The following is a 144179-nucleotide window of genomic DNA, read 5'->3' on the forward strand; positions in this document are numbered from 1 at the left end:
AGAGTTCAAATATTAACTAAAGAAAGAACCTGAAGACTGATCCATTGCACCCAGTGAGGGGAGAAGAATAATTGAATCCTTTCATTTATATCTGCCTGCAGAATGGTTTTGCAATTGTGAGGATGTTGATTTTTCTCCCTTCCTTCCTCTTTTAGGGATCATCATTAACTTCGCACCCATAAAATGGCTCTTTCTATGGTCTTTGTTTAGCTTCCTATGGCCCTGATAAAACCTCTGACAGCTTACCGGAGGAAGGGGTCATTTTAGCTCACAGTTCAAGGTACCATCCATCGTGGTGGGAAAGGCAGGGTGGCTTGATCACATGACATCCACAATTACGAAGTAGAGAAGGATGCACACATGCTGTTCCTCAGTTAACCTTCTCTAGTTTTATAGTTCTGGATCCCAGGCAAGAAATAGTGCCACCAACAGTTAAGATGGGTGTTCCCATATCAACCCAGCCATCACCCACAGGCATCCCAGAGGATAGGTTCTATAGAGTTGACAATGAACGATGTCACATTCTGCTGGTGTAGATAAGTGTGGATAACCATGTGCAGGTGATGTGCTGAGATTTCCTTGAAGAAAGTAAAAGATCTGCAAGTTCTTTGCTTCATCCTCAGCATCATCCAGGGCTATTGAGTTAAAATCTTTCCCAGAATCCAGGATTTTCAAATGCTCCCTCCTGAAGCACTTATTCAGCTGATGGGTCTTCTACCATGCTGCTCCAGATAACCCTATCATGATGCTTCTACCATGATACCCTTGTCATGATGCCCCTGAAATGATGTTCCTACTACAATGTCCCTAGCACGATGTCCCTCTCATATTGCCCCTACCATTGACACCCCTGAAATGATGATCCCATCATGCTACAACTTCAATCCTACAATTTAGAATGGAGAAGCCCCAGAAAGCTAAGCACTCTTGTTGCATCAATTTTTTTAGAGGCAATTAGAAATGTGCTTTCTTTACATGGTAACGTGTGATGTTTTTCTCCTTCATCTACAGACCTCTGTGCTCTTTACCGGAGCCAATAAAACTAAGATTTTTTTTAAATGCCTGCCAAAGAGTCCCTGTCCTAATCTCACCTGCGAGAATTTCTCAAAAAAGTCTAAATATTGACAGACATCCTGTGAGCTGTCAAAGGCAGCTGATGGAAAACACATTGTGTGGGCAGGATACTTAAACTCTTCCAGGATCCAGAAATTCTCTCTCAAGTTTAAAATACTCTTAGAATCATTAAATGCTTCAAATCCAGGAAGTGCTCTGAGGTGGATTTAATGGAAATTTTTTTGTAATTTCTATACATATGGAGATATAAAAATCCGTCATCTTAGATATACCAATGAAATGGCCTGGTATCACATTTCTTATTTCATGTGCTTTGCTATGGAGTCTTTCAATCATAACAGAGAAAAAAAATTAGAACAAGAGGCATTCATAGAAAGAAATGTCACTGAGATCTTCTCTGTGGGCTTTTGCTTAAGGATTAAATATAGCAACAACAAAAGGAGTCCAGAGTGTAGATTCCTAACTCAGAATTAGCTGACCGAGTTTTTCTGGATTATTTTTATATGAGAATGACTGACTACACATATATAGATTATATGTATGGAAAGAGAAAATATAGACTCTTTAGTCATTTTACTCTCTGTTATAAAAAAAAACAGAAAAAGATATACATGCAATGAAAATAAACGTTCCAAATATAAACATATAAAGTATAGCAATCCCATGTTTTCAAAACCCCTTTCAGCGAGCAAGAAGGCTGATAGGATATTCTCCCAGATCTCCAGGTATCACAGGATTCCTTGTGAAACAAGCCGAGAATTGTTGACAGAGCTCGTTCTCCTCATGTCTTTTATTTGACATGTATTGCAGCCTCCAAATTAGACATATCATTTCCCCTTGAGAACACCATGTCCTTATCCAGCCTTACAAGAGAGTTGGGAGTTTACACACTTCCCAGTATACCAGTGAGCTGAATGGGTGGGTGGAGAAGCCAATGAGATTTCTTCTGTGCTCTCTTTCTCCATTGACTATCTCATAACATGGGACACAAGCGGGCATGGTTCCCCTTTCTCGGGTGCTCTGCTTGGTCCCCAGGTTCTAAGTTTTGCAATACAGGAACCCATCATTACGGTCTTCTCTGTTTCCTTGCCATCTTTGTATATAATTCAGATAACTTTCACCAAAAGGAAACTTTTCAACGGCTTTTTTTTTTCTAATTTATCTATTTTTAAGTTTCCATAAAAGCGTGACGTTGATTGTGTTTGCCTTCGTCTTTGTCCTGGCTCCTCCTCTCATGAGTCCCCCTCATTTCCTAGACACTTTCCCCTCTATTTTCATGTCCCATGTGCATATGTGATTTTAGGTGTCTATATAAATTCTGGGAACCACGAATGAGAAAATGTGACGTGCATCATTCTGAAACTGACAATTTGCCCTACATTCTTATGTGGAAATGTTGAAAACTAATGGCAGTCACAAGTGAGAACCCTGTATTCTCTTTGAAGGCGAACTAATATCAAGTCAGGTCACCATGATTTATCAGAACAGTGCCTGGAGAATGTACTGACCCTCATTTGGCTACCTGATAGAGAGTAGAATGTTTACATAACTATTACCTAGAATTTCCCTTTCAGCTTAGTACGCCAGTCTTTAATCCATCCGTGTGTAACTTAAAAGTCCTCATGAGTTAAACATTCCTATCCCTCAGAAGTTGGTTTATTCCTTCGTGGAGGGGGGGAGATTCAAAAGGTTAGGTAAGAAAGTATCTTAATGTAGAAAGAAGACCAAGAGACAGCAATATCAGGTGATGAGGAGGGATGGAGAGTAAGCAAAAAGACATGTGGGACATGGTACAGGGACAGAGTCCAGCCTAGGAAAGGGCTACAGGGAGGAACAGGGGTAGAAGACCTGCAGGAGAGGGAGGAAAGAGAAACACAGAACACAGTTCAAGCACGTTATGATGGCGTCTAATATGTCATACGCTGATTTTGAAAAGATAGTCTACAAAATCTATCGTACCTTTCTGCCAGTTGAAAGAGTAAGACCCTAACCTAATCTAGGAATCCCTCCATGGGGGGAAGGCAGAGAGAGAGAGAGACAGAGAGACAGAGACACAGACAGACGGACAGACAGACAGACAGACAGACAGACAGAACAGCATTAACCTCTCATGACTCTGAAATACTGGCTGTTCCTTCCATCTTATTCCCAGGCTCTGGACTCAGACTATGGAATCTATTCATTGATTACAGTTCTCCCTCTCGTGTGATTATGTCTGTTGCTGAATGGAAAACCACAGCAATGAGTCAGTGCCACCCGTTAGCATGATGCCGCTTTGCTGTAAATAACGTGCTGGCATTCTGCCGTAGAGACGAATGTGCTGTTACCAGCGAGATCATTGCAGATGACACAGCTCTCAAACCCTGTCACACGGAGAAGGAAGTCTTGTTTCTGGAACATGAGCTATTTCTCATTCTTTTTGCTTGTAAAATATAATCTTCCCCATATATGCTATCATCACGCCTTCCATCCAAGGAAAAAAAAGAATATTTGTAGGCAATTACCACCAGTCCAACACTGTCCTTTGAGAAGCAGGTTAACCTAGCCAGTAACAAGGCAAGTTTAACTCCTCCAGACTTGTCAACTGGACAGTCTCTACTTAGAATCCACCATCAGCAACACAGGACAAACCCAGGAGAACTGAACTGGGAATGAATCCTTTGGCTAATAGATAGTAAATACTCCTCTTAGTGACTGCTTCTTAAAAAAAAAAAAAAAAAAAAAAAAACCTAATTCAATTCTCATGGCCAGAAAAATAGATGACCCTATTTTTTCTTTAGACACATAGCAAAACTTTGTGTATGAACACACAAATAAATGACCTGGTTACAAAGACATGATTCAGTTAGTGGAGTGTTTCTGTAGCATGTGTGAAGACTTGGCTTTGATTACCAGAGCCATGTAAACTGGACGTGTTAGCTCTTGCCTCTTGTCCCAACACTTAGGAAGTAGAGACAAGACTTTCAAGGTCTCAGCCGGGTCTACATGAGACTGAGACACTACATAATAAATAAATGAATAAACAAACAGAATCTACTGATTAGTCCTTATTTAATTAATTCAGCAGAGGTCCTAAGCCTGCCTAATGGGGACTGGTGACAGAGAAGAGAGGACACAATGTTGAAAGGCTCTGGGGGCTCCTCAAGTGAAGTATCGTGGGTTCTGCTCATGCATATCAGACATTAAGAATATCGTGTTTCATGTTATGTATAAAGAGAGTTCTGGAGATTGCATCTCCATTTCCAGGAACAATAGTCATCAAATGGCCTGCACTTGGCCACTTTTATTTGATTCAATAAGATCATCTTTAAGCTCACAGGTAAATTATTTTGCTTAAACTGGCCTAAAAGTCTAAGAAGATATCATCATCAGAGGTTGAAGTTTTTACCCCCTGCATCGTTTCCTCACATCAGTGTGTGGTACCCCTCCTCATGTTGAAGACATACATGCTAATGTATAGCTCAAGCCCATCCCCCATATGTCCCTGGGGCTCCTCTTACACAAGACACACAACACTAACTCTGCTTATAGTTTCTTATCCTTATTACGCTAGGCTTAAACTCTGAGCTTGTCAGGTCCTCCCAGGCTCCAGGTTTCTTCTCTGTGTACCCCCCACATCTCTGACAGCATCACCCAGGTCTATGATGCAATTTCTTTTGAGCACAAAGCCCAAATGATGAGGCATGGGGCTCCAGCTCAGTAGTAGACCACTTTCTGGGGATACATAAGGCCCTGGGATTTGGGTTCTGATGTTTTTAATGATTAAATCCCCAAACAACATTTTCAATATCCCTGCAGGAATGAAGCATTCATTCAAAACAAACGCAGAAAGAAGCCTCCATCCAGAAGCGAGGAGAGGGCATGGTTTTTCTCTCTTGGGTGCTATTCTGAATAGAGACAGGAAGCCAAGCTTAGTGACCTCATGGTGACCTGGAAGCTGTGAAATTTTGTAATCATCGATGCTCCTAGGCTCTCATCTTCATCCGACACTAACATCTAATCTGCTCTAAGCTATGAGCATGTTTAACAGATGAAAACATCTTCACAGAGGATTCCGCTTGTTTTCTCGGCAATGATTTCCTTAGCCATCATTTACATTTACAGTCAGGAAAGCCACTATCATATCGATAGGAAATTATAAAGGAAAAATCACCAGTCATACTGTGTAATGATCCATAATCTGTCTTCAGCTCTTGCCTTCTAGAAATATTTAGGCATGGTTAAAGGATTCATATGCTACATTTTGTTTCCTAAGAACCTACAATGATTCCTGCTTTCTACACTGATTGTTTCTATTTAAACACAGCCTTTGTTAATGTCACTAGCCCTTCTACTTCTGAATGAGACTACCTTCCATAGAGCAGACAGCATCTGTCAAGGTGATATGGGGAGATCAGCCAGCACCAGGCCTTCTCAATTAATCCACCAGCACTGAGTTTGCCCATGGCACCATTTGGAACACAACAGTTGGGTTATTCATTTTTGTGATGTTGAATCAGCTATTTCTTTACAGGTTTGTTTGTAGTGTGTGTGTGTGTGTGTGTGTGTGTGTGTGTGTGTGTGTGTGTGTGTCTCAATGTGACCATATATGCATGAGTGTAGTGCCCACAGAGGCCAGAAGAGGGTGTTGAATCCCCTGGAGCACAACTCGGCAGGTGGTTGTGAGCCTCCCATTGCAGGTGCAGTGAATCAAATTTGGGTCTTCTGCAAGATAGTCAGTGTTCTCAACTGCTGAGGCCTCTTCCCAGGCCCTGGGCTGTTTCAGAATCCATGGGAAAGTTCAGTGGTTGTTTCCATAACCCAGAGTGAATTACAGAATCCACATGCATCAGTCAGAGTTCCAATGCTACTGTTTATTAGATTATTACTATTAATGAGGCTGTGAGCAGACTGTCCCATAAAAACCACCCACCCTGTGGCTGGGGAGATGGCTCAGTTGGTAAAGCCCTCGTCATACAATCACAAAGGCCTGAGTTCAGTTCCCCACAAATCCACATACATGCTGGGTGTGTGGGTCCATGCCTGGCAACCCAGCACTAACAGAAGAGGTGGAAACAACAGGCATGTTCAGGCTCACTGCCCAGCCAGTTGAGCCAAATATGTCATGTCCAGATTCAGTGAAAAGGCTCTTGTCTCTAAAAAAAAAAAAAAAAAAAAAAAAAGTACACAGGTTGACCTCTGACCTCCACACGCACACATACACATGCTCCTACATACACTTTTTATACAAAGATGCATACACGTGAACAACTACATACACAATACTTTATCCTGACCCTTACATGTAAGATTCTTATTGAATCATTGTAACAATTATTTGAAGTGTTACCAAATGAAAATAGTGGACTATGTATTTATTCTGGGACATTGTTTTTTCTGATACTGACTTTGACTACTCATGAACAGTTCCACAAGCAGTTGTTTGGTATTCAGTGTGTTATTTTGTGGTTGTTGTCTGTTCCAACTGTAGTTTGGATGCTAGGGAACAAACACAGTAAGCCATAGCATCAATCTTAAGTTATAAAAGCCCCATTTGTATTGTGACACACATACAAATATAAAGGCAGAGGGAAAAATGCTTTGCAAGCTCCTTTCTGAGCTTAGTATTGTTGGAGAATAATAGGCTCTTACATTATTTGGTGACATCTTGGAAGGGCAGAAAGAATTCTACTCAGGTCAGAAATGATTCCAACATTACCTACTGGACTATTTTTAACCAAAAATTAGTTCCTTAGAGAAGTATGTATCCTTGAACTTAGCACAGTTGCTAAAAGTGATAAAATATTGAATTAATGTTTGGTACATATCCTAATGGAATTATCAACAAATACCTAACATTAAATAGAGAAAATACACAATAGAATTCATAGTTCCGTCTCTTAAATAAACACAGGACTACTAGACAGAATAATGAGTTTCAGTCCTGCAGGAGGAAGGATCTGTCCTTACTGAATATAAATAGCTACCCACCATTCACATCACCTAAACCTTGTGTCCTCAAAATGAGGAGTGGAGAGAGTTCAGTGGTTAAGGGCATATACTGACTGCTCTTGGGGAAGACCCCGGCTCAGTTCTCAGAACCCATGTTGGGTGCTTCACAGCAAACCACCTGTAACTCAAGTTCCAGAGGATCTGCAAAATCTGGCCTCCACAGGCACCTGCACTCATGTGTGCATGCACACACACACACACACACACACACACACACACACACACATACACACACACACTGTAAAAATGAAACAAATCCAAAAGAAGTACCAAAAGGCATTTCTAATGCAGTATAGCTGTCACCACCAATAACTCTCTGTGTGGACACAGACATGCACACAAAGCCCTCAAACCAATATTAAGTAATACAAGCATTGCTGCCCTTTACAGCATCATGCAAAGTAACAGTACCACAGGTTCACCATAGGCTGGCCCTTCAGACGTATAGAGCAGGAGATGAAATGGGAAACCAAGACTCCAGGTGGTGGTTGTGGTGGTGGTATTTTCAGTTGATCATATATCTATCAGTCAGGCAGTGGTCCAATTTGTTTGGTTTTCCCTTGCTGACATCAAAACTGAGATGACTTAGCCCAGCATGGTGGTCCATGCCTGTATTCACAGCACATGAGAAGTAGAGCAAAAAGGACAGAGAGTTGGAAGCCAGCCTGGAAGACGTGGTCAAAGGAAAACAATGATGTGGGTTGATCAGCTGGAAGCCCTATAGTCCCCTCCAGCAGTCACCTTGAGGTCAGGGCAATTATTCTAAGAACACCCTTACTCTTTTTCCCCAGCTCCTCAAAGTGCATCATAAAAGTTACCCTCAAACTAATCAGAAATAAAGGGTTGGTGAGCAGCTCTCAACCTGATGATCGGAGATTAGAAGAAACCCCAGAGGCCATGACTGTCCTACATCCTCTCCTGACCTCTGTCATGAGCTAGAAACCTCATGAACAGGAAGAGACAAGAGATGCTGGGCTATCCTAGTTAACAGAACGTCCAGCATTTCAGACATGATATGTCTCTGTAAACCCACTTACTGTTCTTAAACTTAAACCTTGGCACTAACGATCTGCTGACTTCCTCTGATAAGCTCCTGTCTGTTACCCTCTCTCCCTTCAGTTTTCCCATCAGCATCTCAATTACTTTCCTTAAAAAATTCTCTGAGTTGCTTTAATGTTGGGAAACACAGGGTATTGCCTAAAAAGCGCTCTCGTAAAACACCAGCAGCAATAACTTCTTTTTAGCTCGTTCTACCGCTGAAGTTGTGTTCATGGATGCTCCATCAGACCAGATGTTCCTCACATGTCTAGGGAGAGTCACACACGCCCCACCCAGTGGCTTCAGGGTTAGGATTGGTCTTTTGGAATTCCTTTCCATGAATGTTAGCTCATTTAATCTGATTAAGACTGATAGTTGTTGTTGTTGTTTTTTTTTTAAGACACTGTTTCCTTCCCCCTTTTAATAAATCAGACCCCAGTTGCTACACCTTCTTCCTCCTCCCCAATTCTTTCCCAAAGACGGAGGACAATGGGCCAGTAAGTCTCACTCCCACTGGAAACTTCAGTTCATTCATTGTCCCAACTGCCATGTTTGGAACATAAGGCATATCCTGCTTTTAGAATCAAAACACTCAAAATCTGGTAATTTGGGTATATTCCTATTTTAAGACCTAAGAATTATCTCTATCTGGAAACAAAATTCCTGTTTATACACTAGCCACTACCATTTTGAATTGAATCAGGCCGCATGTCCCACCCACGTGGCACCCCTCCACAGTAGCTTCCTGGGGCTGTAGTTGGCATCCCCCATGTTTCTAGAACCATCATTAGAATCTGTCTGGGGAAAGGCAGAGAATCTCAGGGAGCCTGTTTCCCTGCGGTCAATGGGTGGAGTTATATACGAACTAGTTATGAGAGAAGAAGGAGGACTGAGCCCAGATTAGAAGAAATTAGAAGAAAACTGGGTCAGGGTTTGAAGAAAGAGGCTGAGAGGGAAGATTCAACTCAGGCCCTTGAGGTTTTGTTCCTCTGGGTTCCAAAGAAGAAAAATCCTCTGCAGGGCCAAATTCTCTCAGGCCGTGAACTCTTTTCTATGAGCCCAGTATGACCCGTACTTCGTCCTTCCGGAAGCTTCTCTGGAAACGGAAGGCAAATAGGGGAATTTCACTGGGGTTACTTTTAAAGATTCAGAGAAAGTCCTGATGGCCACACCTCGCATTCAATAAAAGCCTGGTCATCAACGGAGGTCCTTCAAAATAACTGTTTGTTCCAGGGTTGAAATCATTTCTAAAGAATGGAGACTGTATACCCACCCCCAGGGACCAAATTCCCACCAGCCAGATCATGAAGGCGTGGAGCATGGGAGCTGTCCTCCACACTCTCCTCACTCATCTTAATCTTCCCTATCATTCTCAAGCCCAACATCTTTGTCCCTGACACAAACACAGGAACCTGACATCCCCGGTTCTTCCTGGTTAAGGCATCGCTATCACTGTGGTGTAGGTAACTCTCTTTCAGACCAAGTTGGGTTCTCGGACCTTAAGAAGCAAGAATGAATACAAACAAGCATGTATATATACCAAGAGATACTTTTATTTCTAATTGCCCCAATCATGCAGAGATTTATTTTAGTTTTTGCCTCGCCTGGACTATCATACTTCGGGATTTTCACAAAACCCATGCACACTATGGAAGCCTCTAGTTAAGACTCCTCCATCCCCTTGGGGCTCAACTGATCCCCATGTCTGAAACAACCACACTGCTTCACTCCTTTGCCCAGGACCCTGCTTGACTTTTTTTCCTAAAAAGCACCATTATTATCCACTTCATTATTACCACTCCAGCATCACTTAGAACCAGGGATTTGTTCCTATTTGTGCCTAGATGATGTAGACACCCAGAAGTTCCCCCATAAGCAGATGTTCCAGCCATTACGTGAAAATGGAGCATAAAGCAGAAAAGCACATTCGCAGGGAAGAGGGAGGATCCGGAGCCCTGGCAGGGACTGCTTCACCTCACTTTCAGCTGTCTTTCACTAGTGACTCCTGTGTGAAATCACAGGAGAACTTGGTTGACCGTCCCCTTCGTTTGGGTGTTTACACTACAATCAGAATTATCCTGATCAACTGAAAAAAAAATCAAATCAAATCACTTGATGGGAATGGCAGGATGGCTCAGCTGGCAAAGGGTCTTGCGGCCAAGCCTTAAGATCTGAGTGTGAGCCTCAGGACCCACGTGACGGAATAAATAAACCAGCTTCTGGAAGTTTCCCCCGGACCTCTGTGTGTGCTTAGTAGCATATGTGTGCCCCCCACAACACACAATCAATTGACTTATTGGTTAATAAATCAATCAATAAATAAATAATAGATGCAAATTTTAAATCACTTGACACACAAACACAGAAAGTTTAAGCAAAATTACTCATGATGCTACACCAGTAGAAGGTGGTACTAAAAGGTCGATGATTTTTTTTCTTTAAGGATATTTGGAATCTTTGCCAACTTCTCTATCTTTTCCAGGCATTTTCTCTCTCACATTCTGCACTGTAGAATCCTCTAGTCTGTTCTCTGAACTTTTAAAAATCTGTTCTCATAAATTTGTCATAGTTGCCTGATTTTTTTTTTTCCAGAGATAGCTCATCACTGTTTGAAAAGGAAAAGAAAAGTCTGTTTAGCATTCTTTAAAATTCCTGTTTCTTCTGGACGGCCAATTACTTCTTACCCAAGGAATGAGAATCTGATTTTCTTTTTAAAATATCCTCTTTTTATTTGCCCACGTTTGGGGAGGAGGAAACTGCCAATGGCAAGTCAGGGGGCCCTCAGAAATCCCGAGTTCAGCAGAAAATCAGTTCCAGAATCAATGGATTGAGGCTTTCTCATCAAAATGCTTGTCCCGTTATGCCGCCGCTAACCTCTAAAGGATGCACCATGCATACTGCCCTCGGTTCCATCCCCGACATCTTAGTAGAAAATCATTTTGTCGAGGCTGAGAGGTCCTCAGCAGTTAAAGGCATTTACTACCCTTGCAGAGAATCTGGGTTTGGTTCCCGGCACCATGTCAGGCTGCACACAGGGTAAAACATACACATATTTTTTTTTTTTAATTTTAAAAAGAAAACCTATTTTCTGCCAAACACTGCCTCAAGCAGGGGAGACACTGAAATGAAAGCAAAGAGTATACCACTCAAGAAGAGTTCGTCATTTTGCACATATTTGTAGACCACCTATTATGTTCCATGCATTATGCTAGGTACATAAACAGGAAGGAATATAATTTCAACAAGAGTCTGCACACTCTAGCTTATACAATGCTGAATCATCAAGGGGTAGAGCAATAATAGCTCAGTGATTAAGAGCACTGGCTGCTCTTCCAGAGGACCAGGGTTCAGTTCCCAGCAGCAGCATAGTGGCTCACAACCATCAACCATCTGTAACTCAGTTCTAATAGAGCAGATGCCTCTTCTGGTCTATCTCATCACCAAGTATGCATGAGATGCACAAAAATGCATGTAGGCAAAATAGTTACTTGCATAAAATAAATAAATCTTTTTTACAAAATGCTGGGTCATTGTATTGGCTAGGTTTTTTGTTTGTTTGTTTTTTGTTTTGTTTTGTTGAGACAGGGTTTCTCTTTGTAGTTTTGGTCCCTGACCTGGATCTTGCTCTGTAGAACAGGCTGGCCTTAAACTCATAGAGATCCACCTGGCTCTGTCTCCCAAGTGTTGGGTTTAAAGGCGTGCGCCACCACCACCCAGTGTATTGGCTAGTTTTATGTCAACTTGACATAAGCTAGAGTCATCTGAGAGGAGGGAGCCTCAATTGAGAAAATATCTCCATAAGACCAGGCTGTAGACAAGCCTGTAAGACATTTTCTTAATTAGTGATGAGGAAGGTCCAGCCCATTGTGGGTGGTGCCATCCCTAGGCTGGTGGTCCTGGATTCTATAAGAAACCGTGCTGAGAAAACCATGAGAAGCAAGCTAGTAAGCAGCATTCTTCCATGATCAGCTCCTGCCTCCAGGTCCCTACCATTTGAGTTTCTGTCCTGACTTCCTTTGATGATGAACTGTGATGTGGAAGTATAAGCTGAATAAACCCTTTCCTTGGCCAAGGTGTTTCATCATAACAATAAAAACCCTGACTGAGACCAGTTGGTACCAGGATAGTGAGGAATTGCTGTGACAGACCTGACCATGTTGTTTTGGGGAGGATTGCAGAAGGACTTTGGAACTCTGGGCTAGAAAAGCCATTGAGTGTTGAGAGCTCAGTGAACTGTTCTGTAGCAGCTTGGAAGATAAGAACATTGAGAGCAGTGCAGACAATGGAGGCCTGGCTTGTGAAGTTCCAGAGGAAAGCAAAGATTCTACTGGGCCTTTTGCGTGAAGAATCTGTGGTTCTGGTTAGCTGGAACTGACGAATCAGCTGTGATTAACAAGCGACCAGAACCACAAAAGTAAAAACTCTGCTTTGCTGTGATAACCATTGCTGGTCAGCTGGGGCTGAAGAATCAGCTGTGGTTAAGAAGAAACATGCGTCATTAAGGTGAAACCTTCTGGGAAGTGTTTCCTGAGAGTCAGCACATGCAAGCTGCTTTCCAAAGGTGGCCAAGGTTGTATCTATCATTGGCAGCTGAACTTGGTAGTGTAAGAATCTCTCTGGTGGCGCTGGTTTTGAGGGCATGAAGGGGTCTTGTAGAGCAGCTGAGGCTTGGCACTGTAAAACACCAGGAAAGGCCATTGGCGAAGGTGCAGCCTCGGGGGCAGTTGAAGGCCCAGGATTGAAGGGGTCATGCTGAAAAGTGGAGGCTTGGCACTATGAGGAGGGGCTGTTAGTGAAAGTGCAGCCCAGTTGCAGCAGAAGACTCCAGCATTTTGGAGATGCCAGTACCATGAGATGACCACCAAGAACAGCAGCAGCCTTGGAATAGAGCCAGCAGAAGCCTGGAAGACAAGCTGTGTGTGTCACAGAAAGTGAAGCCAGAGAAGTGACCACCAGGCCTCTTGGAGGAGCCCAGAAGACTGTGAGTGAATCCCAGATAGTTGGATGTTGAGTTATTCATACTGTTGGAATTTGGTTTTGCTATGTTCAGATTGTGACTGTGCCCTGGCTCTTCCCTCTTGAAGAGAGAAAATATTTAATTTTTACAGCTGAAAGACTTGAACTTTTATAAGAGATTTTGGATTTTTAGAGGAATCGGATATTTTAAACTAAAGTTTTAATGTGTTTGAATTTGTAAGGACTGTGGGACTTTTTAAAGTTATTAATATTTATTGTGATACCAATATTAACATGCTGTCTTGGAGATACATGAGAAAGGGAAGGTTCCAACTGAAAAATGATGTGTTTGTGTGTCAAGCTGACAAGGGGCCAGTTGTACTGGCGGGTTTTATTTCAACTTTACACAAGCTGGAGTCATCAGAGAAGAGGAAATCTCCATTGAGAAAATGCCTCCATATGACCTGGCCATAGGCTAGCCTGTTAAGGCATTTTCTTAATTAGTGAGTGATGGGAAAGGGTCCAGCCCACTGTGGGTGGGACCATCCCTGGGAGGATGGTCCTGAGTTCTATAAGAAAGCAGGCTGAACTTGGGGAGCAAGCCAGTAAGCAGCACCCCTCCATGGCCTCTGCTCAGCTCCTGCCTCCAGGTTCCTGCCCTGCTTGAGTTCCTGTCCTGACTTCCTCTGATGATGAACAGTGATAGAGAAGTGTAAGCCAAATAAACCCTTTCCTCCCCAGGTATTTTATCACAGCGATAGTAACCCCAACTAAGACGGCCATGCTGTTTATCTATAAACCTGAGATAATAGTTCCCATCTAAAGGACTATTAATAAGTAAAGAAAAATAAATCATTCTGGATCCTAGCAGTAAAAAAAAAAAAAAAAAAAAAAAAAAAAAAGCAATTATATTTCCTATTCTCGAGATACTTGAAGTCTATTAAGTCATATACATAAAACAAATTGTTTCAACCATACTTACTAATCCCATTAAATGTTATGCAAGAGTAAAATACGATGCCCTTGACTTAAGTTAAAAATACCATAGGTCAAAAGGCATTCAAAGCTGGGGAGATGGTTCAGTCAGTAAAAGGCTTGTTGCGCTAGCATGGGGACCTGAGTTCAATCCCTGACGCCTCCATAAAATCCAGGTGTGACTGCAGTGTTGGTAACCCTGGAAATGGGGAGCTAGGAACTGGTAGAACCCAGGGGCTTCATGGCCAGGCAGCCGAGCTCAATCAGTGAACTCCATGTTCAGTGAGAGACCCTATCTCAAAACAAGAGATGGATACCAATGGTGGAAGATACTGGATGTTGTACCCCATCTTGTGTGTGCGCGCGCGCGCACACACACACACACACACACACACACACATATGAATCTCACGGCTTCCCAACTCAGTACTGTACAGCATGGCGCTTGACCTCTGTGACCTCAGGCAATTGGGCTCCTTGTTTTCAATGTCTGCCTTTGCAAAAGAATGCCATGCTGAATGTCACTAGCCCAAAAGAACACCAAGATTTAAAAAAAAAGAAAGAGAGAAATAGAGAGAGAGAGAGGGAGAGAGAGAGAGAGAGAGAGAGAGAGAGAGAGAGAGAAGGGAAGGAAGAAAGGAAGAAAGGAAGAAAGGAAGAAAGGAAGAAAGGAAGAAAGGAAGAATGAAACTGTGGTTTCTGTTAAATATATTTGTCAATTTCACATCAACCTAAAGACCAGAGATCCAAACTTTGGAAATGGCGCCTTCTTCCTCCTGCATGCTCAGATTTCCCTGCACGCTTGGCACTGTTAACATAGTACCTATTGAGCAAGGACAAGCTCAAGAAATGCTAAATGAGCAATTAGATGTCCTGTTAGTGGCTTGCTTTTGCTGAAGTTGTGAAATTATCCCCCAAACACAGAAGTTTTGTTTGTAAGTCATTTAAACTCCCCACTAAGATTTACGGGGGAGGGACTAGAGAGCCATTAAGAGCATCTGTTGCTCTTCCGGGAGACCTGGATTCTGTTTCCAGCACCCACATGGTAGGTCAGAACAGCTGTGGCTCCAGTTCCAGGGGATCCATGCCCTCTTCTGTTTTCTGAGGGCACCTGGCCGGGAAGTGGTACAGACATACATATAGACAAAACACTCATACACATAAATATATAGAGAGATATGGATATAGATATGTACTATAGATAGATACAGATAATAAAAAGTTAGAGAAAGGAGCAGATAGTATCCCTAGTTTTCCAAGTGTTTTTTACAAAGAACATTGAAATTGTGTACACTGTGAAAAAAAAAAAATCACGAGTTGATGTTTTCCCTATGCGTGAAATTAGTAAAGCTTCTTGCCCAGAAATAAGTATCAATTTGGCAAGTGGGGAAATGTTTGCATATTTTCCTCTGAACGAACTGACTTCATGAAGAGGGAAGGAGCTGGAGTTTCTGGTTTCTGGGGCCCTGGCAGCTAAGAGCTGAAAGTATAAACAATGACTAACACATTACTCATCGTCCACAGCTGTTCCCTAGCAGGACAAGAAATAACAGCCTTGAAGGGCTGCAGGAGAATCAGGCTTGGCAAGACAAAGAACCTATCTGAAAGAGTGAGTCTCGGTTAGATGGCCCTGGAAAAGCATGTGGCCCGAGGGATTTTACTCTGTGTTGTTCGAATAGATACCCACGAACAAATTTTGATTAGTTTTTAATTGTCTTCCTCCATAAAAGCTGAACATACGCGACGATTTTCCAGAAACTTGACTCATTTCTCACATGTCCCCTAGAGGGCAGCAGTGGCCCAAAACTCGGGCCAGGACCGAAATCTTTGGCGCCAATCTGCTTCCTCCGATCAAGTTGTCCGTGATGTGTTTATTTCTATTAGTGTCTGTCTAGGGGGACCATTAAATACTAGAAAGCAATGTAGTGAGTATATTTTACAAAGTTTTGAAGGAGTTATATGTTTTCTTTTTCTTTTTTCTGTATAGGAACTGCACACACATAGCCTAGGTCAATGGTTCTTAACCCTTTCACAGGGATCACCTAAGACCATCAGAAAACGCAGGTATTTACTTTACAGTTCATAACAGTAGCAAAACTACAGTCATGAAGAGCCAACAAAAATAATTTTATCGTTGGGAGTCACTACAACACGTGGGACTGTATTAAAGGGTCTCAGCGTTGAGGATCTCAGGGTTGAGGATCCTGTTCCTGTGGGTTTCCTGTCGCTAGAGAGCAGAGGTGTGAGATGGTTGAGGAAGGTGACAGGGTGTGTCAAAGTCCCTGCCCTTTGTGGAGAAAAACAACCGCCAGATCTTACCAAGTCGCCGTTCATTCATATTCTCGCTCTGCAGTCACCAAGTGCGTGAGAGCTGGTTGGCTGGCGCATGCGGTATCGTGTATAGCAAAGCACTTTAGGTGGCGCACAATTTAAACACGGAAGCAGAATGGTCTGATACCGGAAGGATGACCATTCGATTCACAGACTGTAGCAGCAATGTTCATTTTAGAAACACTCCTTTCATACTCTTGGATTTCTTCGGGAGCAGCACAGCTCTGAAATACTCTTCCTGTCGTGGTAGGACACAGGGCTTTGGTGCTGAGGAGGTGGTAGCCAGCCAGCACTGGGTGCATCCCAGACAGATGAAGGAAGGAGAACCTGAGTGTGTGCTTTCTGAATGTTGAGGACTTTCTTAGTTACTGTTGCTCTTAAATATTTCATTGTGCTCAGAGACATTTTTTTGTGCAAAGAGTGCATCTTTGAAAAGACAGCAAGGTTACCTCCAAAGCTTCCCATAATCCCTGTGAATTTATCTCCTGCGGTCTTCAGGGTGTTTGCCAAGTAGACTCTTACCTTCTCTTTCATGTTGTGAAATTAAGGGCGAGATGGAGAAACCACAAGAACTCAAGGGAGGGATTGCAGTGCCAGAACTAGGACTTGGTCCCTATGGGGTGAGCCAGGTGGGTTTCTATACGGAATGCAGGGCAAGGAAAACCATCTCCCTACATGGCAGTGAGTAGCTCCGAGGACCTTCTTGCCACAGGTTTTCTTCAAATCCAGTGGTGTGTCCTGTCCCCACATGATAGCTTGTCTGTGTAGCTTGTCACTGGATAGTACATGTATGCCTAGATATTGCATGTGTGGGAAACTACTTCAGAGCAGCCACGGGTTTCCTAGCTGCCATCCAGAACTACAGCAGCCAGACTTTATATATGTGCTAGGAAATGACCACAATTGTAAGAGGCTGGTTGGGCAGTGTCTGTGATGGTCTAGTGCTAGGTTGGAAACGGCATTCCCTAGTCCCTTGGAACTGGTGGCTGTGTAAAGTAGCATTGACTCTGAAGAGTCAAACAGAATCACAAGGCTGACAGTATGATAGTTAGGACAAGTCCACCTTGGGAAGGGGCTGAAACTGACAAGTGGAACCAGGGCCTGTGGTTGGTTTATTTTGTTTGTGTTGTTGTTTTTGTTTTGTTTTGTTTTGCTTTGCTTTGTTTTGTTTTGTTCTGACACAAGGTCTTAGTCTATAGCCCAGAGTGGTCCAAAGCTCCCTATGGGGCCCAGACTGGAGCTCATGGCTGTCATCTTATCCCAGACACCCAAGAGCTGGAGTCATAGGTGTGAATCATCCCTCCCAGCAACCAGAGCATTTAAAAAAGCAATTATACTTACCCCAAATTGGCCAGCCCAGCAGTTACAATAAGGAGAGTGGTGCATTGTCTAAAGACTTTACCAGAGAAGCCTTTAAATACTTCTGAGATTAAAACTTCTCTAAATAAAACCAGAAAATTATATAAGAAACATACCCAGACCATTTAAGATCTATTTTACTATTTACTTGTGTGTGCATGTGTGTTTGTACAAGTGTGCATGTGCATATATCTGTGGGTGTCCTTGGAGGCCAGAAGAGGGAGTTGCATTCCCCTGTAACTGGAGATAAAGATGATAATGAGCTGACTAGTGTGGGTGCTGAGAACTGAGCTCAGGTCCTCTGCAAGTACAGTCAGTGCTCTTAACTGCTGAGCCATCTCTCCAGCTCATAACACGTTTATTTTTTATGGGAAAAAAATACTATATAATTTGATTCTTCCTGAAGTGTAGATATTCCATCTGAAATATGAAGGAAAGTATTTTTGTATAAAGACTATGCTAAGGCAACTCACATCCACCTATAACTCCAGCTCCAGGGAGTCTCATGCCCTCTTCTGGCCTTCACAGATAACCCCATGCATGTGGGACACACCACACACACACACATACATACACAGAGAGAGACAGAGACAGAGACAGAAAGACAGAGAAAACTCTTGCGGAGAGAAAATACTCTAGTTGATGCAGGCAAGCTGACGTGGCCTTTAGTCAGTATGTTGGCTGTGTTTTACACTTGTGACACCAAGTGGCTGCCAAGACACCATCACTCCTCTCTCCTCAGCAACGATATAATCACTGTGCCTATTCCAGTCCATGATCTGTTCTAGGACAGTGTCTCTTTTTCAGTTAGGAAGGGTCAGATTGGACGTCACCAGGTGAGCAGACCCCTTTAAATTTGGTCCCAACAAAGCGCTCTAGGACGCTGCCCTCACGGCAGCTTCATAATCTGACTGCAGATTAATTTTCTTCCCCATGTCTCGTTTTAATCATCTCCACAACAGGTCAATCAAAAAAAGAGTGAGGGCAGGTCTTTTCAAAGCATTGTTTGTGTTCATTGCATTTAATAATGTTGCAAGAAGATATTAATAGAATAGTGGCCCGTCCAGCTTAGAGCCCATAGTGTATGAAAGTATTCTCGCCTCATACAATGTACTTGAGCCAGGTGGGTGTTGTGATGTCTGTCTTTCAGAATTCAAGAGCTCGGGCAAGCTTCCAAGGATCACAGAACATGCAAGCTACTGAGTTGCTTCCCAGGCAAACTTTCTTACTCTAGACCCAGGTCTGGATGAGATCATGTTGATTTACACCACTGTGTTAACTTTATTACATGGAGCAGCCTGCTCCATAGTTTATATGGTAGTGTAAAATACTCACAATGGTGCCATTGTCGTGTGCTGGGCAATGTAGCCAATGCATAGTTAGTAGAGACTGACTTTTATAGAGGAGAGAGTGGAGCCTCAGAGAGGCTTCATAAGCATCCAAAGTTATACAGCTCCTAATGGTGGAGCCCTCTTCCATGCAGAGGAGCCCAGAGCCACAGAAAACTTTCTATAATGCCACTGTTCATCTCTGGCTTTCCTCCTCTGACTGGCCTCTCTTTAAGCCCCAGTGGGCATTTCTGTGATGGCTGCTTCTCAGTACACCATTCCATTGAATGCAAAGTTTCTCACCTGTTTCTGCTGAAAGTGAAACCTCTCTATTCTGAAACTCATTTGCATAAACTCTGCACCGTGTTCCGTGTTCCTACTGAACCAACTGAGGTCACCCCAAAAGTCCCAGGCCCCTTGGAAAATGACAGCTGCATAACTGTCTTTTTTAGTGGGTTGGAGTTCAGGAAACAAAGAATGGTTGGGTACAGTACAGGTGGTTCTGGAAACCCAACAGTGGGTGGTGGTGACCCTACCCACTTCCCAAGCCCAAGTCGTTGTCAAGTTAAGGAAGCATTATATAAAGAATGAGTTTGCCAGAGACTGCCATCCTTCCCGGCCAGAATGGTGGTAGAGAAACTTCTGGGTGGGACAATAGATATTAGAGGCAGAAACCCATGGAGCAGCAGCCAAGGGATGCCACTCACTGGCACCAACGGACAAATGGTTATGGAACACACCAGTCAACTGTAACACAAATTATGACTTGAAATGCAGTTTCATAGAAATAAGAAAATTTGGGGTATACCGTGAGAGGAATTATAATTCAAACCTGCTCTGGGCATTTTGTTTGTTTGTTTCTTTTTGTTGTTGCTGCTGCTGTTGTTGTTGTTGTTTTGAGACAACATCTCTCTGTAGTATGGCCCTGGCTGTCCTGGAACTCACTATGTAGAGCAGGCTGGCCTCGAATTCACAAAGATCTGTTGCCTCTGCCTGCCTGGGATTAAAGACCTGTGCCATTCCACCCTGCTTCTCTGGTCATTGCTGTTACAATACTCAGTCCAACTATATAGTCCAAACTCTCAAGTGGTGGCTGTGAACACAACCTTTGAGAAGAAACCCAATCATTCAATTTTGTCCCCGTGAGAAGCTGACTTACAACTGGCAAAAACCACATCTGATTACAGGCATCAGACTCTTATGGTGTGACTCATGTAAACACACCATTTGATTGAATTCCCAGCGCGATCAATAAGGGTTTCTGGTTGCTACATCAATTGCCTTCCATAGAAAGTCTACTGAAGCATCATTTAATTCGATTTCTTACTTGCTACTTCTGACACTTAAGAAAGGCCATCATATCCCTTTATGTGTGGTGATGAAATCATGGCTACATTACCAAGATTAGAACTCACAAGGATGTCTGCCCTTCTGATGTTCTTCCTGCTAAAATTAGCAGGCTTCTTCCAGGGCCACCTGTGAGGGTTCTGAGAGATGAGGAATTTCAAAACTTCCCACACCTACCAATCACCCTGTCAGAACAAACTGGTTTCTCTAGTCTCCGTTTATCATCGCAGCATTTTGGAGCCTAATAGCTCATTTTTGAGAATATTAACACATCTACCTATAATGAGTGTTCAATATGTGCAGGGAATATGTTAAATGTTTTATGTGTAGACACTCATTTAATCTTCCAAGAAACACTCTGAGGTTTCTTTCCATGACCCAACTGTGGAAACCAAGGCATGCATATTGATGGAAGAAGATAGAGCCAAGACTGGATTCTAGTACTGATTTAATCCTAATCTTACTGGAGGTAGGAGGGTCAGAGTTCAAGGCCATCCTCAGTTACATAAAGACCTTGAGGCCAGCACTGGATACAAAGTTGAAGCAAGAGGAAGATTTTAGCATGGTAAAGTTGTTACCAATTTATAGAACCAGTGGATGAGTAATGGATGGATGAATGGATGGGTAGATGAATGGGTGGGTGGATGGGTGGACAGATAGATAATAAGTGGACAGATGGATGGATGGATGGATAATGGATAGATGGATAGAATGGTAGATGGATAGATGGATAGAAGGATAGATGGGTGGATGGATGGATGGGTGGACAGATAGATAATAAGTGGACAGATGGATGGATGGATAATGGATAGATTGATAGACTGATAGATGGATAGAAGGATAGATGGATGATGGATGGAAGGATGGATCAATGGATAGTGAATGGACAGATAAAAGGATAGATGGATGGATGGATGGATGGATGGATGGTGGGTGATGGCTGATAGATGAGAGGGACTGTGGATACATATATTTAAAAATACAGCAATTGCTACTTTTATTCATTTATTTGACAGGTATCAAAATAAGCCCAGGCAGGTAGACTATCTCTACCTGCTTGACTGAAAAGTGGTAGGGACAACATCGGCACTGAGTGTGACACATTCCCCCTGCTAAGTGCTGTGAGGCCTGAGCTAGTCAGCCTTTTATTTGTTTCCATTTTGTTTCCGCATTTAGAACCCAGGCTGAGAGACATTATCAGCAGTATCATCCCTTTGTCCAGCTGCATGTAAAGTATTCAGCAGTCACATTTTCATCATCTCACTGTCAGAGTCCCTGCTCCCTGGCAGAGCTTTTGAAGTGACCTAGAGTGAACATTGCTTACTTGGCAACCACCATCTGGCATTGTTCCTCTGTGGACTTTGCCTTCTCCCACATCTCTCAAAAAAGATCCCCACCCCACCCCCAGCAAATACTATACTATACTGCACTCAGGGGCTGGATGCAGGAGAATCAGATGTTCAAAGCCATCTTTGGCTACACAGAGAGCTCAAGTTTAGTCTTGGGTATGTGAGATCCTGACTCACAAAAATGAGCATGTCATACTGTACGTGCCCATTCTGAAAGCAAGAGCCGTGCCTGGGTGGTAGGTGGCCTTCCACTCTGAAAAGCATGGGTCTGGTATGCCTTCCTCTGCTTTCAACCAGTATGTGAATCAAAGATGGGTGATGAGTTTCATCAGCTGCTAGTGGAGACTTACTGGGATGGTCATGTGGTTTTCTCTTCTGTTAAGGCAGTCCTAATTGGTTTTTGAGCAGGAGTCCTGCTGATCTCACAGCCTTCCAACCATACATATGTTCTCCTGAAGTAAGCACCCACACTATTGGGTTTTTAAGTTGTATTTATTATTACTAAGTGTGTGTGTGTGTGTGTGTGTGTGTGTGTGTGTGTGTGTGTAAGAGAGAGATAGAGGGAGGGAAGGAGAGAGAAAGAATTGTGATGTATGTGTCTGTGACACCTTCAGGGCTCCTCTTTTCCTCCCACTGAGTTCCAAGAATTGAACTTATGCCATCAGGTTGTATAGCAAGTGCTTTTACCCACTGTGGAGCCCACATTACTGTTATTTGGATGTTAACTCAGCATCACATTGTTCGGCAACCCCTGGCTCTGGATACACTCTTATATAGATTGTGAGTTCTGTTTGCTACCATTTTGTTTCAGATTTGGGAGTTTGTGTTTGTGATAACCTGGTCAGATTTTATCAAGAGTGAGTTGAGTCTTAATCTTGAGTTATTGACCCCAGGTATCATTATATATATATATATATATATATATATATATATATATATATATATATATATATATATAGTGTGTGTGTGTCTGTGTGTGTGTGTGTGTGTGTGTGTGTTGTATTTAGATATATAAGCAATCCTCCTGAATTTGAGTACAATTTTCAAAACTAACCTTGCAGAAGGGGGCTGGGGAGATGTCTCCATAGATAATGTTCTTGACATGCAAGCATGAAGACATGTAAAAGCATCATGTAAAAGCTGTGTGCTACAGCAGGCCAGTGCTGGGGGAGGGTGAAGACAGGAGGGCCTTTGGTGTTTGCTGGTCAGCCAGTGTAACCTTGTTAATGAGTTCCAGGCTCAGTGGGAGACCTGTCTCAGAAAAGAAGGTAGACAGAGAATAACAGAGGAAGATACCTAACATCACAATCCGGCCTCCACAGGCATGCAGCCACATGTAGAAGGATTTGTGCTATGTAAGGAGAGCTGGCAATTATCTGCGGTATGGAGTAACCTAGGACAGCTACTCCATGAATAATTGACCACAGTGACCAGTATGTCTTTCCAATCCGAAGGAGCCATCCTTGCTACATGAGTCACATGGTTGGTCCAGGCTTGGCAGAGTTCCTACGTTATTTACTCTGATGTTCACAGGATGCTCAGCTGAACATTATAAATCAATGGTCAACACGTTAACCACGAAGATCCCCTGCGGATATGGATGGGCAGCTCAACACATACTATTGCCCTAGGATAAATGCATAATTTGTACTTTCATATGTAAATGCCCCCCAAGATGTCCTGCTATGAGAAATAGAACTTTTTGTTTTGTTTTGTTTTTGTTTTTGTTTTTTGAGACAGGGTTTCTCTGTGTAGCTTTGTGTCTTTCCTGGATCTCGCTCTGTAGACCAGGCTGGCCTCGAACTCACCTGGCTCTGCCTCCCAAGTGCTGGGATTAAAGGCGTGTGCCACCACCGCCCAGCGAGAAATATAACTTTAAGAAAAAGATCAAATAAGAAATGTCTCCTGAGCTGGCTGGGTGCTCAGAAGCTAAAGGGTTAGTGCCCACTGTGTGCTGACTGTCTCTCGCTCAGCAGGTCTATTAAACTTTGGGAATTGCTCCTTGACTAGGCTCTCTTACCTACTGTTCACCGCTAAATTATTTGGATAATTTAAAAGGAGAAATTTATCTGCTTTCCTTCTATCCAGATGTTGTTCTCTCTCTACTCACCCTTTCCACTCAAAAATGGCCAGATTCACAAGTACAAAAGAACACCACCGCCATAAACAGCGAATAATCTTTACTACATGTGCGGAACACTACATAGAATATTTGAATATAATTGAGTGTCTTCTGTGTTATTTGGAGACCCTAAACTCAAACCAAATGAGCCATTTAGAAGTCATTAACGAAACTTTCATCTTCATTTAGTAATGAGTATCCTAAAGACTTCTGTCCTTGTTGAGCACATATTTTATGCTTTCCCGTGAGTACGAAGTGCTTTGGAAACCACTCTCTATTCCATCTTTCTAGAATTCTTTAGAAGGAAAGTGGCATGCCCTGGAATGCCTCTCAGGCATAAACTCTTCTCTGCAGTCTGAGCACTTTCGTTTGACTGGTGAGTCAACTGTGTCCTGGCAAGTGACACAGTGCACCCAAGCAAGTTCTCCTATGGGAACCCCAAATGGTCCAGCCAAGTGTCATCAGCCATGCACACGCCTGTGGTCAGGCCCCACCACACCCTGTCTTTGGATTCAAGAAATGAAATCAAAATCAAAAGTAAGTTGAACACTGATTTTGGTTTCCTGTGAGTGTTTCAATTATACAAATACCTTTAGCTACTCCAGAGCCAAGAAACCCAGAGGAAAAATAGAAGATGTGGTGTCTTTAGCAAGGACATTGTATTGGCGCAGAATAGGAAGAAATGTCACTTTTAAGCCAATGGTCTGCACACATTTGTATAGCTGGCTCTCCCACTAGGTAGATATGGATATTTAAACATCAAGAGATATTCTTCATTTGAATAATTAAAAATAACTGGCATAATCTCTGGGAGCCCAGCTCCCTACCTCACCCATGTTGCCTATTGTAGATAAATTGTACTTCATAGCCACTCCATCTGGCAAAGCAGGCTGTTTCGGCTGTATGGCTTTCCCTTTGAATCAATCTGTTATCACTAGCATTAGATGAAACACCGCCATCTCCTCTCGCCTCCTAGGAAGTGGAGCGATGACTTCATCTCTTCAGGAAATAGCAAGGAATGAACGCAAAGTAGCTCCTTTGTCTTGATGGCAGGGAGGTAATATCATTCAGGGACGCTTGACCAGTAGGTGTTAGCCACTTGTCAGAGATCATGAGGAACTCTGAGTTCTTACCTTGTAAATACCAGAGCCCTTTGAATCTCTCTGACTTCAGATGCAAACTATGATGCACTGTAGACTTCTAGTAAGTGGCTTTGCCTTTCTGAATCTAGGCTTGCTCATCTATAATATAGGAATTTTAATGCCACCTTTCCATAAAGTCACTATGAGAAGTTCATGACTGTCAAAGTCTTGGGCCCCTCACCTAATACATAGTAGGTGCTTACTAAATGTTAGCTGGTATTACAGATATAAAATCATGTGTGCTAATGACATGTCAATCTTTGTGAAATGTGTTTTTAGATCTCAAAGTGACCCTTCATGGGTAATATATGTTGGCAGTAATTACAGCAGGATAAATGGACACTCCTCCTTTACAGCCTCAGCTTTGTTAAATATGTGGCTTGTATATATGATTAGAAAGAATTATAACTAAGAAATCCCGCAAAAAAAAAAAAATGTTGTTTATCATGACATTCAAAATGCTTGGGATCAGAAACCTTTCAGATTTTGGATTTTGTTGGAGTGTGGAATTTATTATACTGACATAATGAGCTATCTTGGGTATAGAAACAAGTCTAAACAGGAAATGCATTTGTATTTCATAAACTTTATACATATAACTGTAAGTTATATATTTTCATTGATTTTTGTGCACAAAACAATCTTCTAATATGAAAATTTCCACAGTGATATCATGCCAGCACTCAAAAGTTGTTGGAATTTCAGTCTTTTGTATTTTCAGGTTAGGGATGCTCAACTTGGGTTTAAAGCTATGGCATCTCGGGAGACAGCTCAGTTGGTTAAGTGCTTGCAAGCTTGAGGACCCATAACCAACACACAAAGGCAGAGTGTGGTGTCCAGTGGTTCCCAACAGTCTGGCCTCATTCTAGTAGATGAGTCCTAGGTCTTACTGAGAGACCTTGACTCTACAAAACAAAGTAGATAGCTTCTGAAGAACACTCCTGGTTGTGAACTCTGGCCTCCACAGGCTTGTTCACCCCCCCACCCCCCATACACATGTGCATGCGTGTGTACACAAGGGCACAAAGACACTAAGATACAGGGAGAGAGACAGAGAGAGCAAAAGATGGATGGATGGGTGGGTGGGTGGGTGGGTGGATGGATGAATGGATGGATAGATGCGTAGATAGATAGAAAGAAAGAAAACTATTGGCTTTTCTGCCCATGGTACTGTTTGAATTTCTCTGGGCAAAGATGAAAACTGACAGGAAACTTCCATGCCTCTCCTCCAAACCCTAGGTTCCTTAAGACTGATCCTGTAACAGAAATATCCTGGCCCCTGGCCTCCTTGGCTTATATGTACAAGAGAAGAAACACAAAGTTGATCCTGACATGCTTAACTGATTATGTCACTCACAGAGATGCAGTTAACGGCTTGCCCATGAAGGGGAACTTACCAAGTGATAAATGACCTGTGAAATATTCAACATAAATCTTCTCAGAGCTAAGGAGATCCCCTGGTGTTGTCTGTTCAAACTGATCTTCACAAGTCCCCGGGAGGAAGTCGGGCATCTGCACACTCGTGTTAGGAGCACGTTTGAAAGGCGTTGTACCAATTGAAGACAACAAGCCTCATGGCTTATTCTGTCTCTGGACATGTTAGGTGTCCTTCAAAGACACTGGTATTTCTTTGTGTACTCATTTTTTTTCCCCAGGGAAATCTATTTAGAACTCAGTGAGCTTAAAAATCTTTGTACTTAAAAAATATTTGCTTGCACGTGGCCTAGGAGCAGGCATGGAATTTGGGGTTAGTCAGTGTGGTTCCCCTGTCACAGGAACAAGTCACTCGACCTCTGGAAAACCTCACTTCTCAGTCTCTTGTGTTGGAGATAGTGTGTTTCAATGTTGTTCTGAAGATCAAATGGCATATACATTAAGCACACTGAGTGAGCAAGCGAGTGTGATACGAATTCAGGCTGTGGGTGGAATTGTTGTCCTGAAGTGAGGGGGTTTGTGTGCGTGTATATGCAGTGTACTTATTTTTCTGGTTTCTTCATGGAGGACAGTTCACTACTATGAGTGGAGAAACACACAGCAGCTGGACGTCGGTAACACCAAGACTCCCACAGCTGGAGTTACAGGCAGTTGTGAGCCAACTGATGTATGTGCTGGGAACTGAACTCAGGTTCTCTGCATGAGTAGTTGTGTGCTTGGAACCCCACACACGGTACTTCTCAATGGCCTCCTGAGCCCATTTTCATATTTCTAGATCTGTACACACCTTTACCTTCTACTTCAACATTCTTCCCTTTACCATTAGCAACTGTTCAGTAAGGAATCACTCCTGCCTTCCTGTGGCTTTTGAGCCACTACGTGCGCGCACACACACTAAATAAAATCACATGACTACTTAATGGGTGGCCAAAATGCAGCTGTTTTCTTTTTCTTCTTTTCTTATTCATGTTCCCTTTACTGTATGATTAGGGTTTTATTGGTTGTTTTGGTGGTGAGGTTGGAGTTGATGCTTATTTAGTGAAAATAAACAATTATTATGTATAACAGTCAGGCAAGAGAGCTTTTAACATGCCATGGCACATGAATGTTATTTATTTTTAATCAGGTAAGACTGAAAAATAGCTTTAACATATTTTGTAGTATTGACAATGAATGTTCATGTCAGTTTGTCCCTGAAATAAATGTTCTTTAGAGACACAGAACATTTTTCCAAGACAGAACCATATTGTTAACTTTGAAAAGCTGACAACACACAATGGACTCAGATCTTTTCCGGTCTCTACTTCCATAATGGAGCAAAGGGCAGCTGGCTCCTGCCTCCTGAGCATGCCGAGCTAAGTCAGTGAGGGCTAGCTTGGCCAGAAAGACTTTTGACTAGAAGAAGAATGTCAAAAGGCTTGCAAAATCACATTTTTAACAAACTCATCCAACACCAACAGGAAACCCAAAAAACAATGCATAGAGAAAGAATATTATGCCACCCTCCAAGCATACAATAATATGTTGTGTGGACTCAATTTTGTCTATTTTCATTCACTGAGATCTAGAACAATAAAAATTGTGCTATGAATTTTGGCCTGAAAAAAATTAAAAAGTACAGAATCTTTAATACATTGATCTTTAAGTGGGTAACCATCCAAATCCCATGGTCAGCTTAACCTATTATCTTTTTCTACAATTATCCTTTAAAATATGAGTTTGTCCACCCAACCACCCTAGGATAGAACGAAATACACACAGCTCTACAAGACTTGGTGATGCCATCTACTTGCAGTTTTTAGGAAATCAGGGTAAGTGATGTTGTCTCCCACAAACCAGCGGAGCTCTGGTGTCCTCCAGAGCTCACGGCAGAAAGCAGAAAGAGTTAGGGACCTCTACGGTTGCAGGGTTGACTTGAAAAACACGTGCAGCAAATTAATTTTATGGTAGGGTACCCCCACACACACACACAGCTGGGTCTCTCAGAACCAAGGGCTTTTATGCTTAAGCGAATGTAGCTTCATACAAAACCTTTCTGGGGTGCTGGAGACAGAAAAGATAGTTTCATGTGGCAGGAACAGCAACCGCGCAAAAGTTGAGGACATGGCCCCAAAACAGAAAGGTGGGAAATCCCTGTGCTAGCTGGTCTGGTTAGCACAACTTACAGGCATGTTGTTCCAACATTTGGATACTGGATAAAAGGGTATCTGCAGAAATGGGGTCCTGAGAGGTCATTTCCTCTTCGGGCCATCAACACATCATTTTGGAAGTGCACAGACTCACATCTCTGCCCCCTGTCACTCACCAAACATAGGCCTGAGGATGGAGCAGTTCAGATCAACCCTATGGCTTCTGAAAGCCTGGCATCCAGGGTGATTTAGACAAAGCTGCTTGTAAAGGCTCATGAAATCCAGCACCCTGCCTTACCCTGCTCTAGAGCCCGGGACAATTCTTTAGAGGCATCTCTCGGTGGAGGCAGCCTGCCCATGTGCCACCAGCCACTTTGTCTCTTAGGTGCCACAACGTTCTTGGCCATTGCAACAACAGTTCTGTCAACCCAGCGATCTCCCCCAACAGCTGTTTTTCAAAAAAAAAAAAAAAAAAAAAAAAAAAAAAAAAAAAAAAAAACCAAAAAACCTTTTGACCAAATGCAGCTGTTCTTTAAAAGTAGGCCTATTGGCCAGCGTACTTTCTCCCGCGTCTTCACTTCCCTGTAAGCGCTTACCTGAAACGACTCCCTGGCACCTGCCACTCATTGTCCAGGCAGACTTCCATACTGCCAGCTGAGCATCAGATATGGCATCCCAGACCGATGGGTGGACAGTGGAAGCTTGCACACCCCAGTGGTCCAAGCTGCCCACTGGAGGAGACATTTGCGCCTGCGCAAGAGGGAGGGGCGTTGGCTCCTCGGGCTGTCGGTTACAGACCGCTAAAATGAGGACTTAACACCACATGACTGAGAAAAGCCCCTCCATGGGAATTACATGTAAGTAATCCCACATACCCACGGATATACTGAAAAAAGATTCGGGCAATAGAAGCCCTGAGCATTTGTAATTGAGTTGATGATAGTTTTCCTTGGGGGGTGGGGGGTGGAGCTGTGCATATTTAGTTTGCAATTTGAAAATTATGACCCCAGAATGGTTTTTTTATTTTTATTTTATTTAATTCAACAATAAAGAGCAGGGGGATTGACTCAGCAGCTGTGAGCCTTGCAGCTCTTGCAAAGGTCTAGAGTTCAGATCCCAGAACCCACTGCCGGGCGGCTCTCACCCACCTTCAAACTCAAGGGATCTGACTCCCTCTTCTGGCTTTTGCAGGCACCTGCACTCATGTGCGCACACGCCTAGGCCGACATACAGAAGTACACATACTTAAACATAAAAATAAGTATTTAAAAAAATTAAGAACATTCAACAAAAGAAAGATAACTCAGCTACAAAATAACCTAAGACATGAACGTCTCTCTCAGCGAGAAGGAGATAAGTGTGGTCAGTTAGCCCAGGTAGAGATTTGACAGTAGGGTTAGGGTTGGGGAAAATGCAAATTGAAACCAGAATGAGTTCTTCTCACCACTATTGAGCCATAATTTCATAAACAAACAAACAAAGTGATGATAACAAATACTACTGGTGGGAATGTGAGACATACAGTCATTCTGGAAATAAAGTCTGGCAGCTTATTTAACATTTGATTCAGGATTTGGCATTCTTAAGCACTCATCTCAAAGAAAGAAAGGAAGGAAGGAAGAAAGGAAAAAGAAAAGAAACAGCCACACAAAAACTTGTGTACAAATGTTTATGGAGGTGTTTTTTAATTGACGAAAAATATTGAAAGAACTTGAATGTCATTCCATGGGTGAAGGAACACACCCTGGTATGTCCATATAATAGATATATTTGTCAGCAATGAAAAGAACTATGGATGCAGGCAACACCCAGGGTGGACCTCCAGAGCAGTATGTGCAGTGAAAAATGCAATCTGAAAATATTACACATTAATATTCCAAATAGTATGTCTCATAGTGGTAAAAATCTAGAAATGGGGGGGGAAGATTAATGGTTGCAGGGGAATCATGAATGCCAAAGAGTCAGTAACAAATGGTTTTATTGGTAATTAAATAACACTTATATATGTAAATTGTGGTGTTTAAGCTTTTAATGTATTATTATTATTGTGTGTGTGAACATAAGCACACACATGTGAGATGGCTGACCTAGGATGGTTTTGGTTGTTGGTGTTGTTTTGGCTAGGGGATGTTTTATTTTGTTTTTTTTGGGGGGGGAGGGGGGTTTGTTTTGTGTTTGGGGGTGGTTTGTTATTGTTTTTTGTTTTTTCTTTCTGGCTTGGGATTTTTTTGGAGGGGGGCAATTATCATTGGTAAAATACCTACCATAAAAATTCTAACATTACTTTTGGGCAATAAAACAAGTATTTGGAGAGAAAAAAACTGTTGACTAATTGCCAATGAGGCTCCAATTCTTGTTATGTGAGGTGAACGGTATTGATTGTGTTCGCGAACAGCACTTTTTGACCAGAAAGGCCAGTTCATGTGCGGGCTGGAGCACAGATGAGGCCTTGCATGATGCTGCATATCCACTTAGTTCCTCTTCTCTCTTAGTTCTCTCTTTCCTGTTGGTAGTTACAGCACATGCAGCGTGCCTAGCCAGTCCTCCACCTTCACAAATCAGAAGTCACATGTGTGAAGTATGGGGCTGCGTGGCCCTAGATGTAGACTGCAGTGTCTTCTTGAAATCCCTGTTCTTGCTCGGAAAAAATTTCCAACAGTTTTTCCTCTGCTGTATCTGAAGTCACAGTTACTAACCATTTACTTTCCTGGAACTTCTTCCAATCATTCCCCTCAGGTTCAGGTATTCCGTGAGGCCCATTCCAAAAATGGCTTGTAGCCATTCTGTGCCCACTTTACAAGAATGGCCCTTTGGGAGCTCGGGAGAGAGGCAGGCAGAAGAATTCCAAGAGTATGCACAGTGCTGGGTGTCTTCCTACTCTCAGCACCTGCCTGATGCTTCACAAAAACATTGCCACTTATGCTTTTTATTGTTTGTGTGTGTGTGCAGATGTGTGCACATGCTCATGTGAGGGGGGAGGTAATGAATGGTCCACATCTGTGCTCTTGCTTGTGGAGTCCAGAGGTCAGCCTTAGGGTTATACCATAGGAGCTGCCCACGCCCCTGCTTTTGGAGGCAAGGTCTCTCACTGGGACTGGGGGCTGCTGAATCAGCTAGGCTTTGAACCAGTGAGCCCCAGGCATCCTATTATCCCCCACCTCACCAGCAGAGGGAATCACAAGGACATGGCATCATGCCAGGCTTTTTGCATGGTTGCTGAAGATCAGACTCCATCCCCGTGCTCATGTGGCAAGGACTTTACTGAGCTATCTCACCACACCCATCTTTTTAATGTATGACTGGGGAAGTGAAAGACACCGAAGAGAACCGGATGTCACAAAGACAGTTAGTGATAAGACCAGCCCCAGATGACCCAGGCACAAATGTCAGCAACTAACAACATGAAGCCATTCCCCGCTGCATTTGGGGGCCACAATACATATTGCTTCCCATTTCTCAGTTACTGCCTCATTCTCAGTGCCCAGGGTGGCTTGAAAAAAAAAGGGGGGACCTGTCTTGAAGTAGAGCTGCTTGCTAACGGTGACAGGGTCAATGAACTTTCCTTAAGAAACACATCCATGAAGAGAAGGTTTATTGGTTGAGTCTTTCAACATGGCGTCCCTTTAAAACCGAAGCCAAGTCAATGACCACATCCCTTCATGGATCCACCTTTCACATCTCAGATACCAGATTTTTATTCCTCCTCTTCCTAGGATCAAAAAGCTAGGGCCTTGATGACCCCATTTCCAGCAACAGTGCATTAAAGATTGCCTAGACCGCATAGGTTGTCCACACTACATTTTCTTGTAAAAACATTTGATTTACCCAGCATGTTGGTGGTACAAGCCTGCAGTCAATGTGCCCAAGAGGTGGAGTCAGGGGGGGTCAGGAGTTCAAGGCCAGCCTTGGCAAGATAGCAAGTTTGAGATCAGCTTTGGTTACAGGAGACTCTGAATCTAAGGGAGGGGCAGGGAATTACCAAAGGGACTGAATTTCATTCAGGAATTGTAGGGAGGGAGAGAAATACATCTATGAAAACTAGAGGTGGTTTCCTGACAGGGGGAGGGAGGTATTACTGCAAGAGAGGTTTGTTTGTTGTTTTCTTTAGGGGAGACTTGGAAGATAACACAAAGAAATCGCCCTTACATTAAAATAGACCTTCCCTGCCCTCCCGAAATCTTGGCAGTGCCTTACCTAAGAACTGATGGAGGCCAAGGATGTATTGTGCCATCTTTGTGTCCGCCTTGGTGCTCAGCCTTCACAAGGGTTTATAAACGTAACACATCCCTAGCTGAAGGCATTCACACCCTAATCCCCCAGCTGTCTTTTTGCAGGACTGGAGTGAGCGGATTACAGAGTTGAGCCTAAGAGGCAGTTTAGAAGGCAGACTAAAAGTTCCCTGCAGGCAGGAGCCAAATTAGTTGTGTCCACTGCCACCTCCTTAGAGTTTGGCGTGATGTTTGACATCCCTAGGCACCTAGGCATTTCTTATGTGTATGCATGAAAAATAGCCATGATTCTGCCCTCAGAACTCACAATCGCCTTGAAAGTCCAGAACGTCCCTGAGAAGGGCTGGCTGTCTTTGGTTTCCAAGACTTTCTGCGGACCCAGGAGAGACCGATATCAGCTTCAGATCTTACTTACCCCCAACCTCTCCAAAAGGAGCCGTAAAGCGCTTGGTTTCTGGGGTCTAGCGTAGCAGGGCGTCCCCTCCACACCGCCTCCTGCAGGGACCCCTCAAGCCCAGAGGAGGGGAAGGTGACCAGGAGGGGGAGAGCCAGCCTGCACGTGCAGCGCCCAGGGGAGGAGGCTGGGCCAGTGCAGCGCTTAGTCAGCAGCTGGGCTTGGTTTTGAAACAAAAGCCAATGTCCTCCCTCCGAGTCTGCGGCCGGTCAGTTCCTAGGGGGAAGAAAGCTATGCTGCCCAGCCGGTTAGTGGCCCAACTTACTTTTCCTGAGCCCGGGACTGAGGGCCAGCGGATGTTCGGGAGTGGGTGGGATGCTGCGGGGAGGGGGCGCGGGGACAGCTCTCACACACCCTGCCCTGCTCTGGCGTCTGCTTGGCCCGAGACCGGGTCCCTGGGGGTGCCAGGCACACGCTCGTCCCGGCCAAGCACCCTGGAGCCCAGGCCCCTCCGGAGTGCGTGCAGCCGAGGCACCTTCGCCACCTCGCGTCCCACAGCTCAGACACACCAGGCCCTGGTTTCATGAATGAAATCCAATCGTGTGGTTATAAATAGCCGCCAAGGCTGCTCACGTCACGGTGGAGAGAGGGAGCGATCGGAGGCCGCCACCGTCGTTGCTCGCTCCGTGCCGGGGCTCAGGGTTCCGCCCGGTGCCCCGCCTGGCCGGGGACTGGGGGCGGGAGGAGGGCAGGGCTGGAGGCAACAGCGACTGCGGGGACGAGGCCCGTGGCCTGGGCTGGGACGCGGACTTGGACGCGGCCGGGCGCGGCTGTGCCATGCTGCCTTTGTGCCACGCCGAGCGGGTGGCGCGCGGCGCGCAGGGTCCCCGCGTCCCCGCGAGCGCGCGCGGCGGGGGCCGCTGCTGAGCGGCGGAGGGAGCCGGGTCTCGCTCGGCTGCAGGGTAGGTGGTTGTGTCGTGCCGAGTCCCCAGTGCAGAGCCCCAGCTCCCGATCGCCCCGTGGGTGGTAGGTGGGGACCCCGGCCCATGTGTCCCAGCGACATGTGCGGGAGCAAGCTGATGGGAGGCAGGGGACAGTCCCCTCCCAGGCGCGTGAGCTGAAGAGATACCCGCCCCAGCCGCACCCCTAACTTGTAGCTGCTGAGAACACGTACAACAGGCACCTTAGGAGGCCGGCTGCACCAGGGCGGGTGCTGCCGCGCCCCCGGGAAGGCGCCTTTTCCTCGAAGGACCGTGGCGGGGGATCCCGGGATCCGAGAAGCGAGGAGCTCTGATCCCTTGGGCGCTCCCACTGCCGGGAGCGGTGCTTTCGGGTTCACGGCGACGCCCCTGGCCCTCCCCCCACCCCAAGCACTGTGACCAGGGAGTCGGTTGTGAGTTGCTGTGACAACCGGTACACGCTGCCTGTGAGGGGCTTGCACACACCTGAACTTGTGTGTGGGCTTCAGCTTACTGGGTTAACAGCCAGGTATATGGGGAGATGTACAGAAGAGATCCACACCCACCCACCACACCCCACGCCCCAAAAAACAAGCGGAAGAAAGGCAAGACTGTGTAAAAATATATCATTCGATCCCGCTGTTGGCCGTGCGGTTTCCATCCCGTCTCAAACTACTCAACGGAGGAGCAAAGTCAATATTTAGACTTGGACAAGCCAGAAAGTTAGGAGGGAGCGCCAAGCACAGGGTTTTGACTTGGCTTTGCACGTCAGCACACAAGCTGTGCCTGTGGAGCTGACTGTGTTGGGTGGGGAGCGGGGGTGCATGAAGGTTGACTCATACACACCGGCACAGAAAGTTGGGGAACTCTAGAAAAAGTCACAAGCAGGGGAGTCATCCTGACTTGGAACCTCCCTGGCCTGTGTTCTGGGGGAGCAGCTGAGCTCTTCTTGGGTGCTCAGCCTGGCCTTTCATTGGCTCTGGAGGTTCTCCACGGGGTGCTGCTGCTGCACTGCCTGCTATAGGAAACAAAGGGACTCAAAACCATCCCAAGCTTCCAGAGGCTTTCCGCTTTGCCAACAGCAGATAGTCAGCCACCAACAGGCTCCTAAGTTCGCTTATGAACACTACTTTGAGACTTGGTGTTGTATTTCATCTTCTATGATAGTTTAGACGCCTGTAAGAGCTGGTGGTTCCCACCATATAAACTCAAGCTTTTAGACCTTGAAGAACATCTGCAGGTTGCTCCACAGGAGGAGCGAGCATTCAATTATTATATTAAACAAGGCTCCCCCAGAGATTCCTGGATTATATTTTAATGTTAATATGGGTACGGGTTTGACCCATCCCACCCCAGTGTGGAAGGTTTTGGACCACCATTGGGGGGTGGGGAGGGTTATCATCTGTCTTTTAGGCTTACCTGCTCTTATCTTCCAAGATTGTGAAGGTAGTGGGCATTTCAAGACATAGGGCTATGTGTAATCACAAAGAGGCAGAGAAACACAGAGAAACTAGTTGGTATTATTGAATTAGTACTGCCACAAGAAAATAATAGAAGAACCTAGAAGTGCTTGCTGTGAGGTTAAGGTGATGTTGTTTAAAAATAACAGTTTGAAGGAAAATCTCTCGCCCCCTTCACTGACTTCTGCATCTTAAAAAGCCTGCATCACTCCCAAGTGCTTTTTCTGTACCATCCCCAAACACTCAGAAATACTTTTGTGGATGCTATGAAATGTTAGCATAGCTATTTCAGGATATACTTGACCCAAAGAAATGTCAGTGGGTGCATGGCATCAGCCAAAATCAGGTTGATGTGGAGGGAGACACAAAGCATGCTAAAAAACATGAGATACATGAGCAGCCTTTGGGCTGCTGGCAGGCAGTGAGATTTCAACAGTTTCTCTCTGTTCCCTAGGTAAGTCCAGCTGTGAGCGGGGACATCTGTTCTTCACTTCCAGCAAGCCAGGTCAGTGACTTTGTGCAAACCCACAAACATGGATGGTGCGGCCTCTGGTGCTGAATGTGTGTTTTAGAACGGGTTTCTTGTGTCTTGAAAGAAGTGGGTTTTTACGTTGTTACGAGTTCATGGTTGGTTGAAATCATTCTATTTTCTCTGTGAGGAAAACAATGCTCACATGACCCTTGTGCCCCTCACTCCTTTCTGCAGTTTTTTGTTGTTGTTGTTGTTGTTGTTGTTGTTGTTGTTGTTGTTGCTTTACTTGAAAATCAAAATAGTGCTAGACAGTTGAGGATCCTGGGAATCTGGGTGTCAGTGATGGAGACTTGAGTCACCTTCATCTTAGCCTTTGGGACATAGAAGAAAACTCAACAGAATGATAGTGGATATTTGTTGAGTATGAGTCAAGATTTGGGTAGTATTTGGTTTTGTACATTTATGTTTTTATTCTACATACACGTGTGTTCATACAAGTGGACAAACACACACATATATATATCATACATGTACACATATGCATATATAATCCTGTGGTATGCAACCACTTTTGAGTAATATTTTTAAAATATTATCTTACTCTAAAACATAAACTCCTACCTGAAAAATTCTTCTTCAACAGGGAGACTGAGGCCAAGAAAGGTTAAAGGATTTGTTGAACTCAATAGTTGCAGATCGCCCAGTGACACTCAACGGTATAGCTGTTTCTATAGAGTAGATCCCACTCTCTTGAGTAAAAGTAGGCACTTCCTGGCATGGATCTGATAAAGATCAGAATTTTCGTCATGGCAGAGGGGAGGTGTTCTGACTCTTAAGAAGTTTCCAAGCAGATTTAAGAGACAAGATGTTAGACATTTCCCATATGACAAAGTGGAGAATAAATCATGGTCGCACGGGAAAGGCCAAAGGCTGATTGGGGGGTCCACAGACCTTTCATAAGACTTTCAGCATTTTCTGTTCTGTGAGATTATTTTTAATTCCATGTACCAAGCACAAGTTTCCACCTACATAGATGATAAATGAGCGCTTGGGAATAGGCAGGACATGGAATTTCAAACCATCAGAGATTGTACTGTTGTTTAGAGCTATGGAGTTACAGGACCATGGAGGCAGAGACACTATTTCTTACAAGGCATCCCAACTTCAAAGCAGTCACTCTACAGCACATCTTTGATAAAACACTACAATGTGACATGGAGCCCTTCCAAACCTCTATGTGCCTGCACTGTTCTGCTTACAGCAGAAAGGTTTGGATACATAATAGATAAATCCCAACCCAAGTTCTGAAAAGGGCCAGTATCTAAAGTTATGAACACTTTCAGTTTGCACCCACATTGACAGCATCTCTTGCCTCTATTCCCCCACCCCCTTGCTCTTTTTTAAAGAATAATTTTGTAACAGTTGTTAATCCTTCTCGGAGAATTTAAACACAGAGTCATTAACAATGAAGTCGGGAACAGATTACTAAGGAGATCTCTAGATACCATCTTTTTCATGTACTGACAGCCCCAGCTCACCTAATCGAATTATAAAAGCACAGTGAGTTAAGGGGCATCTTTGATCAATTAAAAGGTAGTTACATGCTATTCTATAAGAGCTTGGTATATAAAAGCTGTTATATCCTAGACCATTACAAGACATGGTTTGTATTGGGGAGCTCCCATTACAGGCCAGGACCTCACCATTAATTGATATATGGCTAGCTGTGATAAATGATATGCCATAAAAAATAATCAATATGACAATCATGAATCTATAATTTATTTAAAGTAGTCAAATTACATAATATTGGAGCCAAAAAGAACCTTAGAAATTGCATGCTCTCTCTAATGACACTCAGTTAGCAGTCAGCTGTTTGCTTTTTTGGACACCAGAAGGCTTTGGTTATTGTGTGTGGCTTGTCTCTTGTAAAACAGCTAGAAACATTTGGAACCTTGTTGGCTTCCTTTGGTTAAACTAACTTATAGAAAACAGACAGACCTAAGCCTGGGAGATGGCGTGCTCTGGAAAGTGCTGGCTCCACAAACATGAGGCCCTGAACTGGATTCCCAGAACCTACCTTAAAAGAAAAAGCTGAGCATGCTTGTAATTCCATCGCTGGGGAGGCAGGGACAGATGGTTCCCTGGGGCTCTATGGTCAGTCAGCCTAGATCAGCAGATCTCAGTGAGAGATGCTGTCTGTAAAAAGAAAAAAGAAAAAAAAGAAAAGGAAAAAGAAAACAAAATGGACAGTGCATGGGGAACAAGAGCCAGAAGAGAGGTTCTATGTCCTCCATGTGCACCACACATGTGCACAGACACATACACACACACACACACACACACACACACACACACACACACACACACACACAAACCCTCACCTCTCTGTTGGTATTGATACAATAGAAAGCCTCCCTTTAGCTTCCCAAGGGTGATTTGAATCTGGTCTCTGTTCCCACCTTCTTTTACCCACCAAGGCTCTTCCTCAACTTCACAATACTAAAACAAAACTTGGAGAAGGAATTTGAAATAGGTTACAAACAGCTAAGGAACAATAAAACCAGAGAGGCAGGAGTGGAAGGAAATGTGGGAGTGGAAGGAGATGAGGGAGAGGGAGAAAGCTTGGAGGATGGCAGGACAGCGCCCAGTTGGACAGAATGGCCACAGATTGGTGATCTGGGAATTGTTCTAGTTTGTAAATCACATAAAGCCAGTGACTGACAAAAAAAAAAAAAAAAAAAACAGCCACTTCTCCCAGCCCCTTTGTTCCCTGGGCACCTTAGGGCAGAACTTGGGAAATGGGCCAGTCAAGACATGGGAAATGAAGGGTGAGCACGGCCTTGGTCTCCCCAGACGTCTGTGGCATTGCCTGTCTTCAGGTATTCCTTCTAGCTGTGACTCAGGACACGGAGGTACAAAAGGGCGAACCGCCCAGAGGTCCAGACAGAGCAACTGACACTTCCCTACCCTGCTCCTGAGTTCGTTGTGAATGCAGTGGCAAGATCCCAGTGCTGATGCGTTTGGACCTCAGGCTCTATCCGTCGGTGGAGTAGTTTCCTTTGGATTCTTAGCCATCCATAAGGCAAAGCGAGTGGCCCCCACAGCTATAACAACAATGAGGACTTCTTACATTCTTCCAAGATGCCAAGCATTTGGCTACTCTATGACTGATACTCATTTTCATTATCTATTACAATTTTATAGAAGCAAAATGAGAGGAGAGAGAGAGAGACAGGGACTAAGAGACCTTGAGTCAAGGAGCTAATAGAAAACAGAGCTTGAATTGATTGGACTTTAGTCTGCCCAGGGATTTGAATGCACTCTTGATGAACTCCTGGAAAGGGGTACTTTAAACTGTTGCGTTCCAGGTTACTCTTGCAAGGGGAGAAAGTATCTATGTGTGGTACAGCTAGCAAATGCATAACTTGAGGTACCTGGCCATCTTGCCCAGACAACCCTGCTGACTGCGGGTCATTTCTAATATATGCTGATGGAAGTCGCAGACATAAACACTCAAGTCAGTGAGGGTTGAATCATGGAGTCAGGAAAGTCCTTATAAGGTCACTTGTGTCAGCCCTCACGCTGGGGACAAAACCCTGGCTGGCACCAGGGAAGTGATGTAACTTGACCACTCTCATAGTTAATAAGTGACTTCTCCTGAACTCAGCCCAGCTCTCTCAATCCAACCCCAGGCTCCATCCCGTTACATAACACCGCCTAGGTAGTGCCAAGGCTTCTGAACTCTCTAACTTTGCCACAGTTCCAAATAGTGAGTCCAAAATACACACACACAGCCTAAGTCATGTTCAGCAAAGAGTGATAAGAGAGTGCCAGTGGGATGCTGATACCGGGGCACTAGGAGCAGCCCCCCTTAACGGCAGAGATGTCAACACAGAACGTTCCTTTTTCTCCTCATCAGAACATAACTCTCTCAGCTCTGATCCCGCCCAAGCCATCTCAGCTGAACGACCCATCCGGAGCTTTGTAATTTTGTCTCCACTCTGGCTGCTACTATCTGGGTGCTTTGGGTGAAATATGCTTTGGACTTCACTCTCTTTGCCTGAAAATGGCAATGGTATAGCCTCGACGTGCGGATTATGAGGATTGTCCTGAAATCACAGGTACAGACCTCATAGTGGGTGCTCACCAAGGTTAGTTTTTTTCTTGGCCTTCCTGGAATATCTGAACAGGAAACACTGTAACATATTTGGATAACTGTATTTTGTTCGCTAAGTTTACTGATGCCATTTTATCCTGATGCTACAAGAATAGTTACTGTAATGTCTCCTCTAGTTCTCTAGTTCTCGCTTATGTCAAGTCAGAGTGAGTGTTCTCTCTCCTTCCCTCTCTCTCCTTCTCCCTCTGCCTTTCTCTCTCTCTCTCTCTCTCTCTCTCTCTCTCTCTCTCTCTCTCTCTCTCTCTCTCTCTGTCTCCCCTCTCCTTCTCCCTCTCCCTCCCACCTCTCCGTCTCCTCCCAAGGCACATCCACAGTCGCATTTCTTTCTCCTGTGAGTCTCGAATCACAAGAGTGTCTATGAACTCGCTCATTGGTTTAGACTCTGCCCTAAACTAGATCTGGGTCTCTCATTCCCTTCCAGACACTGCTTGGTTCTAACATATTTTTTCACATGGACTTTGCATCTCCCAGCAACTGCAATGTTTCCCCACTGGTAACCAAGAGATATATCCAGAGATGGTCATGGCTCACAGATAACTTTTGCTTTCAGTTTTGAAACATGTCCGAGTTCCTGCTTCCTTTTCAGTTAGCGGCGTGCTGAGTATTATGGTCTGCTGGTTTGTTGTTGTTGTTGTTGTTTGTGTCGCTGTGGGGTGAATAGATAGGAGAGCATAACACTGCAATTTCACCCTTCCCCCTCTGCCTGGCCTAATGATTAGCCTGGCCTAAATGACACCTCTGGGAAGCAGTTCAGCACACGCCTCTCCCCAGCTGCCACCTTGTCATGTGGCTCTTGCTGCTCTGCTCTGGACTTTTGGAACCGAGTCTTGGCAACACATCCTGTCTATCACACAGCAGAGGGAAGCTGCCAGGACTGCTTTTTACCTTCACTTGTACCTGTTTCTTCCTTCTGCATTAATAATTCAGTGGCCTCAAATGGACTTCTTGTTCTTGATGGCACAGTTACCACTCAGTAGTTGACACGTGTGTAGTGCAAGATAGGTGTGGCCATTGTGTGTTTCCCTGGTACTGCGAAGCAACTAAGCTGGGGCCCTGTGCTTTCCAATCACCAATTGATGTATAGTCCCTAACTCTTATTACTAATCTCAGACGAGTTGAGCTTTGGTTTCAGTCCTTAACAAGGAGTTAATTTTGCTGAAACCTAGGCTCCAATTTTATTAATGTGCATGAATGGGAATGGGAATTTCAGGGGGGAAGATAGTCTGATTCAGGAGGTCTGAGGTAGGACCTGGCATCGGAGTCTTCCAACAAGCCAGTGAGATTTGCAGGTAGTTACCTCAGGGTATCTCACGAGCTTGTACTGGACAGGCTGTGGCTGGACCCCTCGCCTAAGTCTGTCTGCTAGAGTCTTAAACAAGGAGGAAGTGGCAACAGTGGTGTGTGGGGAGATAATCGTGTCAGCTACTCTCCTTGTGAGAAAACTTGACAGGGGCAACTCAAGGGAGGAAGGGTTTATATAGGCTGACAGTTTGTGGGGAAGGCATTCCGGCCAGAGTGTGAGGCGGCTGATCACATCACATCTGCAGTCAGGACGGAGAGCGAGAGGGAGGCTGGTACGCAGCTTGCTCTCTCCTTTTTAATCCCGAGACCCCAGAGCGTGGGCTGCTGTCAGCCACCTCCTCCAGGAGTTTTCCCTCTTCAGTTAAATCTCTCCATAAACGTTCTCACAGACATCATACCCAGATGCCTGTTCCCATGGTGATCCTAAATCCACTCAAGTTAACGAGAAAGATTGACCACCACAAGAACTACTGCATATGTGTGCATCAATCTAATTAGAAGTGCTTCTAGAGGTTGGAAATGTAGCCTAGTGGTGGAGTGTGAGCTTAACATGTCCAAGGCTCTGGGCCCAGTTCCCAGCATATACATACATACATACATACACACATACATACATACATACATACATACACACATACATACATACATACATACATACCCACCCAAATGCTAATGACATCAAGACTAACTGTAGAACAAACAATTAACAGGCAATAACATTCACCATACCTCTTACTATAACTCTTACATTAATGATTGTTTCTCACTGAATGGTACACACACACACACACACACACACACACACACACACACACACACACAAACTCTTCTGTCCACAGCCAACATATAGTTAATCTGGAAGTGCAGTTCAGTTCCCACACAAGGGTTTCGTTGTCTTTCACAATGACGAGTCAGGGAGAAGTGAAACCACAGAAGCAAAGGTCCAAGCTGTTCGATGGTGGGAGGGAGTCTATGCCCAAATCGGGTAGACGTGTTTAAACTCTGCAAAGACATCTCCTCAGATGAACTGTTCGCGACCTAACCGTGACACACACAGCACGCTTTTTATGTTATTCTACAGAGCAGTAAAGTGAGCCCGGACTTGAGGTGGCCAGTTCCTGTGGTGTTAACGCTTCTGAGGTGACAGAGCTCAGAGATGCCACAGAAACATACTCTTCGGCTGCATTTCCAGCCCGCACATAAGAATGCAGTGACCACCTCTATGGCATAGATTCTGCAGATACATTTTTAGTGACTCTATTCCTACCGTGTGAGTGTTTTGCCTACGTGTATGTCTGTGCCCCACGTGGGTGCCCAGTGCCCACAGAGGCCAGAAGAAGGCATCAGATTCTTTGGAACTGGAGTTACAAGGGGTTTGTGAGCTGCCATGTGGGCACTAGGGATCAAATTTGGGTCCTTGCCAAGGGCAGCCAGTGTTCTTCACTGCTGAGCCACCCCTCCAGCCCAGCATAGATTCTAATAAAATATAAAATGATCAGAAAAATGATGGTTTTTGAGGACTTAGTATAGTTTTATTTAACTGTGAGTTTCTATAACTTGTTTTTTTTTTAATGCTGACATTTTTAATGGACTTGTCAAATTCTGCACTTTGCACTTGTGAACTAGTGGGGCCTGGCCCCAGAACACTGACAGTTCTGTGGTTCTCAACTTTGGCCTTAGCTCGATTAGGATACCCTGAAGGACTTCTTCCCTCCAGTTTTAATCTTACAGATGTGTCCCATGTGGGTGCTAGGGATCTGAACTCAGGTCCTCACTGTACTAGCTAAAGTCTCTTGCTAGCCTACCCTGCACACTTTATAGTGTCTAGCTTCTATCCCCTGGTGTTGTGTATGTGAGATCCATCCTTAATGAATATAGCAAGACTTCCTCCATGTTTAGTGGTGTAGAGTATTCTATTGTATGACTGGATCTCAATTTATTATTGGCTTATCCATTCTACATGTAATGGGTCGTTTCCAGCGGCTGGTCCCTATGAACTGAAGTGCCAAGAACATTCTGGTATAGATAGTAGCATTATTCTAGTCAAAACAAATCCCCCACTGACTCTACTGGGCATCAGATTTCTTTCCTGACCTCTGTCCAGCCACCCTTCTCTCCTTCTCGTATAGCACAGCCAAAGCCATTGGTCCCTTCATGGGAAAGTGCCTTTACTTCGCTAAGTCCTGAGGCCATGGCTTCTGCTGACCATAGACTGTCCTCCTGACTCTTGGCCATGCAGGGTTCCCAGCTGCCCCTCTCATCGGGGCATCTGCACGTATTCTAGAGAGCCATGACATCTGGCTTCACATCGCTAAGCAGGGAGAGAGTAACAGATATTGTGGCAATGGAACCAAAGGCCAAGCTTGGCAGCCAGTCAGTAAGGCTCCTAGAGAGAGGCTTCAGCTCAGGGAAATGGTTTCCCGGTGTGTATCAAACAAAAATTAACAGTGGACTCCCTTGACTAGAAGTCCATCAAGCACTCTGCCCAGTCATGACTTGCTCTGGAGATTGTGTTGCCCTTCGGCTGTTGAGCAGGTGACCCCTGCCTTTAAGGTATCATTTGGGGAAATTTATGGAGAGAGAAGAGGAGGGGTAGGGAAGAAGATGGAGGAAAAGAGAGTGAGATTTTTTTTTTCATCTGCTTAGAAGTGAGCACATCATAAGCCGGGAGGTGGTGGCACACGCCTTTAGTCCCAGCTCCTGGGGGGCAGAGCCAGGTGGATCTCTGTGAGTTTGAGGCCAGCCTGGTCTCCAAAGCGAATTCCAGGAAAGGTGCAAAGCTACACAGACAAACCCTGTCTCAAAAAATAAAAAAATTTAAAAAAAAAAAAGAGTGAGCACATCCTAACCCTAACTGGCATAATGCAGTTTCCTCAGTGTGTAACTGGTTGTTCAGCCATAAGGCATCTTTAGCAAATGCCTGTGTTATAAAGAATCGCCCTCCGACAGCTCTGGAAAAGGTTTTCAGTGAACCAGCTACAAAGCGCCATCTGCTCTTGGACATCTTAGCACCAGTGTTGTTATTCTCTCCAAAGTGGAATCCTGCTTTCTCAGAGAAGCGTTTTATGGCCCGGCCATCACTTTAAAGAACTGACCAGCACTGTCATTTTATTAACTCTTGACCAAGTTTTCCTAGCCTGCTCTTTGCCACACAGCTCAGCCACATGGTAACTCTGGAAGGTATCTGTTTAAAAAAAAAAAAAAGGCTCCCAGTATAACATACATGTAGAGTCCATGGAAAAACATCTGAAGATCACAATCGTACATCAGGATACACCTTCTTAAACAGTATAGCCACAGAACACACAACTAGACCAATCAAGAGCCAGAATGCCAGGCAGGGCTGGAAGTGGAGGCAAGAGATTCAAAAGGTTAAAGGTCACCCTCAGGTACATGTCAGTCACAGACTAGCGTAGGTTATGTGATACCTCTTCTAAAACAAAAGCAAGTTGAGGGAGGTAGGAATTTGACTCCGTTGCTAAAATACTTGCCATGTAAACATGAAGACCTGAGTTGAGATCTCTAGGATCCACACGAAAAGCTGGGTGCCATGGTGCATCCCCCGTATTGGGATGGGGTAGGGGTGTACAGGCAGATTCCCGGAACTCACTAACTTAGCCAGTCTTCCAACTCCAAGTCAGTGAGAGACCTTGCCTCAAAATAGAAGATGGGAAGGGGCTGAGGAAGACACTGGCCTCTCTGACTTCTGCATGCACACATATGCACATGCACATACATTTACCACTGGCATAAAAATGCTAAAAATAAAATTTTAAGAACCACCAAGAATACCACCAACACTTGCCTGCACCTACCACCCCACCACGGTTGATGTGCTAAATCCCACACCCAGGGTGAACCCTTCACCAACAGACCCTGATTCTGCATTAGACTGCCACTTCACCTGAGCTAACTAATGCCAGTTTCAGGCACATCTCTGTCACCTGTGGATCTGAAAACTCATGGAAAGTCACCCTTTCCCATGCAATAATAGTGTGAAACTGTGCATGAGTGTGCATCAGTATTTACATGCCTATGACTTCGGAAACATAGACATGCGCACAGCATGCCAGGTGGAAAATCCAGAGTTGCTTCCCTCTTAATGAATGTCAGTTTCAGGCATACTGCATTGCTGGCCCATGATTAAATTAGTGTAACAGTGATTGATTCCTGCAGAATCCATTTGCTTTCTAACTTCTTCAATTTGTTCATTTCTGTTAGCATAAATATTTTCTTTGGATGCCCAAACTTTCAAAGCCAAGAATTCTTCCTTTTCTGCTGGAAATAGAATTGTATGTGTTTGTTCTGAGTGGCCTCAGCTGTCTTTTTATTTAGTTCAGTTTCCGTGTCTGGCATTCAGCAAAATATCATTTTGATTTCTGGTTGGTTTGGGGGTTTTCTCTTTTGCTTTTTTTCATTTGAAAGTCTGTGTCAAAGAAAAAAAAAAATGCTGGCCGCACTTTGAAAACATGTCTTTTTAAGCAGCTTAAGCATCTTCAAAAATCATTTTTAGGGGTCTAGAGAGATGGCTCAGAGGTTAGGAGCACTTGCTACCTTTGCTCTTGCAGGGAACCTGTGTTCAATTTCCAGTACCCATATGGCAGCTCAGAACTACCTGCAACTCTAGCTCCCGGAGCTTTGATACCCTCTTCCAGCCTCTGAAAGAGCAGGCACACCCAGGCAAGACTCCCATACACAGAAAAATTAAATTTAAACATTAAAACAATATTTTTTAGGGGCTGGAGCAATGGCTTGGTGGGAAAAAGCATTTGCAATCCACGCATGAGGACCTGAATTCGTATCCCAGGCCCCCCATGTGAAGCTGAGCATGGCCCTGTGTGCCTATAACTCCAGTGCTCTGGCTATGAAAACAGGAGGTTTTACTGGGCTTGCTGGCCAGCAGCCTATCCTCAGGTTCAGTGAGACCCTGTCTAAAGGAAATAAAGGATAGAATAATAGAGCAAGGCGCGCGCGCGCACACACACACACACACACACACACACACACACACACACTGCTAATAATAATAATGGTTTTATAACTGGCACACTAAGTATAATTTGCAATATGTGGTTACATTATACAGTCCTTATATTTTTAAAACCTGAAATACTTTCCTTTATACAAGTAATGCACACTGAACTTGGTGGTGCACACCTTTAATGCCAGCCCTGGTGGTGGTAGATGCAGGTGGGTCTCTGGGAGTTCAAGGCCATCTTAGTCTACACAGTGAGCTCCAGGAGAGCCGGGGCTACATAATAAGACCCTGTTTCGAAAACACTCAAAGTAAGTCAAAGCAGTAGTTTGTAAAGAGTACGACTATCCTGCCATGGAAGAATGAAATACTGACGTACTGACTGATGCCAGCCACAACATGGATTAACCTGAAAACATTTGCTGGGGGGAGGAAGACAAATAGAGAAGACCCTAGATGCATGACTCCATTCATGAGAAATGTCACGAGCAGGCAGATTCACCAAGAGAAGAATGAGTGGTGGTTAGAGCCAGGGCAAGTGACAGCTGGGATGAACAGACATGATGCTAGGGTTTCTTCAGGGGGTGATGGGCTGTCGCTGCATATGAAGGTCATTGTCTAACTGGGAATATTAAATAAATAAATAATAAATTAATTAATTAATAAACATAAATAAATTATTAAGAATTTTTTTTTGTTGTTTGTTTTCGAGACAGGGTTTCTCTGTGTCGTTTTGATGCCTGTCCTGGAACTCACTCTGTAGACCAGGCTGGCCTCGAACTCACAGAGATCCGCCTGGCTCTGCCTCCAGGTGGTTGGTTTGAAGGCGTTGCTGGGATGAAAGGCGTGCACCACTGCCGCCTAGCAAATTATACATTTTTAAAGGAGTAAGATTTACAGTATGTAAATTTGGTCCCAATGTTTTTTTAAAGGTCATATAAATACACTGTTGAGAATGTAGAAACCAACTAACAAAAGGTAGAACAATGTCGGGAATGGGGACTGGGAGATGACTTGGTGAGTGAGGTGCTTGCACACAAGTGTGAGGACAGGAGCTGGAATCTCCAGAACCCACATTAAAAGCCAGGCAGGCCTGGTGGCCCACCTGTGACCCCGGCACTTGGCAGACAGAGACAGGGATCCCCTGGGACAAGCTGGCTTAGCCAAATTGGTGAACTCCAGGTTCATCAAGAGACCTTGCCCAGATAAACAAAGTAGAGAGCAATCACAAAAGACAGCAGATATCAACCTCTGACCCCCCCCACCCACACACACATGCACACACCATGAACATCCACACACATGTACCCACACACATGCACGTGGAAAGAAGCGATAGGAATGAGCCTTTGCTGTTTCATCCAACAGCAGCTCCTGCTGTCTGCTCCTTCTTTCCCTTCCAGTATCTTCTCTGCATTGTTGTTGCAATTGAAGAGGCTGATGTTGTTTTCCAAGATGACAGGGACATCATGTCTACATTACTACACTCTTAAGTAGTCATGCATAAATATTGCCACTCACTAACAAGGCCGGAGCCCAAGGAAGGTCCATTAAGTTGGCAATAGGTCTTACATAATGGATGGGAAGGGCAGGAAGCAAGCAGGTTGTGATGGCTACTCCTACAAAAGGAAAGGAAGTATGTCCCGGGAAAGACAGAGGGCCTGGCGGGCAGAGAGACACTCTGGTGCATGCCAGAAAAGAGGGAGCCCTAAGGACAAGCACTCTGAGGAGATTGTTTTCCGAGTTGTGCTGTGAGGCTCACACATTCTGTGGAGCACTCTTCTCTAGAATCCCTTGCCTGTTGTGGTGGGCATGCCCCATCACTGAGACAGAGCTCCATACAAGGGAAGGATGAGGTCCCTGCTTTTAGACTATGCCTCCTTGGGCATTTGATAGAGCTCTCGGCTGTGCTTCCAATCATGACCCTACTATGTTACCCTGCTCTGCTATATTTGCTTTTCTTCCCTTGAATGTTTGCTTTTCCTTTATACTTGCAGAAACACAACTTTTATCAACAGCCTGAGATCAGGCTTCCCGAGTATGAGGCATACAGAAGTGATTCAACTACTTTACAAGCATGATCTAATCTAATCTTCAAACAACCTTGTAGGGGGAAGTTTCTCGGTCCCGCCCAGGCCCATGGTCTGGACAAATCTCTCCCACTCGAAGTCCTGCAGCTGCTTATAAAACAATCACTCAGAGGCTTATATTAATTACAAACGGTGTGGCCTATGGCTCAGACCTCTTGCTAGTTAGCTCTTACAATTTAACTTAGCCCGTGTCCACTGTGTTTTGCCACGTGGCTTCGTGACATTACCTGTTCTCTCACATGTTGCTTCTCCTGGCAGCAGCTCCTCTGACTCTGCCTTTCTCTCTCTCTCTCTCTCTCTCTCTCTCTCTCTCTCTCTCTCTCTCTCTCTATTTCCCACCTGGCTCCATCCTACCCTGCCATAGGCCAATGCAGCTTTATTTATTAACAAATGGGAATAACACATATTCACAGCATTCAGAAAGATGTCCCACAGCACTTTCCCTTTTCTGTCTAATCAAAAAGGAAGGTTTTTTTAACGTAGTAAAAACACATATAACAAAACAGTTATCAAGCAAGAATTACATATACAATATCTAGTCTAGTTGTATTTGATGAAATTAAATACCCTATCATCTGTCCTATCTTTGTGAGTCTAAAGTTTCATATATAATTTATTTTTTATTGTAACTAAGGAAAACTATAACTACCTAGTCTTTAATTACATCAAAGACCCCAGAAGGATATAATATTATCTGAGTAAACAGGAAGTACATTGTAAGCAACTTCCAAAATTCTAGAAATGACAGAGACATATGGCTGTCTGGACAGTTACCCAAAGTTCCTCTACAGCACTGGGGCATCCATCTTCAGTGTACAGGCCTAGAGTCTTTGGCATATTTTTCAGTGGAGCAGGAAATTTGAAGGATTATCTCATCTATTGACAAAGTTCATCAGTTGTTTTTCTCTGTATCTTGCAGAATGTCTGGCAATTTCTTGTATGGAGCAGGAAACTGAAGGACCATCTTGCCTTGTTTTGGCAAAGTTCAATGGTCATCTTTCTATAGGTCCTGCTTGTCCAGTTTATACAACATACAGTCAAGCAGTCAAGGCAAAAGCAGTTTCTTGCCCAAATGGCTAACTTTTGCCACAAAGAAAGGAAATTCTGTATGGAATTTCTTCAATGCCCATCATCTTCTGTGAAGTAGATTGGTGCTGCCAGGAGCAGACATGTCTCAATGTCCAGAAAAGTCTGTTCTTAAAACATTTTAAATGCCATATTCTGTAGGTCTTTAAAGTGTGTGAAGATTACATACCTAATTGAAATATAACTGTGTACCTAGAAAACTTAACCAACATGACTACAAATTTGATTATCATAGATGACTATTAATCTCTATTTCTTAATTATATATTATAATTTTAAATTAATTGCATAAACATAATACCTTAAACAAGAATAGAAATATATATATACATATATATATATAAAACAAAATTAACTTTAAATTTGTATTAATAAACCAAATCCATATTAATATAAAATAGGTAAGATTAATAGTTCTTTTTTGGATTAAAGTAGATTCAATAACCTACACTTTTATCCTATCATTTCTATATCCCCTTTTCTTTTTAGAATGAGATCCATTAATCTAATCTCCTTTGATCAGATTTTTTTCTGACCATTATCCATAGTAACTTGTAACCAACCCCTCTAAACAAATAACAAATATCCATAATCTATCTTTGGGAATGTGGATGTAGTTCTCTAGACTACTTCCTGCTGATTGGAGGCATTGGTAATCTTATGGGAACCCTGAGAAAATTATAATTATGGTCAAGTCCTGACTGGAGTAGTCTGCAAGGCTGGATTATCTCAGCCAGCAGCCTTGAAGCCTTTCTGCATACAGAACTCAGAGGAAACTGCAACTCTAGAGGCACTCTAGAATGTTGAATCATCTGGGCCATCTGCTGCTCCCATTGGAGATTTTTCAGGGAGTCTTGTTTGATCAAATCATATTAACCTGGAAGCAATCCACAGGTTCCCATCTTCTGTGGAAACAAAAGCAGGACCTCTTTTCCAAAGCAACATATCCTTAGACCCAAATTTTGAAGTCAAGATACCTTTAAAATATACATATTGGTTTAACTTAGTAGCCCCTACAATCAAATGTCTCTCTGCAGTTAAAAATCCCAAAGACAACACAATAATATGCAGTATTCAGACTCTCTGTGTAATTTCCATCTTCAGTGACTCTTAGCTCTGTTCTAAAATCTCTTCTTAAGTTCTCTCAGGTTTTAGGTGGAAACTCTTGCCCCATGTTGGGCACCACTTGTTATGATCAATCCATGTGAGTCTCTTTAATGGGTAATTGGGATTTATAAAGATATAAATTGGGAAAATACACTCACAATTACAAAACTGAGTAAACAGCTAGAGTCCTCCTCTGTTCTGTCTGGGAGCGAATGCACCTGGCCATTCAGTGTCTGATCACACCAAGAAGAACATGACCCCTCTCCTTTTTCTTTTAAGAGTCATATATGAAGGCAAGATGCAACACCTCTTTTGGGCTGTATAGCCCAAGGTCATGGGCAGAGCAAATAGCACTATACAACCTCTTGAGTGGGGCTATCTCTAATTTATAGAGGAAATAAAGGCTTGGTTTAAAAATTATGCCCATACCTTCTGTGGTGTGTATGTCTTTAATTCCAGCAGTTGGGCAGCACAAGCAGAAGCAGACGGATTGCTATGAGCTCCAGGCCAGCCAGAGCTACAGAGTGAGACATGTCTTGAAAGAAAGAAGTGGTGGCAAAGAAGAGAAGAAGGAAGGAAGGAAGAGAGGGGAAGAAGGAGGGAGGGAATAGAGGAGGGAGGAAGGAAGGAAGAAAGGAAGGAAGGAAGGAAGGAAGGAAGGAAGGAAGGAAGGAAGGAAGAAAAATCCCCAAGATCACACAACAAGCTTTTTTGTTAATTCTCTCCCCTCTTGCTATCAATTTGGGTTGCTTTGTTGAGTGTGTGTGGGTGTATACATGTGTGGAACCCAGAAGTTGACAACAGTTGGCTTCCTCCATCACATTACTTTTTGCTGTTTAAGTCACATTACTCATGGTCTCACCAGACTGGATGTAGAACTTGGAGATTCTGCTAGTGTGTCTGGCCAGGGAAGCCCCAGAGTTCCTCCTGTCTCCACTTTCCTAGTGCTGGGATTATAGGCACTCACTGCGGAGCCCAGAGTTTTGGTGGGTGCCGGGGATCAAACACAGATCTTCCTGTCTATGCAGCAAACTGTCACCAAGAAAGCCAATTCCTCAGACCCTGACTTCTGCCATTCTTAATAAACACACGATAGATATGTCTTCTAAAAGTGTTGGACATTTATGGAGCTGCTTCCTCAGCTGGATGTTTCGGGAAGCAGTCCCTTCATGTCGTAAGAGTTCAGGAGGCAGCGGTTGTAAAACTCTCTCTTTTGAGTCATTCATTTCTTTGTGATCGAAATATTTGGTCCATAGAATTTGCACTTTGCGTGTGGAGGGAGAGAGAGTTAATCTTCATGATCTCACATGTGCTAAACACACTTGAAGGAAGGTTCGCTGGCTCCTTTAGATTTGAAAACACCCAAGAAACCTATTGACTCTGCTGCTTGTCACTCAAGCCCCACGCCTGATGCTTGCTTGTTTTCACTCTTACTCTGACATTGATTGGCTTTGATTTTTCAGCCCACAGGCTTCAATTCTCCTGCGAGCTTTCCTTGAACTCGCCGTTTTCTTCCTGTGCACCATGTGCCCTTTGATTTATTAAGATTTATTATCGCTTTGATGTTTCTGTTAGGAATTGCCCCCCCTTTTTTTTTCTTTCCAAGTAATCTTTGAGAGATAAGTTGTGTACATACGCAATGTCATTGCCTGATTCAGATAGATTTGGCTGTCTGGTTGTTTTTCCTGTCTCCTAACATATCCCAGGCTGGCCTGAAACCCCTTCATCCACCTCTCAGCACTGGGACCTGTTGTTCATGACCCTGCCTGCACCTGGCTTACCCCCCCCTCCTCTGGTCTATCAAGTTGTTCTTTGCTCCCTCAATTCTTCAGAACAAATACTACCTGGGAGATGTGTTTTGACATCCACCCTTTTGATTGTCTGCTACCCCATCTCCGCCTTCAGTTCTGTGTGCAGAAGGACTTCTGGTGTTCTGCTAGCCCCTCACATGTCTTGCCATGTTCTCACGTCTGCTGTTTATTACCACCCAAGTTTTGTTTTGTTTTTAACACGGAGCCCCTTATGTCATTCACAGGCTGCCTGTATTTCTCTTGTTTCATTACCTGCATGACCTCATTTGCTGTTTGCTTACACATAGTTTAGCTTCATTGCTATTGGTCACATCTTTAATTTTCTTTTCTTCTGTTATTTCTCATAGAGTATCCAGGGTTTGTAACAGGTCTCATATGTCTTCCTTCATCTATTAAAAAAAATAGAAGGAAGGAAGAAAAAAAAGAAAGGAAGGAAGAGAGAAAGAGAGGGGGAAGGAAGGAAGGAAGAAAGAAAGAGAGAGAGAGAGGAAGGAAGGAAAGAAGGAAGAAAGAAAGAGAGAGAGGAAGGAAGGAAGGAAGGAAGGAAGGAAGAAAGAAAGAAAGAAAGAAAGAAAGAAAGAAAGAAAGAAAGAAAGAAAGAAAGAATTGGTTGAGAATGGAAGTATCTGCTAAATCCCTCAGGCTATCCTTAGCTCTGTCACAGTCCCCAGCAGCCATCCCGTTCCAGCGAGGACAAAAGTTAATGAATACATTACAGCTGGAGAGAGACTCTAGAAGTGAGATAAGGACATGAGTGAGCAGTGTGGCAGCTCGGGAGTCTTCCATGCATGTTCACACTTGGAAAGTGCCCCCCCTCCACCCCTCCTTACGCTTGTATCACAGCGGCTCCCCTCACAGCATCTAGATAGAAAGGCCTGGACAATCAGGTAGGGGGATGCTAGGATAGTACAGAAATCCCTGTCACACGCTCAAAGCTCTATATCTGGCCATCTTCAGTAAGAGGCCACGGGGCCGCTCCATGCTGAGGGCAACATGTCCATCTCTCAGAGGCCCTCTAATGTCGCCCCCACCCCCCACCCCCGCCATCTATTTTTCCAGCCATGTTCATAGTCATCCCAGCCCTCATGATTCCACTATGGTTATGTGTGATGAAGAACATGCTGCTTGCTGCTGGGACCAATTCCTTCCCTTTGAAAATGGGCAGGCCACAGGCCACGAGTACGTTTCTTGCTTGGCTCCCTGGAAGAGATTTGGCAGGTGTCCTTCAACTTCTGGCATACAGCTACTCCTCACCTTCCTTTCTGATACTGTTGTTGAAGCCGGCTAATTGTACTTTATGGCCTGGTTTCCATATCTGTTACCTGTCCTTCTCCATATCTCGTTGGTGCCTAGGCCTCTTCTTTCTCCTTTCCTGCCAGGTTCACCAGACTCACAAGAAGGGTTTGAAAACCCTTTGGGTTGGGTACTAACGTCTGAGAGGAAATGGGAACTTCGCTGTAGCTCTCTATATAAATATTATTAAAGTTTATAAATGGGTGGTAGGTGTTGGGGCACAATAATCACCAAGTTCTTTCATTGTTCCCAACCAAATAAAGCCTGCAGTGCCTCTTGTCTGTGTTTGTTGGCACTCTTCCTTATCCCGTGACGTCCAGTTCTGTGAAGGGACCTGGTCTTGATCCTCATGGTTGCCTGGGGCCGGGGCTTCTTCCTCCAGGCCATCGGTGGCATTGGTCCAGGAGGATGAAGGGAACAGGATTCGGATGGCTGATGGAGACAGACCTCCAGGAGACAGACTTCAGTGAATCAGCTCAACTGTATTCTAGAGGATAAGGAATATGTAGGACTGGGGAGGCTGGGGACAAACCTTAATTTGCATTAATTGGCATGGTCCTAGCACGAGTCTTAGTTATTATCTGTGCAGTAGGGGAGGCTTCTAGCAGGACTCTGTGCCAAGGGTCGAGCTAAAGATAAATCAGGCATCTGGCTTAAAGATAGCTTTCGGATAAGGTCAGTCCTCCGGACCCAGGGACATTCTCCAGATAAGAGCAGGTAGAGAACAGGAAGTTTCTCTGGGGAGGGGGGGGGCGTCTCCATGTCTTGGAACTTCTGGGAAAGTCTGCCAGGCCATGACAGGTTGCAACCTCTGACCTGCCAACAAGGCCTTCCAACAGTTCCCATGGTAATGGATGCCCTTCTTGCCAGGGCACAGTAGTGGGTGTGATGCCACCTGCCAAGTACTGCTCTCTCTCATGATGGGCCCACAATAGATGTCCCTTAAAGTGTTCCTCTCACCCACCAAAGTCTTAGCCCCTTGCTACCCTCAAGGCCACTGGACTTAATAATCAGTCAGCAGAGGCAGCTGCATAGGAGTTCTCTGCCAACCCCAGGCCCAAGGTTTTCTAGGGAGAGTAGGGTGGTTGGGCATCTGTGCCCGACTCGACATTTACTGAAATGTGCATATGGGCAAGGTACTGGGAAAATATTTAAAGGGTAAAAGAAAAAACTTCTGACAGCAAGAATGTGTAGTCTAGAGCTGGAAACACAGCTCATTAGTGTGCTTGCACAATGTGCATAAAGCCCAGGATAGCAACCCATACCCTTGACCCAGTTACTCCTATATACCCACAGGCCTGCATACATTTCTGTAGTTGGCCCAGAAGGAAAAAACAATTTTAGTCAGTGGGTGAGGATGAGCTGTGGTGTAAGCAGAGCCGTCCGAGGGAGCGTTATATGGCCTACTTGTAGGAGAAAGTAGGCCAGCCTGTCTAGAATGGAGCACATAAGCTACTTGGGGTGGTTAGTCTGGAGTTTCATGCTTGGCAGGTGGGGCAGGGTCTTCCTGTGTAGCCTTGGCCGGTCTCAAAGCGGAGATCTTCCTGCCTCAGCTTCCCGTGTGGTAGAATTTACAAGTGTACGCTACCAAGTCCAGAATTTGTATATATCTTTTAAGGTTTTTTTTTTTCCATTTTTATTGCTTTTATTTAGTGTGTGTGTGTGTGTGTGTGTGTGTGTGTGTGTGTGTGTGTGTGTGAGAGAGAGAGAGAGAGAGAGACAGACAGACAGACAGACAGACAGACAGAGACAGAGAGACTTACACATGTACATGTCATGGCCCAACTGTGACAGTCAGAGGACCCTTTGTGTGAGTCTTTTCTCTCCTTCCATCATACATGTCCCAGGAATAGAGCTCAGGTCATCAGGCTTGGCAGCCAGGCACCTTAACCCAGTGAGCCATCTCTCAGGCTCCATCTTTTAAGCTTTATTTTTCCTTCAGTGAAGGCAACTTAAGTATAGCCGAGGTAGAAGAGAAAGTTTATGCCCATTGCTGACTCAAAACTCAGTGACCTCCGGTTTTTTGAAAAACAGAAAACATGGCCTTGCTGTTATCACAGGACTCAAGGAAGGGCCGTGAATGGATGTGTTAAAAAGCACCATTTCATTTCCAAAGGACAGCCCTGGGTTTCCTGGTGCCCTGGGGCCTCTGTCCAGCATCCTGTTATTTAAGTTTCTCATGAAAACACTTAATCAAACTGAAAAAGTTGTGATGGGAAGGACAGTTCTGCTGACTTGGGTGACTTTATCTGAGAGATCACGTCTCAGCGGCCTTGACTGGAAGCTCTGGCCTGGCCCTAACTGCCCCTTTCCCAGCCCTGAATGCAGTCTCCACTACAGTGAAGATGCTTACCTTATATATAAAGCAGCCCCTGCCTGCCCAGATCACAACTGAGAGTGCAGCCTGACACCCCCTGCAGAAAGGAAAATGGGCCGCCATCTGTCTGTCATCACTATCACATGGTTTCTGGCACTTCTGTTTTGTTCATGGCAATGGTAGAAAGTTTTCAATTTTTCTCCAGTGCTGACTCCTCAAATACCAGAATTGTGTTCTTGGTTCAGCCAGTATTTTTTGCTGATGACCAACCTAAACGATGTCTTACATAGTGGATTATTGGTTTCTCTCAGGGACAAGAAAAACACAGCTGTAGAAGCTACCTGTGCGTGAAGCTGGGGGCCTCAACTCCTGTTCTTAAGCAGGCTGCTCCCGGGGCCTTGGTCAGAATAACAAGTTCAAGAGAGACAGGGGAAGTGATGACGGGAGAGGCGGAGCACCCCAAAAATGGTTGTTCCAAATTAATGAAGGTGAAATGCCTTTGACAAATGATGGCCCTGCCCCACACTCCCTAAGATCTGAATTTCTTAATGAGGGAGGAGTCTTGCAGCCTGGTCTGAACGCACTATGTGACCAGATACCGAGGTGGCGTGCCTGTTGGGAGCAAACCAGCCCATCCTGAGTTTCTCCTCAATATGGAATTATGGGGGCCTAGACTCTAAGGTCATGCAGCCACTCTTTCTTTCTTGGGAGCCTGTTTCATAGGGACAGACAAGACACTACAGAAACCATCATTTCAAGGGCTGGGGGTGAATAAGGTACTGCCTTGGGAAGAGAAATGATTTGAAAATACCAGAGGAGCTGAGGTCGTATTCCAACATGGCTGTTGTTTTGCCCATGATTCACACACACACACACACACACACACACACACACACACACACACACACAGAGAGAGACAGACAGACAGACAGACAGAGAGACAGAGAGAGACAGAGACCGAGAGACAGACAGACAGAGACAGACAGACAGAGACAGAGACAAAGAGGAGAATATGGGGCCAGATGGCACAGTTAGGCGTGGCTTACGGAAGAGGTGTATTGCACATTAGCACACAGCTGAACTCTAGAGCTATGTAATGTGGCTGGGTAAATGACATGGGCATTTGGGACGTATCAGCTTTACCAGAAAGTAGAAATAAAACTCAGACACTTCTGCTCCAAGAATCTGTCAGTCAGAGAACGGAGCAAACTGGTCCGTGGAGAAGAAGGGTAGCTGGGAAATCCTCTAGAGTTAATAGTATCTGAAAACAGTTTTAAGGAATAAATAGAAGTTTCCAGATGAGCAAGAAGTCGAGGAAGGGCGGAAGAAGGGATAAGGCCTGTAAAGGTGCCTGGTCAGGTCTCAAACCGCACTTAGAATTGAAGGAATCACCTGGGAGGCTAATGCATGAAGCACTGATGTCCACTGCCACTGGAACAAATGACCAAACACTGAGTGAGATGAAGCAAGATGCATTTACCCACCCTCAACGCTGGAGACCAAAGGTCTTCCAGCTAAAAGCATTGGTGGGCTCTGTTCCTTCTGGAGGCTGGTGAAGAGAATGGCGCCTTACCCTTTCGCCTTTCCAGAGCTCACCTGCATTCCTGACTCTCTGGCCCATTTCCTTCCTTTTCAAAGCAAGTGGGAAAGCATCTCCATAGTTCTCTCTAGCCTGGATCTGCTGTTTGCTTCTCCCACATTTAAAAAGCACACTCAAGAGTACAGTGGGGTCCAAAGAGCTAAACATTTCACTTCCTTCTGTAGCTCTTAAGGGTCCCATGCAATGGAACAAATCACATTCAGAGGGACTAAAAAAAAGGATTTCAGGCACTGTTACTCTGCAAATGATAAATGCCATGTAGGAGGCAGACAGTGGTGGCGTGGAGAAAAGTTGCCGTGATCCGCCAACATGGTGTGGAAAAGATCCAGCATCCAAGGAAGGCTTGTGTGCCAATTTACATTGATTGTCAACCTGACAGGGTCTAGAACCAACTCTGGGCATGGCTTGTGTGTAGATTAGGTTGATGTTGAAAGACCCGCCTGAAAATGTAGCCAGCACTCTTCTGGGCAAAAATCTCAAACAGAATAGAAAGAAGAAAGTGAGCTGAGAACCAGCATTCATTTCTCTCTCTCTCCTTTTGACTTTGGATGCAACGTGTCAAGCCGCCTCCAGCACCTGCTGCCATGCCTTCCCTGCCATGACTGACTGTGCTCTCAAACTGTGATTCCGAATAAACCCTTTCTTCCTTGAGACATTATTGTCAGGTGTTGGGTCACAAAAGTGGTATTAGTGTAGGCATCAGAGTTCTGGAGATTTTCATAACAGATGTGTTTCAGGTCATTGCCGCTACATAACAAGCCACCCCCAAAACTTGCTGTCTTTAGAATAATTAGATGCTTTCCCTGTTGGCCTCCCCTAGCTCATTCATAAAACTACTTCCAACTGGAGGGTCAGTGAATCTGGGAGATCTGCATAACCTTGGGGGACAGCCAAGGTTATGGGTTCTTGAGCTCTGTTCAGCTGGGCCAGCAGCCTTAGCTGGTCTCCTCAGGGCAGTGTCCCAGCAGCATGGCTATGGAACTGCAGAACCCTGGAGCCTGAACTTACATGACCACAAGGTTCACCCAAGCTCTAGAGGAAGGGAAATGGATTGCCCCCGCTGCTGGGGAGTGCTGTACTATCTCACATCGTGAGGTGCTGGTGTTAAAGACAGTAGTGTCGCATGGAGTGTTGCACTCTGACATTTGAGATTAGAGAGGTAAGAGGTTCCTCATGACAGCAATGCCCAGAGGAATTAATGGCTTGGGTGTGATTAAGTGCCATAGATACTGAAGTGAGGAAGCTACAAGCTAGGGCACAGAACACCTAATCCTGTGGCCACGAAGCAGAGACAGTGGCAGATGGAGAGGAGGGGCCTGTGGTCCAGATCCTGCTAGTAACAGCAGGGAAAGTCTGGGATGGCCACACCAATGATGTGGTTCTGGAGACCACGAGGACCATGACCACAGCATATAAGTCTGTCTCATGAGGAATGGACGCTCAGGGCCCAGAACCAATTCTCTAGCTCTTCAGTCCCCAGCCACCAAGTCTGCCTGTTGACTTGCCAGTCCTAAAAGAAGTTTACCATGTCTGACATCCAGACAGGGTGAGTAGATGCTTCAAGGCATATTGTAAACTCTAGCTTCCATGTCCTCCAAGTTTGTTGAAGTAGGGAATGCAGCAACAGGTCAGTTTACAGCTGCCATTTCCGGCTCTCTTGTCTCCTCAGATATTTCTCTACAGGCAAAAGAGTGCTCACACAGATGAGCAGGATTTATGATGATGAGATGTATTAACTCTGTTAAATGGGTAACATTTATCACTCCCATTGTAAGTAAATAAAAATCAGAAAGCAGACAACGATCACCCAGATGGTCTTAAGAACTCACTCAACCATAGCATGTAGATATGAATAAACAGGAGCCCATTACAAGTAGAGAAGGATGAAATTACTTGTTCTTGCAATTGCTTCCAGGACTGGGTGTCGGTCTGTTTATGTGTGACCTGTGAGCAGCTGGTTTGCTGGGACACTGGGAAGGCCTGACTTGGCCTCTCTGGCTGTAGCTTTGAATTCTTGCAATACTTTTTTTGATTATTGTATACACAGAAAAAGAAATGTTTACTCTGAAGGAAGTACTCAGGCTGTGAGGGAGTTCGGTAGTACTTAACTGCAAACCCTACCTCTGCAGCCAAGTTCACTGTGAGCAGTGAAGCCCACCCATTCCCGTTGCTCTCCCTCACCCATGATCTCCTGTTGATGGGAATCAGTATGATCTGATCCTAAGTAGACTGCAGGGATTAGACCCCCCCCCATGGGTGTTATTTTCACCTTTGGCCCCAGTTGTTATGTAGAATATGGCATAAATATGTCCTAAAAAATGAGGACAATTTTTGCAGTTAGAGCTTGTCTTACTTAAGATTTCTGTTGCTCTGAAGAGAAACCACGTTCACCGCAACTCTTATAAAGGAAAACATTTAACTGGGTCTGGCTTACAGTTTCAAGGTTTAGTCCATTATCATGATGGTGGGAAGCATGGCAGCATGCAGGCGGACAGGTGCTGGAGAAGTAGCAGAGAGTTCTACATCTTGATCCACGGACACAAGGAGACTGTCACACTAGGCCCAGCTTGAGCATACATGAGACCTCAAAGTCCATCTCCACAGTGACCCACTTCCTCCAACAAGGCCCCAGCTGCTCTAACAAGGCCATACTTCCTAATAGTGCCACTCCCTATGGGCCAAGCATTCACACACATGAGTCTATGGAGGCCATTTCTATCCAAACCACCACAGAGCCTAAATATGAAACATGAAGGGTTTGTGACCACCTCAAAGGCATATATAAAAGCAACATGGTTTTTTTGTTTGTTTGTTTGTTTTTGTTTTTTTTTATTTCACCAGGGTATTACTAATCCACATGACTGGGGAGCTCCTCTTCAGAGTCTGCTGGCAGAGCCAGGTTGCTGATAGTCAAGAAAGCCAATTCTGTATTTTTAAGTTTGTATCCTACTTGTCCCTAAATCCAGGCATTCTTCTAAACCATCTGTCTTTCAAAACTATCAAATCCCCCAGCAAATACTGAGATTGTCCTACCGCTTAGAATATTCAAGGCAATGTACCTCAGTTTCAAAGTTGTGGGGCCCCCAATGAAGCCAGTTTCCTGGCTCATCCCCACCCCCTTGGCAACATCACCAGAATGTTGTCAAATAATTTGGTAATTTTGATTCCAATTTGACTCGTTGGGTCAGGTCAGCTACCCTTCATCTTGTGTTGATTTTCTGCAGTATCTAGTGAGTTATCCTTGAGTTAGCTCTTAAAAAATCAGTCCTTTGGGGAGATCTCTGTCTGTATTGGTGAGTTTACCTCTGATGCTGGCTTCCTGCCTTTTTTTTTTTTTTTTTTTTTTTCGGGACAGGGTTTCTCTGTGTAGCTTTGGAGCCTTTCCTGGAACTCACTCTGTAGCCCAGGTTGGCCTCAAAATCACAGAGATCCGCCTGCCTCTGCCTTCCCAATGCTGGGATTAAAGTCGTGCGCCACCACTCCCTGGCTAGCAATTTTATCTTTGGTCTCTAGACATAGGTGATATTCCCTAGACGGAATATTGAAAAAAACCATCCGGCCAATGCCAAACTCATGCTTCTAGCCCATTGCTCTCTGTTACTGGAGGAAATAAGACAGAATGTTAAAGAGATCAGTTGCAGGAGCCATCATACCTGGCTGATCATCAGGATTAGACTTTTGTTTTTGTACTTGACTTTTTTTTTTTTTTTCTCTCAAAAGAAAAAAAAGTGTGGCCAGATGGGGAACTGCTGGGTATTTTCAGGCTCTTCGTGCTACATAAACCACACAGGTCAAATTCTAACCAAACCACACATCTGCCCCTTGAGTCCTTCCTGCGAAGCCGTTCTCCAGCCTCAGGTTTCACAACTGCCTGGGACAATGTCGCTGAGGATAACAGACAGCATTTCAGAACTGCTTCACCTCCCAGCAAGGCCCGACTGTGAGACGGCGGTCCCCGGGTCGAAACTCGCCACCTTCTGTTTTTATCATCCAAAGGATGGCTCTCCTCAAATCAGCTGAGTTCAGCTCTACTGGGTCCCAGTTAGGTAGGAGGCTCTTTCCCCTGAACATCCGTAAAATCATTGCCAACTCTGAAAATGACCATCGGACCAGTTTGCTCAGGTTAGACCTCCTCGAGGGGCCAGTTACAGCTGCCTCGTCGAAATCTGACATCATCCCTTAAGCTGCCCGCAGGAAGCCGACTGCTTTCTGTTGTGTAGAGGGCCTGGCCCCGGAAAGCATGGATGCCACAGCAGCTTCTCTTCCCCCTTCTCTTGACACCCGGCACTTGTGGTTTGTTCATGTCTTTTGTTTCATTGAGACATGATACAGGTCTGTGGTGGTGGTGTGTCTGTCCCCCAATATATTGTGCACCCTGATGAATTTATCTGGGGTCAGAGAAAAGATAGATATAGAAGCCAGACAATGGTGGCACACACCTTTAGTCCTATCACTCGGGAGGCAGAGATCCATCCGGATCTCTGTGAGTGCAAGGCCACACTGGAAACAGAGCCAGGCAGGGTGACACACGCCTATAATCCCAGGACTCACATCTTGCTTGGGAAAGACACAGGCCTTTAATCCCAGGAAGTGACGGCAGGAAGCAGAAAGGTATATAAGGCGTGAGGACCAGGAACTAGAGGCTTTTTAGCAGCAGTTCGGGTGAGCACTCAGAGGCTTTCAGTCTGAGGATTCATGGAAACAGAATCGGATGAGGAGTTGTCGAGGTGAGGTTAGCTGCGGCTCCTTCTGCTTCTCTGATCTTTCAGCAATCACCCCAATATCTGGCTCCGGGTTTGTTTTTATTAATAAGACCTTTTAAGATTTGTGTCACACAGGTGCGTGCCCCAGGCTAGCCTCCTGCCTAAGCTTGACAAAAGCCAGGGGTTAGAAGTGTGAGCACCACCCTGGGTCTGCAACCCTCTTTTAACCTCCCCTGGTATTTCAGGAAAGTCTCACATGTTTTGCCTTCCTGGCTGTGTCTGCCTTTACCCTATGTTCCAGATTCCTTGATGAAAAAACCTTGGTTGGGGGTGGGGGGGCGGTGGAGACGGCTTCTGATAAGCTAGCTTTGGTGAGCTCTCTTGAGAATACTTTGTTGTGTCAATACACTCACTATAAATAGTGGATGAATGGACCATAAGTTAATTTCATTAGCATGTCGTAATTCAACCTGGAGCTTCCTGTTTGCTCACACCCAGGCAGTTTTGCAGCCCATGCTTTGGTTCTCACCTAGGTCACCGTAGCCATTATGAACTTGCATATGACAACGTCTCAATGCCAGACACTGTGTAGCTTAAAGACTGTGGCAGGGCGAATGATAATATTTCTTGGGCCGCCAAGGGCTAGGCGTCAGAGCTCAGCCCTATAGGTGACCAGGTTCACTAGCTGGTCAACACGTGTGGCTGGGGAGCTATGACTGTGTGCCAGCAGTGCCTGGACGGGTCTGCAGTAGGCAGGTTATGTTTAGAGAAAACCAAGGAGAAAATAACACGTTCACCGGAATAAACCGTTCAGGGTCAAAATAACAGTGTGGTGTTTTTGTTCTAGTGTGAGATATAAAAAGAAAGCTTGAGTTTCACTTCCAAACTCCTTGCCTGTGCTCAGGCACCTCCAAGGACGTGGCTGAACAAAGGCAAACTGTTGTGAGTTGCTGTGGAAAGCCTTGGCCTCGCTAATGTGGCACCCATCATCTTCTTACAGAGCTTTATAAATGGACACTGACATGGACTATGAAAGGCCCAACGTTGAAACCATCAAGTGCGTGGTCGTGGGCGACAACGCTGTGGGGAAGACTCGCCTGATCTGTGCCCGGGCGTGCAACACCACACTGACTCAGTACCAGCTGCTGGCCACCCATGTGCCCACCGTGTGGGCCATTGACCAGTACCGTGTTTGCCAGGAGGTAAGGCACATAGGTTCAGCCTCAGCTACGTAGCCAGTTCCAGGCCAGCCTGAACTACTGGAGGCCCTGCCTCAAGAACAAACAGAAAGCTGGATATAATAGTAATTTGCCTGGCACGGTGGCCCAGTGTTCAAGAAGCTGAGGTAGGAAGATGGAGAAATTTAAGGCTAACTTGGACTAGAGGAAGAAAACAAAAAACAAAAAACAAAAACAAAAAAAACAAAAAAAAAAAAAAAAAAAAAAAAAACCAAAAAAAAAGGAAGGAAGGAAGGAAAGAAAGAAAGAAGGAAACTTTAAAATAATGCTGAGGCCATCACTTCTGTTTGCTGTTTATTAGTCTGATCAAAAATGAAGGAGGCAAGTGGCAATATTGTATATCTAAAACAGAAGTGACCTGTGTGGTACCAGAAAAAATACAAACTTGGGGGTGTGGCTATGGCACACCAAAGAAGTCTGAGTCACGCCATGGGGAGGCTGAATTAGGAGTTGTCTTGTGTCCCTCTAGACAGTGCAAAGGTCTGAAGACCCTGCGGAACACTTGAGCATACCGCCCCCTTGCCCTCCACCCCACCCCCACCCTGCCCTCACCCCCACCCCCATCGAACTCCCTCCTTTCCATGCTCCCTCTCTTATACTCTTTTTTTTTTCTGTCCCCCCACCCCCCAACAGGTCCTGGAGCGGTCCAGGGATGTCGTTGATGAAGTGAGCATTTCTCTCAGGCTTTGGGACACTTTTGGAGATCACCACAAAGACAGGCGTTTCGCATACGGCAGGTAAAACAGGGCCAGGGAAGCTTGTGGGAGCGTCCAGTATCCTATCCCTATCCAGAGCAGGTTAGGAAAACACCGACAGGCAGACCACGCAGCCTTGCACGAGCTCTGGGCCGTGCCTAGGTTAGGAATTAAAAGGACAATGTTGTTTTCTGGTATCAAGGATAACCAAGTCCTCCTCCTCCTCCTCACGTACAAGGTCGTCTTTGAAACTCCCAGCTAGCCAAGCTGGGCCATTTGCAACAGCAGCATCCATCTGGTCCTCCCGTTCCGGTCCGAGTCAGTTTAACTTCTGACTTCTTCCACAGTACTGGCTTCCTTTTAGGAGGTGTTGCCTGGAAAGCACTTCTGACTTTGATTTAAAGGTCGCTCATAAAAGAAAGCAAAGCATCTAAAAAGCCCTTCTCGGGGCATGATTCCAAAATGAATGGAAGCATTCGTGTCTTTTTTTTTTTTTTTTTTTCATTCAAAGAGAAACAGAGAAGGAGAAACCCAGTAGAGGGAAGATAAATCCAGGACACTTATGTGGGTAGGGACAGTCAAAGGGCCTTCCCAAGTTCAGCACCATCTTGTCACCATCACTGCTTTCGGTCTCTCTGAGAACATATCACAGCGCTCTGAACCCACAGAGGAAGATCCCTATTCCTTCTCCATCATAAACTGACCTGCGTCATCTTAGGTTAGACTGGAGTAGCACTGTTTAGTTGTCCTTTCCTAACATCCCACACCATGTGACCTCAGAGAGCCAGAGTGCATCCCCCCCCTCCTAGAGATAAAGACCAAACATTCTGACAGATCCCCACCCCTTCTCCAGCCCTGGACCATCTCTTAACAAGCCACACCCACAAGTGTGTACATTACTTTTCCTCTGGCGCCACAAGACAGGTCAGTTTTGTCTGGAATGTGTAAGGTAGCCACCCGATTTTAGGCCTAAGGATTTTTTGATTTTTTTTTATTTCCTTTCTAAATTACATTGTATTAATTAATTAATCAACTAATTAATTAATTTTGTCATGTGTGTATGCACAACAGGGCAAATGTGTGGAGATCAGGGGACAATTTGCTAGTCTTGGTTTTCTCTTCCCACTATGTAGGTCGAAAGCATCAAACTCCAGGTCATGGGAGTTGGCAGCAAGTACCTTGATCAACTGAGCCATCTCACCCCTGTGCTGTTTGTTGTTCCTTTCTTGAGACAGAGTCTCACTCTAAAACCCCTGCCTCAGCATCCCGGGTATTGGGATGACAGGCTTGCTAACTTTAGAGGTGTGTCTAAAACAATGGGCCAACTGCTTGGAAGCATTCACCTGGCTCCTGGGAAGTTCACATAATTGGGGAAGGGGCAGGGAGCCTGCAATTTAAACCGGTTTGTTCAAGGAGGCTCAAGAGGAGGGGTGTGGAAGCAGACATCATTCTTCATTAAGTTTGTTCTTTGACAAGATACGTACATATGAAGCATTCCGATTAGTTTCAACTCCACATGCTCTCTTATGATTCTCCGATTCCTGTTAACCTTCCTCCTCCTTTTAATTCTCTTTCCCAGATTCATGTCTTGTTGTTTGGTTTTGTGACCCACCGGGTTTAGCCAGGGCCATCTACCTTACCATGGGTCGGCATTAGAGGAGTGAGCCCCCCCCCCAGCACCTCCCCCTCCATGTCTGACTCTAATATAGGTTCAGCATCAACGTACCTGTGTGGGCACGTTCGTGCCACCCCATGCATTTGGAGGTTTGGTAGTTGGTTCTCTCTCTCTCCTTACACCATGCGGAGCCTGGAGATTGAACTCAGGTCATCAGGCTTAGAGGCAAGAAGAGCTTTTACCGGCTGAACCACCTCCCTTGCCCATCCCTCTGTTACATCCTTTCCGCACCCCCTTCCGAAATGATCCACGGACCTTAGAGCAGGTAGTATAAATGTCTTGTTTGGGCCTGAGCGGTCACAACACTTTTTCTCTTCAAGCAGCCTAACATCTCTACATGCACCATCACAAACCCTGTTTTTAATGTCCCCTCTGTAGCAGAACTTTTCAACTTAGAAGCTGGCAAGGCCGGCTCCTCTCCTTGTTGTTTGGGTTTGGTTTGGTTTGGGTTTTGTTTGTTTGTTTGTTGTATTTTGTTTTGTTTTCCCAGTAATGTTTTTTATCATCATCTGGAGTCTTTTTGTTGTGGGTTTTTGTGTCTTTGGGTTTTTTTGTTTGTTTGTTTCGTCTGTTTGGCCTCACGTTGTTCTACACATTAAAAACTAATAAATGCACGTGCACTTACCAAGCACTCAGGTTTACCGCTGTGATTTTTAAGGATGCATCAGTTGAGAAAGAAGTCTTTGAACAAAGGAAAGATAGGTGCAATTGGTGTGAAGGACTTTCAGAATCCCACTCCTGAGAAAAAAATACCTTGCAAGGAGAGGCACAGGATGTTGCACTGAGGTGTTCCCAGTAGACTAGCCGACTGCTTCAGCAGCACTGTGTCCTGTTGGCACCCCAACATTTGTGTTTGAGACTCACAGTGTGATGTGTCCCCACTTCACAGAAGTTGCACGGTGTTGACGGGAGCTATTTTGCTCTCATGAGACTTTTTAACAGCCCCACCACCTCACAAAGTGTATAGTGAGCCTTGTCCAGCCCCATGACAGAGCTAGAGTTGCCTGGCCCCTCACTCCCAACAAAGCAAGCTGCTCTATCCTGGCACTCCATGGGCTCAGGGAACATTGCTCTGTGCTTGTGCCCTAAGGTTCTGTCACCCACATCCTCTTCCCACTGACATGGAAAAAACAGCCAGTGCTCCCCCAGGCAGCACGCTGGTGTCAGGGCCTTGGTTCTTGTGAGGAGGCTTCCTGCTGCCTGTCTGCTCTTACCTTGAATTTCCTCTGTCCCTTCCCATGCCCACGGACTCCACCCAGCAGAGACTAGAACCCAGACCTACCCCATCTCAGCCACCAGCATTGTTCTAGAAACGCTGAATACATATACATGATATTATATTCAGTGCCCAGAAAGCTACACTGTTTTGGAAAATTTGGTAGCAGTAGGAGTTCCTTTTATTCCGTAGAAGGCTTCAGTCACCTCTTTTCATTGCTATGAGAGAGTCCTTTAACTTCATAATGACCTCCCTTTTTAATTTTATACCATTTATGGAGGGAAAAAAAGCATAACTGCAGTTCCAGCTAATCACTTTGGTGTGGAAAACCTGTTTTGTGTGTGTGTGTGTGTGTGTGTGTGTGTGTGTGTGTGTGTGTGTGTATGTGTGTGCAAGCGTACACCTGAACGTATGTAGGTGTATCACATGTGTGCAGAAGCACTCAAAGGTCAGAAGAGGGTGTCAGATCCCCTAGAACTGGGGTTACAAACTGTCCTAAGCAGCTATATGGATGTCGAGAACCAAACCCAGGTCGTCTGCAAGGAGAGAAGTGTTCTTGAGTATTGCGTCATGTCCCAGTCCCCAAACCCGTTTTGTTTTGTTGGTCTTTGTTTTATTTACGTTTTTACTGTAGTTGGTGTGAGCCTTTCAATGGGACAAGCAACTGGCATAAACTTGGAGGTACTCAGGATATACATTCCAAGGCATTCGGAACCTTGTTAAAATAATTAACAGGGTTCCTGGAGTGGCCCCAAGAGAAACCAGACTCCGACAAGATGTCTTAGGCCTCAATGCTGGCTTTCTCTGCTTCTCAGCACAAAGGAATTTCACATGTTACCCCTCCAGTATTCCAGGCATGGAAGGGTCTGTTTTCTAGAGCAATCCAAGCAGGTCCAGCAGGACTCAGTGGTAGGCAGTTGGCCAACTTTGAAAACTTTCTAACATGGTTTAACTATACACAGAATGCCATCACTCTCTTTGTGGCTTACTGGCAACTATTGAACCCTACACCCACCCCCACTTTGCCTACCAGAAAAAAAAAAAAAAATAGCTCCAGTGTACCAAAGGTCTTCCTAGATCTCAGACAACTTTGTGTAGCTCATCCCCTGGGGAACCCTAGGAGGAAGATGGTCTCTACGCTGCAGGTGAGGACTCTGTACCTGTTTCCCAGTCCCGAGTCTCAAGGGGAAATCTCACCTGCAGCTCTCTAGGACTTGGGGCTCCCCCTGCTTCCCCTATATCAAGTCATCTCCACCTCATTTTAGGTAGGATACAGCCGAAATGACCCCACATTGGGGAGCAGAGTTTCTGTGTGTTCTTCTGTATATATGCAAAGGCTTAAGACTAGAATCACTGTCCACAGTTGACCTTCTGGATCCGTTGCCTTCAGGGAGACAAGTTACCCATCCCAGCACAACAGCTGATGGGGTCTTAAGACTGCCCACGCACCATCCACTTGTGGATGAACCTTTAAAGCTCTTCTCTCTGGTTCTTTTCAAATGTCAAGAATGAAACCATACATAGTGACCAGGATTGGCATCAGCTCTTCTCTCTTTTGGCAAGAAAGAGTCTCTTCTTAAAGGGATATCACTCACCTCTGAGTTTGACAGGTCACGATTTGATTCCAGGCACCCTAAAAAGGTTGGCAAAGGGTATGGGAGGTGACTTTAGGAAGACACATGGGGCGTTCAATCCCCCTCCTCCGAGCCCAGCTCATCATGTACATAATACAGACGTCACTGTTTCCTTGACTGATCCGCCCTGGCATCAGAGACCCCAAGCCATCTGATGGGTTCTAAAGGTGTAGCTAACAGCTACAGCATAAGCTAAGCAGCCCTGGAGCCAGATCTGAGCTCCTGCCCTGCACTCTCCATATCCTCTCCCACCTTGTTGTCGTGGTGACCCTGTAAAGCAGCTACAGGAAGGGCCAAGGGCAAGCCGCGGAGACAGAGCTGACCTGAGCTCCCCCCTTCACTGTCTGCTGAACTGCAGAGCCCACATCCTGCCACAGCACCTCACCCATGGTTAGTGGTGGTGCTAGGTGGCCCACTCACTTGACGCTTCCTTCTGGTTTCATCCATCTCACACTGTCTGTGTGGAGAGTAGAAACTCAGCATTCCTCATCTCCTCAGCTGTGGTATCCGAGGGCTTCTAGTAATTTCCTTAACCCTCAGCAAATGACCCAACTCTTTGCTGCATCCCAAAGCAGCCAAGCATGAGTATTTCACTGTGAATAGAGATGACATACCCAAAGTTATATTTAAAATATATATATATATATATATATATATATATATATATATATATATATATATATATATATATGATGTGCCTACATGTATGTGCACATGTGTATGCAGATGCATGGGCACATGTGTGCGCATACATATGGAGGCCTGAGGGTGGTGTTGGAAATGTTATGCAATCATTTTCGTCTTATTCTTCAAAGCTGGGTCTCACAGTCAAATCCAGAGCTCACCAACACAGCTCATCCAGCTAGCCCGCTTACTCTAGGGATCCCTGGTCTCTGCTTGCTAAGAGCTGGGATTACAGTCAAGCACAAGACCCATGTGGCCCATGGGTTCTTTGCTTTTGTGGCATGTACTTTAGCCACTGAGCTGTCTGCCCAGTCCTCAAGGAAACATCTTGAGAATGAATGGGAATTCTGGGTAATTGGGGAAGGAGGACGTTTTCCCTCTCAAACAGTTAACTGAACAATTCAGAGCCAGCATAACTGCCCTCATCACCAGCATCTCTATACATATTTACAGTCTAATTGGACTCATTTAAGGCATGCTATATTCTTATAAAGATTTCTCTCTGGCACTGTTTGCCCCTACAAGGAGAGGTACAGTGTGTGTGTGTGTGTGTTTGAAATGATAACATTAATCAGAGCTGCGGTTTCTGGGTGTCTGTTTAGATAAGATGGTTTGGGTTTCGTGTTAAAAGTCCATGAAATCAGAGATAGCATGGATACACTTAGTTTCCAATACTTCACGGAGGCCCTTTAAAATATTCAAGACTCTGGTGGCCCAGGGTTTGTGTCTTTGCCTGAGCTTAATGGCCAATAACAAGAGAAAAGTAAGAACCGATGAGTGTGGATCTGTTAGAGTCTTTCTGCGTTTGCCGGGCCCATCTGGGAATATTCTGGATGATTTCAGGGTGGCAAACAGCTTGTTGTACCGCAGATATGTCAGGAGGAGGTTGGCTGAGGTCAAGACAAGACAAAACAAATGAATAGCTTGGGCTGCAAATGTAAATAATTTTAAAGGCAGTATCATCATTGGCTTGCTTTTTTTCCCTCTTCCGCCTCAAGCTGACCATTGCCCTGCTATGGACCTGGCCTTTGTTTAAAAATGGTGATGCCTTATTCACCGTGGATTTATTTTCAGTTTTTTAAAAAGTATTATTCATCTGGGTGGCTGAGTGTTTTGGTCCTTGCCTGCATTTTGTACTCAACTCAGGTGACCTGTGTTCCTCTCCAGCCCCCAGCCCTGACAGGAGGCTTTACAAATGGACACAGGGTAGCAAAAGGGAGAGGGCTCCAGGTGTACAGCATAGCCTTTGTGTGTTAGTACCATGTGGGTCCAGGAAAGTGATTGGAGCTTGCGCCCTGAAGACGCCAGGTCCTACAGCTTCTGTAACCCAGGGAACTGAATGTTGCTGTGGCCTTAGAAGAAGTCCTCAGTTCTGTGAGCAGAGATGCAGGCACTCCCTGGGAAGCTATGTAAGAGTGTTAGTACTCACACTTGGGTGCACCTCAGCGTGGTACTTGTTCTAGAGTTAGAGTTCTGGGGTGAGATAAGCCAGCATGGTGTGGCTGGAGTCTTCCCGTGTCCAAACCCAAGTAAACACACAGAGACTTATATTACTTATAAACTGTATGGCCGTGGCAGGCTTCTTACTGTCTAGTTCTTATATCTTAAATTAACCCATTTCTATTAATCTATAAGTTGCCACGTGGCTTGTGGATTACCAGTATTTTTACATCTTATTTCCTATGTGTCTGGCTGGTGACTCCTCACTCTGCCTTCCTGTTCCCAGAATTCTCCTCTCTGCTTTTCCTGCCTATACTATACTTCTTGCCTGCCTACTGGCCAATCAGTATTTTATTTATCCACCAAATGAGAGCAACACACAGTCACAGCATACAGAGCGATGTCCACAGCAGCATGGTCATGAAGTAAGTGGCCCTCGGCTGCACATAGGTGACCACTCTTCAGGAACTGTAGTGTTTTTCTTTACCAAACCTCAACAGAAGGAGAAATAAGAGTGAGAACTTCTGAGAAATGGGCACCGGGTAGAAAAGGGCATATACTGTGTGACACCATTCAGATAAAATTCTAGAAAAGATAATCTAGTCGCGTAGAGACAATGGTTTGGTTCTTCCATCGCTGGGACAGACAAACTGAGAAAAGCAACTCAAGGAAGGAAGAGTTCATTTGCCTTGCAGTTCAGGAAGGGACGCAGCCCACCCCAGTGGAGAATCAGGGGCACCTGGGAGCATCGGGTGACTGCACAGTCAGGAAGCAGAGAACAAACAGAAAGTAGTGCCTCGCTATAGAGTTTCAAATCCCCCCCCAGGGGTCCCCTTCCTCCACTGAGTCTCCGTCTCCTTCCAAAACAGCATCACCAGCTGGGGACCAAGCCATCAAACACAAGAGCCTGTAGGACACATTTCACATTCAAACCCCAAAAGGAAGGGTGGATCACTAGACTATAGGAGGGAACTCGGGAGTGATGGAAATGTTTCCTTTAAGTGTGATCCTGGTTTTGTGGGGAATAGAGATGTCAGAACTGACCAAACTAAATACACGACGGGCGAATATTGAAAGCTTAATGTATTTCGATGTTATCTCCATAAAGTTTAAGATGGGGAAATGTAGAACTGGAGCCTCAGGAACTGATATAGAAAATGGAATTGACAGGCTCTCAAAGCTAATGACGGAACATCATTCTCCTGCCACCCAAAGCCATGCTGGGTCTCTTCTCCCAGCGCGAGCCCCCCCCCCCCCAAGCCCAGGGGCTGGCTGGCTGATGATGGCAGGGACCACGCATAGCCTGTGTTTGTGTTCATCTCTTCTTGAAGGTCCACCTCTCTGAGTACCATGTGACAGTGAGACAGAACACTCGGTTCCATGAGAGGTTTCCATCTCTTCTTTTCTGTCTCCCACAGCTGTCTGCTCGGGTTGTAGAGTATGTGAGTGACCTGTGCGGTCTAACCAGCTGCCCTGTCTGGGAACCGGGGTGCAGAGCTGAGGAGTAGGGGTGTACCGTTGCTTGTCTATCTGTCTGTCTTGGGTCTCATCCTCTCTCTCCAGTTTTGTCCTGCTGTAGGCAAACAAACCACGTCATCAGAACTCGCCTCCCTTCCCATTTCCATTGGATGTCATTGTTTTTGTGAATATTCTTAAATAGAAGATTTGGATATGTATGGATGATTTTCCAATTACAGAGTCACTTCTTCTCTGGGTATCACTTCCCCAAATTTTGTTAGAATAGTTTTTATAACAGTTTTCTTTCTCTATTTGTGTGTGTGTGTGTGTGTGTGTGTGTGTGTGTGTGTGTGTGTACACATGCATGCTAATAGCAGGGATATTAAGCAAACCAGTTGAAACTGGGTCATTACCATAATATATGTACCCCAAATAATAAAATGCACTAGGCTTAAATACAGGCAATTTCAAAAATTACATGTATGGCCATGTATGCATTCAGAGCTTGAGCCCACAGCTGTAAGGCTGCTGTGGAACCTGGTCATTTCACAGTCTTCCCACCCGGCCTCTGGACCTCCCTCAGCTGCTGTTCCAGGCAAACCTTCCTGCTCTGAAATAGAGCAGCTTGGACTAGAACCGGAAGAATGAGGCGTCAACAGAGCAGGGACCCCTGTGCCTGGCCAAGCCGTTCCCCCACACAAATCAGGAACACTCAGCACTCAGTGAGACAGAGATAATGCTTCCTGCACCGCTGGGGCTCACTGGGGCAAAGTGCTGGTCACGTGTCCAGGGAAGTGGTCATGTGGTAGCTCGGACAGGAAAGCGTAGCTAGACCCAAGAGAAGCCCCCAAGAGAGACACAATGAGGCTGCTGACAAGGGCGAAGGGAATAGTGATTGCCTTCTTTGGACTTTTTTTTTTTCCTTTACTAACTGCAAACTTGACAAATTGGGTCAAGTTTGCAACACTGGCTTTTCAACATAGAATAAGAAGAATTAAAACACAAAAACAAAAAAAAAAAACACCAGTTTGTGTTGTTTCTGTGTTGGGATTTTCTGATGAGGAAATAGATTCCAGGCCACAGTGCTTTTTCCTTTCAAACTAGGTGGGTCAGAGGCAGGAGACTGTTGAGTAACTCTGTGGTCAGTCATTCTAGAACCTTCTCTCAGAAACTCTGGACCATAAGGCACAGTTGTGAGCCAAAAGGAACCCGTTTCCATGTTTGTCCAGTTGGTCCTGTCCGCCACAGAGTGTGTTCTCGGATATTCTTCTTAGGAAGTTTACCAACCCTGCCAGCGACTCTTAATACCAGTCACCCATGACAAGCGTCTCTAAAGTGAGCCCAGAAGTGTGTTCTTCCTCTCAGACTTCTGCCCCAACCTGGGAAACTGTACAACAGACATTTCTAGGCTGCAGGAAGATGAATAGGAAAAAGAGAAAATAGCGAATTGTCTCTCAAGTCTATCCTTCTGGCTTCAGAGACTCATTGAGTTGGGGTGCGTGCGTGCGTGCGTGCGTGCGTGCGTGTGTGTGTGTGTGTGTGTGTGTGTGTTTGAAAGCAAGATAGCCTTTGTAATTGAGGACATCCCTGAGCCTCAATCTAGCTGTAATCTCCTAGAATGAATCCAAAGAACACCCCCGCTCTCTTTTTTTACATATCTTTGGCTTCTGAAGATAATCTCATTCCTGGGTGGGGGTGGGGGACGACATTGTTCCTCTGCATTTAGGAAAACGGCCAATGGAATTTTTTAAAACAAATTCAAATAATTTTTAAGAAAGCGTCTTAACTGGTTAACTTCTGCTCATGTCCCCAAGACATCACGTGGCGGGCTTCCAGGAACAACAGTCTGAAGAATTGTGATGGCACACATTCTGTTTTCATTCCTCACTTAAACTCCAGCTGATCCCCTGCCCGACTTCATGTAGCCTAGTTTCGTTTCTTTTAGATCCAGAGTCCGCAGACATCTGTGTGCCCTCAGCCTTGTACGCTTGGATACCTCGCAGGCCCCTTTAATGGGATAAAAGCAATCAAAGGGACACGTGGGGGGGGGGGGGGGGGATCTTGAAAATGAGCTAGCTCCTGGTACCATGGGCAGTTAGCGGCATCCGTCAGAGCAGTTCCTCGGTGACCACGCAGAGTAAAAGTGAGACATCTTAGATACATCTTATGCCACTTGGTCCCAGCCTGGATCTGGTCATTCCAGCCCTGTAGGCATGACCTTCTGCAGCCACTGGCTACCTGCACCCGTCTCTCCTCCCAAGGCCCGGCAAGGGTACCACCACCCATCTTGGGGACCGCCTCTTCTCGGGGCCCCTGCTTCTCCTGGCATTTCCTCTCCCCCACCCCTGATCCTTGGCCACTCCCATCACCAATTTAATCAGCTCTCGTCATGACAGTAACATCAGCTTATTAAACTCGAAATGCTATCACGCCATCCCACTCAGAAACACCACTTGGGAGCCTGCCAGCTCACCAGAAGCCAGAGCCACACACACCCCTGAGAGTCCTGCCACCTCAGCCCCTCTGCGGCTCTGCTTCTCCTGCCTTCCTCCTCCCCACTGTGCTCCAGCAATGTGCCTCTTCCCTTGGGGAAGCATCCTAGGCATGCCTGCCTCGGGGCCTCGCCTTCGAGCTAGCTGTAGCTTTGAACTCTTTCCCCACAGCCGGCAGGTCTGGTCCCTCCCTTCCTTCAGTTGTTTACTGAAATGTCAACCTCAGAGAGGCTCTCCCCAGAGGTCTCTTTTTTTTTTTTTTTACTTCCCACCCTCAGCTCTATCTCCCCCACCCCCACCCCCAGTCTGGTTGGCTCTGGCCACCAATTCTGTGTGTTTCTCTTGACTTGTCCTCCAGTATGCAGGCATGAGAAAGGATAGACAGGACAAGGACAGCTGTCCCCAGTGTCCCCAAGAGAGCCTGGTACGCAGTGGGCTGTCACTGTTATGTCTGGAAGGAACAGCTAGTTCCGAGACACGGTGAGGGACAGAGCGAGCCCAGGTACCTTCCGACTCAAGAGGATGGCTGAGACGTCTGAGCAGAACTCTCTTTCCCATCAAGCTCAGAAAAGGTGGCTGGTTGACAGTTTGGCCTCCTAAGAGTCCTGGGCACGAATCCCAGAGACTTCCCACCCTGCCCTGCAAGAGACCATACAGGGTTTCCTGGATCCGCAGCTGGCCTGGCCACTCGGCGCAGAAGGGATGTTTCTCTGGCGCTTAGCTTTGAGGACAACTAAGGAGGAGCAGAAGTTGGGAGAGTTTCTCTGTCGTGTCAGTCAGGCATTCGATGAGGCTGTTGAAAACCATTTGTGTTCATCAGTCGGTGGGACTTCACTCAATGTGACTCTGGTTCTGGTTCTGGTTCTCCTGGTAACAACCGGTGCCATGGAAGACCACACCGCCTTGTGGCATGAAACAAATGGCATGGGACCGCTAGATGACGGCTACCTTAGTTGCTTTCTTACCCCTGCCACAAAGTACCTGACAGGCAGGCGCCACTTAACAGAGAGAGGGTCTGTTTGGGCTCCCAGTGTGGAACTAGCAGCTCTGCGGCTCCAACTGTGGTGACAAGGATGTCCACAGTCGGGAAGCAGAGGGACAAAGACGCTGGCGCTCAGCTCCGTTTCTCAGGTTTATCCCCAGCCGTTCGTTCACCCACCATCAGGTCGTTCCTTCCTCAGATAAACTCCTCAGAAACCTGCCCTCACAGACACACGCAAAGGTGTGCGTCCTGCGAGATTCTGCATCCTCCTTAGCGGTCAAGGCTAACTAGGGTAATAGCCCACCGCTTTGGTTGGTGGGGCCGCTCACTGCGGTGACATTTGCACTAGGGTGGGGGAACCAGCCATTTCTAATGCTCTACCGTTGTCTGCAGCCTCTGGGGACACTGGCGGGCTGTCGCTGCTGCCGGCCCACTCCCCAAAGCATGGCTTGCTTTGGCCAGATTTCTGTCGGGTGGAGGGAGCCGGGTCTAACACGTCACTTCCCAATGAAGCTGCATTTACCGTCCTGGAAGACTGTAGTCACGCATGCTAATCACTCCCAAATCTGGATATATTTCAGGATGTTTTGACAGTTTCCCCCACATAACACCTGTACTTAAAGAAGCCTCACTGCTCTTGGTAAAGTATTGGCTTGATTTCTCCGCTCACATCCGGGGCCCTGCATGGTTCTGCCCTGCTCCCCCCTCTCCCCCCCTCACCCGCCCCCCAGAACTCCCAACCAGGCGCCCCCACCCCCCACCCCACCCCACACCAGGCCTGTCCATCCTCCATGAGTTTGAGCTTCCCCAGCCATCCATCTCCAGCCCAGTCGTGTGCGCCATCTCTGACAAACTCCCTCTACATCTCATACACCCAGGCTGCTCCCCTACTAAAACCTGGAGCCATCCATCCGCTCCAACCCTCTGCCAATGCTCCCAGCTGTCCTGTGCTGTTTCAATGTGTCTGTTTGCATAACACTGTCAGAGCGCAATGCATGAGAGGTGTGTAGTCGACGCCAACGGTTTTGAGATGTTTCGGGAAAGAACCCACCTCAGTTATCATCAGGGAAAGGGAACTCGGAGGCCCACAGGTGGAGGTCAGGAACTCCTTGCTCGAATCTAAGCTAGAGGTGGACTCCTGTACACTCACAAAGAAAGCCTGTTCAGAGGTGACTATGACCCCTACCTGTGTAAAGATCTTGGGGGTCGTCCCCCCACACACACACTAGAAAAGTGAAAGCAGGTGTAAGCAATGGTGGTTGATAATGCGGTAAGATCTGAACACAGAACAAAACGCTTAAAAGAACATATGGGTAATGAAAAGAAGGCAGGCCCATACAGAACTTGGGAGAATATCACACAGGCTTCTTCTAAGCTTCAAATATTAGTCTTGCATGAGGTCCACCCTGAGCTGAGCACCCTGGAGGAGGGTGCGGCCACCCTACTGGCTGCGTTCTGGAGGCCAGGTAGACTACTTTCCTTTTATACTACCTATCATATCAGTCTGATGTGACTTTTTTTTTAGATAAAAGATGATTTCGGGGTTTCTTCATCACTTAACCAGATAAGGAAAAGAAGCCTAGCCCCCCTTTCCCCAGGCCCCTCAGAATGATGCCCATGGCATGGCCGATGGGCCCAGCAGAGATGGGGAGCCCTCCGTGGTAGGAGAGTTTAGAAATTGCATTCCTAACAATCAGTGCCTTTTGGCCCCTGGTAGCTTCTCCAGGCTCTTCCCACCCATGGCCTGGACTTGTAAAAACAGCCTTTGAGACCCCTGCTATTTGCTGTTGAGTCTGGCTCCAGACAAGGTATGTGGGAGAGGATGGCCTTTCTCAGATTTCTTTAATGTTCCAACAAAGATTAGCCCTGGCCTGGAATGAACACTTCACATTACCCTAACATCTCTAACAATCCTTCAAGTGCTGTCTTTGGCCAGTGTTTTCCAAAAAGACAACTGAAAAAGTATGCCTCTGGGGTTTATTTAATGTACAAAAGAAAAACAGACCTCGGCCCCTACCATCTTGGATGACTTGGCCCCTCTCCCATCCTGCCTCTCTCTTCTGATGCTGGACATGCCCAATTGCTCTTCCATCCATTTCGGACCAATTTGCTGTTAACCGATCAAAATATATTACTTTGTGGACATGACTTTTTTATGATGGCACCCAAGTGACTGGGCTAAATGGGCTTATTAGAGATAACCAGAAACACGTAGGGAATAAGAATGCATCCTTTTGTTTGTTCATTAACACATTGAATCATTGAATGCATTTTTTTTTTAAAGGGGAAATAAGCCCATTTAGCCCAGTCATAATTTTTTAAATAAAAGTCAATACAGTGTGCATTCCAAATCTCCTCCTGCATCCTCTCACTATCCAAAGTCTGGGGCTTAAAGCCCAGTCCACCCAGGACTTGGTCTCTGAATTCTCGGGTTTTCCACCCCAGGTAGCTGTAGAATTCCACTGAAATCCTATCATTCTTTTTACAGCTGAAATAGAGCCTGAGGTCACTTCTAGACAACCCTTACTGCCAAGTCTGTCGAAACATCCTCCTCACACTCTCCACAATTATTTTTAAATCCACTCCACTAAACGAAACAAAACAAAACAAAACAGTAACAGAGCCATGGAGACAGAGCTTCTCAAAGCTACTTTTTCCTTTTTATCTTCCCTAGGAGGGGCATTTTTAAATCCAGGTTTATGTCAGACACTAAACAGTCCCCACACAAGAATGCATATCTCTAAACTCCTTGGAATCCTGCCCCAGCCTGGAGATATTCTTAGCTGAGAGTCTCTTGCCTTCTTGAACTAGGTAGAAGGAAAGGCTGGAGTCTAGAAGGAATAAACGCAATTCTTCAAATAGTTACTTGATTTTTTTTTTTTGAAATGGTCAAATATTTATATGCTATTTATCTTCTAGTTTGGTTTTTTCAATTTACAATACAGTGAGGTAGTTAATATTATTTGTGTTTTTATTTTTTATTATTAATTTATTAATTTATTTTTGATCCCAACCATAGTTACTCCTCCCTCCTCTCCTCTCACCCACCCCCAATCCACTCCTCCTCTGTTTCTGTTTTAGTTACTTGATTTTTACGAGTGTTTAGACCACAAAGGATGCTGGCATATTGCCAGTTAGGCAAGGGTGTTTGGAAGGAGGCATCTCTGTCTATGGCCTCATCTTGTTGACTATTGATTCTCAGCCTTTGTTGGAATTTGTCCTTTGAATGGCAAGACCTGAGGATAAAATTCTGCTTAGAGCACACACCAGGCTTCTCCCACGTTTGTATCTAAATCAACATGGTTTAAACAAAAGCAAATTAAGTTAATATATAATCTTACTTTTAACTGATTTCAGTCTAAAGTAATGGGGAGAGTTTTCTCTTAGCAGCTAGGTAAGAAAACAAAAGAAAGACGTTATTCTAAGATGCACGTAAAATTTTTATTCAGTGGGTTATTTTAACATCTATAATAGTGTTTTTCTCTATTCAACTTGTTCTTACATTTTGAGCCAAGATATTTGCAGAATATCATATCTTTTCCCAGTTCCCCCACAGATTTCAAGCATTTAGACACCTAAGCCACAGGATAGCAGAGGACACTGATAACTCTGGCCCTGCATTGTGTCGTGGCACTGTGTGGCTATCAGAAGATTCCATTTGTCCCCTACCATCACCCCCTCCCAGGTCCTGTCTGGGCTTGCTTGCAGGTCACCCAGATAGTTAACTCCCATGTGTTGCATGTCATGAGTGGTAACACGGTTACCTTGGCAACCAAGCCAGCTCTGATTTCAAAACCTCACTTTGCTACATCATAAAATTAGATAGCAGAATTGACATTTAGTTATGTGTCTGTCATAGAAATGAAGTTCTTAGAATGATTCTCCTCACAGCCGTATGCCTTAACATGGAAACTGAAGGCACCAATTACAATAAATAAAACTATATATTACACACACACACACACACACACACACACACACACACACACACACGTAGTCCTCAAGTTGAACAATGGATGTATTTGCTTAATTCGTTGTCTGAGATGCTGAACCAGACATATTATTCTATGTCAAAAATTCTGTGATGGCTTTATCTTATGATCAGAACAAAGCTTATAGAAAGACTTTATTAGATATCCAATATAAACAGGCTGATGAATAATAGAAAACTAAGCCTGTAAATAAAGTAATATTCAAAGCATTTTTGGCTTTAATGGATACTGTTATTTATGCTGATTGGAAGTAAGGCTGAGTACAGAATATTCTAGTAACTAAATCAGAATCTCAAAGACAAGATATTTCTCCTTTTCGTTTATATATTTATGCATATTTTACACATTATTTACATATTATTCCAGCCTTTGATAATATCTTTACATTGAGATTATTCTAACCACGCAGAGCAACAGTCACCTGCTTTGAGTCCTGGGTTTTCTTTTGTAATGTGAGGACATCTTAAACTCGGGACTTTCCCCTCTGTTTGCTGTGGTCTGGTGCAAAAAAAAAAATTTTTTTTTCCCTGAAAGTACACAGAAAGACTCAACTTGAGAATTACATTTAATGCAAGCCCCCTGCCATACTCTGCATCAGAGACAACTATTTTTAGAAATTCTGTGGCTGCTTGCATACATTTGTTTGTCTCCATTGATATGTAGGAAGGAAAACTCATTAATGATTTAAGAAGAGGTTTTTTTTTTGTTTTGTTTTGTTTTGTTTTTTTATTCATAGACTTGACTCTTCCCATCACATCAACAATAAAGGCAATAAATTAACATCTCATAAAGTCATGAGTTTATTGCTGAGTTTATTTGCAAGTCTTGACTCCCCGAGCATAAACATTCCTGCTCTCACTTCCCTGCCTGTTCTAAAAATGGTCACTCATATTTTAACTTAGAAGGGAGGTTATTATTCCTGCTTGCCAGCTACCATCAAGCACCATATTTGAACAACTGTCTTACTCAACAATTCTTTGACTTCTAGAATGGTAAGTTATACTTGAAAAATAGAAGCTCCCAATGTCAAATTTAAGTAGATGCTTTTTCCCCCCTTCGTTTTCCCATGTACCTGTTGTGTATCACCTGTAACATGGGAGGGGTCTAATTCCCATGCTTTCTGACCATATCAGCCCTCCATTGACTTCATCTTCTTGCTTTACACCTAGTTTTTAAAAAATGCAAATTCCTGCCAACTCAGGGTCTCTCTGTTCGGAAGCAGATAAAGGGTTGTGCTTTGTATCTGTGTGCGTGAGCAAGAAGGGCCAACATCCTTCTTTGTATTTGCTGACGCCATGCAGCAAATACTGCTGACATCTCCACCAGCTGTTTGCTTTCTCATTGGGTTGGACATCTCCGCCTTTGTGTTTTATGAAGGGGGTAGAAAAAGGTGGTCTTCATCGTTTCCTTTTATCTTGCAACTATTTCTCCTGAGCAGAAATAGTTCAGCATGTGGGAACGCCAGGACTGAACTCCTTCGGGTAGCCGTCTCTTGGGAAAGTCACTTCACACGGGGGAACCCTGAGCGCATCCACGTTCCACAGTGAGATGTGAAAATGAGCCACGAGGCTGTGTTGGGGCTGGAATGCGGGGCCTCAGCAGGCTATGTGCATGACTCAGATGTATTTACTATCCGGCCCTTAAAAAAAAAAAAAAATTATTTTTAACCGTGACGTGATGTTGTTAGATAAGTGGGAGAGGAGAGAGGGACCGTAATGGATGGCTGGAGGGACCCACGGAAAGGTGATGTGAGCCCGTCTGTGGTTTCCTTTCCAGGTCTGACGTTGTGGTCCTCTGTTTTTCAATCGCAAACCCCAACTCCCTAAATCATGTGAAGACTATGTGGTATCAAGAAATCAAGCACTTTTGCCCTCGAACACCTGTGGTCCTTGTCGGCTGCCAGCTAGACCTCCGCTACGCCGACCTGGAAGCTGTTAACCGCGCCAGGCGCCCCTTAGCAAGGTAAGCCAAGGACCCTGCATGCAGCCGGCATCTCAGTGAGGAAATTGTTTGTTTGTTTGTTTGTTTGTTTTGTTTTGTTTTTTCGAGGCAGGGTTTCTCTGCTGTAGCATTGGAGCCTGTCCTGGATCTCGCTCTGTAGCCCAGGCTAGCCTCGAACTCACAGAGTTCCGTCCCGCTCTGCCTCTGGAGTGCTGGGATTAAAGGCGGGCGCCGCCGCCGCCGCCAACACCACCGCCGGGCGAGGAAACAGTTTTCCGGTACCTTAGATTTTCAGTGGCCACTGAGGCTACACCTCTCAATCATAGACTTTCCCAAAGTCAGTCAGCTATTCATCAGCTAGAGTCCTGATGCCTCCCCAGGCTGAAGAGAGTCACAATCCAGTCTCACCAAATGGTTGGCCCGTGCTGCAAGGGAATTAATTCCCCGCTAGGAAATGGGGTGTATGGAAGTGCTTTGGAGGAAGTGCTGTATTTGAATGATGTCCTATACAGAATGTTAGCCACCCAGGGTGGCATCATTCTTGAAATGATGCCTGCTGAGAACAAAATAAACTAAGGCTCAGAAGGATCAGCCACAGCTGTTGGCCGGTATCACATCCCAACAGAGACGTGCTTTCATTCCCATGACCGCATGTCTAGGTTGGTTCTGGTGGTGGTGGTAGTGTTTCTCTGGCCTCTGGTGTCTTGTACAGTGTTGGAGAGTGAGCCTACAGCCTCCCACATTCTAGGCAGACCAGACATTCTACCAAGTCATAGCCCCATTCCTCTTTTAACTTTGAACTTAGAGCCGGGTGGGGGTCTCACTACATTTCTTAGGCTGGCCTGGAGCTTACTCTGTAGCATACCCAGGGTTTGAACTTGTGATCTTCCTTCCTCGGCCTCCTGAGCCGCTGAGACCACAGGCCCATACCACTAGGCCTGGGCTGGTGTCCAGTTTTTAAAAATCACATGGAGCTGAGCCTGACAACACTCGTTTGTGATGCCAGCACTTGAGAAGCAGAGGCAGGTGGATCTCCAGGAGTTTGAGGCCAACTTGATCCACATGGCACGTTCAAGGTCAGCCAGAGCTGCACAGTGAGACCCCGCCTCAAAAAGAAAACAAAAGCAAACACCCAAAAATCACGTGGAGCTGTACTTGCAAAGAAGCAAGCACAAGGAGTGAAGAGATGGCTCAGCAGTTAAGAGCACTGGCTGCCCTTCCAGAGGTCCTGAGTTCAATTCCCAGCGACCATATGGTGGCTCACAACCATCTGTAATGAGATCTGATGCCCTCTTCTGACATAAAGTTCTACATGCAGATAGAGCACGTGTATACATTAAATAAATAGATAGATAGATAGATAGATAGATACATACATACATACATACATACATACATACATAAACAAACAAACAAATCTTTTAAAAAGAAAGTAAAAGCCGGGCGGTGGTGGCACATGTCTTTAATCCCAGCACTTGGGAGGCAGAGCCAGACAGATCTCTGTGAGTTTGAGGTCAGCCTGGTCTACAGAGCGAGATCTGGGACAGAGAAACCCTGTCTCCAAAAAAGAAAGAAAGAAAGAGAGAGAGAGAGAGAGAGAGAGAGAGAGAGAGAGAGAGAGAGAGAGAGAGAGAGAAAGAAAGAAAGAAAGAAAGAAAGAAAGAAAGAAAGAAAGAAAACATGACTTTTTAAATGTGTCTAATCCTTATGTTAACAAAGTATCAGAATTTAAAGTAAACAAAAAAAAATTTAGAAGGTGTTTTTCACTGTGTCCATAGTATGGAGACCAATTTTGGAAAGAAAGAAAGAATTCTTAAAAATCTGTACCCTCAGAAGTTACTCTTGTATAACACAATTTTGTCTGTTTCACACCTGTGTTCTCTGCTGAAGAACAAAACTCCCAACAAATTCTTGTAGCAATGCCTTGCTTCAGTATTTACCCAGTTGGCTGACCACAAACCTTCTCCGGACCCCACTTTCTATGCGTATTGCAGTGACGACCTATGAGACACTTTTAGACCATTTCTGGTGCTCCAAATGCATCCTGGGTAAAACTTTGAAAGCACTTGATGTTCGGTCTCCACCACCCCTCTGTTCCTCCACGCATGGACTAGAAATGGAATGTTCAGAACCACCTGGGTGTGAGGGTGACTGCAGAGGGTAGCAGATAGGACAGTCCCTTAAAGGGAGTGACTTAGAGATTTCACAAAGTGGGGCATTAGAACCACGCTTCAGGTTAATCAATGAGCAAATTTCAAGTCAGCCCCGAGGACAAAGTTCACACAAGGCCCACAGGAAGAGACCTAAAGTTAAACCTTATTCCCTGGATCTTTCCACGCTTGTCAGCACCCTGAGGTGTGACCTCCCTCCCTCCCTCCCTCCCTCCCCTTTTCTCTTCCCCCAGGTCTTCAAATCCAAATTCCATCCACTTTTATCATTGGTCTCCTGGACCAGGGCCTGGGAAGTGTGTGACGTTTGGTGTCAAAGGCAAAGTATTTCAGATCGGTTGCTTAAGAGCGCTTGTCGGAATCAAGCGTGCATCTCTTGAAGAACTGTCGCAGATCACATCTTGTCGGTCCTGGACCCTTTCCCGGGTTATGTCACAAGCCCAGCACTGCAGTGCTTACATTGGCCTTCCTGGGTCTGATTAACTTGTAAATGAGTTTTGTGTGCCAGACCAAAAGGGCGTGGGCTTTGTTCCACCGGCTTGTGGAAACAGGAGAAATTAACACAGAATTGCAGGCTCAGCTGTACCCCGGCTCTTGTTTTAGTACTTTTCTGGCAGGGGTGAGAGATAAGTGCGGATTCTGAAGAGAGGCTTAGTTAGGGTTTCTATGGCTGTGAAGAGGCACCATGATCACAGCAACTTTATAAAGAAAACATTTAATTGTGGCAGCTCAATGACAGTTTCAGAGGTTCCGTCTATTATCACTGTGGCAGGGAGCATGGCAGTGCGCAGACAGATGTGGCGCTGGCTACATCTTGGCTTGTGCTGGACACTATCCCGAGCCTACCCCCACAGTGACACACATCCACCAACAAGACCATACCCACTCCAACAAATAGTTGGACCATGCACACCTCCTAATAGTGCTATTCCCTATGAGATTATGGGGGCCAGTTATATTCAAAGTACTACAAAGGCCAACTAAGAGACTTATGTACCAGTGTCAAGAAAAGATCAATGAAGGCCTGATGGAAATGGACAGGAGGAATATATGAAAGAGGATTCATGAAGCCAATAGAGAGACTTCAGAAGCTGCTGGACATGGATCACTGAACCAAGAGTGGGGAAGTCTGTACACTAACCACTTAGTAGAAATTTCTAGTAGCTTATAGACATTCCGTAGGCAAACCAATTGAACTTCCTGCCTCTGTTTCTTCTCACTACAGAGTGAAAACAGTACTTCATCGAACTTGCAGACAGTGTAGGTGGGTGCATTATGACGTTATAAAAATGAAACATGCAATGATGAAGGTGGCCATTGGCAGTGATTTTTATCAAGCGCCAAGAACAATGCTAAATATATTCATTATCTCATTATGCTAAATGTATTCATTATCTCATTTAATCTTTTTCTTTAAGGGGCCCATGCTGGAGTTTTCAAGACCCTTAAAGGATTTTTTTTTTTTTTTTGGCTTTTCGAGACAGGGTTTCTCTGTGTAGCTTTGCGCCTTTCCTGGAACTCACTCTGTAGCCCAGGCTGGCCTCGAACTCACAGAGATCCACCTGGCTCTGCCTCCCGAGTGCTGGGATTAAAGGCGTGCACCACCACCACCCCACCCCTTACAGGATTTTAAAGGTAAAAATTTAAGAAACGAATGAATTTTTAGTCATAAAATCCAACTTAGGGATTTAGAAATTTAGATACCACACACTTTCTTTTTTTTTTTTTTCCTTAAAAGAAAGTTGATTATGTGTATATATTTTTTTAATTCTCTTATTTCAGGCCCATAAAGAGAGGTGACATTTTGCCCCCAGAAAAAGGCCGAGAGGTGGCAAAGGAACTTGGCATCCCTTACTACGAGACCAGCGTGTTTGACCAGTTCGGCATCAAGGATGTGTTCGACAATGCTATCCGTGCAGCCCTCATCTCCCGCCGGCACCTGCAGTTCTGGAAATCCCACTTGAAAAAAGTCCAGAAGCCTCTGCTTCAGGCGCCCTTCCTACCTCCGAAAGCCCCTCCCCCAGTCATCAAGGTCCCCGAGTGTTCGTCCACGGGGACAAGCGATGCTGCCTGTTTACTGGACAACCCTCTATGCGCCGACGTCCTCTTCATTCTCCAGGACCAGGAGTACATCTTCGCGCACCGCATTTACCTCGCTACCTCTTCTTCCAAATTCTACGACCTTTTTTTAATGGAGTGTGAAGAATCCCCCGGTTGGGATGGGGGAGCTGGTGAGGGGGTGCCATGCAGGGATTGTCACGGGCAGATGCAGGGTATGGGTCCAGCCGAGGAAGGGAAGAAAAGTCCCCAGAGGACCCCTCCGGCTGGCCCAGGAGCATCTTCAGGCCAGGACCTGCTGGAGAGTCTAGCTTTGCAGACCGAGGCTTCGGGTTCTGAGGCACAGGCCCTGTCCGGCTGGAGCAAGGGATTTGTCAGCATGCACAGGGAGGTGCGGGTCAACCCCATTTCTAAGCGGGTGGGCCCAGTGACCGTTGTCAGGCTGGACCCATCGATGCAGTCAGGCCCTTTCCGGACCCTGCTACGATTCCTCTACACTGGGCAGCTGGATGAGAAGGAAAAAGATTTGCTGGGGTTGGCTCAGATGGCCGAGGTCCTGGAGATGTTCGATCTGAGGATGATGGTGGAGAATATCATGAACAAGGAAGCCTTTATGAACCAGGAGATCACAAAAGCCTTCCACGTCAGGAAAGCCAATCGGATCAAAGAGTGTCTCAGCAAGGGCACCTTCTCAGGTGAGCAGGGCCCCAGAGAGCCATCAAGCAAGGCCTTTGTGCTGGGTGGGGGGTGGGGGTGGGGGGGTCATCAAACGCTAGCTAAACTGAACAGGAGAATGAATAAAATTAACAAGATCAGCATTGCCAATCCTTATCAGACCCAAGAGGTGGTCCTCCTACCTTGCAGGTGTTGAGAAACACGGGACTGAGAGGCCAGGTCACTAAGTCAGTTAAGTGGCAACAGTGAGGTCATGAACCCAAGCCTTGCCGCTCCAGAAACCTAGTCACTCAATCTGCAGTGCACAGGGTAGATTAGGTGACCCTGCGCCTCTCTCCAGGGGCTTGAAGCTCGAACTACCTGGCTTCAGGATCGGTTCCGTGACCAATGTCCATTGTCCCATTCTTCTCCATTGTCCCTGCATCATTGATCTGTGGTCCTGAGGTCACTGAAGTCCCAGAGGCAAGTTGCATTACCACCACCACCACCACCACCAACAACAACAACAACAACAACAACAGCAACATCCACTGCCACGCCCCAGTCACCCGCTCTTTCTTCTTTCGTCTTGGGCAACTATACCACACCCAGCCATTGGTGCCCTTCCATGAGCAAACTCCCTAGAGACTGCATCCGGTCTGATTTACTGACCTTTGCTTGGTTCTGTCTGTCTGATACATGCACACTATTTTTAATTCTAGAATTTTCGTCTCGGGACATGTGTGCGGGTGTGGGTGGAAGTGGACTTCCCTGCAATGTTGACTTCCTGAGTTCTGTTGACTGGGCTTTACCTCTATTTTTTTGTCTTTGTCTCCCATAATCCCTGCCATGGTACTACACATTCTATGGCCTGATACTGAGTCACGCTATTCATTTTAAAGCAAGGAGTGGGGAACATTTACAGCAAACATTGGTTGCCATGGTGTGGAAGCTGCTCTGAGTGTTACTGAAAAGAATGTGTTGCGAATATGTACTCGATTAACTGGGAGACATTAGAGCTGACTGAATCCCTCGCTAACTGCCCAGATAGAGCCAAGCAAGAATGGGGGTCCACTTAGGACTCCTTTATGAAAGGGAGGCCCTGGCATGTCACTCCGAGGTAACTGAGACATCTGAGCTAGATAATGGATGGCATCAGTACATTGTTCTATTTTCTTAGCTATACTTAATGGTGCAGTTCTTTTAAGTTGTTGCTGTTCTTAGGAATTTCCTGATAAAGAAATTGGGGGGGTTGGGGATTTAGCTCAGTGGTAGAGTGCTTGCCTAGCAAGCGCAAGGCCCTGGGTTTGATACTCAGCTCTGGCAAAAAAAGAAAGAAAGAAAGAAATTGGGAATGAAGTGTTACCTTCAGTTCACACACACACACACACACACACACACACACACACACACACACACAGGTGTGTGTGGGGGGGTGTAACTAGGGCACATTCGGCCAAACAGTAACGAGAGATAGACAGACAAGTCTTGTATATGCTGAACATCCATCCCTAGTGCCCGAAAATCCAAGACCTCAAATGCTCCAACTATTTGAATGTCACCCTGTGGAATAAAGTAAAAACATTTATCCCAATCCCTGGGCACGGGGATACAGAAGTAATCGTGAATGTTAATTTAAAAGGTTCTCTTACAAATGCACAGTAAATTAAACAATGAACTATGTCTTATGTTGATTGAAATTACTTACAGACTGTGTATACAAGGTGTCTATGAAACATACATATGTGTAACTGTGCCAAGCGCTGTATAAACCCCAAATCTAAAGCACAAAATGATAATCCTCTCCTTTCTACGACTTTCTGGCCCTAAGAATTTGTGTTGTGATCCTGCATGCAATTTTTCAAGGTACACTCCTTGCTGTGGGAGCTGGATGTGCCGGAAGTAGGGATTGAAGTAGGATCAGTAAACCTGGAAGAGGGGGTGAGAGATACAGCTTGATGGATGTACACAGAGCAGAAGGCTGGGGTGAAACCCCTGGAAAAAAACTGGCTCACAGTTTTGTTTCCTCTGTCCTTGGCAGATGTGAAATTTACCTTAGATGATGGAGCCATCAGTGCCCACAAACCACTGCTGATCTGTAGCTGCGAGTGGATGGCCGCCATGTTCGGGGGCTCCTTTGTGGAAAGCGCCAACAGTGAGGTACGTACTTGCCTTGATGTTTAAGTAGCCAGATGACTCCCCTTGAACAGCTCCCAGGAAGTAGTTGCTCAGGCTGTGTTTTAGTGTGAAGTCATAGTGTGAAGACACATTGCTGTGTCTACAGGCACGAGGAGCCATAGGCTACTGGTCACTAGTGTGAGAACACAAGGTGCTTAGGTTGCACTCACACACCTTTCTTCCACTAAAGAGTCATGACTGGCCATACTTTCTAACAAGCATCAACAAGACAAGCAGGGTAGTATCAAAATCAAGTACAAGAGCCCATCCTCTAGAAGTCTGGGGGGGAGTAAAAAGATCCTCTGTCAATGGAGGACCCACACTGTCCTTAACCAGACAGGAGACCTTGCCCAACCCAGTTGCTGTGCCTCGGGCATGTCATCTGCAACCTGATGAATGTCTCTAGTGATCCCTGAGGTCCAGCTGTGAGCCACAGCATTGGCGGCTCACCCCCGATTTTTCTACGTTGTCGGGGGTGGGGAGTAGGGGGGTGGAGGGGTAGGCATGTTTGTTTTGTGTAAGGAAATGAGAGTTGGTTGAACGGTCACTGCTCTGGGCACACTTTTCAAAGTGTGTGGGTCCAGCAGAAGCAGACGGGCCCTACCCTCCCAAAGAAAGACCTTTAGAATGTCTCAAGCAGTGTCTGGAAGACACTGTCTTTACCTTTGTACGAACACTGCTGGGAAAAAAAAAGAAAAGAAAAGAAAAGAGAAAATCCATGCAAGCATTTCTAACCAAGTGTAGGTGGAGCCAGCACTTCTGTTGAGTTTTGCAGTATTCCTTAACATCTTTTTTTTTTTTCTGAAAAAAAAAAAAAAAAAAACCCACGGGGACACCCCATCAAGTTTACTGTCCTTAGGGGCTAGCCTTGCTTTATCTCAGCATCTCTCCCAACTTTCAAAAGAAATACTAAAAACAAAGGCTGACTTTTCAAAAGGGGTACTCCCAGGGGTGCAGTGGAACACTCCCAGGGTGCCCCGGGAGCCTGCATTTGCATCTCCAAGTAGGGAAAGAGAATCCTAGCATCACAAGCCAGGAGTGGCTGGGGCTGAGAAGGTCATTGGGCCATCCTCCCGCTCCCAGAAAAAAAGCACAGCTGCTGCTAAATCCGACCCCCCCCCCCAGAAAAGAACCCTGCCCTTTGAGGGGAAGGGCTTCTGAAGGATTACCCCAGCGGCCTCTCCCGGCATCCTTAGGAAACCAGGAAGTCCTGTGATGGGCTAAACCTCCCTCTTGGGCGCTCAAAGTGTGAGAAGTTTAAAGGAAGGCTTCTCCAGTACAAAACTAACCCTTCACCCCCCAGGCTGGATGGCCTGGAACGTGTGACTTCTGCATCCTGAGTCTCCCTCGGCAGAGCACTCAGTCATGACCCAGATGTAGTTGTGAGATGTGTGTGTGTGTGTGTGTGTGTGTGTGTGTGTGTGTGTGTGAGAGAGAGAGAGAGAGAGAGAGAGAGAGAGAGAGAGAGAGAGAGAGATGTGTTTATACAGTAATTCCTGAGCGTTTAGTCCCTGCCAGCCACTGGTGCTGATGGAAGTATTGCCCTCTTACAAGAAAGACTGGGGTAGCGCCCCCCTCCCCCCACACCTGACCTCCAGTGATTGGCATTTTCTGGTGTGTCCCCCTCATCTTTCTAGCCCACCACACCTGCTGTTGTTGGTGCCTGTACGTGAAAGAAGCCTCATGATCAAGGTCAGGACCCCAGGCACAGAGCAACAGTGTCAGCGCTGACCCAAGGGATGCTAATCTCCTTTATCCCTTCGCAGAAGGGACCTCTAATCTCTCCAGATTAACATGTGCAGCAAACATGTGTAACCAAAACAAACCCTAGCAGCACACCACATGTGAGCACACACCTGACTTACAAGGGTGAGCGCAACTGTGCCTCACGGTGATTGACCCACTGGAAGTGGCCACCTGTTCAAGGGGTTCCTGAAAGGAACCTAGGTCCTAGCCCCCCCCCGCCCCCCAGGACTAATGCTAAAAGTAACACAGGCAGAGATTGTAGCCACTGGGGATTAAAAAAAAAAAAAACGATCACCAAAATTCCTTGAATCCTAGCAATGCCATCCGCTGTTGACATTCCGCTTCCTGTCCTTTTTCCTCTGTTTCTAAGAGAGACTATAAGAGGTGTTCACGAACTTTTATCTCAGTGTGACTGTGACCTGGGGCCAGTGCCCAGCCTTCTCCTAACCTGCTTCCTCATCTATCAAATGAGAATGACAGGCAAAAGTTCTCCTGAGGGTAAGCAAAGCATGAAAGTACATGTGCCATGCCTGGAATATAGGTAATACTCAGCAAATGTTGTCACCCCCATTAAATCCTCTTACTGGGGGGTAAGGGCATTTGTCCTGTAAACAGCTCTAGAATAAAAAAAAACTACCAGCCACCAGGCCTTAATCCCAGCACTCAGGAGGTAGAGGCAGGTGGATCTCTGAGTTCAAGGCCAGCCTGGTCTAGGGAGCAAGTTCCAGGACGGCCAGGGCTACACAGAGAAACCCCATCTTGAAAAAAAAAAACAGAACAAAACAAAGAAACTTCCAGACCATCTTCAAATCTAAGACAGGGAGGTAGCAATGGGTACAGATAGAAGTGAGCCTTATGAAATGGTCACAAAATCCTCTAGGAAGAGCTTTGCTCCACCCTTATCCTTGGGAATTAGCCTTTCTAGGTCATCCTTTTAAAGTTGTTGACTTTTTCTAAGATTTATTTTTATTTTTTGTATATGGGGGTTTTGCCTGCGTGTGATGTCTACTTGTGTGCAGTGCCCAAGGAGGTCAGAAGAGGATGTCAGATCCTCTGGAACTGGACTTATAACTGGTGTCAGCCATCACATAGGTGCAGGGAATCGAACTCCAGACCTCTGCAAGAGCAGCCACTGCTCTTGACCACTGCGCCATCTTTCCAGCCCTTCTTGGTCATCTTTTAAGTCTGTTTTGTCTTAGGGAACTCTGATTTAGCCCCTGAAATTCAGCCCATTTGGGGGAGGGATACAGAGAGGACCTTTATACATGTGTATCTAGGAAAGAGGACAGTGAGCCATGAATGTTAGATTAAATTTTTCATTTAATACAGAAGGAGACATTTCCATTTTACTTTTTTCCTTCGTTACTTTTAGTGCAGCAGTAAGCCTCATTCTTTCCTACTGAGGTACTCAGCAAGCAGTTCACTTCAAATGTTTGCCAGGTTATGGTGAGCAGTGGGCTAGCTCTAGAATACTTGCTTGTTCTGTGTGAGAGACAGGCTCTAATAACGAGCCTAATGGTCTGAGCTAATCTTCACAATGACAATGTTAAAAAACCAACTAAAGAATATGGGCATCGATTGGGGGTAGCATTCTCCTCTTCTTTGGTCATTCTAGTGTTTTCTGGAGTTGGCTTGAGTCAGTAGGTTGAAGACATCATGTTCTGTTCCTTGTGGCTCTGCACTTGGGTTATTTCCAAGGGCTGTAAGTAGATCTCCCCATTGTTAGGTGGTTAATTCTAAGTGCGGAGATCACAGAAACAGGATTTGGATTTTGTTTTGTTTTATAAAAAGCAATCAGCAATGAGGAGGAAATACATGTTATGAAAGTGTTTCGTGTTTCTTCTCATCTGTTGATGACCCCTAAGGGGTCCCGAAGATGACGGGCCAAATGAGTCATCACTTCAAAGGTGTTGACGTCATATTAGCGAAAGGGAAGCAGCTGGTTTCTGGTGATTACACACATCAGAGCACTCTGAGGACGCTGGACTCTCACCTCCTGAAACAACTCCTTTCCCAGAAACAACTCCTTTCTACTTAGGATGTCCCTAGTCACATCTGTATTTCCCATGCCCATTTTGTCTTTGCTGACCAGCCCGGAAAGCACTATTAGCATACCAAGCCAAGGTAAGCTGAGAGGTTTCGAAACCCAGTATCGGTGAAGGAGTAACTCTAGCGTGCATTCTGAATTCTTCCTGAGTCACAGATGAGGAACCTGAGGGTCAGAAAGAGTGGGTGACTTACTGAGGGTCACAGTACTTACTGGTGTGCCCCTTGCCCCCAGGCCACATCTTGGCATACCTCTGGGCCAGCCCACACACTCTTACCCTGTCCCCTCAAGACACAGTGCACACCTCCATTTCTGAAAGAGCAGATCCCCATAGCTGAGATCACCATAGCACATGCTCTCTACCCTGACATCTATGATTATAGCTCTTAACATCTTATAAAACACAGATGCTTTCACTATAAACTTGGTTAAATATGGAAGTTTGGCACCTTAGCATTCAAGTACTTAAAATTTCCCACGAATCCAAACACCATTCTAGAGATGAAACCTCACCATGGGTTTACACACACAGAGGAGCCTGTGGCTTCTGTCAGCTCGTTATTGGTGTAGTATAACTGTATATGCCTTTAAACATATATGTGCATGTAAACAAACACGTAAGTATGCCCAAGGTTAGATGCACAGGGAAAGGCGTTATTTCTGTGTGACATAGCCGGGCGAAGGGGATGAGCAGCGTTATGACATTGGCACGTCACAGATGAACCACCATGGGTTGTCACAGCTGTCCTGGAAACCAAAGGGACAGGAGAGGGGCAAGTGTCAGCAGCAGCAAATGACAGTCTTCGCTCAGTGCTATTTTAAGATTATCATATCAGTGTTGACTCCTCACATCCTCTCACCACAGGGGTTGTCCTGGGGACTCGGGATGATGGGCGGTAGTAACAACCCATGTGCTTATTTACCAGAATCATCACGGTTTCCGATGCCTGTGTCTGAGAGCAGGGGATAAACTGCGTAGTATTTCTAGAAGCTTGTTTCTGAACCTTCCTCGTGACGTGTTGAAGAACAACTCTCCCTGGCAGTATATTCCTTCTCTCATGTGGCTGGTGACTACCAGGAGAATAACTTCCCAAATGGCAATAGCTTTATTCTGGAAAGGTCACCCATGAGCCCACGTAGACAATGAAGGAGAGACAGGCATGTGTGGGCAGGTGCGTTTGAGGCAGCCCCTCTTCGTGTGTGTTTACATATGAAGTGACTAATCCCACAGCACAGACACAGTCATGTATATACAGAGAGATGGGACCATACATAATACATATATACTTATGTAAAGATATATACATCTATATGTAATGTATATATGTGTTTTTGATATGCTGTATTCTGTTAAGTGTGAGAGTTAAGAAGTCTACAACAGTTCATCCTTTCAAATTAGAACCTTAGTTCCCAGAACTATTGGTGCAGTCCAAGGCTTTATTATTCTGCAAACCAAAGCATTGCTGTAAGGAGACTCCAGGTCACACACACACAGCATTGCAGGGTGTGACCTTCAGAATAGTGCACTCCCTGGGTTTAAACCCCAGTCCTTGCTGACTAACCCTACAACCTTGGACACGAAACTTAGCCTCCTTGACTGCTACGTCCTTGTCCACAAAATAGCAAAATTAATAGTCTCTTCTTCCTAGGCCAGATGGAAGAGTCCTTTTAGATGGTGTGTGTGGAAAGCTGGGCGTAGTATTAAAGTAACATTCCTGTCAGAAAAACAAGGGGCGCCATTCTGTACCATGTCTGTCCCCCACCCTGTTACTTAGAGTTTTATTGTACTGTTGTGTTGAAACACCATGACCACGGTACTTCTTATGAAGGCAAACATTTAACTGGGGGTAGCTTACAGTTCAGAGGTTTAGTCCATTGCTGTCGTGGCGGGAAGTATGGTGGCACTCAGGTGCTGGAGTGGTGGCTGAGAGTTCTACATCTTTATCGGCAGGAAGCAGGAAGAGCAAGTGAGCCTCTAGGCCTGGCTTGAGCTCCTGAAACCTCAAAGCCTACCCCCCAGTGACACACTTCCTCCAATAAGGCCACAGCTACAAGGCCACGCCTACCCCAACAAGGCCACACACACCCCTAGTAGTACTATTCCTTATAAGCCTGTGAGAGCCATTTTGATTCAAACTACCGTGTGGAGTTAGTGAAGATCGGAAATACCGTGTGTACCCCCACTGACCTGTGCTCCCCCCCCCCCCCCCCCCCCTCCCCCCCCCCTCCACCACACAGGACTGAGGCCTCCGTTCAGTCCCTGGCCTCTTAGAAAGTGTAACACAGCCAGGCGACGGTGGTGGCGCACGCCTGTAATCCCAGCACCCAGGAGGCAGAACCAGGTGGATCTCTGTGAGTTCGAGGCCAGCCTGGTCTACAGAGCGAGATCCAGGACAGGCACCAAAACTACACAGAGAAACCCTGTCTCGAAAAAAACACAATAGCTCCAGACACATGGGACAGAGGCTGTGGGGGGAGGTGGGGAGGGCAGTCCGCAAGGGGTCAATGCCCCACACCCAACCAAAACTGCGTCTCCAGGTGTACCAGGCCAGGAGTCCTTTGTCTACTCTAGATCTGCTGAAACCTAGTGTCATGTCTGTCATTCTGGTCCATGTGATGGTGGGAGAAAATACCGAAGAATGGACACAATGCTGGCAGCTGGTCATCGGAATGCAATGTGGCACCGTGCAGTTCGTGTGGCCGTCCTCCTATGTTTGGCCACCCAAGAGAGGGGCTCTTTCCAGTCTGTAGCAGTCTGGCTAACAGCTCCCCATCTGGTGTCACATTGCCAGGAGATTTCTCTCTCCACAATGGAGTCTCCTCAGGTTCTTGGCAGGGAGGGCCTGTGATGTCATAACACATTCATGACCCGTTTGTCTGATTTATAGGCCCAGATAGCCATTTTTTAAAAAATTAAAAAAAAAAAAAAAAAAAAAAACTTCACACCAGGCTCAGTCAGGTAGCAACACTCTTCTGTCACCTACAAATCGAGCTGTTAGCCCCCCTCAGCACAGCCTCAGAGCAATGCCTCAGGTCAGTCACGCGGTCGGACGGGATGTTTCTAAGCCCCGCAGCCTGCAGGTTCCTGCAGTCCCTGGTTCTTGCAGCAGCACTAAGCCTTCTGTACACTGTTGCAGGTGCACCTCCCCAGTATAAACAAGATGTCGATGCAGGCGATGCTGGAATACCTCTACACCAAGCAGTTGTCGCCCACCTTGGACCTGGACCCCCTGGAGCTAATTGCCTTGGCAAACAGATTTTGCCTGCCACACTTGGTTGCGCTCGTAGGTAAGGCTGGTGGTGACTTGGTGTCTGATAGCCACACTGGTCAACATCACACTTCAAGAAACAATGTGATGGCTAGTTAAAGATCAGACGCTCGCTGATGTCTGCCTCTCCAAAGAGAACGGTCCTGGGCGGGTGGGAGAAGACAGGCCCCGTCTGTCAGCCAGCCAGCCTACTTTGAGGCAAGGAGCATCTCGTAAACTCCCCTGTGATAGGTCCCATTAGGCAGTGAAGGTGTAAATGTACAATCATGGGCACCTGGCTTTGGAGGTACATGCTGAATCTTACGTCGACCACAAACTTTGAAATCAAGCCAATGGGTCAGCATTACTCCATGACACATCGTCGCGTGCAGAGGTGTAGCCTTTGAGGAAGAAACATTCACAAGAGTGGCAGAGAATTCAAAGCCAGCTTCCCCAGGGTCCCACCCTGGCTCCTTGGCTTCCCCAAAGGGTGACTTGTCCTTTGTGTAATTTGAGCTCTGTATCTCAGCCTTCCCTCTCTTTAAAATGGGTACATTAGCTGCCACCAAGCTGTGAAGATGAACTGGGTAAATACATGAAGTCCTTAGAACACTAGCTGGCACACAGAAAGCATTATTTGTTTGGTTTTGATCAGTTTTTTTTTTCTTTTTCCTTTTTTATTCTTTTTCTTTTTTCACTGAGACAGGGTTTCTCTGTGTAGCTCTGGCTGTCCTGGAACTTGCTCTGTAGACCAGGCTGGCCTCAAACTCACAGAGATCCACCTGCCTCTGCCTCCCAAGTGCTGAGATTAAAGGTGTGCACTGCCGCCACCACCACCAGGCTTTTCTTTTTCTTAAAGCTATTTCTGAAAATGTTCTGAGATTGTCAAGTTCATTTTTTTTTGGGGGGGGGAGATTTGGCTTAGCTTCAGAAGTCTTTTCTGTAACTTTTCCATTTGTTCAGTGTGTAAACTGGATCAGGTCTGGGTGGAATATATATGCATTTAAAATGCCTTATTTGAAAATGTTAAGCCTCATGCTTCCTTCCCCAGAAGTGTCAGTCAGCAGGCTGGGTGCATCTCCTTATTCTTGCTTGGTTCTTGATTCCAGGGAAAGTTGAGACACACTGTTGTTTACTGGCCTTCCTCATGCACTGGGAGAATTGTCTGTGCCCACCAGGCTTTCAGTAAAAACTGAACAGCTAAGTCAATGAGCAGAGAGCAAGCCAGCCCATTCAATATGTTCTCTACCTTCTGGCATTGACTTTCGATATTTCTCTGCCCTCCTACACACAAATTACCTGGAAGTAAGGGTCTCTCTTCTTGCTTCTTCCCCAATTTAAAAGGAAGAATTTGCACCCAGGTGTGATGGAGCACACTTTTAGCCCCAGCACTCAAGAGGCAGAGGCAGGCGGATCTACTTGAATTTAAGGCTAGCTAGCTTGGTCTACAGAGCGAGTTCTAGGACAGCCTGGCTACATAGAGAAACCTTGTCTTGCAAAAAAAAAAAAAAAAAAAAAAAAAAAAAAAAAAAAAAAAGAATGAACAAACAAAATAGGAAAAAAATCTTTTCCCCAATATACTGAAGTCATAGATCCAAATAAGTATATTACTTTTCATATATTAACTTGAGGAAGTTGCAATGAGAAATGTGAGTTGCAATCCCAGGTAACCATCCACAGGTGATGCAAAGGTCCTTTGAAGATAAATTCGATTTTTTAAAAAATAGACAAAAAGTAACTTGGAACCAAATATGTTGCATCTGGTCTGGGTTCAGTGTCAGCACAGTAGTGCTATTATTTAAAGATTAAATCGGACACTGATAACATGGGGTTGATTTCAACATGCAAGATTTTTTTTTTAAGTGACCCTAAGAAAGCTTCTGTGGGAACTCACTCCAGTCTTCCTGCAAGATGTTATGAAATCCTGCTGGCACTGATCCACATACCTTCCCAACACAGCTCCTTGAGTCACCTACGGTACTTGGTGTGCAGAGTCTAAGCAAAGCCTTTAGACTGGTGGTTCTCCACCTGTGGGTCCAGACCCCTTTGGCAAACCTCTGTCTCCAAATATATTTACATTATGATTCATAACAGTAGCAAAATTCCAGTTAGGAAGTAGCCACGGAAATAACGTTATGATTGGGGGTCAGCCCAGCATGAGGAACTGGATTCAAGGACCACGGCATCAGGAAGGTTGAGGACCACTGATTCAGACTATCTTCGCAGCATATTTCAGGCTGTTTCTAGACTGGAAACGCTTTACAAACCAGTGTTAAATGCGTTTCAAAACATCGCGGCTTTGATCACTTTTCTCATCACTGTGACAAATACCAACACCACCTAAAGAAAGGAAGGGTCTGCTGTGGCCAGGACTCGAGGGCACAGTTCATCTCGGCCGGGAAGCAGGGGTGGGAGGCAGCTTTCATACTGCATCCGCCGGAAACAGAAATGTACAGTAGTGATCTGTTTCCCTCATTTTCATTCTGTCTGGGAACTCAGCCCAGAGGATGGCACCACCACGCTCAGGGTGGGTCTTCCCACCATGGTCAGCCCTTCCCCACACCGCCCTTATAGACACACCCGGGAGTGTGTCTCCATGGTGATTCCCAGAGCCTGCGGAGTTGACAGTCACGATCAACCATCCACATCTGCTGTTACTTAGAGAGCCCAGATGACTTCTCTGGGAAATGTAGCTCTAAGCAGTTCTGTGAATCTGTCCAGCTGGGGAGGGCCATATCAAAGAAAGCATCAGCTTGCGCAAACAAGCGTGTGGGCTCAAGAACACAGAGCCAGGTTAGGAGGCAGGCATGCCTGGACACGGTAGACACACCTCAGACAGTGCGGCGTCAGCCCCAGGCCACTGTAGCACAAAATTCCTGGAATCTCAGTGAATTATTAAAATTACATTGACAGCAAGCTACAGTCTGTTAAAACGGCATTACTTCTAGACAATGGAGAAACTTTAACCAATAAATAAATAAATAAATAAATAAATAAATAAATATTGCTTTAAAAAAATAAAAATAAAGCTAACTCATCCACTCAGCCTCTAGCTATAATACAATCTTCATGCCTGGGTCCTGGTGGATGTGGTTGATCGAAGTGGTGGGATTAAGGGTCACAACAGATGATGCAGCTTTTTCTGACCAATTGACAGTGACATTTGGCTCATTGGCTGACCGCTCTTTTCATTGGAGGCTATGTGGTAGCATGGGGATTCAGTTTCATGGTGATTTTCCCACAGCAGAATTTCTTTTGTGTTTCTTTGTATGTATATGCAGTACACTTGCATGTGTGCATGTGTGTGGCCACACCTGTATATGGGTGCTCATCCATGTGTGTGCTCACGTATGTGGAGGCCCAAAGTTGACATCAGGTACCTCCGTCCATCATTCTCCATTTTAGAGGCAGGATCTCCTGCTGAACCTGGGTCTCACCAGCTCTGAGTAGTCTAGCGGGCCATCTTGGTCCAGCGATGCTCTGGCTCTGCCTCCCACTGCTCAGATTATAGGCAGCCGCCGTACAGCCTGGCTCCTTCAAGGGTTCTGGGGACCCAAACTCTGGTTCTCAAGCTTGCCTGGCAAGGGTTTTGACTGAGCTACCCCACAACCCTGTCACCCACTTACCAAAGAGTTTATGGACAATATTCAAAGTCCATTGACTTTGCCATCGTATGCAGTGGGACTGGTTGCTTGAGTTCTCCTTGACTTCCCTGAAATGACAGATTGTAAACCAAATCAACCCTCTCTTCCTTAAGCTGCTTCTGGTCAGAGTGTCTTATCACAGCAATAAAAATGACTCTAGGACCGTGGGCTTCCGGTATTTAGGACCACATTCTGTGGTCAGACGCTCTACCCTCCAGCTTTGCTGTTCCGTCTAGGGAACTTAGGAGAACAGGGAAGGCCCCTCGAAGAAAAGAGATTCACTTCAGCCTAGCCATCAGCTGCCTCAGCCCCCCCCCCACCAAGATGGTTGGGCTGTCCTTTGGCACTTTGAAGCCAGCCAGGAGGAGTTCTCTCTAGCTCTGCAGGCCCCTGGTGGTGCCTCCTTCAGGACAAGGCTGTTCTTTTCATGCTGAGGGTCTCTTAATGCAGGGAGCCTTCATCCGTGACCTCAACTGGAACTTCTGAGTGACTGATTATAGCTCCTTATTAGCACTTACTGTGTTGCCTCTATTCATCTATTCTGGAGACAATGGCTTTCCTCAAACCCCACAAATCAGCCTCTGCCTTTGTAGAACTGAAGGGAGGTGGCCTTGCTCTGGAGTGGGCGTGGCTGGAGTTGGCCTTGCTCTGGAGTGGGCGTGGCTGGAGGTGGCCTTGCTCTGGAGTGGGCCTCGCTCTGGAGTGGGCGTGGCTGGAGTTGGCCTTGCTCTGGAGTGGGCGTGGCTGGGGTTGGCCTTGCTCTGGAGTGGGCGTGGCTGGAGGGATGATGCAGCTGGGTTGCTCTTCTATCCAGACCACCAGCAAGCCCCTCTTCATTTCCTTCAGGAGCTTACCTTTGCATTCACAGCTGGTGGGCTAGCTTCGGGGCTCTCCTGGCTTTGGACGCACCTTCCGTACTAAGCCTAATCATTTCTATCTTTGGGGTTAAAATGAGAGCTTTGTGGTGGTTCCTTTCTCTCACTTGAACCTGCAGAAGCCATGGTCAGCTTGTTTTTTTTGAGGTTGTTATATCTCAAGGGATTGAAAGGCTTAAAAGGAGACAGATTAAGCAGGGAGTGTAAGCCTGCCAGTGGAGCAGTCAGGATACACAAAATGTTTATCTATTAGGCTCGCTTGTCTTACATGGGTCCAGTACCAATCATATTTCATCATTTAATAACAATTTTAAAAGTTTGACATAGCTTAAGAATTACCAGAATGGGGCACAGAGGCACAAAGTAAGCACATACAATTGGGAAAACAGTGAATTGACCCGTGGCCGGATGAACACGGGCTTTGAATTCATTTAAAAAAAACAAAACACAAAACCTACAATCAAAGTAAAGAGAACCCACAGACTAAACGTGGTCAGCCTATACACAGTGTAGGGAGTCACCACAGCACCCCACAGAAGCTATCATCGTTGAGAGTTAGAAAACCTCACACACCCATGTTAATTTACCCTGGGGCTGGAAACTGCCCGTGCAGAGGCAAGAAACAGTCACCCCAGCCTCAGAACCACAGTTTATACTCTAACGGAAGGAGCTGGGCACAGGCTCTCAAGCAGACATGGCTCTCTCAGACTGGAGCTTTGGTGCTTAGGACCAATGCCCTTCCCCGTCTTTATATTCCAAGAGATTGAACTTTGGCTGATCTGTCTGTACTTGTTGAGAGCGATACATATATATTCACATTTGATTTTGTCCATTGAGGTCTCACGTAGCCCAGGCTGGCCTCAAACTCAGTGTGTATGTAGCTGAGGACAACCTTGAACTTCTGATTCTCCTGCCTCCACTTCACAAGGGATGGGATTACAGGTGTGGGCCCCTACATCGGATATATGCAGTGCTGGGGCTCAAACCCACGTCTTCAGACATGCTAGGCAAGCACTCTGCCAACTCAGCTACATCCTCCGTTTTTTAATTCCCCAGGTGGACTTGTTCTTCTATCACTCAGTCTTTGCTGGCAAAAGATAACAAGCCTTGAAGATATACTCAAACAGGACTGTGTCTGGAGTTAGGGGAGCCTATAAACATGCTAGACTTCCCAGAACCGCACTGTCCAGTAGAACCATCTGCCAGCAACGGATGTGTTCTCTGTCTGCACATTCCAAGGGGATAGGCATGTATGGCTATTGAGCACTTAGCAGGGCTATTTAGCTTAATAATGAGCTAAGTATGAATTATCTGAGTCATATATAGCCCGTGGTTATCATCCTCAGTGGGGTCATGAAGATCTGGAGAATTCTAACTATTCTAGAAGCATAGACCAGAGGTCCTGGAGACATGGATGCCTTGGTTGGATACTGATAGGCCGGCCACCCAGTAGAATCAGCCCAGGGTTCATTTCCAGTGTCTGCCCAAAACTGTGCCCACTATCTCCTCTTTTCTCAAGTGGCCCAGACCAGCTCCTCCAGGCCAGGTGTCTGGCTTGGGGTGGGCAGTTTAACCCTGTCCTATCCTCTCTTTCACAGAGCAGCACGCTGTCCAGGAGCTCACCAAGGCTGCTGTGAGTGGAGTGAGCATCGATGGTGAAGTGCTCTCTTACTTGGAACTGGCACAGGTAGGCTCATGGGCCCTTCCCTTCCATCCCTGGTACAGATCCCAGGAGCCCACTTTAACACTGCTAAAAACATCCCATCTGTCCAAATACAGATGTCACAGAGGTGTGCCTTTATGCTGAAAAAAAAAAAAAAAAAGTCAGAGAGTTTTACATTTCAGTCAGCCTTCCACCTGCCAGGCTGCCTTTGAAAGAACAAGGACCCCCTCCCCCATCCTCACCCTCCTGAGGCAGTGGTTTCATGTGTAAGAGGAACACTCTCTGGCTTAGGGGGAAATGTTGCCTCTCTTCCTCCTTTGAGTTCTTAGACAAGGATTTGGCCAAGAACAGTTTCTAGAATATTCCAAAAAGCATTGTAAGCCCCCCCCCCTCCGTAAATGAACAGTTTACTGAAGGTCCCCTGGAATTTTCTAGGATCAGTTTGTTGTTATCGGTGTCCATGATCCCTACACAAACATTCATGTGTGTATGTAGACACACACACACACACACACACACACACACACACACACACACACAAACACACACACACCCCTCTTCCAGAGAAGGGTAAATCCAACTAAAGATTTAGGCACAAAGATAAATTCTGCCTTGGCTTCCTCATCCATAAGACACAAGGATGGCAATATTTGACCTCGCAACCTTTCAGACTAAGAATCAAGGGAGAAAGAATGTTCAAGAAAAAGCCCTGAAGATGGAAGTTCTCTCACTCCACAGAATATGTAAGCAGAATGACCTAGTCCCAGCATGGACTTATCAACATTAGTTTACACCCTGGGGACAGGGGATGAGAAATCAGTTCTGAACTCACTTTTTTTTCCTTTCTGCCTGAGGAGTCAGGCTTCCTTTGTTCTCTCTCAGTAAGGACAGTGCTAACTAAGTCTTAGGTCAGGCCATATAAGTGGACATTGCCCAATGACAGGAGAGGAGGTGGCCTCAGGAAGAGGACAGTGAGACTACAGCAGGTGTTGCTCAGCCCAGCCAAGTGTGGCCATAGGTGATGGCTCGGGTCATAGGGAGAAGGTAGGCAGGGAGCTGGAACAGCCAATTCTCTCTGACTTGACAAGTATTTGTTGTGTGATTCCCAAGTCCCAGGCATGACCCTCAAGTATATCCAAGCAGCAGATTCCCCACAGGCACAGGGAAGTGGGAGCACAGACCCCTACAACCCAACCTGAAAACCCATCGGATAGAGACTGAAAGCTGAGAGCAGATGTGCGGTTGAAGCTCCAAGGCCTCGTCAGAACCAGTTGTCCAAAAATTGAAACTGGAGGTCTTTGGAGACACCTGCTCCCCTAATTTGAGGGATAATTTATAATTGGACTCTATCCATAAGAATCCTGCATAGAAGAAATTGAAATGACTCAGAATGCCCTACTGGACAATTCACTGGAAGTAAAGACTCGACCTTTTTCTGTCTTCCCTCCCGGCTCTTCCCTGTCTTCCTACACACTGGTGACAGGCTGTGGAATGATTACTACTAAGCCCTGACAGACCCTGGCAGGAAGTTAGCATGATGTCTGTATCATAGCCCATGTGTTAGTTAGCCTTGAACTCAAAGAGCATTTCACACATAGTGGAACCCTGATCTGTTGCCTTTGCTAATTTCCATGGTGTAAATTCTCCCACTGTAGCCCAGTCTGAACACCAAGACTGAGTCTCTGAACTCAAATTGGGGGGAGGGGAACAAGTCATGCAGCCAGTTCCCTGAGCTGGTGAACTGCCCCCCACCAGTACCCCACTGCCCCAAATTCATGTTCAGACTTAAACTGAACATGAAGAAAAAACTTGAAGGACCAGCCTCCAACCACCTCCATGATTGGAGTTGTGGGTTCTTGCCTCCCTGGAGTGTTTTTTAAAGGATGAAGAGCCAAGCCCAGAAGAACCCAGGTTCCCCGTTAGCCAAGGAAATACACAGGATGAGTGCAGAAGGGCAAGGCTGCCCTGCCAGGTCAGAGGAGACCTGGGGGAGTGGACCATCTGGTTTGGGGACGTCAGGCAATCACTTGGACCTCAGCTGCCACCTCCCCAGGCATCTGCTCAGAAAAGCTTGATGGAACATACAGATCCTCCCACCTCACCTACACACCCGCTCTTACGTAACCAGAGGGCAGGTACAAGACCGCTGTGGCACGCTGCCTTCTTGCCTTTCCATCTTGGGCCCCAGCAAGCTGGGCTCTGACATGTGACACAGAGTATTCCATTGCTAAGGCTCCCTAAACAGAGATGGCACCGTTCTGTCTGGTACCTTCCAGAGGGCATGCATGGCCACCTATCACCAGAGGGCCACGGGGCAGGCTGGGCAGGACAGCCAGGCATACTTGAAACTCTCACTGTGATATGGTGTTTATTTTGGGGACCATCTATCTCAGTAGGCAGTGAGGGGAAAGGTACGTGAACACTGTACTTGGCTGGCATCAGCGCCATGGTCAAAGTCAGAACCCTGAGGTCGAAGCAAGAGCTTTCTTGTATTAGTTCTACAGTTCTACAGGCTTTTTTTTTTTTTTTTTTAAATTTCTCTTCGCTTCCTCTCCCACCTACAAAAGTGATTCTCATTTCTTTGTAGACTTGCTTTAAATTTTTGTAACATTTAGTGTGTGTGTGTGTGTGTGTGTGTGTGTGTGTGTGTGTGTGTGTATCTATGGAGGTCAGAGGAATGGCCAGGGTCAGGCCTCTCCTTCCTCCATGGAGTCCTGGAGATCAAACTCAGTCGTCAGGCTTGGCAGCCAGCCCCTTTACCTGCTGAGCCATGCCACTGGCCCACTGACTTGCTTCGGCAGAGCCTGACCCCACTTTGGCCTCCCTCCTGCAGTTTCACAACGCCAACCAGCTAGCCGCCTGGTGTTTACATCACATCTGCACCAACTACAACAGTGTCTGTTCCAAGTTCCGCAAGGAAATCAAATCCAAATCAGCAGGTAAGAGTCGGGATGTATGCACACGAGCTTCCGGCTGTCCAGCCCTTCCCCTTTCCAAGCCCTTGGGAGGGACCAGACACGGTGGGCACTGTGTGGTCAAGTCCCTCTGGAGTGTGTGGTAGGTGGCATAGTCAAGTGACATGACCCAAAGAATTGTAGTGTAGGGGCTGTCTTTGCAGAACGTCTTCCTTGGAGAAGGGAGGAGGGACTGGAATTAAGGGTGCCCACCGCAGAGTAGGCCGAGGCAGTTGGCAATTGGCCTCCCCTCGTGTACGCGTGGACAACCAGGGCCAAGGTGCAACTCTGGAGAAAATCAAGCGGTTCGGGGGGGGGGGGGGTGTCTTATTTCTAGCCCAGAGTTTACATCTCAGACTTTAATGTCACCATCTGCAGACAGCCCTGCTCATAGCTCCTGCCACATCAGGGTGTTTGGGAGGTTTATGAGGAGCCCGTGACAGGACTCAGCATCCAGGACAGTCAGGGGGCGGCAGGAATCACAGACAGTGTCTTCCCTCTCCCCTCCCCCCGCCCCATCCCCCCAGAAAACCAAGAGTACTTTGAGCGGCACCGCTGGCCCCCCGTGTGGTACCTGAAGGAGGAAGACCACTACCAGCGTGTGAAGAGGGAGCGAGAGAAGGAGGACCTGGCCCTGAAGAAGCACTATTCGAGGAGAAGGTGGTGTTTCTGGCACTCGTCCCCAGCTGTCGCCTGAAGAGGAGCCGCGGGGACCGTCATCCTCTCGGCCACCTCCACCGTTGACAGCTCTACTGTAGAAACCAGTCTCCTTAGCCACCTGTGCGGTTAGGGTTTGGGGCACCGGCTTCTCCACTTGTGTGCATTTATCTCCATCAGGATGAAAGCGCAAGCTCAACATCCTCGAGCCTGGACAAAAAAAAAAAAAAGGAAGCTGACTGGTTCTCCGCATTCCTTCAGTCCGTACCTGTCCTTTTTCTTTCTTTTTTTTCTTTTTCGTTTTGTCTTTCGTTTTGGTTAGGAAGCTTAATACACTTTAGTCCATTATCTTATTCCTTTTTATACAAAGACAAATCCAGCTTTCACGTTTCAGATTCCGGACTGGAAAGTATTTTTATACGGTCTCTTGTATTTCATTGAAATGACAATACTGTCTGTGTCTTACTCTAATTTCATAGGCCACACATCGACCGTGAAGTTGCCCCGTGAGTCTCTCGGCCCCACGGGACGACCGGCGAGCATTACTCATAATTAAAGAGTTATCTTTTTGTTGTGAGGCAAAGGGTTAGGCTGAAATCCCCCACCCCCCCCCCCCAGAGTACAAGCTGGAAGCGCTTAATCTTGGTTCTGATGAACAACATTGGTATAATTACCTATTTACAAGATTTTTCTCTTTAAGTGCTAGTGATTATATGGTTCTCTGTGCCATATAAACTATGGCGAGGGCAAATATCCTGCTGTTGAAGTTGTCTAGGTTCAAGAGGTTAATCCTCATAGTCATTAGAAGGGCTTATTAAATTCCAGTGCTATCAGGGGCAAGATTGGCTGGCAGACCTGGGTACCTACGACAGAGTTCTGAGTGCTGCTGTTGGAATGACTGAATCCGGGTTGGTGGCTCTCAGTGTCCTGTGATTCTGCTGGGCTTCTACTGGCTAACCCTTTGGTCACCTGAACAGAGAGGAGCAAAGGGGAAAAGACTCGTCCCACTGTCTACAGGTCTGTCACCTCAGCCCTCACACCCGTGGCCAACTTCACTTTGTAAAGACACGGACTTTTTTTAAACTCTTCCCAGGGAAAATTCAGGTCACCACTAAAGTAGGCCAAGGCAGACCACCGGCTTCTACAGCAGTGCCACGGAGCCTGTGAAAGCACAAAGCTGGAGGCCGGGGCCTGCTTTCTCCAGCAGCGAAAGGAGCCAAATCCCAAGAGCCTAGGAAACGGTGCTATCGTGTGGTAGGTAGTTCTGACCCCGTGTCCTCTGGGAAGTTCAGTGTTAGTACAGAACTCGGAGAGCAGGGGAGCCCTCAAGAGGCATCAACGTCATTGCTCCTCGGCAGATTAAAATGTTACAGTACACACATTTACTCACATGTGTACACACACACACACACACACACACACACACACACACACACCATTAGAGAGTCACAGCGCCACACCTGCCTCAGGACGTTGTGTGCTGGACACTGGGGCTCATCCTGTTGGGAGGTCACCTTACTGATGCTAAGGGCTATTGATTTTGTTTGTTTGTTTGTTTGTTTTTGTTTTCTAGTTTTGGGTTTGTTTCTTTTTCTGAAGATAAAAAGGAGAGAGTTGAGTTCAAACTCCAGATACCATATGCATTTGAAAATCTGTGTAGAGCACAGGCAGGCATTTGTTTCTGGCATGACCACATACCAGATTCAAGAGCTTAGAAAGACCCAGGAATGCACCACCCTCTCATGGCAGAGAGGGAGCAGCGGAAGAGGGAGGCTGATCATGCCTTCCCCCTTTACTTTGTTAATAGGGCAAATAACTAGTGGACAGAGAGAGTAGATAGAATGGATCTATGTCGGAGAGAAATGGCATAGAGCCACCTGCAGATCCTAGAGGTTGTGTTTCCAGTGAGTAGTGCTAGTCGAATTTAACAACCAAAGCTCCATCTGATTGTACTCTTGCCAAAATATGACAGACACATACATGAACATGGGGCATAAGCAATAATACCCACTCATGTTCTTCACAGCTGCTGGAACCAAGTGGCTGGCTCATTTGGTTGACTGATTAGCCTTTAACCATGGTGGTTTGTCTCATGTTTTGTATTTCACAAAAAGCCAATAAAATTGTTTAGCTATAAAAAAAAAAATGCCCCCGGTTTTGTGTATTTTTGTGTATTGTGCAAAATCCTCGTGTGTCTTTCAATAGCTTTTAAAAAGTTGTCAATCCCAAGAGGTGCACCATCCCTGGAGCTTGTGTTGAACTAACAGAGCTTCAGTGACTGTCATTTGTGGTTAGTTATTTCCAGTGGAGGTCCCCAGGCCAACATATAGATGAGGTATGTGCCACCTTGCTCTTTCGCAGACAATACCATGTGTCACTTGGCATTGTGTGGTCTTGGGGAGTGGTGATCGTGACATCTTTGTTCTATTGGGATGGTTGAAATCAGAGTTTGGAAAATTCTGACAGCAATTAAATCAAAGGTCTGGATTGGTAGGCCCATGAAGAAGTCCTTCAGAAGCAGGTTCAAGAAAGACTCTGGAAGGATCTGTCTATAACGTGTAGATATAAGGTTACTGAAGCTTCAAGGAAGTAAGGTCTTTAATGAGATCTCACAGAGTAGCTGAGTTTTTTGTAACTCCAGGGGAAGGAGTCAACCCTTGTAAGAAACAGTCATGGGAGGCCAGCAAAGAGATGTGTCCACACCTTTCACACGGTTATGAGTCCCAACTGTGGCATGTTGCACGTAGGCACACCAGTGCAGTCCAAACCTGCACAGAGTTCTTTTGGACAGCCTGCAGGGATCTCAACACCCTTAGAGAAGCATCTTGGGGATAACAGATCCTACTGGCTCCAAAGGAGCTGAAACAGTCTGTGAACAGCCAAAGGCAAAAGCCCAATGATTCTAAAATCTCAAGTTGTACAAATTCAGTTCTTCTATTTCAGACACAGGCTAAGAGAACGAAGTGTACCAGAGGGAAAACCAGCCGAATCCCAAGTTTGGGAATTTTTGTAAGTGTAGTGTTTCTGAAATGAATGTTTCTCTCTAAGTCAAGACTCACAAGCCTTTCCTTTGAATTACTTCTAGAATAGATATACATACATACATACATACATACACGCATACAGACAGACAGAAATTCATATATATATATATGCATTTGACTGTTGTCTAAAAGTTGTTGTTGAGGAAAAGGTTAGCCATGAGGAACACGCATATGCAGTGTGTGTATTTGTTTGTAAAACTTTCAGTTAGCTATCTCAAAGCAACACCAGAAAGCAGAAACAAAAAGCTAAAAAAAGAGGCAGGAGCCATTGGCAATAAAGCATGAGAGTTGAGTTAAGCACCTTAGGCCATGGATGTATTCTCTTCCAACGTGCTTATTTATAAGGTGACCCCATATCTCAAAACTTCATTGGCTTTTTTAAATGAAGACTTCATTGGCTTTTTTAAATGAAGACTTTTGTATTTGTTGCAATAACTGGCTATGGATGATAAAGTGGGCAAATTTACAATATGAGTTTACCTGACTCTGGCCTCTGGAGCCTGAGACATCCAGGAGCATGTGGCCAGCATCTGCTAGCATGTAGGGAGAGTCACCTGACAGTGTCACAACATGGTAGAGAACACTATGAGGCCAGACAGAGCCAACCCATGTCAGTGCAGGACTCTCTTGTGAAGCCTCCAGTCTCTTCGTGGGGACATGAAACTTGCAGTAGCCATGCTCCTTAGCACCTAGCTGCAGTGTCTTCCTTGGTTCCTGCAAGTTTTATGTTTCTCCCATAACCTCACGTTCAATCTCTGCCCTTAAACACGCAAGTGTCCTTCAGTGTGTTTCAGATCATAACCAACCGTCTTGCCAATGTGTTCCCCCACAAACCCCATCTGTCATCTGTTTTGATGATTTTCTGGCTTAGAAACCCAGCCACATGGCAGTATGTGCCATCCACCTTTTGCTTCCTGCTGCCCCTAATATTCTAAGCACTTCTATTTTGCTGGTTCCTGACGCCCTCATTTTGCATGCATTTTCATGCAAAGCCAAGGTGGATGGATCTTGAGCGTGATAGTAACAATACACTTTCCCATGCTCTTTCAATTTCATTGAAATGTGTCTTTGCCTTACCCAACTGGGTGGACCAATGCTGGACTCATCCCCATTCTGTTTCCCATTCCATTGGTGATGGGAATGCTGGTCAATTCATTCATACACACACAAACACACACACACACACACACACAAACACACACACACACACACAAACACACTTCCCCTGCCCCGATCCGTTCCTACAGTGAGCCTTTTTCCCATGCCTTAGGATCAAAATCCAAATAAGGATTTCAGGTCCTTCTCCAGACATAACTAATCACAACCTTCAGAGCAGATGGGTCTGCATGGAAATGCTGGCTTCGATGAAGAAAGTCTTGGCCTACTGCTGCTCCAAAACAACATGATTCAGCAGATGCTGGCAGACTCTGGCCCAGCCAGGCGACAGACTGTCCTCTGACCAGCAAGAGGAGAAACTAGGTTTAGCTTCCTGCCACCTGAGAAGCTTGAATAGGTTTTCCTGACAGTGCATATTATGAGCTATAAGGATGAGTTATTTGGTCTTGTCTGGACTTTCTCTTTTTTTTTTTAAGGCCATCTAACCCTCATGAACGACAAGAAACCAAGATGATTACTTTCCCATAGTTCCTTGAATACTGGTTTCCTGGCTTTGAAGGACTCTCCAGTTTTTAATCCGTTCACAATTTGAGACATACAGGTATCAAAACATCATCTTGCACACTATACATCTGTGCAACTGCAACTTTTATTTGCCACTTATATCATGGGGCTCAGGGGAAAATAATTCCTGAGCAAGCCTGTCCACATACACTGAAAACTGCCTTCTAATTTTGTCATTACACATAGCTCAAGAAAATATAACCTGGGGCTGGAGAGATGGCTCAGCAGTTAAGATCACTGGCTGCTCTTCCAGAGGTCCTGAGTTCAATTCTCAGCAACCACATGGTGGCTCACAACCATCTGTAATGAGATCTGGTGCCCTCTTCTGGCCTGCAAGCATATATGTAGGCAGAACACTGTGTACATAAGAAATAAATAAATCTTTTTTTAAAAAATAAAATATAACCCGCCACTGTTCACACTGCCTTGCAAATCCTCCATACTCTGTCTTGAGAAAGAGCTTCTCTTTCTTCTAGTGCTCTGTTCCAGGTGGCAAATACCACCACTTAAACAGATGAGGGTCTTGGACCACTGATTGTTCTGTCAACCTTGCCCACATTGAATGCTTGGACCCCATCCACACCACCACCAAGATTCCCCTTCACTTTAGATACCTGGGTGATTTCTGAACAGCTGAAATATTTACTTCTTAGAATAAAGGACTTGCCAACCAGAGTGAAAGAAAGAGAAGAGAGGCAGGGTGGGTAAGAGGGGAGCAGAGGGAAGGAAAGGGGAAGGGAGGGGAGATTGCTATTCCATCTCCCAGCAATGCTAATTCTGTTTACTTCTACCGCCTCCATTTTGCATACATTTGCATACATTTACATACAGAGCCCGGGTGGTTAGATTTCCAGTATGCTATTTACAATATGCTTTCTTGATGCTCCTTCCATTTCACTCAAACCCTTCTTCCCTGTTTCCAACTGGGTGGACCAATGCTGCACATCTTGGCTCTACTCTACCAGAGCCCAGAAGACAAAGAAGAGAACCATCCTAACCAGACATAGTATTTGGAGCCTCGCGTGATAGCCATGCACTAAGGTACGTGCCTTGCATTTGTCTCGTTCCGTTCTTAAAGAAGTTTCTTTACACAGACCGTGAGATGAAGGTGGCTCACACACAAATGATTTACTTGGGAAATGCCCTTGGAAGGTGAATAGAAAGGGAGGCAGTGGGAAAGGATAAGAAGCCAAGCTGGAGAGGGGGTGACTTGGGGAAGTCCCACTCAACTGGCCTCAAAGATGCTGGGGAAGCAGATTACTAGTTCACCTTGGGCTAAGTCCTCCGGTGGTGCAGGGGGCAGCGGATGAGTGTCCTCATGGCAGCCCAGGCCCTCTGAGGTAGAAGAATTAGGACAGTGGCCCCAAGACCACACAGCAAATCCTGCAATGAGTCTTGGATGTGAGCTCTTAAAGGCAAACAAGGGCGGGGGGGGGGGGGGGGGGGGGGGTGTCGGAGGAAGAGGTGTGAGAAAGAGGAGCTTAAGCCAAGGACACCTGAAAGGGCTCCATCACCTCCACTTCATCATCTTTATTCTGAAGTTTCCCAACCTCCCCCCAAACTATTTGATATACTCTGTCTCCTTTGAAACTTGTCTTGACACTTGATTGCCACAGTGGCGGCATTTGGAAGTGAGACCTTCTAGAGGTCACACACAGAGTCTCTTTCAGAATAGGTTTAGATGCAAAAATCAACCCTGCCCCTCGAATTTCGTCTCTTCCCAACACATGCCCCCGAACCCCTCCACTTTTCCCTCAGGTCACCGAAAATCATGGGACCCTCCACGGTTATAGCTTCTAACTTTTGACTTGCCAGACCCCAGAATCATGAACCAAATAAACATCTGTTTGTTTTGAACGTACTGCAGGCACTTTGTCAAGGGAACAGAGCACAGGCCGAAGCAGAAGAGGCACATTGATAGAAGCACCCTGTGCTGGGGAATAACTGTGGTTGAAGAAAACGCATCCTTTTGTTACCCCAAAAAAACCTCAGGTCAATTCGAGGAACATCAAAATAGAAGTTCATCTAAATGTTTTTAAACAGCCATTCCCTCAGTCATTCTCCCGGCCCCAAACGTACATAAGATTGTATCTGAAAAGGTGCCATTGTGTTGTGTGATATTTGTTTGTGCTCTGACAAATAAAGCTTGCCTAGAGATCAGAGAAGCAAACCAGTGACTTCTTTTTTTTTTTTTTTTTTTTTTTTGGTTTTTAGAGACAGGGTTTCTCTGTGTAGTTTTGGTGCCTGTCCTGGTTCTCACTCTGTAGACCAGGCTGGCCTCGAACTCACAGAGATCTGCCTGCTTCTGCCTCCCGAGTGCTGGGGTTACAGGCATGCACCACCACCGCCTGGCTTATGAGTGACTTCTTATCTCTATGGATCCTCTGACCGAATGGGGGTGGAGATCCTACCTCCACTTCCCTAGTGCTGGAGTTAAAGGCTCTGTTTCTCTTTTAGACAGGTTCAATCTTGAGTAGCCCAGGGTGGCCTCGAACTCCTCATCTTCCTGATTCCTCCTCCCAAGTGCTGAGATTAAAAGTGTGAGCCACCACAGGGCCTGGCCTCTATGGTTAACGAGTGGCTTAGCTCTGCCCTCTGATCTCCAGGCAAGCTTTACCTGTTAGAGCATAAACAAATTATCATACAACACCACTGGTTTGCCCCGACCCCTGTAAAAACATAACATAATGAATTGCATTAACCTAGGCAAATTTCTGCCACACACATCTTGTAAGCCAATGACAATTTCTGAAAATGTCCAGAATCTAAATTCTAAATCTCCCTTACCCCTGCCACCTTCTCTCACACATGTACGGAACCAGTCTGGAAGATCAGAAACTAAAGCTTTGAGGTAAGTTTCAAAATTTGTGTTTTAGTGGGTCTAGCTGGCACATGAACTCAGGGGATTGAGGCCATAGGGATGTTAAGAGTTTGAAGCCAATCTAAGCTACATAGTGAGACCTTGTTTCAACAAAGGAGATAAAAAAATTAAATAGTTTCTTTTTTGTTTTTGTTTTTGTTTTGTTTTTTTGTCTTTTGAGACAGGGTTTCTCAGGGCCTGTGACTAGGATCTATTCTAGACCCCAGGTTTTCATAAATAACAGAGAATTCTTCCAACTGCTGAGATCCTGAGCAGGCAGTGGCTTGCAACATGAGGTATCTGTCTTGGGATGGGACATTCTGGTTTCACTCAAATATTTGTATCAGGATAGGATAGTTGTGTTGATGGGGTCTTCCTGCAGTTGGCTGGTGCAGAGAGGAAAGGCAGCTAAGCTCCTCCTACTGAGGAGCTATTTACTTTTCCTAAGTCTTAGTTGTTTCTGAGTGACAGGTACATTGATAACCTCTGTGTGTAATGGTCATCTGTATGAAGGCAGGCTCTGTCTAAAGATGGAATTTCCCTCTCAGTCTCCTGGGTATCATCCTTGGGTAGATATGATTGCCTTCGTCACCAATTGAAAGAGAGAGATCCTGTCTTAGGAACATCCCGAATGAGCAAGCCTCTGAGAAGACAGATATGAAAACATGCTTCTATTGGGAATATCATGGCCCAGAATCCACACAGGAGATTGGGGGCCTTCTAGATCTCAAACAGCTCCAGACCCATTTCTCTTAAATTAGATTCCCTAGTTTTCTAGTTTGGTTTCTGTTACTGTGATAAAACATTCTGTTCGGAAACAACTTGGGAAGGAAAGGGTTTATTTGACTTAAAGATTACAAGTCCATATTAGAGGAAGCCAAGACAGGAACCTGAGGCAGAAACCTGGAGGAATGAACTGAATTGGAGACCATAGAGAAATGCTGCTTTCCAGCTTGCTCAGCCTACTTTCTTATCCAGACCAGGACCATCAGTGTAGGGAATGACACCACCCACAGTGGACTGGCCTCTCTTACATCAGTCATCATTCAAGGAATTCTCTACAGACATGTCCACATCTCAATCTGATGGAGGAAATTTCTCAGTTGAGGTTCGCTCTTCTCAAGTGACTCTGATTTGTGTCAGGTTGAAAATAAAAACTACAGCACTCGGGAGGCAGAGGTAGGCGGATCTCTGTGAGTTCGAGGCCAGCCTGGTCTACACAGTGAGATCCAGTACAGGCACCAAAACTACACAGAGAAACACTGTCTCAGGAAAAAAAAAAAAAAAGAGAGAGAAAGAAAGAAAGAAAGAAAGAAAGGAAGGAAGGAAGGAAGGAAGGAAGGAAGGAAGGAAAGAAGGAAGGAAGAAAAGAAAAACTAAAAAACTAGGGCTGGAGAGATGGCTCAGAGGTTAAGATCATAAGCTGCTCTTCCAGAGGTCCTGAGTTCAATTCCCAGCAACCGTGTGGTGGCTCACAACCATCTGTAATGAGATCTGGTGCCCTCTTCCGGCCTGCAGGTATACATGCAGGCAGAACACTATGTACATAATAAATAAATAAATCTTAAAAAAGAAAGAAAAGAAAAACTAACCAGTATACCTGGTAACAAAGTCCTTCTTCACCTAAGACTGGAGAAAATGCCTGACCCTCTGTAAGTCCATTGGCTCTGCCTGCAATGCATACAGATCACAGATCAAGATATTTAATGGATTGAGAGGAACAGAATGTATCCATCCAGTGTCCAAATGCCACAGTCACACAGACTGAATGCCCATACTCCCAGAGCTCTGGGTCTGGAGCTGACATTCCTCGCCACTATATTTGCCAGGCAGTAACTTCTAGAAACCCCCTCTGCCAGCAGGGCACTGATTATGTGCCTCTCATCTCTCACTGTTGAAGGCTTGGTTGATCAGCTCTCTTTGACAAAATCTTGACCCAAACATTACTATAGATCATTTCAGTTCATCCAGAACTTTTTGAACTTCTAAGACAGAAACAGGCTCAGTCTCTGGCATCAGAGATCTGCACGGATCTGGTTGTAACAGTAAGAACACAGCATAATTAATGGTATAGGTCAGATGTGGTAAACAGGTCCTGTTTCATCTGCTAAGTCCAGTCAGTGATGAATGGTTGTCTTGTGCAATTCTGAGGTACAATCCAGGGTCAAGGGCAGAGAGGCTGAGATTGCTTCTCAGTGTGTGACATGGCTCTGAGAACAGGACTAATATAGTGATTGGCAAATGTTTATTATCTGCACTGGCGCCAACCTAATACATGCCGGGCACTCCTCTGAGCACCAAATCACAGAATTTGCAACCCGTGGTGGGAGATACGCAATGAAAACAACACATCTGTGCATCTTTCTTTCTTAAGATTTTTTTCATACATACCAACCATGGTTCCTCCTCCCTCCTCTCCTCCCGCTCCCCATCCACTCTCAGGAAAGGGTAAGGCCTCCCTTGGGAGTCAACAAAGCCTGGCATATCAAATTGAGGCAGGACCAAGCCCCTTCCCACTGCCTCAAGGATAGCAAGGTATCCCACCATAGGGAATAGGATCCAAAAAGCCAGTTCATGCACCAGGGATAACACATGTGCATCTTTATGGTACAAGAGCTATAAAGAAATAAAACATAAAAAGGATAGGGAAGGATGTACTCTCCAGTGGGTGGCAGTGGGGGAGGGCTTGAGTAGAGATTTGAATTGTGTGAGTTGGAATTTGGGAAGGATATATAAGAGACAGTTTATCTCAAAGCTAAGATTCGAAGGGTGGACTTGACTCAACACAGGGGCTGCAATCATGTGGAAGTGTCTACATGCATGCATTTTGTGTGTTTCATGTAACACCTCAACAGAACTGTTAATTACATAGGACTCTCCAAATAAATTGAGTGGGGTTAACTACATATATGGAGACAGAGCTTCCAAAGGCTGAAGGAAAGGCATGCATAAAAGCCACAGGCAAGAATACCCTTGAGATAGCAGAAGTTTGTCCAGAGGACCAGAGGCATTGTGGGAAGTGGGTAAAGGAAGGTGCTGCGGAGTAACTCAGTAGTCAACAAGCCACACAGAGTAGCAGTTACATTAGACGACTCTGCATACTTCTGAAATCCAGACACAGGCAGGAGGACCTGGTGACACATGCCTTTAGTCCCAGCACTTGGGAGGGAGAGGCAAGCGAATCTCTGTGAGTTTGAGGTCAGACTGGTCTACATAGGGAGTTTCAGGTCAGCCAGGGATACACAGGGAGATCCTATCTTAAAAAAAATCCAGACTTCCAGAAGTCAAGTGTACATGTGAAATAGGAGACAATGTGGCCATCATCTGCCTTGATGCTTGGAGTGGAAGAGTCTGGTTTTGCAGAGCTGGGTCAGAATCTTAGCTCATGCCCTTACTAAGGCTGATGATAATCTCTTGAACCTCAGGTTCGTCATCTGTGAAGTAACATCAGAGTCAGAGGCGGGGCACAAATGTGGAAATGAATTGGTTAAATAAACCCCGGCCACCTCTCCTTACCCAACACCTCTCCTCTCTGCATCAACAATAAGGGGGGATTTTCGTCCAGGCCAATGCCTTGTGCCAGCGATCCCCACCCAGGCCTGTGGGTGTCTGCCCACTTTGCCTTTTCTCCAAGGGGGCCAAAGCACTCATGTGGGGACTAGAAGCAGCTGTCCCATATTACAGGCAGAGGCAGCCTTGAAGATGTCTAATTACCCACGCTCCAGCTTCCTTGTCTATTTTCTCATCAGAACAAAAAGCAGCTTCCTGTGCCTCTTTCTCTCCTACATAAACTCAGAGTTCTACCTTCACCCAGCCCTCGGGCCTGGCTGAGACCCCACCTTAGGCTGTTTTTTCTCCCTGCCCCCGCCAAGGGCTGTTTGGAAAGGTCGAGTTTCTGGGTAAAGGATAGTGGAGAGTTTGACTAGAAAGTCCCAAAGTCCTGATGAGGGACAGTAAAAAAGACTGTGAAGGGGTTGGGGATTTAGCTCAGTGGTAGAGCGCTTGCCTAGCAAGTGCAAGGTGCTGGGTTTGGTCCTCAGCTCAAAAGAAGAAAAAAAAAAAATGTGAAGAGGAGAAATATCTTTATTTGCCCTGGGTGACCTTTCAGGTCCTAGACTTCCTGTTTCATTTTACCAAGATCATTACCTCGTATGGATTCCTAGGCGTCTTTACATTCTAAAGTTTCAGATGCTTTCGCCATTGGCTTCCAGGAGAAAGGAAATAACCCTCCTTCCTCTCCTTAGAAGGATGCATCCCCTCCTTAGGACTCTACCCCCATGACCTGATGACTTCCCAAAGGCACCAACACCAAACGTCATTCACAGGGGAGATTAATCTGAAGGTGTCAGGTGTTCAATTCATACCACACCCCTCTCCATGATGCTGTCCTGGACTTGACCATTGCAGAGCTCCCTCTCACCCTGCCCCTTCCCTTCTCCTAGAGTGTCAGCTGATCTGGGAGTTCTCAGCTCCTCCCCTGCCTAGAGGAAGTGCAGAAAGAGCCAGATGCACTATCTACATCGGCACTACAAGCTTTTGGCTACCAACCCTAGGGTGGGCCTTCCTCTCTGAGCTGCTAGCAAGAGATGAGCCATCCCCTGCTTTCCCTCATGCTGGGTGCCTGTCTGCTGCTCCACTGTGAGATCCGGGATTCCTGCCATGAACAGTCAGACCCAGGTCTGAGAGCAACAGCACAACGTCATGTACAATGTCATGTGGCCCATTCCCTCTAACCTAGGTCTCCCGTCCACCTTTACCAGCAAACCCTGAAATTCTTGAGCATTTGACAACACACAGCATCAAACCCCTGATGGGATTTGCTTCTTTTTCTCTACCAGTTAGAACCTGGATGACAGAGAGGCTGGTGGGGGTCTAGGGTGGGGGTGGGAGAGGTTTGACTAGCTGACTCAGTCATCCTCAAGCACAAAGTATCCTCTGTTTCTCACTTACTAGGAGCCCAGCTCTGTCCTCACAGCCCTCCTACCTGGAATTCCTTCACACTAGCACTATGAGTATTTACCCAAGAATAACGGGTAATTTTGATTGTCAATTTGATTGGCTCAGACAACAGAACCACCTAGAAGGTTGGTGAAGCACACTTCTGGATGTGTCTGAGAGGCCTTCTCCAGAGGCAAGCCGGTCCTGAGGTCTCTGGCCTAAAGAATGGGTTCATCCCTGAATCGGCACATGAATTGATGGTGATATCGGGATGTGTGAAAGGTAGTTGAGGCTTAGTTGGAGGAAGTAAGTCACTGGGAGCGTGTCCTTGGGGGTCACCCTGGCCTGTTCCTGTACACATTTTCTCTGCTTGCTGTCCAACAAATGAATAGCCACCACCATAAGCTCCCACCCACAGGATGCTCTACATAAGCCCATGAAGCCACGCTGCCAAAGCTGAGACCCCAAAACCATGGACATAGCAAACCGTTTGTCCTTTAACTTGCAAGGTTCATGCACTGGGAAAAATAACACACAAGAGCAAAGCATTGGTAAGTAGCTGAGTTAATCCATTCGGTCTGAAACTTAAAATTCATTTTCAAGCACTTTACTATATAGCTTGTTGAGAAAACTCACATGGCTAGTATCAAAGAACTCAGAGACTCATTCACCATGCCATATGCCTTCTGCATTGATTTGCAAGGATTCCCAAGATCCATATAAAATGGAGGTTTCCTCCAGGCCCCACAGAGCTGGCTCAGGGCTTCTGAGTTCAAGGTTGGATCCTTTGGTTCACACCACTCAATTTCAGGTATTTCAGAGTGCAATCTACCCCGCTCCCCGTCTGCCTGCTGATAAGCGGCCCTGTTGTTAACTAGAGTCCGTGCCTGCACACCGTCCCTCTCACATCCCAAGCTTCTTATCACTGTACGCAGAGGCTCTGTGTTAGGTTTCAGGGTCCTTTTAACAAAATGTGCATCGAATTACCACCTGGACAGGCGGCTAAAGTTTAACCTAGGATGGGATTCTGGAGTCATCCAAAGTTCACTGGTATTAGTATCTTCGGTCAGCAGATGAGCCTTAAGTCGGGCCCACGTGGGCTTGGTGGATGTGTGTTTGCTCTCTGGAGAGGCCCAGGCCAGCTGGGTGCAGGTATTTCTTTACTAACCCCTGATTTGAAGGCTATTTGAAAGAAGTGAACTACAGACAGGCACCTGCCTGCTCTCTGGTGTCGAGGCTATAAATACTAAAATATTCTAATCGTTCTAGATGGAAAGGACCTTCATCTTGGAACCCACCACTCAAGTAGATTACCCGTTTGAGCATGTAGAATACAGAACAGGCTGGGGGTTCAGAGATCAGGATCTGAGACAGCGAGGCCAAGGCTGTCCATCACTGTGACAGAGGATGGTAGGATGTCACTCAGACTCCACCCTCTATTTAGATCACCCACCCCCTAGCACTGCACCTTCCTCCAGGATGCAGTATTGATCCTGTAAACCTGACTGCTCACAGCAGGCCCCAGTGTTTTGACCTGGGGCATCAAGACATGGAGATGAGGGTGGGGATAAAGAGAACTGTGCTCATGATATCTGGATGAGCGGTTAAAGCTGAAGATCAATCGTTCTGTTAAACCCTTCAGCCATGAGGCAGAAGAAACACAGAGCCCACAGGCACCAGTAATGAGGAGGAAATGATGGAGATGAATGGGGTCTGGCTTCTCCGTTCTAGGTGCAGTCTGTGTGGTACACTGTGCTCAGAAAGGGGCCTCACAGCATTCAGCATGGAGTCCAGCTCAGAGACCTGTCCTCCCAGGTCCACTCTGCCTGTCTCTTTCCCCAGATAAAATGTAGTGACACTTGTTTGATACTACCTCATCCAGAGCACCTGTTCTGGGCCAAGTCAGTCTCCTTCACCCAAGGACATTCAAGTTTTGTCTTGTATGATGAATGGTCCCAGGTTCCAGCCACAGTCGCCAAGAGAACAGCTGGTTTTATTTCCACACAAAAGCATTCTACATGACTTATGAGTAGAGGCTGGCCAGCAAGACAAAACAAAACAGGTGTGTCCACTTTCATCACAAGTTCATTGCCCTATCAACAAGGCATCACAACGCCTGCCTCCTTCTGTAATCCCCCACAGCCACCCAACATCGTGTTCAGAAAACCTCTACAGTCCTCTTGGAAATCCTGTGTCTGAGGCTAGCCGTGGAGTAGCAAGATTCTAGTAATGAAATCTAAGCTGTAGAGGAAGGCTTGGGGAAGACAACCAGGGAGGAGGCAGTGTTAGCCGAGCCTGGGGTAGTCAGCCACATGCAGCTGGTGTTATGAGGTCATCAGCGCATGTAACATGCACTTAGATGATCCAAGCAGCTGTCGATCTCTGGATTAGCAGCTCGCCTAGGTCTGTGCTGTTGACCAGAGGTTTTGGAACCATGCCCTACTATAGGCAGAAGGAAAGTCCAGTCCGTCCCAGGAGTCACTACCCCTGTCTCTGAGGACCACTAGGAAGTAGGTTATGAATGCCGGGATATGATGACTTTGACTCTTCTGAAAAGTTCACTAACAGTCATGCTCTCTGATCTTTTTCTCCAGGGAAGCAAAGAGTCATCCTTTCAAAACCTTTCAAAATCAGAGTCATCCAAGGAATGCTGGAAATCACAGATCTCCCAAGTCACTGTCCTCTGAGACGCCAGACTCAAACACTCTGTGTTGTCTACGGAGTCAACATCGCCCTCTGCTGGCATAAGAACAGATCTGCCACAGTCACCTTGGGAGGCCCACCTTCTTGGGGAAAGCTTGTCACAGGGTCACTTGCATTCCTGAATGTTCTACCTCTGAGGCCTAGGACAACAAACTGGCGTTTTCCTCATCACACATTTCTTTCCCCACGGCTACTTCCTTCAACCTCCTTCACTCATGGCCTCTTCCGATGTTCTCAGTGCCTCTGCAGCGTCGCTGTCACTGGTGAGGGGCTCAGCTGTATGGTTGGCAGGCCTTGAGTGCCTCTATTAGTCAAGGAGTCTGCCCTGAATTGAGCATTACACTGGATAGAGGACTACAAGGCACTGGGTGCTGGGCCATGTTTCCTTGGAAAGCCAAATGTTCTGAGAGGAGGCCCAGGAGGAACCCATAGCAAACGGAGACACTCTTCCACACATGTACCCAGAACACCATTAGCTCTCCCCAGTGCTGGGTGAGGAACACTCCACAAACTACTGCCTAAGTCTGCTCTGGTCAGCTACCAGCTGTGGGAATACTCAAGCAAGTGTTAGTGAAAATGGATTCTGCTGAGGCCATTAAGCCTCCAAAGTGAGTAATGTCCCCTGGAACTTTATTTACTCAATAAAATGTGGGGTGTCCTGAGAAGGAGATGGGTTTTGCAATAAGACACATAAGTTCAACCCACCAGTCCAATGCAACATTATAAAATTACTTACAGTGTTGAGATTTTTGTTTTGTTTTGTTTTGTTTCGAAACAGGGTTTCTCTGTGTAGTTTTGGTGCCTGTCCTGAATCTCGCTCTATAGATCAGGCTGGCCTGGAACTCACAGAGATCGGTGTGGCTCTGCCTTCTGAGTGCTGGGATTAAAGGAGTGCACCACTACTGCCCGGCAATATTGAGAATTTTTGTAACTTTTTTTTTGTTTTTGGTAACTCAATTGCATAGTTCCTGAGTGTGAACTTTGTAGCCACCTGTGTCTTGTTGTGATAGCAAAAGGTTGGACATGCCTGCATATGCCTTGAGCCCCAGAAAGAGCATCTGGTCACCTTCTGTAACTAGTAGGTTAAAGGCTCTTACATGACAGAGCACCTGTCATTCTCTCAGATACCACAGGGTGTTTCAGACTAAGGTAAGGCAAGAGAAGTGTGTGGGGTCATGTCTGATGGTGAACAGGAAGAGTTAATGTATGGTGCACTCCAAATATACTCTTCTATAAGGTGCTTTGGTAATAATGTTTTTTATCACAGCAACAGAAACTAACATGCGAAGCAAATGTGAGGACCAGATTTGGACCCCCAGGATGCATATAAAAGCTGGGGTGGGGGGGGAGGCATGGTAGCAACCCTATATCCTAGAACTTAGGAGGCATAGGCAGTAGATTGTAACACAAATTGCTAAACAGTCTTATTAATAATAATAATAAAAAAAAAAAAACAGAACCAGATAGTAGGGTAAAAGCTGAAAAATCAGAGGGATAGAACAAGCCAGCCACAAGTTCTTACCGCTAAGAAATTTTCAGCCCAAGAGAGAGCTACTTCCTGTATAATCACGCCTATATACCTTTCTGTGCCCTGCCACCTTACTTCCTCTCTCCACCCAGCTACATCACTTCCTCTTTCCACCCTGTTCTATCACTTCCTGCCTGTCTGTACAGACCTCCAGACCTCTATGGTTAACCAGTGCTAGGATTAAAGGCATGTGCCACCATGCCTGGCTCTGTTCCCAGTGTGGCCTTGAACTCACAGAGATCTGGATGAATCTCTGCCTCCGGAACGTTAGGATTAAAGACATGTACTACCACTGCCTGGCTTCTATGTTTAATATAGTGGCTGGCTTGTTCCTTTGATCCCCAGGCAAGCTTTATGTGTTAGAGCACAAATAAAATATCACCACAGTAGATTCCCATCTAGCACTAGCCAAATTCGGGATGTCTGTGTTCGACTGAGATTTTGTCCTAATAAGTAAAGTGAGGATGAAGAAAGATACCCATTATCAACCTCAGGCCTGCATGAGCTCCCTCACATACACTTCAGCACATGTACATGCTTAACTGGCTTTTTAATAGTCACCAGGTGCATGCCGTCGGATTGGACACTAGAGACTGGACACTAGCCTTACCCCAAGAGGAGTCTGCCTTAGTGGGACAAAGAGGAAACCACCCCTTGAGGACACCTCTGAATAGAGTGCTTGTAGCACATTTGATCAAAAAACAAACAAACAAACAAACCAGCAAGCAGGTGATGCTCGTAAGGCAAGAGCCAGACTAGCCCAGGTCATCTTGGGACAGGTGGGGTCCCCACTCCCCAGGGAGTTGCTTTTAGCATTGAGCCAGAAAAAGATTCTTTTCTGGCCCCAAGTTTCTGAGGACACCTTTCTCCTTTAAGCTTGGGGTTAAAAAATGGCCTCCCCACTGCCGCCTTTTTCCAGTTTGTGAGAACAGGCTTTGAAAGGCCTTACCGGGTCTGAGCTTTAGTTTACATTTACAGTCCCATCGAGGAATTTCATTCCGAGCATAAAAACACAAGCAGAAAATGGGTAGAGTATAGACACTTAGATTAAAGAAAGCAAAAAGGCAGACCCCATCACTGATAGCATTCAGGTCTCTTTCGAAGCTCTGGCCTATGCTTCCAATACATACACACATATAATTATGTTTTGTACACTGACATATATGTACCAAAATGCACAGCTTCCTCAAATGGGACTGTGTCACAGTGCCCCATGTTTTATAAATACCTGAGTTTGACAATTTTCCAAAACTTTATTGCTCATGTCATCAAATTCACGTAGAGTTCTCTCGTAATTGATTGAGCCATCCCCCCCCCCATATCAACAATTAGTTTTGTCCCAATGATTCTGCCATTTTCATTTTTTTTTAAATCCTGTCATGTGATTAACAAAGACGCTACTTAAATCTTCATTTGCTCACCAACCATTTATCATTGAGGACCTACTAAATGCCAGGCTCCATACCAGGAAGTGGGGATACAATGAGGAGGCCTTGGGGGCCTTTAGGTCTCCTGAAGGAGGAGGCACGATGATATGAAGAGCATGGTGAGGTCTGTAGTGAAGCTGGGCAGGAAAAGAGGACCAACTCCCACAGAGCAAGGCTCCTCCACTGGGTTCAGTGCCCCTGACATCAAGATGGCGTCACATACATGAGTATCTTACCTCATCTCCGGGATTGGCTGTATGCTCCTGTGACATTTTCGATGTATATCAACTTTTGACTTTGCTTTTTTTTTTTTTTTTTGTTTTAGATTGCAAGTTGGCTTGAAATAAAGGCTCACACTGTAACTCAGGCAGGGCTTGAACTCAGGGCAGTCCTCCTGTCTCAGCCTCCTTAGTGCTGGAGATACAAGTGAGCCACCAGGTCACCAGCTTATTTGTTTTGTTTGGTTGTTGTTGTTGTTGTTTTGACAGAGACAGAGAGAGAGAGAGAGAGAGAGAGAGAGAGAGACTGACTGACTCACTATGTATCCCAGGCTAGCCTGGAATTCTCTATATAACACAGGCTAACCACAGATCCAGGGCATTCTTCTTGTCTCAGCCTTTCAAATTCTGGAAGTGCCACCACCATTCCTGGTCATTTTTTGGTATGGACAGACAGTGTCTCTGCAGTTCCCAGTCACTCTCCAGGAAGGCTGTCACCTAGGAGTGACAGACTCAGACACCTGGTAGCTACTTGAGAGACTGCAGGTGCCACAAAATGGGTGTGACCCTAGGCTATGACACAGTGACAATGAGATCAACACCCACCCTTCAGCTACCCAGACTGGAAAGAGAGGGGGGAACAGAGAGGGAGGAGGGAGAGAGGAGGGAGAGGTAGAAGGCAGGGGGAGGAAAAGGGAGAGGGAGGAGGGGGAGGAGGGATGGGGGGGAAGAAGAACACAAGGAACGAGTGCACTGGTCTGAAACACCACAGCATTTAATGTCGTTAAAACAACATTTTTTGTAGAGGAAATTCATGATAGATCTTGAGACAAGAAAATGTCCCCGGCCCACTTACTAATCAAATTTCTCAGAAACAAGTTAAACTGGAACCAGGAAATGAAGGAATTCTTTCCACATGAGTTTGTCCACTGCATTTTTATTTTTAATGACAAAAATTACAAACAGTCTAAGTGTTTTTAGATTGAAAATTCCCAATCAATATGTAGTGGGTAGCCATCCCAGCCTTGGCCTGGAAGTTCCAACCCCCATTGAGGCTTTGGTAATGGTCACGCCCACAAGGCGGGGCTGAGGGAGGAAGCTAAAGACCAAGGATGGAGAGGAGAGGCCTCTCTTGGTTCTGGGACCCTGGACGCTGGAGGTAGACCGAGCAGAGTTCTCCAGAGAACACCACCAGACTGCGCCATACCTTTCCCAGACCCTGCAACCTATCCCTTCATTTGTAAGTTACCCCACAAAACAAACCTCCCTTTTATCTACGTGGAGTGGCCCTAATAATTTCACCAATATCAATAAATTTTGGCACACTCCCTAAATACGGATAGCACCTGGGGGCTAGGGAGATGGCTTGCTTGGTAGTTAGGGCCAGAGTCCAGTTCCCAATACCCACATCTGGTGGCTTACGACACCCTGTAACTCCAGCTCCAGGGATGTCAACCCCCTCTTCGGCCTCTACAGATACCTGCACATCTATGGCATATTTACAGACACATAAAAATTAATCCTTTTTTAAAGGAATCCCATACAGCTATTGCTATCTTAAAATAAAATATGAGGATTGTGGCATGGGAAAATACATTCTTCACAATCAGGAATGATCGGAGAGCTGGAGAGATGCCTCAGCTGTTAGCAGCACCGGTTGTTTTACCTGAGGACTCAGGTTCGGTTCCCAGCACCTATGCAGGGACTCAGAACTTCTGTAACACCAGTTCCATGGGACCCAATGCCCTTTAATGGCCTCTTCAGGTACCATGCACCCATGTGGTACATAGCCATACATGTAGGCAAAAACGTCCATCCACATAACAAAATTAAAAAAATAGATTTAAAATGCATAATACAAATTGCCTAATAGTATAAAAACTAGGTGCCCATAAAGGATTTGAAGAGAATTGTTACAGCTGACTGCTCAAACTACAGTTGACTTTCCCCCTACTTCCTAAAGCTTTGTTACGTTATATTACTCTTAGCTTTTAAACGTATCTTTAAGAGCAGGGTAGTGGTTTGCTGCTAGGCTACCAATAGACCACTAACGAAAGAGCTGCATGCTCTGTCAAACCCAAAGTCCTGAGAATGAACACATTTTTTAAACATTACACCCACGCGCCTTCAGATGGATTAAGATTCCACTAAATTTTCAATAACACAAATTATCTTTCAACTTGAGGGGCAGGCTAAGACCTTTAGATAAATATAACCACTTCTGGTGCCCGACATGATTATTTTAAGTCATTTTACAAAACTCATTCTGCTCTTGCCGCACCTGGTAATTGAGTTCAGCCACCCTGGAGAAGGCTGTCTCCTCTCTCCAAGGCTCATAAGAAATTCCAGTTGCCATTTTAAGCTTCCAATTAGCTCACGACATAAAATTATAATTTACTTTTGAATTCCTTTCTTCTTCTAAACCCATATTGTACTTAATTACACCTGTGGGGTCCTACATGAGCCATCCTCTTTTCATGCAGTGGTCACCAAAGCAAACCTGGCAAGTGAAATCTCTGTCCTATGTAACGATGCCTGTGTGTGGAGGTCCCTGTCCTTCCCTGCCTCCCGAAAAGCTCTGGAAACTCAGCTGGACCATGTCTCACTCTCAGATGGGATTTGCAGTCTTGTGTGTGTGTGTGTGTGTGTGTGTGTGTGTGTGTGTGTGTGTGTCCATGTGTGCCCATATATGTGTGCCTGTGTGTGCCATGTATGTGTATGTACGTGTGTGTGTGTGTGTGTGTGTGTGTGTGTGTGTGTGTGTGTGTTAGTGTGTGTGATGGTGCTGACGGCCTAGATTAGAATGTCCCCCATAGGTTCATGTATTTGAACACCTGGTCCCCAGCTGGTGCCATCTGAGGAGGCCTAGGAGGTGCAGCCTTGTTGGAGGAAATACGTCACTGGAGGCAAGCTTTGAGAGTTTAAAAAGTCACACCATTGCCAATTGCTCTCTCTGCTTCCTGCTCACAGGACATGCGCTCTCAGCATCTGCTCCAGCTGCTGTGTCTTCTATTTGCACCATGAAGGATTCTAATCCTCTGGCAACATAACCCAAATAAACGGTCTATAAGTTGCCTTGATCACAGTATTTTATTGCAGCAAGAGAAAAGTAACTAACCAAAACACACACAAATATATATATATATATATATATATATATATATATATATATATACACACACACAAATCTGTCCTATAATCATTTAGAACATACGTTTGTTCTATGTATGTTTATAATATAGAATAATTGTTTTGTTGTTTTTTTTTTTTTTCATTAGAGAGCATTCTAACCTCTTGTGAATACTCACCTATAGGCTTCATGGAAGTACTCTCCCATCTCTCCTGCATCTTCAAGTGAACCCCACTTGAACCCCAGGAGATTTCGTAGATTTATATGTTCCCACCATCACTCCCAGCATGTAGATATCAGCTTAGCATAGCTTCGGACTGCATCGCGTTAACAATCAAGTAGATCCATCTCTAGTGTGTGAGCTTCCTCTGGCCTCTTGAAAACTGTTAAGATTCGATCTATACCAAAAAACTGCTTCAAAATAAATTGACTTATAACTTCTTCTCTCTGAATGTCTGATTTGTGTGTGTATCTTATACACCTGTATACCCATGGCCATGTAAAGATTTCTTCAGCAAAAGGGAGCCATGAAGAGAAAACACATAAGAAGCCCTGCTCTCTCCACACTGGACGACGCCAAATACTTGGCATGTCTAAGCATCTTGTGATCTTCTAGGAAACACAGGATTGATCCATGCTTCTGATGAGAAAACTCTATGGCAAGAGTTTCACCTGAACCTCCCCAGGTATAAGTGGAAGGTACAAGATTTGAGCTCAGATGCTCTCAGTTTGTGCTATGCTATCCACTTCACTTGGTTTAAATCTGGGTTCCCTATTCAATCACAGACCTATTTTCTGCATGCCCCCAATGAAATCACCCAAGTCCCAAAGGACCAGTCACTTTCCTACCACTGTAAATGACAGTTGTGCCCTCCCATGCCCATCACGATGTCTTCATCTCCAGGCACTGATCTCTATGTATCTCAGCTCAGCCGGGAGGCTGCAAGCTGCACAGAAGGGACCTTTATCTCTGACACTTGTCCTCCAAGTCTCCCACAGTATCTGACACAGCATGGTCAACATGTAACTGTGGACCAAACACCTACTGAGGCCACTGTGAACGTCCCAACTCATATTCTACTTCAGAAGGAAGAACTCAACTCCAGTAAATTAAGTGCTAGGAAAGAGGACACGATGGCCTCTGTTGAACTTGTCCACACTTTTTTGCATTAGGTGGGTGAACTGTTTGCAGGTCCACCACACAAGAAAACCCGGGGGCAGCTGCAGGGTGATTTAGTAATCAGATGACTTCAGTTTGCTGTCCTCACAGAGAAGTATTCCTGAACATCCATGACTGAAAAGGACTGAAAGACACAGATAAGAATACCCAGAAGAGGAAGCTGGAGAGATGGCTCAGTGGTTAGAAACACTGGCTGCTCACTCCGAGGGCCTGGGTTCAATTCCCAGCACCCACGTAGCAGCTCATAACTGTCTGTAACTGCAGTTGTAGGGGAATCTGATGCCCTCACACAGATGCCATAACACCAATGCCCATAAAATAAAAATAAATTATATATAAAAATAAAACTTTAAATAAAGAAAGAAAACAGAACACTCAGAAGAGGATCTGAGTATGAGTTCTGTAGCTTTGAGAGGGGAATCCACAAGCATTCTTGATTCCATCCAGTAACTTCTAGTGCGTGGAGATGCAGAAGCGACTCACTCAGGATGACCTGCTCTTGTTCTTTAACCAGAATAAATAAGGGGTGAGCTGGGCAAGCTCTGCTCCAAGAGACAAAGTATGGATAGGTTTTGGATCCCACAAGTTAGCCACGATGCGTCTCCATCTCAACCAATTTTAGCTCGCTCCTTATGGCTTGCATGAGGTCTTGGTTTGCAATGATAGATAGATGATAGATAGATAGATAGATAGATAGATAGATAGATAGATAGATAGATAGATAGAGAAGTTTTCTGAAGGGTGACAGAGAAAAGAGAGTGCAGGTAGACTAGTATTCTTACTTTCAAAACTTATTATAAACGTATTTTGGCACCAATATGAAAAACCTTGTCAACTTCTGCAGTTTTTCTTTTGTTTTCGGTTTTTTGGGTTTTGGTTTGGTTTGGTTTGGTTTTGGTTGTTGTTTGGTTGGTTGTTTTTTTTTTTGTTTTTGTTTTTTTTTGACAAAACAAAATGGCTTCTCTTTAAACTCCCTTAGCTGCATTATCACAAATCCGGGTTATTTGAGCCATGAGAATCCATCTAAATATTTTGCATGGATAACACTGAAGAGCAAGGCTCTCTGTAGGAATCAAGCATTTAGCAGAGCCCAGCTCAGCCATGTGAGTCCCAGGCCAACTGTTCACTGTCCTGTGAGAGAAAGGTAGGGCTTCGGCCACAGGCAGAAGAGAAACCCCCCCCCCCCCCCCCCCCCCACCCCAACCCTGTGTCTGTCCATAAACTGAACAGCAATTACCAAGTATGCAATTACAATGGTGAGAAGTCTCCAGGTTTTAAAAACATACAGCTTCCAACTCATGACTCATGTGAGAAACACAGGAAAACAAAACAAATCTTTATGTGTGAGAGACTCGAGGAGAACAGACTCCGGGAGTAGCCTCACGTGGTGACGCAACAGCTGTAACCAGCACCCTGAGTCCCAAGTCATCGGAGCCAGAGCTGAGCAAGCCTGAGGTGTCTATGCCTTCCTCTAAGAATCTGCTTCTCTCCGCTTGCATGTACCTCACTGGCCTCAGTTGTCTTTCCTCCGGTGCAATTCACATATCTTCTTAGATACAGGGTCTCTCATTGACTTAGAACTCACCAAATAGGCTATGTTTGCTAGACAGCAGGCCCCAGGGATCCCCCAGCCTCTATCTCCCCGCTGGGATTGCAAGGAAGGGACACCATACTAGGTTTTGTTTTTTTTTTTTTGTTTTTTTTTTAAACATGAATGATGGGGATCTGTTATCACAATGTATCATCCTCTGATGTGGGATGAATACATGTTGCTTTTCTTTTCTTTTTTTTTTTTTTTGAGCTGAGGATTGAACCTGGGGCCTTGCGCTTGCTAGGCGAGCGCTCTACCCACTGAGCTAAACCCCCAACCTACATGTTGCTTTTATTGGCTGATGAATAAAGCTGCTTTGGCCTATGGCAGGGCAGAATATAGCTAGATGGGAAAGCCAAACTGAATACAGGGAGAAAGATCAGAGTCAGGAGAGATGCCAGCAGCCACTGGAGGAGGAGTAAGATGCCAGAGCATTATCAGTAAGCCAGGGCCCACGTGGCGATACACAAATGAGTAGAAATGGGTTAATTTATATATGACAGCTAGCTAGTAATAAGCCTGAGCCATCGGCCAAACAATTATAATTACTATTAAGCCTCAGAATGACTATTTTATAAAGCGGTTGCAGGACCGGGTGGGGCACAGAAAAGCCTCCAGCTACGGTCCTCCCAGAACAGGACGTGGTGGATCCGGAAGCAGGTCTGGCAGCCAGTGTGCTTTCCTTCAAGGCAAATCTTAAAGGAGTTTGAGGAGGAGCTGAGAGAGGTTCCATGGCTAAGAACTGCTATTTCAGAGGACCTGAGTTCAGTTCCCAGCATGGTTTGTAACAGCCTGGAACTCCAGTTCTGGGGGCTTTGAATCCCTCTTCTGGTCTCTGCAGGTACCCTTCATGTCCTCACACCAACACAGACACACAGACACACACAGACACAGAAACACACAGACACACACACAGACACACACACAGACACACACACAGACTCAGAAACACACACACACACACACACACACACACACACATATACATAATTAATATTTTATATTTATATTTTTATTTTTTAAGAAGCTACATTTTCGGGCTGAAGAGATGGCTTAGCAGTTAAGAACACTGGCTGTTCTTCCAGGTCATGAATTCAATTCCCAGCAACCACATGGTGGCTCCCAACCATCTGTAATGAGATCTGGCTCCCTCTTCCAGCCTGCAGGCGGAACACTGTATACATAATAAATAAATCTTAAAAAAAAAAAAAGCTACATTTTGAACAAACAAAAGTTTGAAATAATGTAAAAACAACATTTTTCACTTGGAAAATAATTACTATTTATAAAGCCTAAGCACTTGTGATGTTATAGAATTCTCATTCTTAAACAAATTAATACATATTTAATTTCTAATACAACAAATATTGATAGTTATGAATAAAACAAACCAAAAGCTCCCTAAGAATTCCAATAATTCTTTGATAATATAAAGTTGTCCTAAGACCATAAGTCGAAGAACTACAAACCAGCCTTCCCATTTCCTACTATGTGGTGAGCACTGCTCCTACTATGTATGTCTGCATTGCCTTAAGAAAATGGGGGAATGTGGTGGTATTGTGTTCCCCAAAATATTATGCATCCTAATAAACTTATCTGGGGTCAGAGAACAGAACAGGCACTAGATACAGAGGCCAGAAAATGGTGGCACACACGCCTTTAATCCCAGCACTTGGGAGGCAGAGCTGGGCGGATCTCTCTGAGTTCAAAGATACAGCCAAACATGGTGACTCACGCCTTTTAATCCCAGAAAGAGAGCCTTTAATCCCAGGGAGTGACGGCAGAAAGAGAAAGATATATAAGGCGTGAAGAACAGAAACTAGAAGCATTTGACTGGTTAAGCTTTTAGGCTTTGAGCAGCACAGATTCATTCTGGATGAGGACTAGAGGCTTCCAGTCTGAGGAAACAGGATCAGCTGAGGAATTGATGAGGTGAGGTAGCTGTGGCTTATTCTGCTTCTCTGATCATCCAGCATTCACCCCAATACCTGGCTTCAGGTTTTTTATTATTTTTATTAATAAGACCATTTAAGATTCATGCTACAGAGGAACCCCAGCCATGTCTTCCTGTGAACACCCAGAGACACACCGTCCCAGAATATGCCTAGAAGGCTGCACACACACCCTGGATCTCAGCATGGAGAGATAGTAGATAGCCACGGTGATTCACATCCTTAATCCCAGCACTCTAGAGGCAGAAGCAGGAGAATAGCCACAAGTTTGAGGCCAACCTGTCTATACAGTGAGTTCTAGGCCAGACAGAGTAACAAAACAAGACTGTCAAAAAAAGGAGGGGGGGGGAGGGAGGGAGGGAGAAAGCGAGGGAGGAGGAGGTCAGCAAAACCCAAAGGGAAGGGTCATTCTAGCAAATAGTTTGCTTTGTACCTTTCAAATATGTTACTATCACAAAAAAAAAAAAAAAAAAAAAGAAGGGCTGAGGAGATACCTCAGGTGCCAAAGTGCTCGCCACACAAGCATAAGGGCCCGAGCAGCTCAGACTGCACTTAGGTGTACAAATGCACACACACACACACACACACACGTAATTTTAAAAACACTCATAAAATTTTTTTTAAAGCTAGACAACTCCTGAGGAACAACACCTGAGGGTGCCCTCTGGCTCCCAACACACATGCACCCGCAAACACATGGACACACACACTAAGTCTAGGGCAATTCATTGTCCTCCTGTGTTTAGTGCATGGAGAGGATAACTCCCCACAAAGGCTCCATGGCTGAATCCCTGGACCTACTGTGCTACTCTCAGGCCGCTGGTGAAGGGTGTGTAAAGGGCGAAAATTTCCCCCTAACACCCGGAAGGTCAATGTTCTTAGGGAAGAATTTTGAAAACAGCTCTTGCAGCCTGGGTTGGCCCAAGAGTACAGATATTGGAAGTCATCTCTCAGGGCATTCCTTGAGGAGCTTCAAGGAAAGTTCTACTGTCCCTCAACAAGCAGGATGATTGGCCCAAAAACACCAAAGAAAATATCCTGCAACCTACACATCTGGATAACTGACAGAAGCTGAAGGAAGAGGGAAGTGGGGTGTGTGGGAGGTGGGTGTGCAGTCCCTGGCCTCCAGGTTACTCTGAAAAGTTTCCTCATGCATGATGCAGCTATCGGAGTGGCTGTTTGCAAAGTGGACGAAGGCTTTCTTCCTGAACCCCAAAGTGTTGGACCCTGGGCACCAAAATGAGTGCTGGCACCTGGCTGGCATCCAGATGAAGGTCATTGCCACTCTAGCCTCATCTCTCCCATTAAACCAAATCCCCCACCCACCCCCATTCCCATTTTGATCCGAAGCTAGAAAATATGTCAGCCAACAGTACTCCCAGGACCTGTCAACCCTGTCATCTTGAGACATATTCCCAAGGAAAGGATTTGAAGCAGCTGTGGCTGAGGTCAGTAAGTAGAGGTTACATCAGGCTAGGAGCTTATAGAAGCTGTAGATACACAGGTGTTGGCCCGGTGGACCATCCAACAGACAGTATTCAAATCCAATTGTGTTAGTTTCTTCTATGTGCTGTGACAAAGACCATGACCAAAAGCAAGTTGGGGGACAAAGAGTTTACTCTGTCCTTTGGGTTAGAGGCCGTCACTGAGAGAAACCAAGGCAGGCTGGAGCTCAGGGCAGGAGAGGTCACCACTGCCTTCTTCCCCCAGGCTCCTGTGCAGGTACCTCTCCTACACCTCCCAGAACCATCTGCCCAGGGATGGCACCACCTACAGCAGGCTGGGCCCTCCCACATCAATTAGCCAGTGAGAAAATGTCCCACAGACATGGCCACAGGCCATCCGATGGAGGCAATTCCTCAACTGAGGTTCCGTCTGCCCAGCTGTGTCAAGCTGACAACCAACATCAGCTCTCACACTGTGGGTGGCTTTCTGAAGCATCTCCTTGCCTTCTATATAAATAGACACATCAATTTTTTTGGACTATAAGGATTTTTAGCTCTCCAGAATAGTGACGGGGACACAATAGTGTCCTTTCCGGTTCTCCTGTGGCCAGGGCATAGCTGCCTGTGTGTGCCATGCATGTCCGGAAGCCATTTTCACCCAAGAAGAGACCAAAGTTCAAAATAATTTGTTTCTCTGCCCTCAAATTTAAGCCTGTGAAAGTAAATTTGGTTGACTGCGTTTGTTTCGGGAGGCTGGATTTTGAAGCCTATGCTGCTGAATTTTGAGTGTCCGGGGCTCTCATATCCTCCATAGTTAATGCCATCATTTGCAAAGTGAATTGACTTCCCAAGTACTTTTCTCTTGCCCTGGAGATTACACACATTGGCCCGAATGGGCTTTTATTTTCCATTTTAATTTATACAGTATAAATATAAGGTTAGACTCCTTTAGAGAGAGAGGTTTCTCTGTACAGATGTTTCTTAAAAGCCTTTTTCAATTCATACTGTTGGTTTAAAAAAATTTTTTTTATTAGCCTGGCTGCCTGCCAGGATGGGGAAAAAAAAAAGTACTGTTGCATTTCACACAGAACAGGGAGGCTTCTGGTCCCTGTTGGTTCCCCACCCCCAGCCAGCTACAAGACTGTCAGAACTAAAGGGGACATAGCGACATCTTGTGGGCAACAACCACATGCAGGAACGAGGAGGCGTCTCCGCGGGACTGGAGTGACCCAGTTCTTTCTCCTACAGGATTTCTTGATTTTCTTATTTGCCTTTTATTTACCATTTGCCTCAATTCACTCTAGATCCCAGATTGTTTGGTTTGATGGAACATGTTCAACTTTGCCCTAGTAAAATAAGATAAGCCCGCTGCATTCTGGCAAGGAGGGAGGACCATAACTCATGCTTTGGGCTTTTATTGAATTCCTCATAGGAAAGAAAAAAAAAAGTGTTGTGTAAGTCTCTCAGTAATAAGTCTGGGAAATTTTTCAAATCTTTCCCCTTAAAAAGGAGATGGGGCCGGGTGGTGGTGGTAGCACATGTCTTTAATCCCAGCACTCGGGAGGCAGAGCCAGGCAGAGCTTTGTGAGTTCAAGTCCAGCCTGGTCTACAGAGTGAGATCCAGGAAAGGATCTCAGGCACAAAGCTACACAGAGAAACCCTATCTCGACAAACAAAAAAAGAGATGGGAAGTGGGACGCCAAATGGGCTTTCTTTCACTAGCCAAGGCTTGCAGTTCATTGCTGGCTTGCTAACTTGATTTGTTTACTCTTTACAGGGAAATGTATAAATAATAATCAAGGATCTCCGGGGACCAAACCTGCCTGTATTGTTCTCAACTTTAAAAGGAAAATTCTGCAAATGAGGAGGTGGCAACTTGTACTGTATAACAGGGAAGAGAGGTGAGCATGTTAAAAGGGCAGGACAGTCCATGTTCCTTGTGACCTTAAGTGTGTAACTGCAAATATGCATCAGGGTGCAGCTGTCTACACTAGTGGGGCTCATTTGGAGGAGGGTGCCTAGACCAAGAAATGAGCCCAGAAAACAATATGTATAATAATATGTACTCTTTGACATGTCATTAAAATTGATAATTATTTTCTCACATTTTTTCTTTTTTTTTTTTAACTGAACATAAATTAAAACCTTAAATGGGAGGGGTTGGAGAGATGGCTTAATGGTTAAGAGTACTTACTGCTCTTGAAGAGGACCTGAGTTTCATACTGAGCATCCACATGGTGGCTCTCAACCATCTGTAACTCCAGTTCCAGGGAATCTGATGACCTCTTGTGACCTCCTCAGGAACCAGGCATTCACATGGTGCACACATACATACATGCAGGCAAAATACTCATTCTCATATCAAAATAAATAATTTTTTGTTTTGTTTTTGTTTTTCGAGACAGGGTTTCTCTGTGTAGCTTTGTGCCTTTCCTGGAGCTCACTCTGTAGACCAGGCTGGCCTGAACTCAGAGATCCACCTGCCTCTGCCTCCCCAATACTGGGATTAAAGGCATGCGCTACCACCACCCAGCCAAAATAATTTTTAATTTTAAACCTTAGGAAAATTATCTACAGCTCTGAAAGGACCACATGTCTGCTTGTTTTTATTAAAATGAATAAATTGATCTCTATTTCAAGAGAAGGTAAAAACACAAAAAGGATTCTTGACAGCTAGATGTGGAAGAGTGTTATGAATGTGGGCAGTTTCAGTGAATCCCAAAGCAGTAGCAAAGGCAACTAGGAAGAGATGACTGACTGGATTCCAAGGTGTCTGTGAGTGGTCAGAACGTCTCTCTGGTGTACCCCATGCAACCCAGGCTTTCCAATGTCTCTTAGATGCTGTGATCTACTCCACTTTGTCTGGTGTAAAACTGGCCCAGAGCTATAAATCCATTAGCTACCATATGCAGGGTCCTGGGGCTCTCAGGTAGCTAAGAATGGCCTCCAACTCCATGTACAGCTGAAGATGACTTTGAATTTCTGGTCCCCCTGCCTCCACCCTGTAGGCGGACTTTTCTGTCCCATCAGCCAGCTCCAGACCATGACATGGAGACTTATTATTAATTATAAAAGTTCAGCTGATAGCTTAGGCTAATATATTACTAACTAGCTCTTACGATTAAAATCAACCCGTTTCTATCAATCTATGTGTTGCCACATGGCTCATGGCTTTTACCTGTCCTCTAGCATGTCTTGCTCCCTCTTCTGCTCTTCTTCCCAGAGTTCTCTTTGTCTGACTCTCCCATCTACACCTGCCTAGCTAATGGCCTTTTTTTTTTTAATTAAACCTAGCTTTTTATTAAACTATTCAGAAGGCACTCTGGCAAAGATACATCTGTACAGTGTCCACAAAGATTATTCCACAGCACCACCTCCAGAGCAATGTCATAGACTATGACCTCTAGTTTGTGTGGTGGAACCCAGAGTTTCATGCACTATAGGCAAGCCCTCTGAGTCACACCCTGATACCTAATTTTCTAAGTTTTAATGGAAAAGATAAACACAACTAGGAAATAATCAAATTTGAAAAGCAACAGTTGCCCAGGCAGTGGTGGTGCATGTCTTTAATCCCAACACTTGGGAGGCAGAGGCAGGCAGATCTCTGTGAGTTCAAGGCCAGCCTGGTCTACAGAGTAAGATCCAGGACAGGCACCAAAACTACACAGAGAAACCCTGTCTTGGAAAAAAAAAAAAGGAAAGAAAAGTAACAATTGTGCTGGTTCTTAGATAGACAGAGAGTAACAGAAAGGGGGAAACATGAAAAGCAGACCTGATAGCATGTGGAGATGGAGGACCTGACGAGGTTTAAGGGCTGAGCTGGTTTGAACAGGAATGACCCCCATAGGCTCATAGATGTGAATGCTTGGTCATTAGGGAGTAGTGCCACTTGACAGCAATTAGGAGGTGTGGCCTTGTTGGAGGAAATGGAGGGGGGTGGACTTGAGTTTAAAATGATCAAGCTAGGCCCAGTGTCTATCATTTTCTGTCTATCATGTCTATCACAGTAGAGTGCTGCTACCTGCCGATCCAGAACTCTCAGCTACCTCACAAGCACCATGCCTGCTTGCATGCTGCCATGTTCCCTGCCATGACAAAAATTGACCTCACCTCTGAACTATAAGCTAGTTCCAATTGCATGTTCTTCTTCATAAGAGTCGCCATGATCGTGGTGTCTCATCACAGCCATGGAACACGGACTAAGACAATGGTGTTGAAGATGTGAGATACAAATCAGCGCAGACAAGACAGATGGGGAAAGTAAAGACTTTAGTCCGACTGGACAGTCATCTAAAGCTGTCTCATGCTGTGACAGATTCCAAATGTGAGGGGAAAGGTGCAATGCTAAAAATGAATAGCACCTTGCACACGGTATAAAAGCCTTAAAGAGCAATTACTAATCTTAGATGCTGGGGTGATGACTCAGGCAGATGCTTGCCACACAAATGGGACTCATGTGAAGCCAGGCACAGTAGCATGCTCCTCCAATCCCGGGGCGCCTAACTGAGATCGGTCATGGAGACAGGAGTGTGTGCTGGAGGCTCACAGGCTGGCTAGCCTGGCCTACCCAGTGGCCAGCTACAAAGGAGACTGTCTCAAAAAAGGTGGAATGTGACACCAACATGTGTTTGCCCCCCACTAACACACACATACACACTTACACACATGTGCATGTCCCCTCTGAAAAACACATACCTACATACACAAATATAAACACATACACAAACATGCACAAAAATACACATACATAAACATACACACACCCTTACAAACACACATACATGCCCCCTGAGAGACACACACACACACACACACACACACACACACACACACACACACACAGAGAAGTAACAATCATCTCAGAATGGAGAATAACTTAATGTTTATAGCTCACACAAAACACAGAAGATTCAAAATTTCAGAAAAAGAAAAGACAAGGACATGGGACATACCTGTAAGCCCAGCACTCCAGAGGCTGAGGCAGGAGGATGGAGAGTTTGGAGGCACACAGAATCTATCTCTGAACAAAACAAGGACAGCACGAGAAGGAAAATATGTTTCCTATAGGAATGGTACTTACGTTCCATGATACATAAGAATTCTGGGGGCACACACCTATAATCCCAGCACTCGGGAGGCAGAGGCAGGCCGAGTTCAGGCAGAGTTCAAGGCCAGCCTGGTTTACAGAGTGAGTTCCAGGACAGCCAGGGCTACACAGAGAAACCCTGTCTTGGGAAAAAAAAAATCAACAAGAAAACAAACCAATAGTCTAATTAGGGAATAGACAAAGGATATCAGTCAATTTTTTTCCAACAAAGAAAACACTCAGGAATTTTCTAAGCCAGGACAAGGGTTCAAGGCCACTCATGACTGATTACAATTTCCTGGTGGTGATGGTGGTGGTAGTTGGATTTTCGTTTGGTTGGTTTGCGTTTTGTTTTAAAGACAGAACTTCTCACTGAACCTGGAGAGCACCAATTGGCTATGCCTGTGGCGGGTGAGCCCTGGAGACCCTCCCATCTCCATTTCCCAGCCCTGGGATTACAGCTGCATACCACAAGTGGCTTTTTTATGTGGATGCTGGGGATCCAAACTCAAGTCTTCATGCTTATGCAGCAAGTATGTTATCCACTGAGCCATCTCTCCAGCTTGCAGGAACCCTTTGACCTGACTACTCTCCACTGGGGGAGGGGGAGGGTTATAGTGCAAAAGATTCACACCGGTGCCCAAAGCCACATGTACACTGTCATTCACTACAATAGCATTTGCAACAGCACACGACAGAGTGCCCCAAGGAGCCGACCACAGAATGATGGTTAAATATAAACTAGAGAGACCATATTAAAGAACACTGTAAGGTAGGAACAAATAATAAAATATAATAAAACATTTTGTGGGTTTATATGAATTACCTCCAAGACATATTGCCAAAAAGCAGGGTTGCAGACGTTGAGTTATAGTGAAAGACAGGAATACACTGAATATATACATCTGCTCCTGTGCAAGTCAACCATTAGAAGGTGTGAACAGTGCCTACTCAAATGCACAAGTGTCTGAACTCCAACCACGGTGTCCTCAGTTTTCACTCACTCAGAATGGTGAGACCTACCCCGATGCTCCAAGTGATGTGCCAGGAGACCACCCTGAGGGGAGGAGAGGCAAGCATGTCCCGGCAAGACCTGAGTTCCCTACTTACTGTGCCTGTCACAGCTCTAAGGGGGGTGGGACCTGGGAGAATTGGAATCAACTTATGAGGCGGACCAAAGTCCCAGGCAATGGCCAACTTCATTCAGCGCCTCAGACAATCTATACCCTGAGGGTTAAGGTCACGTGAATAACGTTCGTGTGCGTTCAGGCTGTATACAATTGCAGGAATAAGCCACACAAAACATGTTTTCCCATCAAGGCATATAAAGGATGGTTGCAACACTTAACTGAATGTCAGTAGCAATAATGGATAGACTCACTCCTATCTGCTGCTCCTGGGAGGAGCATGAAAACACATTCTAACAATTTTGTGTTCAGGAAAAAACTGAGATCACAAGACTTTTGTCTTGTTTTCTCGAAGTGTTCTCACATTCAGAATTCTCCTCACACGACTCCATTCCTAGACCATGTTCCAACAGTGTCCTTCAAACTCACGCCTTCTGAAAACATGTATTTTAATGGTGTGTTTATTTATTTTATGTGCATTGGTGTTTTGCCTTTGCATGTGTCTGTGTGAGTTACAGACAGTTGTGAGCTGCCATGTGGATGCTGGGAATTGAACTCAGGTCCTCTGGAAGAGCAGCCAGTGCTCTTAACCCCTGAGCCATTTCTCCTGCCTGAGGTTTTGTTTTGAATCTTAATAGATACAAAATACTTTCTGGTTAACAGCATATTTGCATTAGTTTTAAGATAAAAATGATAGAGGTCTTGGGCCCAGAACTGGAAGTGGGGAGAATCCCTTGGGACCCACATTGAGTGTTAAATGGTCCACCTGTGTATGCCTGCTCTCACTTCCTGAGGGCCCAAGAACACCGTGAACCTCTGGGATTTGCGGCACATCAGTAGCTGGGTGTGAAGATTCATTATAAAGCAAGGAAGAAAAACCTGGAGACTGCGTGGCCAAACCAGAAGCATCTAAAACTAAAAAGTAGTAGGAAGTTGAATTTCCACTGCAGGCAGATCCAACCACTCTCTCTATGAGGTTTGACCCTAGTCCTCTGGAATGTTTGATCTTATGTATTCCTCTGGCTTCGGGGACTAGAAACTCCAGTTCCTTCAATCTTGGCTTTCCAGTGGGGAACGGGGAGGTAAACATTCTATGCCTAGAACTTACCCATTTATAACTGGGATAGGATAGGGTCTAAGAATAAATATTTCTCATTCCTACCCCTATTCCAAGTGGGTTTTATTTAACTTCGTATCTCTAGTGTCTCATCGGCACTACTTACCATTATTAGTTGATGGATGGATGGATGGATGGATGGATGGATGGATGGATGGATGAGTAGATGGGTAGCTAGATAGATGAGTAGATGGGCAGGTAGAGGGAGAGATGAATAGATGGGTGGAGGGTAATGTTTTAGCTACTTTCTGTTGCTGTGATAAAGCATTGACAAGTCAACTTGGGAGGAAAGATTTATTTGGCTTACATTTCCACTTTGCAGTCCATCATTGAAGGAAGTCAGGGCAAGAACGCAAGCAGGAACCTGGAGGTAGGAACTAAAGCAGAGATCACAGAAGAATGATGCTTACTGGCTTTCTCAGCCTACCTTCTTCTATTACCCAGGACCACTTGTCCGAAGGTAGCACCACTCAGAGTAGTCTGGGTCCTCCTACACCAGTCACCAACCTAGACAATTTTCACAGACATGTCCTACAGATCAATATGCTGGAGACAAATCTTCCATTGATGTTCCTCTGTGGAGGTGACTACAGTTGACAAAAAACAAATCAGCACAGGTAGACTGATAGGTGGATGTGGGGAGGGGTGAAGGGTAGATGGATGGATGATGGGGTATATTGGTGGATAGATGGGTGGATAGTTGGTGGATAGGTGAAGAGGTAGCTGATAACTAAATGAACAAATGAACTTTAGAGTAAGTAAGGTAGATGGCCAAATTTATTACAGTTTAGATCAGTGGTTCTCAATCTTCCTAATGCTGTGACCCTTTAATACAGCTCCTGTTGTGCTGACCCCCCACAACCATACAATTATTTTCATTGCTACTTCATAACTGGAATTTTTCTACTGTTATGAATCAAATGTAAACACCTGTATTTTCTGATGGTCTTAGGTGATCCCTGTGAAAGGGTCATTGATCCCCCTAACCTCCCCCCCCCCCAAAGGGGTCTCGACTCATAGGTTGAGAATCATTGGGTTTAGCTAATAAAACAAAAACTGTTTTAGCACTTGGTATAAATACAATACAAAGTCATTTTGATCTGCTCCTGAGGACACTACATCCTTGTCACAGACCAGAGCTCCACACAATGGAAAGCTATAAACAGCAGGCAGTCACATGAGGGTTATGCAATAGACGGTTCACAGGACACAGCTGCTTTCATCACTCAGGCTTAAGCTGCTTGGAAATGGAAACTCAGTCATGCCCTATGTATCACTTTATCCAAAAGATGCCAGGCTCCCTGCATGGGTACAGCCCATCTATTGGCCTCGGTTTGAGGCAGGTTGCCAGGATCCTTTCTGCCAAGGAATGTCTGCAGTCATTCCAGATATTGAGAGAGGCAATTCAGCAGAATTATTGTTTGTAGGAAAAAAGGGGGAAGGCCTATGCACACTGGCTCTGAGGACAGTAGGGAGCACCTGGTCACAGGCCAGGTTAAGAGCTAGGCTGCATTCATAGGTCTGGTTCCAAAAAAAGTCACCTTCTGTGGTCCCTCCAAGGGAACCTTGCAGCTGTCTGGCAAGCTCTAGGAAAACAATGACCATCCCCACCCCAATACCAGGTGCCATGTAACTGTTGGGTTTGCTCTTAGGTAAAGTGACAGCATCACCAGGAGTTCTGAGAAGGGGAGCATACCAACTGTCGATGGTGAGGGAACCGGGGCTCAGAAAGTCATTTCCCCATGAACCAAAGGCTGTGGCAGAGACTGGCACCCAAACTGCCCCCCTTGTCTCCAGTCCTCATCCCCCAGCCTTCTTGCTGACAAGCATGGCTATCTGCTGGTTTCTGGCAACAAAACTTGATAACTGAAAGGGAGACACCCTGACCGTCACCACATGTTTTAGCTGTCTTCTATTTTCTGAGTTTCTGTTGCTATTGTTTTTGAATTGTTTGTTGAAAAGCCGGGCTCACTGTGTAGCTCAGGCTGGCACAGAATTCATGATCCTCCTGCCTTGTGAGTGATGCTGGCCTGCACCACTCTCCCCAGCTTTCAGCTGCCTTCTGTATGGATTCTGGACCAATTATGGAAGCTGTGGGCATCATCGGTCTTGGTCCCTAAATGACCATCTGCAGTCACATAATCTTTTTATGGTCTAGTTCTATGACTACAGGAAAAAAAAAAAAGAAAAAACAGAAAACAAAAATACCACTTCTTTTATGTGAGGCATTACCCATGACTTCTTCCAGCAGTTAGCCAACCCTCAACAGGCTATGCTGGGCAGACTTGGCACCATGTAGAGACCTGCCTCAAATGGTACCGTTGTAAAGCATGTGCAGCTCTCTTCCCAGCCAGCAGACCCAAACTGACCTCAGTGGCTTTAGAAAGGTGGCCCAGGAGCCTGTTGCAGGGTTCTGAGTACTGCTCTACACAGAAACAGGACAGGGATGGTAAACGCTAAACTCCCCATGACACCAATAATATAGTGGGCACTCAGCATGATGAGTGTTCATTCATAAGACAAATACATTTACACTGTGGTGCCAGTATATCTCACATGATTTAAACAGACCCCCGGGGGCTGGAGGGATGGCTCAGTGGTTAAGAGCACTGACTGCTCTTCCAGAGTACCCAGGTTCAATCCCCAGCACCCACATGACAGCTCATAACTGTCTGTCACTCCAAGATCTGACACCCTCACACAGACATACATGCAGGCAAAATACCAATGTACATAAAATAAGAATAAACAAGTTATATATATAAACAGTAAGAGAAAGATTACATCTATATGTAAAAGAAAATGGTAAACAAAAATGTGGTATTTCTCTCTGTGCTGCCGGGACTGTCTTTCAATCCCTTCATGGATGGTACTAGTTTAAGCCCCTCTTCCAGGATGGACACCTTGTTTGTGGAGAAGTGACTGATTTCAACGAGCAATGAAAACCTCTCTGGAAGCTCACACCCAGGTGACACCTTTGCTGAGCTGTCTCCAGGTCCATCTAGGATGCAAGGGTGGACTGTGTGTTATCTAACAATGCTGCTCTTGAAGTCTGTTGCCAGAGTAACCAGAAGCAGCAAGCCGCGGGATGGAGTCAAATGTTTTATTTATCTTGTTTCCTGTTAAAGCTAGCAGAGTGCCCCCAAGGGATGTGCTGGGTCATCCGTAGTGATTATTTAAGGATGAGTGAATGACTGGATGGATAAAAACATTTTTAACCTGCAGGAAAACCCCAATTAAGATGTAATTCTTAGCCAGGTG

The 144179-nt window shown here is 45.5% G+C and overlaps 1 protein-coding gene across 3 annotated transcripts; it reads left to right on the top strand.

Moving 5' to 3' along the window:
- Positions 1-33449: 33449 nt before the first annotated feature.
- Positions 33450-108015, top strand: Rhobtb1 (Rho related BTB domain containing 1). 3 transcript variants are annotated; one of them, XM_036168449.1, is made up of 11 exons: positions 33450-33505; positions 36072-36122; positions 63554-63755; positions 64425-64528; positions 81836-82021; positions 85951-86921; positions 88922-89040; positions 95989-96139; positions 102217-102305; positions 105115-105220; positions 105763-108015. In XM_036168449.1, exons 3-11 carry the CDS (start codon positions 63564-63566, stop codon positions 105930-105932), a joined length of 2088 nt encoding a protein of 695 aa, XP_036024342.1. In that variant the 5' UTR covers positions 33450-33505; positions 36072-36122; positions 63554-63563; the 3' UTR covers positions 105933-108015. The 3 variants fall into 3 exon arrangements, with proteins under 3 accessions (XP_036024342.1, XP_036024341.1, XP_036024344.1); XM_036168448.1 differs by lacking the exon at positions 33450-33505 and adding an exon at positions 33890-34160; XM_036168451.1 differs by lacking the exons at positions 33450-33505; positions 36072-36122; positions 63554-63755; positions 64425-64528 and adding an exon at positions 76652-76707.
- The last annotated feature ends 36164 nt before the right edge of the window (positions 108016-144179 follow it).

This window comes from Onychomys torridus, chromosome 18 (assembly GCF_903995425.1).
Source record: "Onychomys torridus chromosome 18, mOncTor1.1, whole genome shotgun sequence".
Lineage (NCBI taxonomy): Eukaryota > Metazoa > Chordata > Mammalia > Rodentia > Cricetidae > Onychomys > Onychomys torridus.

What these genes read in the sequence shown, in the direction of transcription:
- Rhobtb1 (XM_036168449.1), top strand. Translation starts at nt 63,564, where the DNA reads ATGGACACTGACATGGACTATGAAAGGCCCAACGTTGAAACCATCAAG. An exon ending in CAGCAAGGGCACCTTCTCAG is followed by an intron (nt 86,922 to 88,921) that starts GTGAGCAGGGCC and finishes TGTCCTTGGCAG; the next exon opens with ATGTGAAATTTACCTTAGAT. An exon ending in TGGAAAGCGCCAACAGTGAG is followed by an intron (nt 89,041 to 95,988) that starts GTACGTACTTGC and finishes ACACTGTTGCAG; the next exon opens with GTGCACCTCCCCAGTATAAA.